We start from the raw sequence: 144,179 nt of genomic DNA on the forward strand, positions 1-144,179 counted from the left end.
TCTCTACATTTACCGGTCATTAAAATACTTCTTCTTCTTCTTCCCTTTTAGATATGTTCATTCAGACGGCATGCCGCATGCATGTGTGAGGGGTTCCCTTATATTATATTTTGTATACATGAGTGATCTCTACACTTTTCTAACCACAAACATTCTGTTTTTTACTCGTGGCTGTGGTACGTTTTGCGAAATAAGGACCGACAACGATACCAATATCCTACAATTCGTCCCTAATGCTGTAACTAACTCGTGTCGACAGTAACACGGGGAATTATTATATATAAAAAAATGTGACGTTCCGCGTGTATCTAGTTGTTATACTTGCCCCTGTATCTACCTCGTAAATAATGTTTCCTTAGACATAATCAACTCCTACGAATATTGACGTGCCCAAACAGAATCTAACCTACATTGGACACCACATATTTCTTACATGATGAATAGCGCTAGGCGCATGTTACGTTACTTCCGCCATAACGTTAACAACGCGGCTATTTCCTTGAAACATCTGCAGTATAAAACCCTAACATGTCCAAACCTTCAATGTGCCGACTAAGCGCAAAACGATGATCAGTGTAACCTAAATAATTACTAGGAGCGTGTTCATTGTAACTTCGTGCATTTCATCTTGTCTAATTACATACGCACGGCAAGTATAACCCGAACGAAAGAAAGCCTCAACATGCCTTTGATATCGTCGCAAAATCGCTCGTTTAATAGTGTTTCTTAAGTTGTTTCACCCTCCAGGACGTCGCAATAATATCATCCCTGCACTGCACTGCGTTTCACCAGGCGCTGATTAAAAAATATAAGGTAGGCATCGACACAGATACTACTAATCTTTTCAGTCATTCTTGTCTCGCTGGTGACACGCGTGGAAGTGCCTTAGTGACGATGTTGTAACCATTGGTAACAATAAGCATTTTCATAATGCAGTAGATAAGATCACATAATCAGGAACATTCGAAACCTACTTTTGCCCAAACTGTGGTAGTAATATATTTTTGTATTTATTTCTTCTGTATTTTCGTTTTTTTTCTTTTTTTTTACCGTGTACAACACCAATGTCATTTATTGTCTTCGGGTCTTGATCGTAATTGAGGATGAGGATGTGCACTTAGGTATTTGATCGGAAACAGTTTGACAACTCATCAATTGTTGGTCGAACTGTCAAAAATGCCTTGAGTAGGCATGGAGAATCCAAAGGCATGTCCAAGTAAGATGTTTCCAGCAAGGTACACATCTCACATTTATTTTCTTTCTGGGAAAAAGGAAGATGCAAGCGGGATGGGATAAATACCACGCAACTCCACGCTCGCGCGCAAGGGATAGCAGTGCCATCAAACAGTTTCAGTGGAAAAGCAATCTTTTCTATTACTGCGCCGGCAGTCAAGAATAGTAGAACGGGTGTATACTTTGCACGATGCACCAACAGGTGCCGGAGTTTCTTGCGTGACAACCTAAATGGGAACGCGCTGCCTCGAGCCGCAAGCCTGAGAAGAGTAGAAAAAATGAAGCGAAGCGAACTCGACTGAGAACGCGACCATCCTCAGAATCCCAGTACGCGTAAATGTGCACAGACAATTCAAAACGAAGCAGTGGAACAAAAAAGCTAAATGTTGACTACCACACTATAATTTATCGCTCAGTTTGTGTCGGTTAAGGAATGGGAAACGCCTGCGCTAGCCGCATTTAGATAATTTCCCTGTGACACGGGCAAACTTACATGCGCTTTGAGCGAGTGCACTTCTCCGCTAGTGTCATCCGCAGGCTGCCACTCGGGAACGCAAATCACGTGACGCTAACTGTAGAGCGCACTCGTGGGTGAGCCTGTTCGGCGAACACACTTCGCCGCGGCGAAGTATGTAGCCTCGTTAGGAATGAGTAAAAAAAAAAGTTATGTAATATTGAAAGCAGAGTCAGAAGTAATATTTAATTACATTACTTTTAAATTGTTAACGTTAGAAGGTAATAAAATGTGCCACACTGCAAAAAAAAAAAAGGAACACAAGAACAGCAAACATCTACTCTCGCTCGCGGGCTGTCTACGGCCACAACGGGTAGTGGCCGCGCAGTTGTATGGTGAAACGCGTCGTTAGGACTCGTACTGGTCAAGTGTTGCTGTCTTGTCTTGGCTCATGATTATTAATCTTGTTATAGAGCTTGCAATGCGTTGCTTCACTTGCACCTAAGTTGATTGTAAACGCTGTTTCTAACAATAACAAACCGTTTTGTGTAAGGTTTTTTTTTTTAGTTAAGAAATGTATGGTTCGCCTTCTGACTCGCCATCAACATCTCCACCAATATGAAAGAACAGTTTTCTTTCTCCTGTACCAGCACGCCACCAGAATGACACTCAGCGCTCTGAAGTGCACTTGCCCAAAGTGCGCTTTGGTTTGCCCGTGTGACAGGGGTAGTGTTCTCAGAGCGTTTCAAGCGAGTTTTAGAAAGCTTAGGAGGCACAATCTGTTTCTATTTAGAACATCTTATGTTATATATCGTTCAACCTAAAAAAAAAAAGCTGAAAATAAAGACGTGGATACTATCCCACGGAAACTGAGTCTCTAGCCAATGCAGCTTTTCGTTTGTGTGCAATAGTTTTATGGGCTACAAAGCCAAGCGTGTGTTTTCGATTGGAACAAACGACCACATTAGTAACGCCCATTCGGGTGCGCATTTGTAAGCTCCTTTGAGAAACGGCATTGCGTAATGCGATATCCCTTGCGTAGATTGCGCAATTCCAGTGCACGCAACGTTCGCTTTCAGACGATCGGAGCCTCGCAAGAAACAATAGAGAGATTCCAGCTACTGGGCAATCTCAACTTGGCAAGTTTTCGGGGGAGGTAGGGTGGGGGGGGGCTTTTTCAGGGGGCCTCCGCGTAGTAGTATCGATCCTAGCGAAGTAGGCCACGGACCAGTCGCCTTTCTCGTTGTATCAGGGAAGTTCAACGCTTGATCGGTGTCAAACCATTATGTTCTTTTTTCAACACCACTTAGAGCTCTCGCACGCCAGCGCACCCACTCAAGTATCAATTAGCTGGAGGTTGAGGCACGTGGCTGAATTATTCCTGCTTTTTTTTTTTTTTCGATCTGCAACTATCCTCGAAAGCACTCCCACAGTTCGTATCAGTTTTCAAGAAACCATTTTTGTTCGAGCGTTCAATGTCTGCATTGATGCGAAAGCACGAAATGAATCAATGACCAAAAAAAAAATATAGAACAGGCGATTGTCGTCTGGGCACGCGAAAAACGGCACCTAAATTGCCATTGACGGCGACGCCACGTTAGGAGGGAATAGAGCGAGGGAATAGAGGGAATAGAGCGGGGCGGAAGGGAACACCTGCTCCCGCGCTGCGACGTCAGGTGTGGCGTGAGGGGGGAGGGCATCGCTATGACGCCACGTCAGTGTCGCTCTGAGAAGCCTACTTTAAGACTATTTCACATGGCACGATTGGGGCGAAGAACGTTTTGCCGCGGCACGTCGCAGAGCAATTTTAGTTGACAGTTTTCACGTGCGTTGGCGGCAGCGCTATTTCCGTCGCAGCGATGCGCGAGGATATCTCCTGCTCACGACGCGTCCATGCCTGTATCGGTAAATAAAAACAACATAGAAACTAGTCAAATATTCGCATTTTCCTATTTGTATTTGTGAATAGAATAAGTACACCATCTTTTAACGTTTAAAAGTGTCGAGACTTTATGACAGCATGCAGATACGGTGAGTGAGGCGCTGCAGAACGCCGCAAGTATGAGCTCGGTGGGGTGGTTCTGTTTAGTACACTCCGGTTTTGTTGTTACTATGGAAGCCAGAACATTTTTCCGGGATGAGTATTTGCTTTCGCAGGAGAGCAAGCTACTATTGGGTGCGCATGTATAAGCAGCTGGTGCAATTAGTAGCGATGAAGAGGTTGACGACAGTGACGGTCAAACGGGTGTGTACCTTATGTTGAAGCGGCGTCCTTCTCCCGACCTAGATAGCGTGCAGCTTCTCCTTTTAAACGAACTGTGTAAGCGAAAGAAAAGAAAGATGATTATGAAGCTCCTAAGCCGCAGGCGTTGGTGGGTACGCCCTGTTAAAAGATAACTAAAACTGGCGCATGACATTACTCCACAGAGCCACCGACGCGCGGTAAAACATGAAAGCGCCTATTTTGACGGCGCCTTGTTTCGTCACACATTGCTCCTCCCACATCGCACCGATTGCTGCGACTCAGCGATGGCGCGACCAACTTGTTGGAATCCACTCGCCGAGAGCCCACGACGTCGCGGCGGTCGCTGAGCGACAGAATTCGCTGTGTCGCTGACCGAGAATCGCCCCTTGTGAAACAGGCCTTATACGTTCGTACCTTGTCTGTGCAAGCTCTTAACTGTTGATAATTGATGGGTTCTTAACTAGGAGGACCACTAAAGTGATCAGCGGCGTTTAATTGCAAAATAAAGCTTTCGCATTCACATCTCGTAAGAAGTGCTTAGATGTCTGCGGGTTTCTTTAGGTCCTATTCTTTCACAGGCTTCCACAGTGGCAAATTTCTTAAAGCTCTGTAGCCTTGCATACTGCGGACGGCTTTTCTTCGAGTAAACGGAAAGTGGGTGCCAGTCACCACTCACATGAGTGTTGCATGAAACGCTTCGTCGGCATCTTGTCCTTTGTAGTTGTTAAAGTGATGGTATGTTGCCGAGTTGCAGTAGCTCAGCAACGAAGTGAAATAGTTGGGATTCATGTTGATCCACCTCTAGATTCTACTGGCACAAAATGCACACCTTCAAGGTGCGCAGGATGTCCCCATTGTCAATTGATTCGCGGGAAACCCCCGGCTGCAATATTGAGACGGTGACGATATTTGAAAATCAACGGCCGTTGCGTGGTTTGGATCATTTGAGACTTACTTTTTATGTGCTGAAGCAAATTGTCCTGACTTATGTCTCCTGTGTTACTAAAATTCTGTTTCTTGTAGCTGGAGAACACGTGGAACAAAAGTGCAGTTTTCTGTTGAATAATTACGCCTTATGTTAGTGAAGTATCGGAAAAGAGTTTTATTTTTCGGCAGGCAAATTTGGATCCCAATTTCAATATTTGAATCCGAATTTTATCCCGAAGTTCGCAAGCGAAAAAAAGAAGTGGTTTGCTTCTTCTGTCACTTGAATTTTAATGTTACGCGCCACGCTTCTACATTGGATGGCAACCTTTCGCCGCGCTGACAAGCTTAAAAACGAAACTTGGTGTTGTGTACAGCATGACAAAGAGAATGCCATTTCTGGTGGCATTCTAAAAATAATGTACGATCTACACGTGAGCAGAAAAAATATGCTTAAACAATTGTTTTGTCAATAACCACGTGACATAAGCGTCTTTATCGGACAGCCACAACTAAACCCACGGAATGCTTCCGAAAAAACTGGCGTGTGCCTCTACTTTCATTCCTGGGCATTTCCTATTGAATGAAAGTTACCGAAGTTCGTGCAAATTCTCACTACCTTTGCGTTATCTTGATTGCTGCATCAATAACACTTTTTGTGAACGTTTATTACAACGAAGAAGTGGGGAGATTGCAGCGATTTCGCTCGCTCTGAAATATATACGTCAACGATGAACACCGCCATTTACAGTAACTTACAACCTATTTAAGAGGCGTACAGCGTCGAATGGATCCGCTACGGCACCAACGATTCGCCGCGGTATTGTCTGGCGTATGCGGCCTGACATCACCACTCTTTGTTTATTCATAGCAAGCAACAGCACCCACAATCTGCAAGCGCGAATGTAGCCTTGTAATTCAGAGGTTAGTACTTCCAGCTTCTAATCGTACATTGCTGTTGCGGCACTATCTAAAATACACCGAGGCACTTGTGGTATTAACTAAATTTTGTTTTCTTTTGGCCTGTGGTGTGGATAAACCTTACGTTTCAATGGTGGCCTGATGACGACGACGAAGAGACAGTGGCGTAACGACGACAGCGCCACAATAGGAACAGACAGGGCGACGAACACAGTAAATCATAAGCGGGTATGACGAAACGATTCCTTTTGCTGGATTCTACTCATGTCTTATCAACCAACGTCGACTCGTAGAGCTGAGAAACCGCGAAAAGCAATGACATTGGAATATAGTTAATAGGTTAAATCCCAACCCAGTTTCGATCTCCTGAGTGGTGTCGCAACAACATTATTATCGTTAACAGTGACGACCTATCCCATCTCAAAAGAAGAAGAAACCCAGTACGTGTGCGGAATTAAACGCTTAGTCAGTGCAATAATTTGTCAATGCTTTGCGGACACTTGACGTGGCATTTGGAGTCGGACAGAGTTCTACCGTCATTCCCTACAGGAACCGGCGACAATGTAGATCGGTCCCATAATGGGTGTCGCGCAGAGCGACAGGCGGCGGAAACAAACCACTGGATGGCAAAAAAAGCGCGTTGTCTTTTTTTTTTCATTTTTATTTATTCAACAACAGGATCCTTGACATCGCTAAGCTCTCATGGTGAAAGCGGACACACATAACTCGCAAGCGGCACCAGCCTGTATTACACCTGCCCCAAACCGCGCGCAACTGCACCGCACGACTGAGTGTTTCTTGCAATCAGCTATCTAAATGTGAACATAATCGCAAAAAAAAAGGAATCTAAGATGAGCTCTAATAGAACGAGTGCAGTATGGTTGTACGTTAAGAAGGAAAAAAGGAAATTCGAATCAAATACAAATAAGTGGGGCTGGTTCAAATTACAGTGGAGGAAGAGTAGAGGTACAGAGTACAGTGTCCCCCAAAATAAAGCTGCCCTAGCCACGCCTCTCTGTGACTAAGGTCTACCGAAAGATAAATGCGTCATTTGGGCTTATGAAAAAGAAGGAAGGGAAAAGTGGAGAAGGAAGGCAGGGGCTTGCAGCTACTCGCCTGCACTAATTCAAGGCGACGCGTATGTTGCAAGCTGCTGTAGCGGGTCTCAACTATAGCCATTAACAAACATTGAAGAAACACCACCTCACCGCACTGGGACCGCATCAATCATTTCTGAGTCATTAGGCAGGCGACCGGGCTGTATTTATACGGCGGCGCCAACAACGGTTCTGACAGCGCAATAAGGGTTTGTAGTAAAGGGTTAACGCGAGGTAAAGATGGACGCAAGGCTCGTGCGTTAAGCTGAGTTGCGTTCAACTCAAAGGTTACGACCACCTTGGCGAATACCTGCGGTATTTTCGCAATTACAGCGACCGCGTCCATACCAATTCTTTGAATTCTAAATGTAAGAGCAGAAGCCAAATTTACTGGTATAAACATGATGCACAGAGAGGTCCGAGTGAATTACCGCTGAATTTCAGGCGTGACATCAGCCAACGTGGGTGCGCCCGTGCCATATCTCACACTACTTATGCCGTTATCGCGGCTGATAGCGCATACAATAAGCGAGAGGTCAGCAAGATGAAGTATGTTTCTACATAAGAATAGGCTTCTGCTGATGAGGATCACGATGAACCTCTACGGTTATTCATTTTCTCTCTACTAAGTTCCTGTGACGCTACTGAACAAAGTTGTCCTCGGCATAATATGCTTATGAAGAATAAATAAAAAGTGAAATAAAAAAAATGTTACATTTGGTGGTAATAACCATATCAAGAAGGCATGCTTTCAATAAACAAACGTATAGAGATGCATTACGCGTTATATTTAACACTCATCAGTGGTGCACTTCGAAGTACTAGCTTGACCTTCGTAAGGATAATGTAACATCAATATTTGCAGCTTCCAAAAGGAAAAGAACACACGAACTGCGTGGTTAGCACAAAATATCCCCATAAAAAAGCTGATTTGTTCGAAAACTCAGTATGCGCTCGTAGAAAGGACATGTTTATCTTAAGAAATAAAAAAAAATAATTATGCTACTGTAGGTCTGTGTTTTCGTATAATTGTGCAGCAAAAACACTTTCCTTAAAAAAATTAAAATTCCCGTAGTCTCTGTATATTGCGGCGTCCAGATCACACTTACCAGACGCCCAATCACGAAGGCTTTGCCAGCACTGTGGCTTTGCCATTGCGCCGCCACCGGTATCCATCGGTGATGCCATGGCAACCATATTTTGTACATTGTCATGGGGAGGGGCACATGGCAATCTCTCGCTTTTCTTCTTTTTTATACATTTTTCATGCCCGCTTAGCATGTAATAACGCGAATTTTTTTTTATATTGATCAATGGATACCATAAAATTCGAACTTGCTGCGATATTTTAGGAAGCAGAGAGCAAATGTAACAGTAATATCTTTTTGAAGTTTTTCAGGCAATAGCACGAGCTATTGTATTGTCCTCATGTTTTACTTGTGAAGTCTCAATTGGTATCATGGCGTGCAAATTGTGTTAGCATTGTTATAGACGTGATAATGTGAGGCCATATAGTTTTGCATTTCAATCTGTTTACGATGAATCTGTATAGAATAAATCAGAAAAGACTTATATACCCGCCGTGGTTGCTCAGTGGCTATGGTGTTGGGCTGCTGAGCACGAGTTCGCGGGATCGAATCCCGGCCACGCCAGCCGCATTTCAATGGGGGCGAAATGCGAAAACACCCGTGTGATTAATTTAGGTGCATGTAAAAAGAACCCCAGGGGGTCTACCTTTCCGGAGTCCTCCACTACGGCGTGCCTCATAATCAGAAAGTGGTTTTGGCACGTAAAACCCCATAATTTAGAAGACTTATATGAGCTTGTAAACGTTGAGGGCCACCAAAAAAAGGTTATCTTTCGCGATTGCGGCAGCAGAACATTTTAGCAGTCACACTGAGTTTACGTAACCTCTATGGCCATATTGAATCACTCTTCGCGCTTTTTTTTTTGAACAAACCACCCGTATAGGATAGCAACCAAACCTCTATAAACTCATCCTTCAAAAACGAGGCGTTACGGTGACCTCGGCACATATTAGATATTGTAGTTACAACGCTATAAAGTGATATATGCAGTCAGGACATGATTTTTCGCTCTTGTTATTCTGTGCGACAAGAAGAGGGTGTGCAAGCGTAAATAGGTGATCACAGAAGCTATACCTACGAAATATGGGTAAATATTTAAATCACGCTGCGCTTTTACCCCTTTTTATAGCGCGGTTTTGCAATTTTACCAGAAATCACAACCTCGCCCAAGTTCACCTATTGTGAAACACTCGTGAGTTCTCCGAGTGAATGTTCTTCTAGGAAGATCTTCACCGGACGCAGAGTGAAACTTGCCCTTTTCGAACGTCAAAATGACCGATATGCCGAGCCCAAGAATCAAGCCCCTCCCGTAAGGTGCAGGCGGAAATGGGATCTCCCAAATGTTACACTTGGCTAGTTCGCGTTCGACGGCCGTACGGCTAAAAATAAGCCACTTGTTCATTTTTTTTTTGAAAAAAATAATAGAGATAAGCAACAAACCCATTGAACCCGCAGAATAGTGTTCTTCGTCGTTCTTGGGGCAGTATGCCACACTTGAGCCTCGAAGGAGCCTTCCTTTTTTCTGCAACGCCTCTTATAGTTGTCACAGCCAAATGCCCCCTGCGCTAGGTCCCGGGAGGATCCCCCAAAGGCGTGGCGATATACCTTTCCCGTACTTTTCGCCCTAGAATGCCCCACCAGAGGTCGTACTGCTCACATCGCTGCTGAACAAAGAACTTGTTTGCAGCTCTAATTTTCGTTTCTATATTATGCCATGCACATTAATTCTTTTCATGCAGCTAGATCTCCATAGTTCTAAAGTGTTCGCTCCTTCATTCCATCTAGTACAGTAAACGTTGTTGGCAAGTCATTCTGAGTCGAAAGTTACACGACTACTGGATGCATGCGTTTTGCATTCTCAGGATTCTTTCTTCTGGACGAGGAGAAACTGCTCCTGTTATTCCATGTGAAGGGCGTGCTCTGTCAAACAACATAAGCATTGCATTATCGCTGTTTACTCCCACTATACTGCACGCGTTGCACTTTGGTGAACTAATAGGATATGCGCTGCTCTGATTGTCACCAACTGAACAGCTGTTTTTTATGTAAACCTACATAGCGAAGACACAAAACACAATATCTGTTGTTCAACACGCGCAAAAAAAAAGTCCAGAGGCAAGTTTAAACACAAGCGTCATGAAAGAGCAGCGCTGCGAAAAGTCATCATGTTCGTGTACGAATCAAACTTTAGAGAGAGAGAGAGTCATAAGGGAAAGGCAAGGAGGCTAACCAGGCTCAGCCCGATAGGCTACCCTGCACTGGGGAAAGGGGATTGAAAGAGAAGAAGAAAGAAAGAAGTTCACAGCCTCCACTGTTGCACACACAAGCGTTCATCGCTGAGTCACTCACAGCCGGTCATACAGGTTGCTGCATTTCAAGAAACACGCCGGCATTTTTGTAGCCTTGCACATAGCAGGCGCACGAGGCCCCGGTCCCAAAATCTTCTCCTCTGTGAAAGGACGGTCGTCTAGGTGCACAAAAGCTGCGCGAAGGCCACTCGTGTCGTCTTCGTATGTGGGTCAGTCACACAGGATATGTTTGCTCATTTCTTGGACACCACATGAACTACAATTAGGACTGTTCGCAATTCCAATGAAGAATGAGTAGGCGTTTGTGAAAGAAACTCGTACTTTCAAACGGCACAGTAGCGTTTCTTCCCGTCGGTTAAAACCGGGTAAAAGTTGTAATGTCACACGCGGCTCTTTGGCATATAGGTGCCGGTTGGTGACCTCCGCTGTGTCCCATTAGCTTAGAGTAATAATATGGGCGGTACCGCTGAGGTGCCGCGCTGACTCCGTTCTCGACAATGGTATCGTGGTGCTTTCACATTCATTGTGTGCCTCACGGGCAGCTTCGTCGGCACTTTCGTTGCCAGTAATGTTTTAATGCCCAGGTAGCCACTGAAATACAATGTCGTGGCCTGTGTCCACCGCTTGATGGTAGCGTAATCGTACCTCTGCTGCTAGTTGTTCATGTGGGCTCTGGTGCAGAGCTGATAAGAGTGGTTGCAGGGCTGCCTTTCAGTCACAGAATATAGCCCAGTGATTTGGTGATTGTTACTGCATATATAGTACTGCAATTCAAATGAGCCTAATCGATTTGGCTAGGGCTGGGCTAAGATAAACTAAAATTGCGTCTAAACGTTACGGCAGTCATCCGATATTAGCATGTGGCTCCGTTTTGGGAAAGAATATTCAGAAGAAAAATCAAGTAATGTTTAATAGTCTGGCAAGTGACCAGCAGTTAGTCAGTATTTGTAATGAGCACTCGGAAGCTTTGACGCAGTACATTTTTTTCAGCCGAGCCACCAAGGGCGTCGACATAAGAAACCTAAGGCCATATGGTAATAGAACTGGGTCGCGACGCATTTCTCAGTCACTTAAAATGGCAACAACAGCAGCTGGTGTGTTAAATGATGAGCCTTGATTGACGGTCACTTATTCCAAAGACAATGCTGAAACCACTGCGAAATAAACAGAAACATGCCCGGGCTGCTGCCCGTAAAAGGTTTGCGGAGGGGACTCGTATTGTTTATAAGTTCTGGGGTAAGAAATGCATGGGCCTTTTTGCTTAGTGAAAATCCCATCGTGTGCGTGCGTGTGCAGGTATGTATGTATGTATGTATGTATGTATGTATGTATGTATGTATGTATGTATGTATGTATGTATGTATGTATGTATGTATGTATGTATGTATGTATGTATGTATGTATGTATGTATGTATGTATGTATGTATGTATGTATGTATGTATGTATGTATGTATGTAAGTATGTATGTATGTATGTATGTTTTCTTACATTCTTGATGTTGTGTGATACATCTATATGACACCCGTATAAGAAGAAGTAGCTGGCCCTATTTGTTGCCGTCAACATCTTATTTATTCATGCTAATGAACAAAAAGTACATAGAAACGGGAGGTGTTCCTACGTCAGAACTACGCACCGGTGTTTAGAAAGCATAACATTTCCGTTCGGTTCAGGTGTTGCTGATATAACTTCATAACCATGCCCGCGTTTTCGGAGATTTTGTGTTCTCTGTGCTGTAAGGGAAACATGCGGTGACAATAAATGACCACTTATAAACTATACTAAGCTTATTATGGTTTTTACGCACTATCTGCTTCGCAACTTTGAGCTACTAGAGTGTGGCTGGCTCACACAGGATCTTGCATCTAGCCGGTCATAAAAACTACAGCCTGCATGGATGGACGGAATCGCATGCCGCGCTTTCATGGCTACCACGAATCTACTCTGCCGTTCAAAAAGAAAAAAAAAAGATGAATCGTGCCACAATCGTTGCGACGGCGAGAGAGCATTGTCCGCGCGAATTCTTGAATGTCGCGATATGCGCGATTCGCCTCCAAAATGCGCCACTTCGAATGATACAAATGACAACATAAAGCCGGAAGTACGCGTATAAATCTCCGAAACCGGCGTTGCGAAATTCAACGCTGCCGCATACGGAAGTTCATTGCCCGAGCACGCGCTAGATGGCGCTCGGGCTTGGATGCGCCGCGTGTCATGCACCCAGAATGCCCTACTAATTCGATGCGTTCCACTGACTGACCACGCGCGACAGTTCTTGCGAGTAATTTACACAGATAAGACTCCCCGAAAGTGAACTAATCCATTGCTGGGCAGGCACTACAGGCGGGTTTCCAGAGACGGTACGCTAGAGGCGCCCCATTCTGAGCCCCGGAGGAGCTTTTCTTCTGCAACGCCGTTCTGCACTCTCGATGCCCAGTACACCGTTCAGGAGGGCCCGAAATGGGCAACCGGGCGTGCAGCGATAGCTTTGCCGCATTTTCCGCTCTACGGCTCCGCTTCGTAGCACGCCCTGCGCCCATCCTTCCTGAACAAGAGCGTTTTGTTCTAGGTGCTTTCGGTCCTATACTTCTCCCGAGTTATTGGCGCAACATGTTTCTCACCGGTTTCCTCGCTTTTCTTTGAGTGTTGCTTTTTAGGCCGAGTGCTTCACAAGGTGTTCTTCCTCTCCATTCTCGCCCTACCACGATGTATAGGCTGCGTTTTATTTAGGTTTGAAAATTTTGAAGAGAGATGTCCTATGCACGTATAGCGCAATTTGGCCTGTTTAAGTGCGTTACTTGAAGCGATGGGCCTTACTTGCGGCGAAAATCGGAATAATCGCCTGAGTAATTGACAACATGAAACTATTAGGTTCATAACTATTCACCTGAATGCGCATGCCCCAATTGCGAAACTAAAGCTGAGAATTAATGAAAATATTTCTGCTAAGAAATCCTAAAACTAGCTCCAACTCAGAGATACCTGTCACGAAAATATGCTAAACTGTACATTGGCTTTAGTGTTCTGATTATCTGGAACTGCTTTTTTCACACTTTCGGTAAAGTTTGAAGAGGCAGAAATACCTTTTTGTTTCAAAGCAGAGAGGTTTTATCGGCATATGTTCGTCTACATGTTACTCTGAACGGGAGGGGCTAGAGGTCATAGAAAGGGTCTGGAAGGTCTGGAGGGCAGAAAGGAAGTGAACATATTGTAAGGGGAAATTATTGAAGCTCGTCCGAGGAGTGGCAAGTAGACCAGTCTTGGCATCAGCAGCTCGAGCTCTGGTGTCGCGCCGAAGTGATGGCACTGGGCACAGCGCTACATGCATATTCCCCACTACAATTATCCCCGCGGCGAAGATAAGCCATCCTGTGGATTTAAGGGGATGAGGAGGAGGGCGGTTTATGGCTTCAGGCGGCTGACGTGCACTGTGTCGCGGCCGTGGCGACGATTGTCCGAAGGTGGCATCACCGGTTCGACCACACAGTTTACAGGCGTTGTACACTCGACGATCCAGTACAGACTCCAATATTTAGGAGCAATCTTTGCGCTAAGGCCTCAAGACTGAAGGAGATTCCGAAGCCAGACGTGAAAATCCACGGCGAAGGACTGTGTGGGATGATTGTTATCGCGGCGATCTTTCTAGACGCCTTCGGTATCCGACGTGAATGAGCGAGCCGGTTGACTGCACTCTTGAGCATGGTGAGTAACTTCGGAAAGATGAGTGAATTCGGAGGCGTCCGAGTGATACGGTAGTACGCTGTCGATGGTAGAGGGTAGTTCACATCAATAAAGGCGAAAAAATGGTTAGAAGCCTGCGGTAGCCTGAGTGGTGCTGTTATACACGCGGGTCAAAAGGGAGGACGTCCTCCCAATTGGAATGATTAGACGCAACGTACATTGTAAGCATGACACCAAGAGTGCGGTTGAATAGTCCGTCAGATCGCTAGTATGTAGTTCATAGGGCGGTCAGTCGTGTGGCACATGGCGAATAGCTCATTAGTAACTTCAAACAAGTAGGCTCGGCATCGGTCGCTGAGCAGTAGTCGTGATGCGCCGTGCCGTAAGATGAAATACCCTAAGAAGAACGCGACGACAGCGCGAGCAGCAGGCGAAGCAAGTGGAGCAGCTTCGGCGTATTTTATTTGATGGTGTACTGCGACAATTATCCAACGACTTCCGTTAGCAGTGCATGGAAGAGTCCCATGAACGTCGACGTCAACCCGGTCAGAAAAATGTGCAGGACACGGTAAAGGTTGCAGAGGGCCTGTTGTATGAGGAGATGTGTTGCGTCGCCGACAGGTTGCACATGACCGAATCTATTGGCAGGCATAAGAATGCGTGCCGCACCCGTAGCTCGTAGGTTTTCAGGACGCCAGCATGATCATGTTTTGGGTCAGCGTAAAAATACGTGCAAATGAAAGAACTTAAATTGCGAGGGATGACTAGGAGCCGTTTGCGACCGTCTGGTTGATAATTTGGGCTGTACAATATGGCGTCCCGCAGCACGACATGAGTGGCTTTACGAAAAAGGGCTCGAGGGCGTGTAGTCCTTGAAGAGCTGGTGAGAATGTCAATGAGAGACGCTATCCACGGATCTTTTCTCTGTTCAGACGGCACGTCAGTAACAGTAAGCGTTGCAAGTGGGCACTCCAAGGATGAGGGTGGCGCTTCGTCGGATCGCACGGGGGATCGGGAGAGAGTATCTGCGTCAGAATGTTGGCGCCCGGAGCGCTAGATGACGCGAATGTCAAATTCACGCAGTCCAAAAGCCGCACGTCCAAGACGCCCCGATGGGTCTTTCAGTGACGCAAGCCAGCACAGCGCGTGGTGGTCTGTCACAACGTCGAAGGGATGACCATTCAAGTAAGGGCGAAATTTGCTTGAAACCCCAGCTGTAGCCAAACACTCTTTTTCTGTGGCAGACTAGTTGGTTTTCGCCTTTGTAATGATACGACTCACATAGGCAACCACATATTCCGGGAAGCCAGGCTTGTGTTGCGCAAGCACGGCTCCAAGACCTGCACCACTGGCGTCCGTATGAACTTCGGTAGGAGCACTGGGGTCGTAGTGACGTACACCGGGGCGTGAGGTAAGCAGACGACGCGAAATGGTCAAGGCTTGGTCAGATGCCGGAGTCCCATCACGAAAATCAGTGGGCCCAGCCACGTGCTTCGTCAGGGGTGCGATGATGCAGGCGAAATTGCGCAGAAAGCGATGAAAACAAGAGTACAGACTGGCAAAATTTCGGAGCTCTTTCACTGTAGTCAGCCGCGGAAGTTGTGCGACAGTAAGAAGCTTGTCACCTTGTCGAAACGACGTGGCCACGTATGGTCAGCTGGCGGGCTCCGAAGCGGCACTTCTTCAAGTTAAGTTGACGGCCGGTGGTGGCAAGGCAAGTAAGAACTTCGCATAGACGAGAGAGGTGAAATCAGGAGACAGAACTGCCACGTCGTCTAAATAACACAAACACGTCTTGCATTTCAGGCCTCGCAAAATATTGTCCATCGATCTCTCGAAAGTCGCGGGCGCATTGCATAGGCCGAATGGCATTACCATAAATTCATACAGAACATCAGGAATAATGAAAGCTGTCTGCCAGTAGTCGGACTCATCCATCGGCACTTGCCAATAGCCTGATCGAAGTCCAAAAAGAAAAGAATTCGGCCCCATGTAGGCAAACCGCAGCGTCATTTATGCGCGGAACAGGGTAGACATCTTCTCGTGTAATCTTGTTGAGGTGAAGATAGTCCACGCAGAAACGAAATGTGCCATCTTTTTTTCTTCACTAGTCCTACGAGAGACGACCAGGGAGTGTAGGATGGGCTGATAATACCACGTTCAAGCATGTCCTCAACTCGCTCGGTGATGACACGACGCTCGGTGGTTGACACGCGGTACGGACGCTAGCGTAATAGTGCGCGATGCCCCGTATCAATATGGGGAGAAACGGTACTTGTACGACCCTAATGACGCCTGCTTTAAGTCAAAAGAGGCGAGCATTGACGGCGCCTTTGATTCGCTACAAGGAGCAGAATACGTTCAAGCTTTGATCTGTGTTCTGGCTATTGGGAAATTCCCATGCCATCAACCATACCGTCCCCGCGCTTTTACTGTGTGTGAAACAGTATCGTTGCGAGTGGATGTGTCCTCACGACACCATAAAATGATACAGGTGACCCTAGAGCAGCCGTTCTAGCACTTTCCCCAGGACAGACTTGATGCAGATTGGACGATATGCACTCTGCGAATGCATGAATGTCACAAATGCACGAATGCATGAATAGCTTCTGCATGAATGTCAATCTACCTTTCGTCTATGTCCTGTGGAAGTACCCTAGTCCCAATAGCGCGTTGAATGCCAATCGTGCCAAGCCTGGATGCACGCTGAAAATGCCCGGGACCACGTCCGTCGTCAGATCGTCTGGTCGAGACGCCGAGCGCCGCGACATCCTCCCCAGCACCACCTCTATCTCTCCCTGCGAAAACGGCCTCTCTTTTTCTATTGTGCCGTATGGCCGTACGACCTCTACGCGTATCTCAGTGTGCTCCGGCGCGTCTGTGGAGGCTTCACTCGGCAGTACTCAGTGATCGCCGCTGACTCCGCTCCTGTGGAATACGACAAAAAAAATGTGGAGGACGCCTTTAAGTGTGCAACGCGATACCGTTCAAAAACCCCTTTCTGTTTGTCATACTTCCCGGCAACTGCAGCTTATGTAACCGTAACGTTTTCTGGGAAACGCTGGCTGCGAACACTATGCACCAAGGCGAGCTTCCTGGTAGAAACGCGACGTCTTGCGTATGTCGATCTTCTGTTCTTGTTTCAAACCTTTAATATTTCAATCTGGGATGAGCTAACATAAACTACACTCGATGTCGGTGTTTTTTTTCCCCATTACATTTGTTTGTGGGCTACCGTTCTCAAAATTACGAGGAATAACATCCTAAAGAATGAAAGACAAGGTATGAGCAAATTTAGTTGTAGAGAAGAGGTTGTGCTTGCGTGGTTCGGAATGTACAAACTATCTTGTTTATTTGTATCTTCCACATTCTACTTGCTCGTTCTTGTGCTATATTTGCTTTTTTCGTACATTGAATTATCATGTAAACCGCACGCGCTTAGGAGCAAGAGCCCCTGTCATGCCATATGGCCTTTAGCTCTTGTTTCCTCTTTTTGTAACTACAAAGAAATAAAGTTCAAACTTTACAAAAATTGCCTCTGGTTTAGCTCTGGTTAACTCCAGTCGAATTCCGAAAGCAAGAACTGCATGGCTACACTTGTGGTGTTAACTTGTGGTTAAGCGTTTCCATTAGCTCTATTGTATAGACACGACGAGACAAAATGTTCAGGTAATGACTAGGCAGCGTATACGCAGCATCTCATTCCGACGATCTCGAGAACTCAAAGCGGTCTCTTCCGCAGTAGAAGAGTCACTCCGCGACGTGGCACGACTTCTAGCCGCATCTTCGTTACGACGCTTCTCGAGTCGTGCGGTGCGTTCTTCTGGCGTCTCTTGAGCGCGTTGTCTCTTCCTCGCTTCGTTCTGTCATCATTACGTCTCTTTCGCGCTCTCAATAACGACTAAATGCACTGAGGCGATGCGCATATATATTACCCCCCCCCCCCCACAACGTGGCGACACCTCCTCTCCCTCTACCCCAGTGGAGCACATCTGGTGGAGTGAGCGGCGACGGCAGCGGCGTCGAAGGCGGTGCCATCTTTTGGAGCGCGGCTGCAGCGTTGCTAGGCAATGGCGGCGCAAGGTCGTTCGTCGGCCACGGCATATGGCATACGGCATACGGTGCGACGAGCCGAAATGGCTGGCTGGCTGGCGAAAAAATTATTTTTGGCCGAACGACGTACAACGCCGACGCCAACGCCGCATTTTCTGCGACACGGACAGTAGATGGTCGGCTCCACATGCCAATGCCAACCGGCGTGTGCGTGCAGGCGCATCCAGACGATACGGTTGTCTGCAACGCCTGCGACGCGTCGCATAGACGCATTGCAGCGAGTGGAACGGCAAATGGCAGCCAACAGCGTCAAGCTGATCAAGAGAAAACCTTCTTCGCCCTCTTTTCCTTCGGAAAAGAAAGGATGGGAAAGAGCAATCTTACAATCCGGATCGCGGAACAGGAGGAGAGGCTTAAATTCCAGACCCTGATTAAGCTCCTGGGGGGGGGGGGGTGGTAAACAGGCGGCTGTAGTTTTTCGAAGATGCCGAACGTCTCTAAAAGAAGGCCGAGACGCCTGCTACAAAGTCACTATCGTACGTGAGGATGCACACCTCTGGTAACCCAGTGATGAGACGCCATCTGTAAAGACAAGTAGTTCTGCTGGCGGTGTCTTACGAGTCATCGATGTGGTGGCTGGCGTCTCTAAACTGTCTGCTTAAGACGCGCATAAACGCGGTTCCAGAGGACCACGTTACTTGCCATCACTTGTGCCTAACACACAACGAGGACAGCTATGTTGCAAATGCTGGGTAACCAGCCGCCCATTAGATCACAGCTGGACAGGTTAAACGCCGAGGTTGAACTGTTCCAGTTAAAGTGAGCAGTGACATAGCGCGCGCACATATTCACGCCTGACGAGCTGCTTACCCATACGACCCGTGAACAAGTCACTGGTCACAGGCGTGTGGCGTTCCATTTCAGAGACTTGACGTAAAGAGGCGAACATGAAGGCGGCAGAGCCGGGAACGCGCGTTTTCACGGAGGGTTCATGGCCATTCGACCATGCTTTACGCCGTCTGCATTCTTCCTAGAGCGATAATAAGCTGGTCCAGCAGCGTCTAAGGAAAACATATCCCCTGGGCGCCACGGGGTCGTAGCTGCGCGCCTCTTGGCTCTCGCCACAGGCTACTTCCGCTAGCACGGCGGCACCCAGGGCCGCGGCCACCGACGTGGCCTCCGAGATTTAGGTTTGTTTACGCTCCGATGCTGGGCTGCGGCCGCGGTGAACGCGATGCAGCAGTGAGCACTGACGCCCATTTCGTTATAGGAGCATGCATCACTTGCATTGTGGTGTATCCGAGGCAGCTGAAGCAACTTGAAATGCTTCAGGAAACGCCTGTGCAACGTCGTTGCGCAAGTGTTGTGTGCGGGCCTTTGACAACGCCACGCCTCGCTGCCGAAAGCCGCGTCGCTCCGTTTTCAACGACGCTGAAAAAGTATTCACGCGGAACGTGGACTCGTGCCACATCGAAAAGAAACATGACTGTGGCGGCATGATCATGGAGCCATCGAAAATTGCCGATTCCTTACACGAGCTCCTTTAACAGGTCCGGTGACATCTGTGCTGCCGGCAACGGCGCACATCACTGCAGCCAGATATAGGCAGCTTTCTTTGACCGAAAACAAGAAAAAAGGCCTGTCATTGGTAAAATATACAGATTTCGTGCATCTAACTTATTCTTGGAACCGACAATGGTGTCCTAACCGGTAATTTGTAGTATCATTTACAAGTGTGGGTTGCCTTATCGCCACACAAATTTTACTTGCACAGATGTGATCTGGCGGTATCTCCTTTATGCTTGCTTCCGCAATGAGTCAGAACCCACCGATCATTTATTTATTATCGTGTCGGTGGTTTCTTACTCATCGAAAACGATGTCTAGAAATCGCGCTTCGAAATCTAGGACTGTCTTTAAGCAGTACTCTTATACTCTCCCATGGAGCAACGGCATTAGGATACAACCACAGGAACATTCGCGTAGCCCTTCTTAAGTTCCTATGTGACAGAAAAAGCCTGCCTTATTACTATTTCATAGTTTCCATATTAGATTTACTTGTACTTCACTTTAAAAAATTCGAAATGTTAAAACACAAATTCGCAGTATAAACATTACTAATATTATTATTCGAAATTTCACTTGCTAATGTTTAAGTATATCCTTTGCCTTATGTATTCGAGTAATATGTTCTTGTTACTAATGCTATCAAGCCAAGGCTGGCTATCGTATTAAACACTACTTTATCCCATTTATTCATAGTTTATTTCTCATTTTAGATTATTCATTTATTTTCGTTTTTTGTGTTACTGATTTATTTATTAACTAATTTATTGCATTTCTCAATCATATTACCGCCCGAATCGTGGCCTATCCCCCGTTGTGAGTTTGTTCAATTAATTGAGTCTTCATTATCATCATCATCGCCATGTGTTGAGGCCACAGGCAATAACGACGACACGGTAACTTTTTGTTGCAGTTCAGAGTGCATATTTCGGAGAACGCTAGTACGATCACGTAAGACTCAACGCCGCAGGCGTTACGCGGATCGCGTGCTTGTCCAAAATATTTCGACGCCAAACAGAGTGACCGAGTGCACGCCACGTGGAATGAGAAGCGTTCACATATTTGCAGATGTGCGTCCATAAGCCATCAAAGTATGCTTCAAACCATGGGTGCTATAACGTAAAGCTATTCCAAACTTTTCTATTCCAATTCTGCAATCATCCCTCCGCCATTAGCCAATAACTTTTTGTAACCACCCCCACTTCGCCTGTCTGTCACGCGACATCACGACAACCTCGGTAACTCCACATCTGATATGATGTGAACACACTGATTATGCATGGCTGCAAAGAACAAAAGATAAATAGTTATTTCTTATTCGACGCCTTTTCGCCATTAGACCTCGGCTATTGGTCAAAAGTTTTCGGGCTGCACCCACTTCACCTGCCTGTCAAGCGAAGTCACAAAAATGCGAAAACTCACCGCGTCACAGTGACGTGTACGCGTTAAAGATGCATTAATATGCCGAACAAAATTGAATTTTTCTCTGAATAGCCGCAGGCTGTCCCGTTCCAAAAGGAATGAAAGATGGCTGCCGCCGATCGCTCAGGCACTGACTACTGGCACCTGCCGGAGAGCATGGGTTTACTTGCGCACAATAATGCTTTTTGGTTGGTTGTGTAGACTTTTTGAGCACTTTCGGCACGTTTACGATCTCGCTCAGTCAACTTTTCTTCGCTGATGATCCTTTTCAGCGGTATTCTTAACATTCCGTTGCATGCCGCCGCGATTTTCGACGAGCCACCCCAAGCTGAGTAAGAGAAAGCGGACCAACCGTAGACGCCGCACCACGCTCTTCATCCGCTTATCAATTTTCAGTGCACTGGCTCGGCCCCATCGAATCCCTCTCCGCTGGAGCCGTGCTCCTCGCTTCTTATCAGCCAATTAGATAAGAGAAACCGCTCAGAGTAGGCAATGTTATTCGTTTTTAAAGCAAACAAAAGTGATCTCCTAAAAACCAGGAAAGCAACCAGGAAAGCATGACTGGTCTCTTTAAACAACCCTGCGGGTCACCGCCCGATGCTTGCGTCGGCGGTTACGCAAACTGGACGTCCGGAGATTGGAATAAAAACATATTAGAATAGTTTTACGTTATACGGCTCTATTCTTCAAACGATAAGCACTGTTGCTCAGGAGGACAACGATCTGCAACGTATAACGTTGCAGATCATTGTCCTCCTGAGCAACAGTAGACTTGCATGTTGTTATTGTGCCAGCAAACCTAGTTCACGATTTAGAGTATAAAAAGACGTACATAAAGGAACAAATATCATGATGCCGACTGTGCTTTCAAAAGCTTCTCCACAATACTTACATGCACTACGGTGACATTGCATAGGCAGCGAAAAGGAAAATAATGCCGGAAGACGAAGGGCTCAGGTGCGCACCTGTAATAATAATGAATACTACAACCATGGTCCAGTGGTGTTTCGAGTTTTTATGACAAATTGCCTCTTCGCTTCACTGCAACACACTGCTGGCTTCAGCGCGGAGGCCTCAGGTGACACCTGAAATAATGATGAAGGCTAGAAGCGTGGCCGAGTTAGGTTTACAGATATTATAATAACGTCTTTACAGTTTATTGTAACACTCGCTTCACTGCAGTACACTGAATTCTGCGCCGCATTACACAAATGCCGTGCATTGAAGCCATCAGAAATTACCATTTTCTTTTTTCATAACTGAAGAATCGTAGCAAGCTCCATGTTTTAGTAGAGCTTTCCCCTTGGTCTAAGCTTTATTCCAACAAGAGACCAGGCAATTACGTGTTGGCCACGTGCTTTTTCTTCACGAATAGCGGGTATAAGAAAATCATATCCCACGAAGAATGGGGCGTCAGAGCTAAGCCGCACGCGCGGCAGCAGGAAAGTGCTTATGGTTCGAAGCATGCTTTGAAGGCTAATGGACACACATCTGCATATATGCGCACTTCGCATCCCGCCTGGTAAGCCTCAGTCACTCTGTGTGGCGTCGAAATATTTTGGACAAGCGCGCGATCCGCGTAACATATGCGGCGTACAGTCTTACGTGATCATACTAGCGTCCCGGGAAATATGTACTCTGAACTGCAACATAAATTTACCGTGTCGTCGTTATTGTTGTAACCTCAACACATGACTCCATGATCCTGCCGCTGCCATCTTCTTCATTTTCGATGTCCTGTGTGTCCACGTTCCGCGTCAATGCTTTTTCAGCGTCGTTGAAAAAGTGAGCGACGCGGCTTTCGTCAGCGAGGCATGGCGTTGTCAAAGGCCTGCACACAACCCTTTCGCAACGTTGTGGAAGCGTTGCTTGAAGGATTTCAAGTTGCTTCATGTCCTTCGGATACAGCACAATGCATGTAACACGAGCTCCTGTCGCCAACTGGGCGTCAGCGCCCACTGCTGCATCGCGTTCACCGCGGCCACAGCCCAGCATCGGAGCGTTAGCAAACTTAAATCTCGGAGGCAACGTCGGAGGCTGCAGCCCTGCAGGCGCCGCAATGCTAGCAGAAGTGGCCTGCGGGGAGAGCCAATAGGCGCGCAGCTCTGACGCCGCGGCGTCGAGGGGATAGGATTTCCTTATACGTGGCCCGGCAAATTATCATCGATAAGTTATCATTGGTCGGGCTAGTGTTCATATTTGCCGATTAACCTTTCGCAGTTACTTTTTAAATTCAGCTTTTCTTTCAGATATTATGAGTCTCCGTAAGCTAAAAATGCATACACCAGAAAGAGTGTCCAGAAAAATTGAAGGTTTTAAACAATTAAAGCAGCAAAATATATGAGTTCCCGAAACACACATTAAGTTTTCATATGCGTTAGAGACTAGACAGACTATAAAATTCCAACATAAGTGTCATATGTGCGCCCTATTAACGACGGCAAAATGTGAACACGCCGAATTGCGAGACAGCTAGACGCCCGGGCAGGACAGCAAGGCTCGAGAATGATGGCGAAGAGAAAGTGCGGAGCGTCGCTCTCCTGCTTAGCGCTTCACTCACGGGGGATTCGTGATGTCACAAGCTCGGCGAGCCTTTTATTACGCTACTTTCAGGGCTACCACTTGCGAGCGCACGGGAATAACCAGTCGGCCCCCGCATCTTTCGATCAATAACAGCACGTTACTGTTCCTTTCACGATAGAACAACCCTATAAGCCCCATCGGAGCTGTTATTGGGCCTGACAATAGCCTGGCATCTGCGTTCGTATCTGACAGATACACCAGGCTGACAGCTAAAGCGAAACTGAAGGCAGACGCGAGCCGACAAACAAAGGACGGGGGAAAGAATTGTACCATTAGTTAAAAGCTAAGACGCAGTTGACAGACACTTTCGCACTTTAGTTTTGCTTGCGTCAAGCTTGCGAAAAGTTGTGACGCGAGAGAATCTGGGGGGATTAATTCATCCTCTAGCAGCCATACTAAATCCCCGCAAATAGTGCGAGCTTCTGAAGGTCCATTAGCTGTAGAGTTTCTTGTGTTATCATTTTTTATGTGTTCCTTTCCTCAGCTGAAATTATGTAACTGCTGATCACACCAAATGCTGCTAGGCCATTTTTGCGTAAGAGTGCTCCAACGCACAGTCTACAACGAAGTGCGTCGACACCATCTCTCAGTGATTATAAAACCATAGTATTTCGCAGTATTTGGCGCACAGTTGGTTTCTATTCATTCAGGCTGTCTATGGTGAACTCATCTAGCCCTCAATCACTAATTTTTTTACCTTTATCTTCCAAATCAGGTGTTAATAAGGGCACATTGGCCTAATAATACTATAACAATCGCAACGGCAAATCAGGTCGCGAGGATCAGAAAGCATGCACCCCCTTCCCCTGGAACAATATATGGGCAACCGAAGTAATTATCTTTCAAGACGCCGTAGTGGTTTCAGATCTAATGCACACGTTCCTCGCAAAAGTGTTTCATGAGACCAAATGTTTAATAGGAATGCCATTTCTTACATTTTACAACCCTATGCTCGAATCTACACACCACGAGTTACTGTTGCTTGAAAAGTAAATATTTCTCACCGTTCATACTGCTCAAGATTATGCACCCACAAGCTCAGGTTACCACAACAGCACTGGACTACGGTGTAAGCAATTGTGTTGCGAGAACAGCTGCGTTTAGAGAAGCCACGTTGGCTAGTAAAACCAAACCAGGAAAATGTTTCTTTCCTAAAGTTATGTAACTTCATACTATTTTATCAGTACATAGATTATACTCAATATATTACGCCAGATGAACACAAGTGATGAAAGTAAGAAAGGCACAGAGTAACTTAACTCTCGTTCTAATGGAAACGAAGATGTAATAAGCAAACAGTAAATGCATTTGGATGACAAAAGCAAGCTGCAGTCGGTGACAGCCGAACCCACATATTTCGCATTACGTTTGCGATTCTTTACCAGTTGAGCTATGGTGGTGACTGTTCTCACATTTTCATTACTGGGCATATTTGCATGCGCACAAGATCTAGCCATGAGAATGTTAACCACCGCCACCCGCCGCCATGGAACAAAATTAAGAACAGTCCGTTAGCCCCACACGTCACGTAGCACTTAAATTTAGGGGCAGAGAACTGGCCAGTGAACGCTCGCGTGCAATTTGAAGGCATCAACGCGCTGCCAGAGTCGAAAGGAGCTGGTAAAATCAAAGCACGGATATTTTAGCGGTATTTCAGCAAACTAGCGACAAGGAAACTCATCACCGTAGATCTCAGTACATGACGATGCACTGTCCTGACGACAATTCTAGGAGTTTCGGTAAGATGCGTTTTTACTTGGATGGCACGATTAAAATATTTGGCGTTCCTCGGTCAGTCAGTACGTTACTCAGTAAGATAACTGCTTGACACCGCAGTACCACTAGTATCACTCAACAAATGGCTTGCCCGGCAATGCTAACACATTTCTCACAGATTCCCCTTAAATGGCTTCTGTGCCTCAGCCTTCTTTGAGATCTCGCTCAACGACATCTGACACAGGTTTCTGCACATACGCATGTGTACTGCATTTAGCGTCCTGTCACGCCGCAATGGCACATCGGAATTTTTCATGTGCTCACGGACAATACAATTTATATAATAAGTTCCTTAATGTTCGGGCTTAGATGCGTCCCTGTCGCACAAAAAACGATGCGATGCTACAGGGTTAAATGGGCTGTTATGCTAACAGTACAAAAAGTCGTCTTCGTGCGTAATTACTCCCTTCCTGCTCTCACTCTGCTAATCGGCGATGTCGCAGGGATTTTTGAAAGTAATGAACGACAACGGTGGGAAGTTGCCCACCTTGCCTTATAGTTGCCCAATGATAATAAGGCACAGTTCCTTCATCTAATATTGGACGTTCGACCTCAATATATATGCTGTTACAGCCGACCGAGATCTATTACACTTTTTCATAGTTGCAAGTTAGGGCACTCTAAACGTTGAAAAAAAAAACAAATCACTCAAGCCAGTTAGAACTCAGTGGTAATGACAAAAACAGACGTGCTGAAACTATCAGGATGACAACTTGGAAAAGACTGGCTATCCAGCAATTGTCATTAAGCTCAGCTTGCGTTATTTCCACCAAATAATGCGCCGAGGTAGCAAAGACAAGTGCAAATTTGAAGTTATTACTTCTTCATATTATACACCTCAAGAATAGAAGCAGTGGTCGCGCCAGATATAAAGTTCATTTCGTCTTTTTCTCTATATAGGAATATATTTTGACGTGTAAGCTCCCACTTTCCCAGAAACTTCGTTTAATATACATACTAATTAAGACATCAAGAAGTTTGCGAGATGTGTTGCAGGCATGGTTCATATGGTCCCGTTTGTATTTGCAAGGTTTACGTAAGCCAATCTGTACATTTTATCTATGTGCGCTAAGGGAGCATCAAGCGTCGCAGAAATCATCTGGGCCCTCACATGTTGCATTAGATCTGGCACAAGGTGCGGGTACTCACGTGTTTTCAGTAAACCGAGATAATTTTCAAAAGTAATAACCCTGTCAAACATAAATTTGTAGGGGTCTTTTTTATTGAAGAAAAGAAAGAAAGGAAGGGATGCTTGCGTCCGCCATCCTTCCTTCAACTAAGCCGTTAGAGAATTGCATTTCTAGATTGGTAGCTCCAGTGTATGCTTTAGTTTAAGCTTTTAGACTTCGCAATTAACACTCAGTATTGTTAATTGGTATCGATAATCACTTTCATGCTTATATACGTGAAGATTCATCGACGATTCACTCACTTGCAGCAACAGGTATTGCCATCAGGCTACCCCTTTTCCCTCTTTTCACCGTGCTAAAAGGTACTCATGATGAATTTGTACCAGAAAGTCTGCTGGTTTGTCTTACCCAAACTGTCTCTAGTTTGTTTTCAGACATCGATGCATTTCAGTACGTTTGATCATACCTGTTGTTTATTGTGGCATTTATTTTCCATATATTCATTTTGCGGAAAGAAGGAGTAGGCAGCGTGACTTGTAGGCTCCAAATATATTGATAACAGAGATTAGGATACCTCGACGGAGAGGTAAGTCCTACTGTCGTCTGGTATTTTCGTAAACATCCTACTGTCCTTGATGAAAAAGAAGGCTTTCCCAAGTTCCTTGAGCAAACGAACATTTCGCCCATCGAAATTTCTAATCAATCAATCAATCGATCGATCGATCAATCAATCAGTCAATCAATCAATCAATCAATCAATCAATTATCTTTATTTCCTTGGAATAGGAGGTGTACGGGACTAAAAGCTTCAGCAGCTTGACGAGGTCCCGACACCTTTACAGATGGCAAAACAGCAGGATCATGGTCAGTCATGCACAAAGAGTTCAAATAATCCAACGAATATTACATAACATCGAGCAACAAAAAAGCTTTGTAACAAAGCGCAAGAACAATACAACCCAATTGCATAGACTTGAAATGGCATGAACATGAAAAACAGTGATCGACATGTAGAGGGAAAAGAATTCGAAAGGATGTACTATTTCTGAAAATAAATGGACTGGGCGAAACGCTTAATGAGAGAATTTTGATTACACGAAGGATCAAAATCTCCATGGTTTAATAGGTTCAGAAGGGAACGTAGTTTACAGAACAAAGATTGTTCATCATAAGAAGTTCTAGGGGGTGGGTACAGTCCACATTTCATTGTGCCTGGTAGAACGAACACTATGTTTATTTTAACTTAGCAAGATTAATTATGGTATTGGTTCCATACTAAACAAAAGCTTTATAACACAGCGTCTGCCTACAGTTATATAAACAGAACACTGGTAGAATTTCATACTTTGTAAGAAGAAGTTTTGCAGAAGAAGCATAATGTACAGCAGCAATATGTCGTATGGTTCTTTTCTGCAGCAGATACAGTTTGCGCAAATTTGTTAGGCCAGTAGTACACCACACTATGCTGCAGTACTGCAACATAGAGGACACTGACACATTGTAGATCATAATCTTCACCTTTGTAGGAAGAATACATCACGTACGTGCAAGGACACCAATGGCAGACGACATCTATGAATGGAGGTTTTCGACATGTGCATTCCATGCAAGGTGCTCTAAAAAATGTATTCCAAGGGTTTTAACAGAATCCACCAACTCTAACTGCTGAGAGCCCAAAAATAAATTCAACTTCTTTGTTAGCGTTTTTCCTTTAGGCGTGTACAAAATAACTTGTGTTTTTGAAGGGTTTCTTTTTAAAGAATTCACCGTGGCCCAGGCATCTAGGTTAGACAGCGTTTTGTTAGCCATCGCTTCTATCTCTGTTTCGAAGTTCCCTCTAATAAAAACTGTTGTGTCATCAGCATATGAGACGAATGTTGCGTTGTCGGTGCAGTGTACAATATCATTTATGTAAATCAAAAATAAGATTGGCCCTGGAATGCTTCCCTGGGGCATACCAACAACGACCGGCTTCCTTGCAGATGTTTCATTGTTTGTATCTACGAATTCTGTCCTGTTTGAAAGATAGGATTCTGAAAGCGCATGTGCTGTTCCACGCACAGCATAGTTTTCTAGTTTACTAAGAAGGATGGCATGATCAATTAAGTCAAATTCCTTGGAAAAATCGACGTATATGCCTAATGCCATTTGACTGCGACTGAATGCATCTATAATTTCTTTTTGAGTCAAGAGGGCTGTTTCGGTAGAGCAATGCTTCCTAAACCCATGTTGAAAGTCTTTCAACAAATTGTGGTGATTAAAAAATGATAGCAATCTGATATGCATTAATTTCTCAATACCTTTCTAAAACACTGGAATCAACGAAATGGGTCGATAGTTGTTTAGTGCCCCCTTATCACCATGCTTGAAGACTGGAACAACGCATGAAGTCTGCATTTGTCTTGGAAGTATGCCTGTAGTTAATATTAACTTATAAATATGGGTAAGAACACGGCATATAATATCATGCACATACTTTATGGGGGGAATCTAGATGCCATCGGCGTTCAGGGACCGGCTGTTACATATATCACTGATGCAAGAAAAGACTTCTGAGGGGCAAGTTGGGGCAAGAAATAGAGTGTTACTAAACGCGTTTACAGGCAGGAACTGAATATGGTTGTTGAGACCCTCAACGTCATTTAACTGTGGTTTTAATGTGAAGATTTCGTTAAACGCGTTTGGGATAGCATTTCCGCAAAGTTTCTGCCCGTTATGACACATAACATCTGGAATAGCTGAAATTGAATTGGGCTTTAGCAAAGAATTCAAATTGTGCCAGAGAAGATCACTTTTTTGATTGGCTGGGTCACTAAAGATTCCCACGTAGTAAGCATCCTTAGCAGGGGTTGGTGCGGTACTCTACCACGTACACCACCCCGTGAATCCCAGCTGTCAACAGAGTCGCCCGACTCAGCAACGTTCCTCTGTACATCCCAAAATGCACGTAGTTCCTCTATGAGGGCGAGTTTTGGTGCTCGTCAGATACCTGCTGCCTCGAGCGACGGCTGCAGCTAGGCATTTGGTTTTGGGAAACCGGGGCACTGACGGCTGGCGCCTAACGAACCGCACCGCCTTCCGGCAAAGCCGTACAAGCGTCGCAAGAACGAAAAAAAAGAATAGGCACGGGGCTCTTTATGCGTCAATAGAGATGTCCCCGTTCTGGAAACTTTTTTTATTTTTGCATCTCCTCGCGCTTACGTCCAATTTCCTCGGCACTACCGTGTCCTTTGCACCTGGTTCTCGTCGCCGACTCCGGAACGGGCGGCGGCGCCAGTAGTCGAGAGACCATTGATGATGCGTCGGGTTGGCTGGCCTTCGTTACGCGTCTTTTCAGTGCACAGAGTCTTCCGGGGTTCCCTTCAGGCGCTCTCTTTCTCAGTTCTTTCGTTGTTTTGCTTTGAGGGCGAACCGTTCTTGATCATTTAGGCTACGCCTGTACTTGTTCAACGTAAAAGGAGCCGCCTGGAGTTTGTCCGCGCTATTCGTCGTGATTACATCCCTAGTCCCGAGGCCACGTGTTCACGGAGACGATGCCGTTGACAATGACGTGAGCCAGCTTCATCCTTAGGACGCTTACGACGGCCTCAATAAAGCCGGCCAATAGTAATTGAAGTTTTTTCTCGGTGTAAATCTTGGGAGTCATACGTACTACTCAGAAAGCTGCCACTAAAATGTATATCGTTCGGTTCCTAGCCAAAGCAGAAAGACGGGATGGTTTCTTTACCAAGTAACGCGTCGTGACAAGAGGTAGAAAGTGTTGTAAAGTAGAAATCAGAGAGACAGAAATGGCACCTCTTTTTTGTACCTACCACTTAGACTTACCGAACCAGTTAGCGGGTGGAAAGAAACCAACGCAAAACAAACTTTACCACCCACACATGTCAAGTTAAATTTGAAGTGAGGTAGTTCATTTCCTGCGAGATAGGAACTTCGAGACATCGAGCGTCTTTTACGTCTCCCTGAGTTTTTCCTTAAGCCTTTTCATCACTCAGACCTATGACGCTGTTTGAAGGCACCGAGAATGCATAGCGGGAGCATGAAAGTGTTCAATGCAAAAAATCGACATGCCGCAGCTAGGAATTATGACTCAAAAGGTCAAACACAACAAGCGCGATCTGAATGACCTGAATGAAGTTTTTCATACGCTACCATACACGCCTCCCCCCCCCCCCCCGTCCTGCAAAACGGTATTTTACGGCTGGTAAACATCACACAGCCATGCAACCGTGACAACGAAGAGGCTGTGGATCATTGCATATCAAATTCTCATGCGACGCACTTTCCTTGGTAGCCTGTACAAAAACACGTGTTCTAATATAAGAACATATGTTCACGTCTGGACAATTTGCCTACGCAGCAGGCTTGCCGCTTCCATAGCTACTAATTTTCTTCTGTGGCAACAGCGACATCGGGAGAGAGAGATCGATAGAGGCATATTTATTTCAATGAGCAATCTTTCAGCAAACTTCTCCTAAGAAAGCATAGTCGGGTATGTTCACTACGTGGAATAGCAACGACATATGAGACAAACCAATATGACTGATAGTTCCTAATTATAATGCCGATTTGTTCAGTACGAAACAAATGTACCGTGACTTACCGATAGCATTTCGAGCCTCCTGTATATAGTCCGCCTGGGCAAAATCGAGCTTAAAGTAAAAATAAACTCTTGCTTAGATACATCGCAGTGCTAAACGTTGAATACTGTAACTGGTACAGTAAGCAAGCAAAAAAAAAACTTACTGTCAGACATTGAAATCGTGGGTCCATTATTAATGGACCCACGTTGCAAATCTCATCAAAGTTATACTCAACAGAAAGGCAACTTGGGGGAGTTTGTGCAAGCTCGTATTTGACAAGCCGCAGTGCAAAACTAGAGGACGAAGAAAGTATTCTGGCAACACAAGCGCTGACTCTAAACTAAATCGCATTTGGACCTTAGCGCTTGCGTTTTGATCCTCTTTTCTCCGTACTCATTTAGTTAGCACTGCTGCTTGTGTCAAATATGAAGAGTCAGTCTCATTGGAACTGTCAGGACTAGAGTTGATAGCGCTTGCTTCCACGAACCGTTAGTACACGTCTTAACAGGATTTGCACTTGGACTCTTGCAGGACTTTACGGCGAATGTATTAAGGGGTCTTGTGCGGTAACGGTGGCGGAAGCGTGGCCTGTATGACATGTGAAACGTAAATCCAGCAACGTATCGCGAGCCACCTCATCAAGACGGTCGCATGACAAGGCTGGCGCATCGCGCGCGCGCACCATCTTTGGTAAAACAATAAACGCTACAGGAACATGCGTTAGTTACGGCGGACACTGTAAAAGCACGAAGTTCGGATGAAGTCCGAGGTTTGAATATCTACACGCAAATATCAAAGTAATTACGCCCCATATATTGAAGCCTTTGCAGGTTTTGGGGCAGATTTCGGCTTGTGCCTTATCATTCTGCGCTTACTTCCACTGGGATAAAACGACTTCCTGGTAGTGCAGCATAGTCGTCTTTGATCTACTAGATTATTTTATTTTTGTGCATCTGTAAAGGTCTTCTTTAGCTCGGCATATGTGAATTCGCTGGTAACGTGACGTGGGTAAGTGTCCCACGAATCACTGACCAACATTTATGCATTTTTTTTCAGTAACGATTGCAGCGTAAGAGCAGATAGTTCATTTTGGCGTTAGCGTGTTTGTTATTAATATTCAATGAGGTTCCATAAGTGTGCTGAGAAATGATTGAAATAAAGAGAGCCGCTTTACACATTTCTAACAGCATTCCTTTGCATGCCGCGAGCTGTCATTATCTTCTACAAAACATCCGTAATGCACTACGGAGCTGATTTTGATACCGTCTTGAATTACTGCTAGAAGGCAAAGAAAAGGACACCATGTGAGGAGACAGATGAAATTACTGTAATCGCAGATACCTAAGTCCCCAACTTGAAGTGAGACATCTTATAGACTTAGTAAAGGCAGTGAATTGGCCTTATGGGCGTACCAAGTCGCAATTAACTCTTGAGAAGGCGATCCATCATGCTATAAAATAAAGACGCTGGTACTAGATTGATAATTGAACCAGAACGGAATGGCAGTCTGGGCTCTCACAGCGTCAGCGGATATTTTCCCCATCGCTGTTATGAAAACAGTTATCAATGCTTAATCCTGATTGACGTTCACTAGGGTTATATATATATATATATATATATATATATATATATATATATATATATATATATTTGAGCACTGGCCATCATCCATCATCATACACTTGCAACCGCTATTTAATACATTCTTTTTTTCTTTTCTTGAAGTCAGCGCGTGGACCTTCTCCTCCCTCAGTCCGTGCCTTATTTGATGTATTTTATTCCAACGTGTTTGCGTGTGATACCAGCAACGGAAGGTTACGGTAATATTGCTATGTGAATTGTTGGAATACATTATTGTAGCCTGATATTTTTTCAAGTGACTTTAGTGCATTGGCGGCCTATTAACCCTCTCTGCAATTTTGCCGTGACTGTCGTCCCAGCTTTGACTTGTATTTTCTCTCTCAGAATAAAATAGCATATTGCACCTGGTACTTGCAGATCTGGGCGTCTTCAGATAAAGACAGACAAAGTGGGGTCCCAAATACTTTGTTTTCAGCCAAATTTTTGTATGAGGCAGGAAAATGTCTGCGTAGAAAGGAGTCTAACTCGGTTTTGCGAAGCGCAGCAGATTTTTTCCGAAAGAACATCTTGTTTCACTATAGCCAAAAAAGCGCATTTAATGACTCGTAGATTTGACGAATTCAAAGGCCCAGTACTCTAAAATTAACGCGTTGTACCCCTACAAATTTTTTGGGGTAAATCTACACCGCTAGTACTATTGGCCCACGTGAAGGGAAATTTATATCACTCATACAAAGCTTTTAAAGAAATCGCAATGCTTCAGCTTTTGGGCAACTGCCTTTGAATGACTCCGAAATCAGTGTTTGCTTTTTTGCTTTTTTAGCTAAGGCGATGGAGCTGAAAGAAATTCCTGACTGATGTCCTGACTACGCACTGCAGTAGTGCCATGGCGCTTACCTGCTGGGCTGGTACATCGTTTCTGTACACGGGGAGCACCTCAGATAGCAGATGTAGTTAGAGATAAATGCCAGGAATAGGCTCCCCGGCTGGTACATCGTTTCTGTACACGGGGAGCACCTCAGATAGCAGATGTAGTTAGAGATAAATGCCAGGAACAGGCTCCCCGGCTGGTACATCGTTTCTGTACACGGGGAGCACCTCAGATAGCAGATGTAGTTAGAGATAAATGCCAGGAATAGGCTCCCCGGCTGGTACATCGTTTCTGTACACGGGGAGCACCTCAGATAGCAGATGTAGTTAGAGATAAATGCCAGGAATAGGCTCCCCGGCTGGTACATCGTTTCTGTACACGGGGAGCACCTCAGATAGCAGATGTAGTTAGAGATAAATGCCAGGAATAGGCTCCCCGGCTGGTACATCGTTTCTGTACACGGGGAGCACCTCAGATAGCAGATGTAGTTAGAGATAAATGCCAGGAATAGGCTCCCCCGACTGGTCTTTCAAAAGATGCGGTACGCTCTCCCGCGAGCTCGCTACCTCAACGCACCGTAGCAGGAGTAAGAATGCAGGAGTCCAGAAAACAGAAGCTCAACTCATTTTATGGCAAAAAAGGCAAAAATAAGTCAATCTGAGTTGCTCCTGTTTACAACAAAAAAATTTCGATTTCAGAATTCAGTAAGAGTGCGATGTTTGTTTCATTATAAAACGAGAGACCTCGTTGGGATAACCACAGAAGGGTGGTAAAATAGGCTCGACTTTCTCAGTTTAAGTAAAATAATGCAGCATGTTTCTGCAAAACCGGTGATAATTATTTTTTTTGAAAAACATGCCTAAAATATTCAAATTTTCGCCATTCTTGCAATTGCGGCGTTGGTGGTATTTTATAACGAAATAATTACGGGGTGCAGTTGTATGTTTTCTTGTCAGCTTACGAGACACCTTTTGAAAATTAGTGAGAAATATGTTTCAGCTTCTGCGCCTTAGCTAAAATGTTAAAAAAAAAAGAACTGATTTTCGGGTCAGTCAGAAACAGTTGTTGCAAAAACCAACGTTTGGAAATTTTGCAAGAAACATACTGTGAGTGACATGAATTTGACTTTCCTTGGGACAACAGTACTAGTGGTGTAGAATAATAGAGAAAGTTTGACGGGGTCCAATGCCTTAAATTTAAAGTAGGCCTTCGAATTTGTAAAATATGCAAGTCATTAAAGCCGCTTTTTAAAGTTTCAATGAAATAAGATTTTTTTTTCAATAAATGCCGGAGAAGTTCCGCACAACCAAGCTTGGTGTGTTTTTTCAGACACATTTTGCCACCTCATATGAAAATTTTGCTGAAAACCTTGAACATACTGAGCTACATGCTAATGTGTATCAACATATAGCATCAGACAAGCATACGCGAGCCGCTTGTGCTAAAAATATGGCAAGAAAACAGCGTCGTCGTTGGTCCACTGTCTTCTCTCATGGGTAGGCATCGCAACAACAAAATGTTTGGCGATGAGAAACTGAGATGACCTGGCAACATATCGGTAAATGGGGCAACCAAAATACGTGCTAGAATTCGACCATATATTTCTTGCCCGTTAGAGCGGCATCGTTAACGCATCGAACTTAAGCGATCGCTGATCGTCATTTCTTGCCTTTCGCAGTGGGACAGCCGATTGTTGGCGTCCTGCTTTGCCGTCGTCCGCAAGGCATCAAATATTTTTTCACTGCGTTTCCGTCATCCTGCATTATCGTTAAGCGAGGGGAAACACCGACCCTACTTTATAATTTAGGCCAAATGACCATGCGTTTGATCCGATACTGCCCCTCTTGTCATAAGAATCCCGTCCACGTGCTTAAACGACTCAGCAGCGCGCTTATACAGACCTACTTCTGAACGGTGCAGGCTTCCCAACGTTTCATTGAAATGTATCGGTTCTCCGGGCAATTGCATATCAGTGAGTAGCATGAATGACTGTAGTCAAAACAAACCGATCAAGAAGAAACTCTTGGCAATGGTTCATGACTACACAGATAGCGCTGCAAGCAATCGGTATTCAAGAGTTTGATCACGGTAATTGCGCACATTAAACGACAAGCCACGTCCTGCATAAACGGAAGCCAGCTTTCTTCGCTGTATGCGTGCATAGACCGTGTACAGCACCGTAATCGTGGACGGCGCCATATGTGGTCACGTGAAAGTGCCCGCCATCGACCGACTGCTTGTCGTCGCTAGCCCGCTTGTTTACAATGAACACGATGGTCGCATGAACGACTCATGCTGCTGCTATTTTGGCCACCACGGTGAACAGTGAGCCTGTAGACGAGAGGAACTTTGGCCAAAGCTGCAGATGCCTTGGACGCATACCGATCGCTTCGTTCTGACTGCACTACAATACTTTCAGTGTGCGAACTTACCAGGGCTCAAGGCGACGGAGGCAGCAGCGCGACCATTGCTTCTAGCTTTTGTATTCCACTCGTTAAAGCGTGATATTTGTGAGGCCGTTAGGGCCGTTACCCTGTTGTTGTCGTCAACTGCTCGTGCAACATCTTCGTTCGGCAATCGAACGCGTGTGCTCGCGCGAAAATTGTCAGTTTGCAACGTACTCCGAGCAAGGTGGTTGGTTCGAACCGCATCGTTCTTGTCTCCAACGCTGGTTGGATAACTTAGGCATATTTTACTGATCACTTTCGGTGCAGATTAAAAATGTGTTCGCCTAAGCGTGGACCAAAAAAAAATGGCTGTGGCTTAGCTAAGGTTAATCCCAGGATGCGAAGCATACTAGCCTTTATTTTAGTTGTTGAACCACAGTTTAGCCTGGTGAACTGCTGTTGCTTGGCTATATTTGGTTCGGCTAGACGAAGAAACAACTCATGCGTTACTCTGCTTCGCCTTCAAGAGTGGAACGCGACAGCGTTCCCGTCGACCCGCCAAGGGGTGTAAGACAATGGGCTACGGCGCAGCGACTACGCGCCCCGCATTGGACGCGGTGAGCGTCGAGCTATGCAGCGTTCGCCGCGGCAACGAAATGTGCGCCTGAGCAAGCGACGCACGCCTGAGCCTTAGAAACAGCTCGTTTCTAAGGCAATACCACATTCACTAGAGGCGCTTTTGTACCGCTTTGAAGCATCGTACTCGTGGCTCAGTGGTAGCATCTCCGTCTCACACTCCGGAGACCCTGGTTCGATTCCCACCCAGCCCATCTTGCAAGAGCTGAGCCAAAGCCACCTAGAAAATCAGTCTCTCTAGCACGCCGCAACCTTTGCTTCTCATTCCAACGAGCAGCTCTGTCTCCAGGAGGCATCTCACCTCGTGAGTGTCTAGCAGAGGCAAGCGCAGCTGCTTATATACCGCCGCGACGCCGCGAGCGACGGCGCGAGTTGGAGCCCCGTTTCTCCTCTGTCGTGACGTCACGGTGTCAGGTGGTATTGAAGGCGACACCGCCGCGCCTGAGGAGCTGGGTTGAGCTCTCGTAATATGCTTCGCATAAAAACGTTTCAAGTGGCGGAGCGATCGCCAGCCTGCTGGTTGATTTCCGCCGCTGACGAAATTTTGCGGTGGTCGTTTATAACTCCGGTTTGCCTTCGTAGCCATGGAAAGTCAAGTTGCATGGGTATGATAACCCCCACCCCCCCTCCCCTTACGTGTAGAGAACATATAGCGCTTCCTTGCATCCTCATCGAGTTTCAACATTCCGCGATGTTATGTGCCAGCTGTGGCGGTTACACGGTAATGCTCCGTTGATGCTGCAGGCGGCGCTAGCCTGGCAGGCATTGCCAGTAAATGACCATTCAGCGCTGGCGTTTGAGCTTGTTGCGCGTGCATGCATTGCGGGCAGGTGGGCACGAGGAACGGTCATAAACACGGGCACCCTTTGTGAAGCTGAAGCGGACGAAGCTCTACCGCAGTCTCGTTCCAAATTTTCCAGTCTCTGTCGCAGTCTTTGCAGTTTTTGCGTCTTCACTCTTCATCTTCACGTCTTCAATCTGCTCTTCTACATTTTAAATAAACAGTGCGAAGTAACCCCCAACCTCTTGGTGGAACGTTCCTGCCCAGATCGGCGGCGGCTGATACCTGCTTGCTGCCGGTTCACAAAGCGTTCGATGGTGACGAGTCCGTGAGCAGTGCCCAGTGCGCCGACTGCTCGGCGCACTGGGCACTGCTGGGTAAAAGGCCTATAGCTGGTGAAATCACACCCTGGTAGATGAGTGAGATCAAAGATATGTGTGTAATTTCTAACGACGAATATCACTCTAATGCAGTGCTAATGAAGTATGAGTATGATTATAACAAAAAGAGCACGCCGGGCTAGACAACATTTTCTAGCGCTCACTGCATTATGTGAACGCGACACATACCACACTCGATACTACGTGTAGTATTCTGTTTCTCCCAACTATTTCTCCCTCAGCGCTCAGGTGTGGTTTCAGGGCTATGCAATATCACTGTTGACAACCTTCCCGATGAGCTTCACTTTATTAGTGCAGTACGTAGACACTTACTTGCGAACGGAAGGTTTCTAATTTCATATTGGAAGCAAGCGGCCAAAAGACGCTTGTAAGTCGGCCTTCTTCAAAGCATGTTGTTCACCTGCTGCTGAAAAGTATTTTACATCTGTGCTTCAGCAACCTTCACGTATTGCGTGGTAGTATACACCAATCTAAACTTCTTCCTAATTTTTCAACAGGTCACTTGCATTTATTTATTTATTTATTTATTTAAGAATGCTACAGACTCGTATGAGTCCAAGCAGGGGTGAGGATACAGAAAATATACACACGTGTGAATGCCGGGAAAACAGAGGCACAAAAAACGAAATCACAACATGCAACCAACATTGCACGGCAAGCGCATATATCGGTTAGGTATAGGAATGCCATTGAGGTATATGTTTTGACTTCCTCAACCCGGAATTTTATTACTCAGTATTACGTTGGCGACAAAGACAGTGATTGCATGCCTCATGTTAGAATACGGTCAATAGTCTAAAGTCCGGCAAATTCCAACAAAATATTACCATATTAGAGCAGAATGTACAAAAAAAAGCGACACGAATGGGACGGGCATTTTATTTAGCGTGGAGTCAAGGGACGTAAACGAGTCAAATTGATTTTTATTTCGTTCTACTGGCGATGATCCCCCCCCCCCAGCCCAAGACAACGAACATTTCAATATATATAGCTGCTTGTTGTGTACCAACAATGAGCGACACCGTTAAATAGGATCTCTGCTATTATAAATAGAGCGCACCAGCGGATCGAGGACTGAAAGAAGGAATGAACGCACACAAGCACTGTCTTTCAACACAGAAGATCCATTTATAAGGGATTAGCCCAAATAGCCCGATCCTACACCGTGAACCCTGGGCCGAATATTCTAGAACAATGTCTGACAGAAACAAATCACCTGGCAGCAAATGTGCTTCCACCCAATCCACACAAGAATTGAGAAATATGTGAGAGAAGTCCTCTGTATGGCCACTGCTAAAGTTATTGCACGAGGAGAGCGAAAGTACTATAGGATGGGTGGTGATGATAAGAGAAGTGGCGAGTGCTTGTGTATATGAGATAGTTGCCCTGCTAGGGCCCCTCGTCTAGCTTGGTGTGCTGCAGAAACTTCAGCAGCGCCTTAGTTGGCCGCATTGAAGTTGCAGTGTCATGAGCCAAGGATAGCGTCCTCCGACAGTGGTTGCTTGCCAACGCTGGCTAGGGAACTTTCCTACGTCCTTCGCTCCAGCATATATGCTGGGCAATTGCACAGTATGTGTTCCAGCGTTTCTGGCGTCTGGCAGTGTTCACAATCAGAGCTGTCCGACTGGCCGATGAGGTGCGCGTAGCGACGGGTGAAAGCAACTTCCAGCCGAATCCTGTGTAACAATGACGTTTTGCTCCGCGTAACCTTCGGGGGCAAACAGAATTTACCGTGTGCGTCGATCATATATAGGCTTCTGTGAATGTTGTCACCGTGGGCTCTGTATGCCTTTGTAAGGTCCTGCATAAGTGCCTTGACCATAGAGTTGATGTCAGGTGGTCAGTAGGCAATCCGTACTTCATCAGAGGAAGCGAAGGCCGATCTTGCCTCACTGTCACCGAATTCATTGCGAATCACACCACAATGACTAGGCACGCATTGAAAAGTGATCACGTGGCCACCTAACTCGGCACTGTGATGAAGTCAAGCGGTTTTCAGCACAAGCAGCTAATATGGTCCTTTCGTTAAAAAGCATTTTAGCGCCTGTAGCGCTTATTTGGCATCGTAGAACACCGTCCATTTATAAGGTGTCTGCGTTCTCATAAAACAGACAGCCTTCCGTATTCCCGTAAGTTCCGTGGCTGCTGATGTCGATTTGGGGTCTAATTGAAATCGCCGAGTAATTCCAAGTTGTGGGGTGACAAATGCTGCCATTGTGGCAGATGGTGTGACCGAACCGTCGGTATATACTTGTATAGTCCCAACATATAATGTAAAGATATGGGACAGGGTGAGCTGTTTCAAGGCAATGGGAAAAAATTGGTATTTTTGTCATATTTCCGGATTTCTGAAACCTCACTAGTGGTCCCTTCCCTCTTCCCCTGTGCCGAATAGCAGATTAGAGCGCCCTACCTCAGGTCCACCTCTCTGTCCTTCCTGTCAATAAATTTATATCCCATATTGCTCGAAGATGACTGATTCCCTTTGATTTAGCTACTCCAATATGCCGCATTGAAATTTGAATGTTTTTCTAATGCGCAAAGTCTCTCTGTTACTGAAAATAAAGAAAGAAGTAGCTCATTCACAGGTTTTAATTACATTCATTACGAAAGTAAATCCCAGCCGGATATGTCTCGCACTTACATTTGTCGAAGTTGCGCTGGCGGCTAACTAGAACTTGGTGCAAGAATTAAAAAGAAAGTTTGAGGGAAAAAATAAAAAAAACGAAGAAACAAGATATGTCTTAACAATTTTTCATAAAGGTGTAAGTGTTAGTCACTTCCTCAATTTTTGTTAATAGGAACAATGTCAGGAAATCATTTATAATATATTCGTGTTCCCATCGCTGTGTCACGAGGAGGAAAGAAACAGAATATACATTGATGGCTGGGTGATGAACAGCAAGAACACTACTACCCTTCTTGCACAAGGCAGTGTTGATATTATTTACCTTTCATTGGTTGTTTATGCCTCGCGGCAAATCCTCCCAAATAAAAAAAAATATGATGGTATAGAACAGCCTACAAATAGAGCGGACACTACAAACAAAAAGACGTGCTACTACACTCACGTGTTCACAAAAAAGCACAATGCGAAAAGCATTTTGCTAAAGCTTTAGAGAGGAGGCTTTCATCCTGTCGGAAGTCGCTTCAGGCTAACCGTGCGTGTTCAGGTAACTTGGGGACTCCCAAACTTATCTGAATTGCTAATGCAGGCACCCCGAGTTCATCCCCGTAGGAACGTCGTTCTGTGACTGATGTCGCGCCAAACTTTGGCGCCGCTATGTCGCTCCCGCATTCGCAGACACGCCTGGCGTAGAAGAGTCTGAAGGGCGGGAACAAGCAGCACGGGCATTCTCGGTGATCGCATTGCAGCTTGGAGCAATGCCAGTCATGACGGCTAGCCCGTGCTCTTTCGTTACCTCGATGGGCTGTGCGCGGTTTTTGTCGGCATTTTACTGGCAGTTAACTATTTCGTTTGGCGATCCCAGCTTGCGTCGCCTGAGAATACCAGCTTAGTCCGTCGTAGCGGCGCACCCTAGTGTGTCATCCTTTATGCCTTCGCAAGAAAGTAAAGGAAGAGACCCGCAGAAGAAGATGCTCTGTTCTCACTTCTTCAGGAGAACGTAGACAAAACCCCGTAAAATGTCGCAGGTTTGATGGCGGCGTCTCGAAACTTCTGAAGCTGGGAAGGGGAAGTGCTGAGGTTTCCAGATGATGGTAGGCTCACTTCGTTTGCTGCCAAATCTCGTTTTCGCGTTGGAACCAAGAGATGAGCGTAAACGTAGAGAAGAGTAGACGCTTGAGTAGCCACATTAGCTTAGGGAACGTTCCTAAGTTTATGCGGTCACCTTAGTGCACCTAGCGCGCTGAGTGTACAGGAATCTATTTCTTTTCGAGAAAAGCGACTACTGCGTGTCCGAGATTTCTGTGTTTCAAATCACAGCACGAAAGTAAAGCGTAAGCCATCTAAGCATTAAAAAAAGAAAAAAGAAAACATACTCCGTGAGGAGGGTCAGCGTCTTTCTCTGCGGAGCACTGGACGGCATCGATGTCGCCAACAGTCGTCAGGGTGCTGACTCAACTAGAGCCCTTCCGGTAGATGTGACGGCTGCAGGATTTGTCGATAGAATGGCGAGCACGTTCAGCTTACTCAGTCTATGGGAAAATTACCTCGCACGGACAGAGCGAGATGCGCATGCTTTGTGTCACGTTTCTTTTTGGTTCCGTTATCGCACAACGTTAGCTGGGAGCACCGTTAAACCCCTCTCAATCGCCCAAGAGGGCCCTCCCTGGTGCGCCTCAACAATCGTGATTTGATGCCTTCATTTTTTGTTTACTTCATAATTTCTCAGAGTTGCGAATTGGTCTGTCTATTCTGCGAGCGCGTGATGTCGAAAGAAATATTGCTCACGAGGTGTTTCTCGATGTGCCGTATTGCAGTCGCGTTTGTTTCTATGACGCACGTTCGAAGCCGCTTCGAAATAAAAAGGTATATATAGATAACTTTAAAAGCAATATTCATTGGCAATTTAGCGGTTTGTGCCAGAGAAACGAGCTAACGGTACGTGGTGTCTATATCAGATCCTGGATCTATGATTTAAACCTCATTCACCACATTGCAAAGTATTTTTCAGGAGCTAACTCGACACACCTACTGCCTCTTCGAGGAGCGAAGCGCAGCTGACAGTGGTCTCGAACAGAGCACCATCAGTCATCAATTGCTCTCTCTATCTCTCTATATATATATATATATAGTTTGACACTTTGAAAGCTCAGCCACTAATGTGAAATGTGCGCGCCGTCTATCCAATACAGACTAAACGCCGAGCATTACCATGCAAGGATTCACCCTGAATCTCGAACTTTTTGGCAGCTCCCACTCTTTCCACCATCCGACCCAAAATGTCCCCAAAAAGGACTTGTGTGGACTATCAAGAAATCCTGGATCGCTAGTTTAGAAATTGTACTGTTCTGTCCTATATATTGTTATCGGGTGTGAGTTATCATGCTTAACGTCTACAATATTCATGTATTTCACATCACATTCTTCTAATATGGATCAGGGACATTGGTACCGGTGAACTTTTAAAAGTGACTATTTTATTATACCAACGCGTTACTCATTAAGCAACGCCACTGACTATAATTCATATCGACAAGCTTTACAGGCATAGAAAATTATATTTCTATCCATATCCACAGTTCGATATCTCGTTCCGCGGAGCTGTCTCCGCCGACCTTAATAAAGTTCTTAGCAAAATAAAAAAAAAACACACATAAGGCTTAATTATGGCTCGATGAGCTTCTATAAGTAACTTTACTGTTATTTCATTTTGCTTCAACTTGGTGCACCTAAGAAGAGAGCTTCTAACAAGCCCCAGCTTTGCATATATGACATTGTCACTGCTGCTTCATGCGCCTTGCGCACGACGTCTGCCGTTATAAAGCGAAAATAATCTGACTTAAACGAGCAACACTTGGTCCAGCCAATCGGAGTAACTCACGTTGTCGAGAAACCTCTGGAATAAGCTTGTGCCACTGCGCGCTCACGCAGAAAAAAAAACAGTGGCGCCAAAGGTTCCCGAAAAAACAGCCGTCCCACGTACGCGCTAAGCAATGGGGAGGATGAAGCGACGATGAGATTACGGACTTGGAAAGCCTGTGCTTTATCTTTCGCGGCGCTTTTTCATCAGTCTTAGTTGCAAATTTTTACGACAAGCAAATACTCAAGCTGAAGAGTCTTGTTTCACTCAAACATCTGCCGGGGGAAAGAGGTCGGTTGCTTGTGATCGGCGATGGCACTCAAACAATTTTACAAAGCAACATATTTTTGTTACAACCGCTCGTAGGGGCTTATCACGATGTCCGACTGCTTACTCAAAAATTATTTTTTGTTGTTTTATATTAAGTCTATGAGTTACCTACAGTGATTACAAGAACAGCGGCAAACTAAACTTTTGATAACAGTAGCACGTAATATTCATACTGCAATGACAGTTTGATCCTCTAGAGCTATTTACTGCGAATTGCAATTCTGTAATAACCAAGGCCATTTTCACGAAAATCTGGGTAAGAAAAAAATTATGGCTGACGCCATGTCACGATGACTGCCGACGGTAATGTGATTGACATTAATGTAGCGACGCACCATATTGCTCTAGTCACATTTATCTCATATCAGTAGTAGCAACTTTGAGAGCTACGTTGCTTCGGCTACATGTAACGTATAGTGTGTGCGGTATTGGCCTACTTTGCTTTTAACACTTGCTTGCAATGTAGCCCAAGAATGAAGGTATACCGATGACTGCATGGCGATGGATAGAGGAAGAAGGAATAAAGTCGAGGAAACGACAAACGCGGTTGGAGGACGAAGGCATGACCACAATGAGATTAGAATTCTGAAATTCCTCAAAACTAAAGAAAGAAAGCATCTCCCCTTTATATATGCGGCTTCGATCAGAGTCACTTTTTACCGTTGTACAAGTAGCTTTGGAAATTCGGGAGGTATACGCATTCTCTTTGAAATCAGCAAACAACCACAACTCTATCAGGGGAACTCTCAGTGCATGACGGTTGCACGTAATTACTTTACAAATACATTCACGGCTGCCTTCGCAGTGCCAGGATCTGGTTAAACTCTCTACCAACCTGCGTCCTGAGACGGCGATACTCATGCTGAATGACAGTGACGCGTCGTTTGCGTCACAAGGGTGACGCAAACGTTCTTGGAGTAGTCGTCTTGTCAAGTCATTTTGTCAAGTCGTCTTGTCAATTCGTTTCAGGCTGCTCGGGGAAGTGAATACATACACCGGGCATGACAGTGGCTGTAATACGTTGATATTGTTTGTACTTTTTTTTTAGATTTGCGCGCGCGATGGTGTTTTCACCACCTGAGCGACTGCATTCGATGTTTCGTTCTTGTTTAACTTCAGCTTAGTACAATAAAGTTTCATGCTGCGGCTAACTTTGTTGTCTTTGTCATGAAAATGCCAATAACTATAAAGAAGGAGTACGCGGAATAGAATGTGTACCGTGTGCATTGTAAGCACGTACTTGCGCCTTAAACATCAGCGCGCTTGAGCGTGCTCGTTCCCGTTCTGTGCTTATTTACCGCGACAACAGCAAGCGCGCTGTCATAACTGTTGCCACCACTCACGGACGCGCACATCTTGCTTTACAGTGTTGTCTGCAGTGCTTCCCGAAATGCGCGCAAAGATATCGCCACTCTGAGGTGGAGCGACAAAAAAAAATATCAAGCAAGAACTTCAAAATGGAAATGTTGCACAACACGTACTGGTGTTTAATTAAAACGTTCGAAGCACCAACAGCACATGACCGCAAAAGTAACAATTTGGTCTGCGTACGGCGCACTATCCTTTTTTCTCTCTTCTCTTCGCGTTCAGTGTGAAGCCTATGATGAATATTGCTTCTTGCTAAATTTCAGACGTATTCATACATCCAGCAGGACCATAATTATCGGTTTCACCATTGTTAGCATAATTATGGGCGTCATTTTTTTTTCAACGTGGCTCTCTCATCATCTGTTATAACACCTTCAAGATATATTCGACAGCGTGCCAAAAAATATCGTACTTGTTTCAAATCCTCGTGGACTCGCGAAGGGCATTACCGTTTGCGACGTCATTTTTTTTTTAATTCATCCATGCGTCGCACATGAATCATGGCCTTCCTGCCTCGAATCTTGAAACTAAGTATTGCTGCCTTTAAATTCACGTGAACATTGCGAAGCAGAGAAATTTTGGGATCTTCAGAGGGGAAGAATGTGTAGAATATTCTTAATAATTACGACGGCAGAAGCAGCTGTAATCAGGCACTAAAAGTCAGAGGTGCTTTAACTGCCTAAATTACGAAGCAATCCGACATCTCTAAACGTAGAAGGCAGTTTGTTGCTTTGACAACCCAACAGTTTGTTGGAAGAAATGAATTTGCGAAGCCAACAAGCGGTTTGAAGGCAGAAGGGCGAAGTTTAGGCGAATACACCTACTAGCCATCATTTCCTAGTTTAGTTATGCGCCATGCTTGCAGCTGCCATTCTCCCTCGTAATTTTTTTACCTTTAGTACTTCGTCATTTGGTTGGAACACCTAGTTATTGCCGCTACCAGACTCTTTCTGTGAAAGGCTGCGAGAAACAAAGAGGGGGGGGGAACGAGGTTAACAGAAAATATTGGCCTAGGCTTACGCAATCCGGTTCTGCGAAGCTTCAAAACTTCCCCGCTGGGGCGTCTGCGCAAGCAGGCGTTTGGTGTGTTGCGACACCACGTACCCGAGCACACGAGGGTTGGACCCTCCCGCGTGTAGCCGTGCGCGGCTTAGCCGTGTCCGGGGAAAGGGGGATCCTGGGGGTTGAGCCGATGCCGGGTGTTTGGACCTTTAAGGCCCCCCGGCGGAGGCAACACACCTCTTTGGCCTCTGCTTCACGTAGACGGCACCCCCGGACTGACCCACCCGGGGGAAATCGGCAGTCGCCCTTTCCTGTCTCTCTCACCTCAAACCTTCGTCTTTATCTCTCACTTTTTTATCTTTCCTGTCTTCTTCTCTCTTCCATTTACTTCCTTTCTCCACGGCGGCAAGGGTTAACCTTGTGTGGATATCCTACCTTGGGTACACCATATTTGGTTATAGTGACGGCGTACGGCTGGCGTCGTGCAGGCTTGGACACAAGCCCTGCCGCGTCCCCTCGTTGGGCTCCGTGGTGGGCGGTCGGCGCTGTTGCTGAACACACACACTTTCCTATGGCAGCTCAAATCTCTGTTGTCCATGATCGGCGTCTCAAAAGATGCCGCACCGAAGTACCATTTCAATTCTCCTTTCGAAGCAACGCTCCATCTTTCCCCAAATACTATGTAGTGCACAGTGAAAGTAACACGCCTATTAGAAAGCTTTCTCCATTCCTGGTCGCCAAATGCCTGAAAGATAAAATCGGACAGACATACAAAGCCTCCAAAATGTCTAGCGGGGACCTCCTCCTAGAATTGAATAGTAAAGATCAAGCAGATAAGCTGTCAGAACTTACCAGTATTGGCGAGGCGACAGTGACTGTTTCAGCCCACAGAACACTCAACACAAGCAGGGGAGTAATATCTGAAGAAGATTTTATTGGATTAAGCGACGAGGAACTGCTGGAAGGTTTCCAGGAACAAAATGTTACCAAAGTACAGAGAATAGTAATCCGCAGAAACGATCAAGAAATCCCCACCAAACATGTTATACTCACCTTCGGAACAAGCGTAATGCCTACTTCACTCGATGCAGGTTATGTCAAAGTCAATGTGAGACCGTATATCCCGAATCCTAGACGATGTTTCAAGTGCCAAAGATTTGGACATGCTTCACATGCATGCCGAGGACAAACAACTTGTGCTAAATGCAGCTCCAATGACCACCAATCAGAGAATTGCACGTCTTCGCCACATTGTGTTAACTGCAAGGGAGATCACCCAGCTTATTCGCGGTCCTGCCCTTGCTGGAAAAAAGAAAAAGAAGTCATTGCACTAACTGTTAAAGAAAAAATCTCGTTCTTCGAAGCCAGGAAAAGACTGTCGTACCTTCCCCGAAGAAGTTATGCCGAAGTGACGCAGGCGGGGGCAGCGTCACAGAGGCCTCCGGAGTCCTCCGAGCCCACGCGCAGTGGTGCCGCAGTGACTCCTCCAGCCCCCGTGGTGGAAGCAGTCAGTACTGCTCCACCCTCTTCGACGGCCCTGCAGACACCAGTCCCGCAGGGCCCTAAGATCAAGCGAACCCCAAGGCCCGAGACGCGTGTCTCGGCGCCTAACTCTCGATCCTCCAGCGCCTCAGAGAGAGCGATGGAGGTCGACGCAAAAATCCCGGTGTCATTGACACCGAAGGACAAGCGCTCTCTTGAGCGCGGTAAGAGGGACAAGATCCCAATAACCACCCAAAATAAGAAAGCGATAACCTGAAGGTTATCGCTCATTTGTAGCCTTTTTATCCATGTCACCTATAACCCTACCTTTTAGTTTTTCGTAGTGCCATTTTTTACCTTTCAATTTCAAGATGGCTTTTATTATTCATTGGAATTGTAGAGGCCTTTTAAACAACTTAGGTGACATCAAAGACTTGTTAAGTAACTTCTCTCCTGTGGCCTTGTGCTTACAAGAAACAAACTTAGGCGAAAAGCACAAAAACATTTTAAAAGGATTCACTGTTGTACGGCGCGATCGCACTCAGGCGAACCGGCTTTCGGGTGGCGTAGCTATAGTTCTACGGAACGGCATTGCAGCTAGAGAAGTTACCATTAATACTCACTTGGAAGCCATTGCTGTCACGGTTTTAGCACATCAAACCATTACCATTTGTTCAATGTACATTCCACCACATTCCCATTTTACTGTAGGAGACCTGGAGTTAGTTTTAAACCAGCTACCCAAACCTTTTTTAATAGCAGGTGATTTTAACGCTCATAACATATTATGGGGTAGCAAAACAACTGACACCAGGGGACAAACACTTGAAGATTTTATCCTGACTAACGAAGTATGCCTTTTAAACACTGGTGCGCCAACCTACTGCTCCCCAAGCACAGGAGCCATGAGCTGTCTTGATCTGGCGCTGTGCACTCCATCTCTGTTGATCGATTTTAAATGGAGTGTTATCAACAATCCTTATGGCAGTGATCATATGCCCGGCATTATTAAAAACACATCTCCTTTCCCTACAGTACCATTAAGACCACACCGTTGGAAACTCCATCTAGCAGACTGGCCTCTCTTCAGCGAGAAGGCCAGTCTTGATCACATATCAGATCATCAAACAATAGACGAAATGAATGAAAAGATTGTTGCCTCCATACTTGCTGCAGCAGAACAGACGATCCCGCAATCCTCCGGCTTCTTAAGGAAAAAACTAAAACCCTGGTGGACGAATGAATGCACTCAAACCAAAAAAGCACAAAACAAAGCATGGGGTATCTTTCGGCGATATCCAACACATGACAACCTCCTGTATTTGAAAAAAGCTAAGGCGAAAGCCAGGTACACGCGTAGGCAAGCCGAAAGACAGTCTTGGCAAACATATGTATCCTCCATCAATAGCTCAATAACATCCAAAGGAATGTGGGATCAGCTTCGAAAGTTTAGAAGCGAGTACGCTCCCTATACGATCCCCATACTCTCACCTCCAGGTACACAAACGAATCTAAAAGAACAAGCAGATATATTAGGACAGCATTTCCATAAGATATCAAGCTCACTAAACTACTCCACTGAATTTCAAAAGTATAAACAATCAGCAGAAAAACAAAAGCTTCCGACAGCAGGAAGTTCCGAGAAACCATATAATGCCCCCCTAACACTTTCCGAAATTAACAGAGTACTCACTACTGGCAAAAAAAACCGCGCCAGGTCCGGACAGAATACATTACACAATGCTCGCACACCTTTCCTCAAAAGCAGTTAAGACATTGCTCCGCTTCTTTAACATAATCTGGGAAACAGGAAAAATGCCGAATGCGTGGAAAAAAGCCATTATAATCCCTTTCTTGAAAGCTGGAAAGGATCCTACAACAGCTACCAGCTACCGACCTATAGCACTCACAAGCTGTCTCGCCAAGTCATATGAATCCATTATAAACATCAGATTGGCATACGTCCTCGAAACTGAGAACCTGCTCGATAATCATCAGTGTGGGTACAAGAAAGGCTGCTCCACAACAGATCATCTAGTTCGGTTAGAACACGAGATACGTGCGGCCTTTCTACAAAAGCAATATTGTCTCACAGTTTTCTTTGATCTTGAAAAAGCGTACGACACAACATGGAGGTTCGGTATTTTAAGGGATTTAGCGGATTTAGGGATCCGCGGCAGAATGCTTAAATGTCTAGCTGATTTCATGTTCGATCGAACATTCCAGGTGCGTTTAGGAACGGTGCTGTCCAGCGTATTTATTCAGGAAAACGGAGTACCTCAGGGATGCATATTGAGCACAACACTGTTTGTGGTAAAAATGAACTCGCTCAATAATGTAATTCCATCTTCTATAATACATTCACTATATGTGGATGATCTTCAAATTGCATGTCGTGCATCGAACATGGCAACCTGCGAACGACAAATTCAAATTACACTAAACAAATTAACGCAGTGGGCATCTGAAAACGGCTTTCGCTTCTCAAGTGAAAAAACGATTAGTGTTGTCTTCACACAAAAAAGAGGCCTACAACCAGATCCCATCCTTAAACTACAGGATGCCACACTACCCGTGAAACAAGAACACAAGTTTCTGGGTGTTCTGTTTGATAAAAAGTTGAACTTTCTCGCACACATCAATAGTATTAAAATCAAAGCGAACAATGCACTTAACATTCTAAAAATCCTCTCCCGGAAACGGTGGGGCTCTGACCGTAAATGCCTGCTACACATCTACCGCACTTTGGTGCGTAGCATATTAGACTATGGTAGCATTACATATGGTTCAGCCAGACTATCTTACGTCCGACGACTTGATCCAGTCCACAACTTAGGACTACGACTAGCATGCGGTGCTTACAGAACATCACCTATACAGAGCTTACATGTTGAATGTAATGAACCTCCTTTACAGCATCGCAGAGCGCTACTAACTTTTTCCTACATACTCAGAATCCGATCCTCACCACAACACATATGCTACAACATCGTCACAAAGTGCAGCTCACGCTTACATTACACAAATAAACCAAACATGATTTGGCCGCTTATCTTGCGATACGAGGAATACTGTAGGGATTATGACATCCCTCGGGAAGTCCTCCAGGTTGCCAGAAAGCCAGAACGTTTACCCCCGTGGTGTGATTTCACAGCGTTATGTGATTGGACACTAACACATCTAAAGAAAAGAGACACACCACATCAACACATTATACAAGATTTCCGCTCTCTTCAAGACAAGTATATAAACTACATAGAATTTTATACTGATGGCTCTAAAACGGAAAAACACGTGGGTGTAGGGGCTGTAACAGAAAATTGGGAAACATGTATTCGATTACCTCAGCATGCCTCTGTCTACACAGCCGAAGTGTATGCGATATGGACGGTAGTTCAAAAGATCATTGCTGACAAACTTGAAAACACTGTCATATACACAGATTCATTAAGCGTACTGAAGGCTCTACACATGAAATTCCAAAGTGAACCCTTGTTAGGCGATATTTTGAATGCATTAACGTCAAACAAATATGGCAGATCAATTAAGTTATGCTGGGTACCAAGCCATGTTGGAATATTGGGTAACGAAGCGGCGGATAGATGCGCATCAATGGCAGCGTACAAAAACATTCAAAATACAGCACTTCCATATAAAGACAGTGTCAATGCAATTCGGAAGGCCTTGATGTCAAAATGGCAACGCGATTGGGACACTTGTTTAAGCAACAAGCTTCATCTAATTAAACCTGTCATTGGAGAGTGGAAATCATGCAGTCACCGGCAACGATTCTACGAGGTGATCTTGTGTCGACTTCGAATTGGACACACACATCTGACGCACAATTTCCTTCTCCGAAAAGAAAACCCGCCAACTTGCGAAAAATGTAATGAAGCTCTTACAGTCATGCACATCTTAATAACATGTCCACACATCGATACACTGAGACGGAGGTTTTTACACAGCCTGTATAAATTGCACATCCCATTACACCCTACCCTATTACTAGCAGATGACCCCCTAGTGCCATTTCCTAACCTCTTCGAGTTTTTAGAAAAAACTGGTTATTTACACCAACTATAATGTAATGCAGGTTTACCTGCCATAACGGTTCTCTTTATTTTGTCTTGTGACTGGCGCAGCATGGCCTTAGTTGCCTTTGTGCCACTAAACCCAAACTAACTAACTAACTAACTAACTAGCTTCAAAACTTGAAAGCAGTTAATTGATTTAATTTAAATTATTTATCAATGGTCGTAAATTTCCGGCCACTTTCGTCGCCACCGTTTTAGAAACATATGAATGAGCGTGAATAAATGACATTAGGAAATGAGCATACAATAGCACACGCATATACAGGCACACAATGACGAGTACTTTGCTTCAGTGTGCTTGATGGATGCGCACCGTAGTGACACGACACTTTCTACGATGTGAACACAAGTCTTCGTGACACGAAAAACAGTAAATCGATGAAAAACAACGGAATACAAAAACAAAATAATCAGTCTCAAATGTAGGGGGACTTGCACAACCAACACAGCCTTCGCGCTGGCTTCGAGCGACTTCGTTCCCTCTGCTGGACATTGCGACTCAGTGTTTCCAATCCGTGGCCTTGAAATTCAATGCGCTGAATTGGAATTGAGTTTCAGCTCGAATTTAACCTTTCGCCTGGCAACTTCAGTCAATGACGCCATTCTACACGTGACCTGATTCAGTTTCTCCCCTCACCGCCCTGGCGCAGGTTCTCGGAGCGCGATGCTCCAATCTTCCGCGCAAAGTTCGCGACTTTCCCGGCTAGTCAGGTCAGTAATGTTGATTATTCTTTTGGATATAGAAATGGAAACTGCTTCTTTACTGCGGTAATGTGCACTTACGATCAACAGAAACGTGGTAGATCTTGAAATTATCTTTCGCATTTTTACGTGTTACACATATGCGTTTCAAATACGTCCGATGTTTCCCTACGACGCGTCGTCGCGCTCGGACCGTAGGAACAGGTTCGGAACCAGGCTGAAGTGCGTTATTAGCCGGTTTAATGTAATGTTCGTAAGATGGTCTACGATAGATTGGATTTTTTACACGCACTAATGCATCGCGTGTCCGAACCATCCTATCCGCCACGAATGACGACTGCTCCGACTGTTAACACAATCTTGCAAATTTGTTCGCAATTTCTTTATGTAGTTGGTGGCGACTGTAGTATGGTGGGAAGGACGGACTTTACGGGCGCGTTAATTAGGAAACACTTGTCCGAACAAGTCAACGTGCCTGTGGATGCGTACAGAAAAGATTTCGACTGCTAAGGAAACTGTCATAAACTCAGTAGCGCCGCTTTCGCTGTGGTACAGGCAATAATAGTAGTGAAATGTCCAGTTGCTTCTGCGTTCATTTGTTCTTTCCATTTTTGTTGTTCGCAGGTAGCGTTGATCTGAACGCTGTATTACAGATCCACCAAAAGTGACAGCTGTCTAAAAAACCTAAAACAACTAAACGTGGTGCCACAGGACTATGTTTGGGTGGTGTATTGTAGCTACAGGCAGATTTCGCCCACGGTACCATCCGCTCAGGGCAAGAATAAAAAAAAGAACACTCAAGGCACGACTTTGTGCATTCAGAAGCCATCTAGTGATGCTTGAATATGCAAAGCCAGTTCGTAATACCGTCCGTCGCTAATGAAGACGTAAGATAATAGAGGCGCTGTTGCTTTAGGACGATATTGGCGAATAAAGCTGCTTAAGATTATCTGGCGCCAGAAGTGTGCTTTGTAGCTTACGCTCGTAATCGCCTATGTTTATCGCTCAAATTTTTGGGGAGGGCCCTTTAAAATCGGTTGGAAACGAGACCAGAAACGCAGGAATGCTTTGGACCGCTAGTACCAGAAGGATAGGATGACGCACTGTCCGCCGCAGAATTGCGTTTTGGCGCTTCTCCCTCATAAACTTTTTTGTTTGTCAGTGACAACTTCTAATCTCATTTCTTACAACCACTAACAGGAAGAAAATACCCACGATAAAAATAAACAGGTTGCTGCTCGCAAACACGTGTTGCACTCGAAAGAACACGCATTGTCTTATTTTCCTTTACGGCGTCTTCAAAGTAATCAGTAATGTATTTCCGAGAGGCTATGCTATATATGCAAACGTTGCTTGCACAGGTAGTTTAGGAACTCTGGTGGTCATAATTTTCGCGGTCAAGAGGAGTCAGCAAGTAGATAATTAACACGCAAACTAATTCCATTTTCTGTATTTCGCGATTAACGTATGCGTTTATGGGAATGCAGGTATAAAATGCGACGTTATCGCTGATCAACCTGCTCGGCTATTCGTCTGAGCCTGTTTTGAAGTAACTTCACGATTGGGCGTTTCTTTAGGCACGTCGTTTCGTGGGTGCCACGTGATACTGGTATGAAGGGACATGCATAGAACGAACATCGTGAGCTCGAACGCTAACCATACGCCGGGTCCTCGATTTCAGCACACCACTTTCGCGTGCCTTACAAGTCATCTTAAAGAGGCACTCAAGAACAAATTAAGCTAATAAGGCGTACACCTCAGAATCTGAGCTAGGCTGCGTCGCTGCGCCCATCGTCCCTAATTAAAACTAAAAGGTAGCGACGTACTTTTATCTTGCCGCCGCCGCTGCGGCGAGGAGCATGCGAGGAGGCAGCAGAGAAGGTTTGCGTTTATTTGAATGAGCGCCGTCATGTGCTATTTTTCGCGCCTTTTCTCTATGTTTTATGCTTTTGCGCGTCTAGGCGCACTGACCACCATAGCACCTGGCCGTCGAGTTTCCTCGGCAAGGCTTTAGCAAGGGATTTCCGATGTTTTGGCTAAGTTTCGTGGCTAACCACGTCATTGAAGAAATCAACTTTTGTTTTGCTTTACGTTAGGGATTGATTTTTACAATACTGCACGTGCAAACGTGTACGAACGCAGCTTCTTTCTTTGTTGACGGGGTACGAAGCTCAGGCATGGGTAAGATTATGCACTGGTGCTATTCTCGGTGCTCGTTCAGATCTGTTTTTTTGGTCGCGCAATCGTCAACAAGTGTATGAAGCTATGGGGGTGCGTAGGCTGTGTTCTCTCATATATCCTGCTAGACACGTAACACGTGTTATTGTTGTTTTACTGAGAGTGCATAGCTTTGTCAGTCCATGCTTTTTTCATGCGCGGCAAATATATTTTGCGATGACAAGCTGTTCACTACCAGTGCAAATGAGTTTGACCATTGTGAGTAGGCTTTCTCCACTTTGCCGTCTCGGCAGGATAAAGTGGTCCACGAGTTTTTTAGCTCATATTGGCTTGGAACGGCACAAAGGGGGAAAGTGCTCATTGATGGAAACCATTTCTATGTGTAACTTCCCTCCTTGCATACGCTTTCTTCCCAAATGGAGTACAGGTTCCACTGCGATGTCTGGGCTTGAGAGCCGAGGGCATCAGCTTGCCATAATAAAAGCGTGCGACCAGTTTCACTGCATAAAGGGATGTCAGCGTCATGACGAAACGACGAGAATAGCTGAAATGCTCCGCGTTGATCGCGCAAGTTTCTACATGACACACGCTTTATTCAGGCGAATATGTCACGCGCGTTGCTTTCGGTCTTTATCGTACTAGGATGATTAAATTATGAAGCTGCAGAAGCTGGACACACGGCAGTCAGTCGGGTACACGGAAGTACGCACGTACGCGCTTCGAGCAGCGCAAACGCCTCCGACTTCTGGAATCGGCAGCTACATTGCGCTGAATATACGCAAGCGCATCGCCTTTGGCTTGTACCGGTTAAGCCTTCATCGCAGCTCTTTCACACCGGGCAAGTGTGTTTAGAAAGCCAAATAAAGAATCTAATCAAGGCAATAGACACAACTCGCGAAGCGGATTGATCTGTGGAAGCCGGGACAGTCTTTTTGCCTACGAGTTCAATGCATGGCCGTGGACAACGTAACCGTCAAACTAAGCTCCTGCATGTTTGTAAACATCGTGTACATTACGTATACATTACTGGCGATACAAAGAATTCTGGTTTTTGTGCTACTACTCGACACTAAAAGGAATTTGTCCGCCAAACTAGCCTCAACAGCCGTCTTCTAACTGGAAGCAGGCAGCCAACCCGAAACCACAATACAAGCGCGCAATTACGCGTCAAAAAAGCACAAAAAGAAATAGCGTTCCATCGTCGGTCCTAGCACACGAAACAATAATCCAACCTTAAGTACGGTAAAAATTATTGCGCCAACACCTATCAATATTTTTTTAATGTCTAACCTCGCGTAACCTATGGGCGGCTTCCGAGAGAACGACCAAACTGCGAGGGCGACCAACGAGAGAAAGTGCGAGCTGCGAAAAGGCCAGGAGAAGGACTTTAGCTGCGCCTAAAGCCCCTCAATTTTTCAAAAGTAGCGCCATTCTTAGATCTTTCCGACACCCCGCTCTCCCTGGCGCGTCCTCCTCCACGCCTCCTGTCGCCCCAGCCTCCTCCGCTCCCCCATTGGCCAATCTGTGTCACGTGGAAGCAGGCGCCGCGCTTTTCTATATTTTTTCTTTCCAGGGCGGAGCAGGCGCCGCGCTTTTGTGTATTTTTTTCTTTCCAGCGCGCGCCGACCTCCATTGTTGGGCCTGCGCGACGAAAGTACGGCAGGCGGACTGACGGAGTGCGTTAGCGCAATAGAATGTGTAGGGCCGAAAACTTAATGCTGCTGCGCCTTCGGTTTGCCGCAACAGACACAGCGAGGGCAAAAAGCCTTTTGCTTTGCCATCCGGTGGGCACGCAAAAATAAGTGTGGATTCGCAGGATCGGGCGCGCTGACTTCGAGGAAGTGGCAAAGAACGCACGGCTTAGTGAAGTAAGGGCCACGGCTACTCACAACCTCTTATTTCGAGCCTAGCCCACGCCTTACGCTTCGAAAAAGTGTGTGCTCATGCTCTGCGTGGTTTTAAGCGCGTTGTTTGACTTTTTTTTTTTCGAATGTGCTCTCTTTGTTTCATGTAGTTTCGTCTTGCGGTGAAATGCACGCATCTGCAGCTGGCCTGTGACATAAAAGCGACTTTATTCAGGGTGTGTTTTGAGCTCCACCAGAAGTTAACACATTCTCGATGCTTTTGCAAGGCTCAATATGACTTACGATGCAGTCTTTTAGCTTCGAATGTACGCCCGCATGTATTGATTTGGTTTGAGGTGATTAACGTTTTTAACGTTCCGAAGCGACTAAAGCTAGGATGCAGGTCGTAGTGGATGGCTCCGGATAACTTTATCTAGCTCGCCTGGGGATGTTTAACGTGCACTTTGATCGTAGAGTCGTACGTGGGCCGGTAAATTCCTTGTTGGCGTTTCATAACACTCGCGCGGGCGCGCTAGCGCTGCTTTAGAAGTTGGCGCCTCGGCGCGATTGTATTTCTTCAATAAATTTTATTTACTAGTTGTAACACCTTGTCATTATTTCGTATTATTGACGGCGCCTCTAGGGCACCAAAGCGGCAACGGGAACACCAAAGCTAGAACCAGGGCTGGATGGGGCCCGCCGAAGCCTGTGCATGCCAAGGGGGTATAAGATTGCGAACAGTCAATTTTGTATGCGAACACTCCGACGCCTGCATTATTGTAATGTCACGTGCTCTTCGAGGCCTCCGTTAGCCATTACATGTGCCCTCCTGGAGCAGTACTTCTAAAAAAAAAAACAATATATCGTCACGATTACCAAAGCACATCGCAATGGAAAAAACGGCCCTGTTGCCAGGCATTGCTGACCGCACACAGCCATTCCGCCTGTGTGCGGTCAGCAATCTCTCACGCGCCGGCCGAAGAAAAGTATCCTGCAGGTACGTAAATGAACCTACGAAACTACGTACACATACTTTCACGCTGTCAACACCTGAAACTTTGGTAATTACGCGCGTGTTTGAGTACACCGCGTGCATGCGTCGTGTTTCAGCAACACGAACTCTCAACGTCGCGCGCTTTACGCCTTAAATACGCCTTGAATAATGGTCCTTTTCTCTATTTCTTCCCCAATTCCAACACGAAATTCTAAAGGCCAGTTACCGACTGACGAAGAAAGATCTCGATTGAAAAAACTGCTCCGCAGGGCTCGAACGAACTTTTCCGCGGATTTCTTCCCGTAGCGTGTTAGCCGTCGTCTGCTACAGCAGGCCCACCACCGGCGGCGCCACCGTCGAGGCCGCGCCGAGCGGAGGAGGAGGGAAGTGAATGGCGCTACTTTGGGAGATTAAGGGGCTTTAGCTGCGCCCCCTGAGAAGCGCCCCCCAGCGTTAAAAAGTGTATTTTTGCTGTCACGTGTGTTCTCTCAGCGGCCCCTTCTCTCGGTGTTCGCGGCACTCATGCTCTCTCTCTCTCTCTCTCTCTGTCTTGTAACGTAGTAGGTGAGTGGCATTTTTTTAAATATTTGCAAATTATCTTCCTTTTGCCGATGGATTCGGGAGATTATTAGTGAAGTGGCTCGCAAAGACTTCCAAGGAATAAATCTAGTGCTTTACGACAAACTGTTCGCTATTGCCAATTGTGTAAACTACTACAGTTGTCGTTTTGTCACGTGGTCGCCTCACAGGTTCATGTCATCCCATGTTATTCGCGCTTTAATTTGCTGCCGAAAACATGATACTTCATTTACGTAATTTTCTCACTGTCCATTTAACGACGACACCGTTTCCTCATGAGCTGGTCCATCAGCTGCAGCGCGCTTGCCGAAAGTAGCCAACATTGAGTGAGCTCGCCCGTATGTACTCAGCTTACTAAACTTTATCGCTATGTCCGTAATGGCGACTCAATTTACCACAAGGTATCTATGAAGTCAAAGCACGCGGACCGAAAAATGCGTGATTCATTTGAGTAAGAGCACCGCGCAGTACACGTTTTATCTATGAACCACTCTGAAATAAGCAGATTCACGAGCTGGTGCCTTGTTTGTGAAGCGGTTCGGGCATTCAGCGACACATAAAAACTCTGTACCAAGCTTATGGGATGACGAGGCCGCGCTCGCCGAAGTGCGAACCCAAACACCGGTAGCCCAGGCTCCAATGGTTCCTACGACGGTGGTTGCTACAACGGGAAGCGACCGGCGACGTTGGAATCTCTCCGCTAGGGTAGAGATTGGCGCTGTTGTCGCGGGAGCAAACGTGAGGTTGTCTCGTCTACTAGTAAGTTACGCTTCTATAATACCGATAGAAGCACTCTTAGCGTGGGAGCACGCTTGCCATTCAGAAATAATTTAGACAGTCTGCATATTGTCTGTAGACCATATATAAACTGCCCACAGACATTGTATACACTGCTTTATCTTTCTATAATTGTGTTTCTTTTCGTACACACAAGATCAGCTTACTGTTCGTAGAGAAAAATTGGTAGCATGTTTGTTTTCGTTTTGTCGCAATATATTGACTACCTATGAAGAAAAGTCGATAAAATGTGTATTTTCACGTGTATTGTTGGCTCTAGCATGTTCATAGGTATTTTCTGTAGACATTTTATATATTATAATTCATAAGAAGTGTAAGATAATAAGTTCATAAACCGTCTGCTAGCCTGCGATGATTAGTTTGTAAAACGCTTATAGACGTCATAAACAACTATCTTCAAACTTTATGTGGATGCAAGTAAATTAACAATGTTGACAAACTGCTCAGCGCAGGCAGCAGTATTTTGCATATATTGTGACCCTTTGCTATACACTAATGCTTAGGTAAAGTGCCTGGGTGCACGTGATGAGAATGACAGAATACATGTAGAACGCCCTGGTGACAATCTTCTATGGTTCTTCCTCTGTCCAAGCTTCGCACGGAGGAGAAACTTCCCTCGAGCAGTGCCTCCTGCACGACATTGCGGGCACAACGGCATCTTCCCGACCAGTTTAAGAACGGCCACTAGCAAGCCTCCGACACAGCGTTCTGGCGGCTGAGAAGGTGAGTCGGCAATTGCTACTCGGATTTAACTTTGAAAAACAAAGTGCTGTATACTTGGGTGGCCTTTCAGAATCGCAATACAGTTGCTAGCCAAGCTATTTCTTTCAAGCCACTGCGCTAAAAATTTCAGCTGCCCGTAATAAAATCACAAATTTTAGAGCGTTACCCTTATATAACTTGTCCATTGCAACCTTCACAATACACAACACACAACGTATGGCACGGACAATCTGTCTCTTGTGGCGCGTTGCAAACGGTAGCGAAGTGTGGGGAGATTGCCTCGCCAGTCTGTATATTGCGAGAGAGAGCGTATGGGTGAAGCGCCCGCGTGATTGACAGCAGCCCCCGCTGAAAGAACTCTCAGATGACGCGTGCTACTCTGGCGCCACCTTGTAGCCATCGTCGACGCACTACGTATTTCATCTCGCGCTTGCGCAATACCCTCTTCCTCCGCATTCCTCCTCATGGTTCCGCTGCATCCTCTGTGCTCCGCATTCGCTCGTTCCTTCTTCGCTGTGCTCGTTCGCTCCGTTACTACGACGCTGACGCTCGCGAGCTCAGCCATTTCCTTTGGCTGTCACAACTGTTCCCTAAAAATTGGGGCTCAGTTACTCAGATATCTATACAAAACTGGACCTAGTGATCTCATTGCTGCTTTTTGCCTCCGCCCAGTTCTGTGCGACTTGTCTTGTAAAGCGCTTGACAAGAAAAACTTGTCACGTGAGGCTATTATGCAACACTTCTTATCACTCTAAGACAAGTACAACGTAACGTCCTCTTTTACGGGCGCCTCAAAGACGGCTAAGGCAGTCTCATGAGCTGCACATTGTCACTGCTATAATATTACAAAAACCCTGAATAGAAACTGCAGCATTTTCACTGTCGAAGCATATGGTTTGCGACTGACAGCGGATCATATACGACAACATAGCATACAAAAAGCTATTATCTACATAGAAGCTCTACGTGTCGTAACTGAATTACCCGGGGAAACCTGGGGTATAACCCTGTTTTTAATCCGCTGCTCAAATTCATTTATGATGTCCACAATGAAGAACTTTTCCTCGTGATATGCTGGGTACCGGGGAATTGCGACATAACAGGAAACGAGGCTGCAGATCAGAATGCTAGAGAACCTTGTCAACGTGATGACATTGAAGTTACTGGGGTCCCCAGTCTATATATTAAACCTTCCGTCCGTAACAGGTTACGCCAGCACTGACAGCATCGTGGGATAAAGAAACTGAAAACAAGTTACATGCAATGAAACCCAAATTCAGGAAAATTTTTCTAGCAAATGTCGCAAGACTAACAGAAACTACAATGTGCAGGCTACGTATAGGACACACGTACGCAACACACCTTTACCTATTACCAGGCACACAACCACCTATATGTGGAAAATGTGGTGAACAACTCGGTCCGGCAATCTTAATTGAATGTCCAAGACTTCACCATGCAAGATTACAGCCCTTTCAAGACATACACGCATAATATACCATCCCACCTTGCATTATTTTTATCCTATGACCCTATGTTTAGTGACAGCAGAGTTTTTAAATACCGTGCCAATGTCAATTTTTGAAGAATGTGTACTACAACGCAAACCACCATGCTCCATCACAAACGTGAGAAGCCCGAGGAGTTCAATGCGTAGAGGTCACGCACCTTTTCGCAAGGTAAAAGTATTTTGCTGATGGCTTCGGGCCAAAATTTATCGCTTAGAATTACTGAAAACTACAAATAATCTATGTAACAAATACATAGCATATCATCATCATCCTCATCATCATCATCATCATATCATCATCATATCATCATCATATCATCATCAGCCCATTTTATGTCCACTGCAGGACGAAGGCCTCTCCCTGCGATCTCCAATGACCCCTGTCCTGCGCCAACCGATTCCATCTAGCACCCGCAAATTTCCTAATTTCATCCGACCACCTAGCCATTGCCGTCTTCTACTGCGCTTTCCTTCTCTTGGTACCCATTCTGTCACCCTAATAGTCCAATGGTTATCTAATCTTCGCATTACATGACCCGAACAGCGCCATTTTTTTTCTTTTCATGTCTATTATAATATGGTCTATACCCATTTGCTCTCTAATCCAAAGCGCTCTCTTTCTGTCTCTTAAGGGTATACCTAGCATTGTTCTTTCCATCACTCTTTGCGCGGTCCTTAACTTGTTCTCAAGCTTCTTTGTCAGTCTCCAAGTCTCTTCCCCGTATGTCAGCACCGGTAGAATGCACTGATTGCATACTTTCATTTTCAATGATAACGGTAAGCTCCCAGTCAGGAACTCACGATGTCTGCTGTATGCAATGCAACCCATTTTCATACTTCTGTGAATTTCCTTCTCATGGTCAGGGTTCCCTGTGATTAATTGACCTAGATAAACATGCTCATTCACAGACTCCAGAGGCTGATTTGCGATCTTGAACTCTTGTTCCGTTTCCCGGTTATTTATCACTATCTTTGTCTTCTGCGCACTAATCTTCAACCCCACTCTTACACTCTCCCTGTTAAGGTCCTCAATCATTTGTTGTAACTCGTCCGCAGTGTTGCTGAATAGAACAATGTCATCGGCAAACCGAAAGTTGCTGAGGTATTCGCAGTCGATCCTTACTCCTAAACCTTCCCAGTTTAATAGCTTGAATATTTCTTCCAAGCACGCAGTGAATAGCATTGGAAAGATTGTGTCTCCTTTGCTGACCACTTTCTTTAAAGGTATCTTCCTACTTTTCTTGTGTAGAATTAAGGTGGCTGTGCAATCTCTGTAGATATTTTCGGGGGTATTTACCTAAGTTGTCTGTACTCCTTGATTGCACAATGCATTTATGAGTGCTTTTATCTCTACTGAATCAAATGCTCTTTCGTAATCTATGAAAGCCATATAGAGAGGCTTAGTTTATTCTGTGGATTTCTCGATAACCTGTTTAATGACATAGATGTGATCTATTGTTGAGTATCCCTTCCTGAAGCCAGCGTGTTCCCTTGGTTGACTAAAGGACACTGTTGCCCTTATTCTGGTGGCGATTATTTCGGTAAATATTTTATAGAATGCTGGGAGTAAGCTTATGGGCTGATAATGTTTTAGTTCTTTAACCTCTCCCTTTTTGTGCATTAGTATAATGTTTGCATTCTTCCAGTTTTCTGGGACCCTTGCAGTCGATAGTCTCTTCATATAGAAAGCCGCCAGTTTTCCTAGCAGTATGTCTCCTCCATTTTTGATTAAACGGACTCTTATTCCATCCTCTCCTGTCGCTTTTCCCCGTTTCATGCCTTGCCATATGCTATGTGTTGCAACACATAGCATATAACATATAAGAATCATCGCTCATTGTCACCGAAATCTCTAACCCACGAACAGATGAAATATCTGATATAACATTGCCAGCATTGTTTTGCTAGGCCTTTTACATCTTTTTAACTAGAAAATATCTGCCCCTTTATATAGCACACATCAACATGCTTACCACTCATGTCTGATTCTTCTGTTTATACTATAAATTGTTGAATATATCTATAGATCTGGCGCTCTTTGGCCAAAGATGTTCTTGCGCCAATAAAATCCACCAATCATCGTGCTCACCACAGGAACGGGCGCCTAAGAGCTCCGCTCTAGTTTGGTTTCTTTGTTTACAACGCTTCTAATCGAGCAATCGACGTCAAAATTTTGTCAAGAATTGCACTGAACGGTACTGCGCTTCCAAACAAACATAAACTTGGTGCCAGAGTTACCTGCGTTTATTGGGTAGCATAAGTGATAACAGCGGTATGGACCTTTCGAAGACTTGCTTTAATTGATTTTTTTCCAAGGGCAGAACTTACTCGAAACGCATTTACCTTGGCGTGCATATTTGCCTAAGCCTTCCACCCATTTCTGCCAAATGTTCTGGGAAACGTTATTTTTTGTTCTGCCTGGAAAGCAGGCTTAATTTTAAAACTCCTGTAAAACAATGGTAACGTGCGGGAGTTTATGCATACGTGTTTTATTGCGAAAGACTCAATAAACACAATATCTTACAGCTTTGCTCACACATTAGATATGGCCTCGCCGTTACTATAACCAAGCACAAAGAAGCTGCATCATTCAGTTACCACAGGACACCAGGCCTACCTTATCTCGCACATAAAGAATCTGAAAAGAGGGTTCCCACAATAATTTGTAAGGTTCATAACTTATTCAGTAACGTTAAAATTTCTAGACACATAGCACATAATGTGCCTCCCATTTGTGTAAAGTATAGAGGTTGTGTAATATAACGTTCTGTCCGGAAAGTGGGAAACGTAGTTAAAAACGGGACTGTGAGAAATGTGAAGACTTTCTTGAGAATTAGTTTAAGAAAGTTCAATTTAATCGACATGCAGGTTCGCCTTAGTAATCCACCCATTGTTGGGAAATTTGATGTTGATGGAATTCGTAGTCATGCCATGATTGTGTGCAGAACTTTGTGCCGCCCTAAACGTCCATCATTCATATTCTAGAGCGCTTGATGGCATAATTTATTGCGAAGAAAGCGATCACACAAAACACTCATGCCCGCACGTGACCCATCACGTCATTTGAAGAGGTAGCTTAGCGCCAATAAAACCACGGACACAAGGAAGACAGACAAGGACAAGCGCTTGTCCTTGTCTGTCTTCCTTGTGTCCGTGGTTTTATTTGCGCTAAGCTACCTCTTCAAATATGGACGACCAACTAGCCCAACAGTCAACTCTTCTAGATGTCATTGTTCTATTCGCCAAATGTAAACTAACTTTGTGTTGCGTAGAGTTTACTCGGGGCACCTGCGTACATAGTCTAATATGTTCGAATAAAGCTTTCGAGCACATGTTTAAGAATTCTTTTTTTACAAAAGTTGTATTTATTGTGCAATAATTTCTCTTCCCACACAAGGTAACCTCAGTTTTCCATCCCTCAATTTCTTTAGCATTCTTAGTTACGTCAGGGTGGTGGCCCATTGTTTGAACCACTCGTAAAATACGCTCGTAACACACCGGAGTCCTTGCCTATGTAATTTATTGCAATAGCCACATAAACTCATGGATTCAATTTCAATTTTACCTGCACATCACTCATTACTTGGCCCTTAGTTTCATCTAACAGCAGCAAGGTGCCTCGTTCAGTTCTCCGACGACACCAGGTGAACGTCCTATAACATGTAGAAATAACGAAAGAACTAGGCTCTAAGAAATATTTGTAATGCTCATAATCAGGCTCGTTACGTTAGAATTTTGGTACGCATAACACTTAAGAGGAAGCTTTAGCTCACGGGATCCTATGTAACTACAAGGGAAAGGAGAAATCGTTTTACTACGCAACCATTGCATCAAATCTAATGATGCGTTCTAAAGATAATGCTTTATCAATTTATGAACTGTTGGGAGTGGACATTTATACTTGACAGGGACCTTGTTTTACTAATTTTCTGGAGAATAGCAAATTTTGTGAAAGCGAAACTACTACATTAGCAACTGTAGCTGAGCAGTGAAAAACAGGTATGACAAATATTTTAATTGCATGTGAAAGTACGTCTAAAGCGGACAAAATTGATGAAGTAAAAATGGCTGTTGAATGCATCACCTATACCTGAGAATGACTTTGGCAAAACTTTTGCAATGCAGGGTATCAAATTCACCTAAATGATAAATTAATACATCAAATTTATTCACTTTGTATGTGTCATCGGATGCAGTTTGCAGAACTACGATGTGTGTTCCTGGTGCAAAATTAAGGATTTGTAAACCTCGTGCTTCTGTTGTTTTTCTTTCAAACTTACCGATTTTCTGGATTTTTTACAAGAATTTAAGGTCTGATTTAAAATACAGATTTACGGGGTCACTATAATTTGACCTGTCTCTTAAATGCTACCAGTTTCATTCAAATCGACAAAATCGTTGTCTTAAAAAAGCATTTCCGCATTTTACAAGTTTTTGAATATAGGTTTGTCTCGAGCTGAAGTTTCCACGTAAAACACCTCCATTTTTACCAAACGCAAAGCTTGGGTAACGCATAGTTGGCTCCTAATATTGAGAAGCGTTGCTTATTACGGTAGCGTGACACTTGGGAATGCTTGCTTAAAATTGTTTTTAGTTTAGCAAGATCTGTATTTAATGCATACGCATTTAACCTCGCACACCAGCTTTCCATAGACGTCTGCCCATGTTTACTTCGTTTGGTCTTGACAGCATATGTATTTAAGTCTTTGCAGGGGGCTAACTTTTACGCCGCACGTAAAACACGCTCATAAAGCTTCAAAGCATAGGAATGCGTAATATTTTACAAATGCCGCCATTAGGCCACATATTTGAAATTTTGCGTAGGCATTAGCCAAAACGTGCCACTTCTTTTTGCCAAATATAAACGAGGGTGCTTGTCCAATTCATCGAAGACACCGGAGTAACTAACTATAAAAATTAGTACGACAAATGATAATAGTGAGAAGAGAAATTATTCGCGAAGCTTCTATTTGAGCCAGGATCACTAAACTTTCAGAGAAAATTACGCTTAACAATTTCATTATGTTCATCAATCTTAAAGCGGTCTTTTGAGCAGTTGATTCAGAACTTTGGGAAATACAGAGAATAAAGATAGTAGGAAACACTGCAACGCTTGAGTCTATACCTTTTTGGAAAAGCTGTTTTAGGCGACAGAGTAGAAACATTTATCGTTCGCTGGGCACGACGTGTTTCGAACTTCAACGAGATAAGAACAACATGCCTCGCATAGTTCACCAAGGGGACCAGCGAATGGCAACTGCCGTTGGAATGCGTAACAATCGGGAGAAAACGATTAATCAGTAATTACTTTCAAAGCACATAATAAGCCAGACACTTCTAGGTATCGGTGCACCTCACCCACAGAGTGGTCACTTTCTTCTTTAAATATTTTCACAGTCGGTAATGTGGGAAGAAGAGGATGCTTATGGTGACCTTGGAGACGACGAAGAAGAATTTAGCTTTATCGCTACTCTACGCTTGTTGGCTCAGCCAATAAAAGCCATCTGTAAATAGATGCACGCTTCTTCCTTCCCGTAACATCATTGGTGGAGGTGCGGGGTAATCACTTGCGCAAGACGCAGCTCCGCAGCAGACGTAAGAACAGAGCTCAAGCACGGCCCCGTCGTCGCCACCGACGGTCATCCTGGCCCAGCCTCGCGACCCTGGCATGTTTTCTGGGATTGACAACGTTGACGTCGATGGCTGGTTGCAGAATTACGAAGGGGTCAGCGCACACAACAGGTAGAATAACACGCTTATTCTTGCCAATATAATATTCTACCTCAAGAAAACAGCACGGGTCTGGTTTGAAACACACGAAGAAGAGATTACGAGATAGGGCCAGGGCAAACAGAAGCTTAGAGATTCGGCAATCCCGTCGGCCGCCAACGTCCTGCGAAGAAGGACCTTGGGACCCGGGTACAGACGTCCAATGAACCTTACATGGCGTATATCCAGGACGTCCTCGCTCTTTACCGCAAAGTGGATAACCATATGGCAGAGGCAGACAAGGTCGGCCACGTTTTAAAAGGCATCGCGGACGGCGCGTTTAACCTGCTTGTTTACAAGAACATAACAACTGTCAATGAGATCATTAACGAATGTCGTCGCTTTGAAGACGCGAAGAGTCACCGCATAGTTCAACAGTTTACGCGTCTACCAAATACAGCAGCTTCATCGACGTGCGAAGACATTTTTCCACCGCGTGAGTCCACCTCTTGCGAGAACGTCGTACGTATCATTCGGCGAGAAATCGAACCAGTGTCTCCTGCCACGCCAGTGACGCAGTGCTCTGACAATTGCCGGCCGTTTGTGTCTCTCATTCAGTCGGTCATTCGCCAAGAACTTGCCGATGTGGGTCTTCCGTCCATCTGATCCGCCAGCCGTCCTGACTTTGCTTCGTCTGTTGCCTTTGCCCCTGTTCACCGCAGCCAATACGGTCCATATCCGAGCTATCGCAACCCGGCCGAATAGCGCACACATGACAATAGACCCATCTGCTTTTACTGTGAACGCGTGGGCTACATCTCTCGCCACTCTGGAAGTTCCTGGCCAGCCCACTCTCGAACAAGCTTTACCGCCTACGGCCGCTCCTCACTGAATCCTCGCCCACCATCACTCTCCACCGAGATTGAAGACGCACTTGAGAAAGCTCGAGCCACAGCGACCAGCCGCTCGCCATCACCACATAGTCGCCGCTCCCGTTCGCCCCAGCTGCGACGCTCTCCATTCCCAGCTTACCGTCGCCGCTCGCCGACGGGAAACTAACTGGGACAGCTCCTGGAGGTGACGCTGCTCTAGAACCCCGACCTGAAATTCCTCTGCTGACCCTGCCTACTAATCGGAACCTTCCGGACGTGGACGTAGATGGTTTGCCCGTTACAGCACTCATCGACACTGGAGCCCAAGTTTCCATAAGTGCGGAGCTTCGAACGCGCTTGAAGAAAGTACTTACTCCTGCTCCGACACGACTGCTCCAGGTCGCCTACAGTGGAACTCCGGCTGCGCTTGGAATGTGTACTGCTTGTGTCAGTGTCGCCGGTCGCCACACGTCCGTTTTGTTTAGTGTGCTCGAACGTTGCCCTCACAACGTGATCCTCGGACTCGACTTTTTGGCCGCCCATTCTGCTCTGATTGATCGTTCCGCCGGAGTTGTACAAATTGACCTACCCCTACCTGTTCCCGTTCACCTTCCTGCTCAAGCCCCAACTCAGCTTTGTTCCGCGGATTTTATACGCCCGCCATCTCTTGCAGCAACCTGCATCCCTGTTTTAGCCTGCCCACCAGTACCTAACTGAGACTATGTCCTTACTCTCGCGACTTCCGTCCTGCTTTCTCCCAATGTCTCCTTCCCACACACCATCGTTTCTGTTGCGGACAGACAGGCCTCCCCATCCTAAATTTCGGACAGTGCCCACGAGTACTTCCTCGAGGCATGTCTCTTGCCACGTTGTCTCCAATGCACGAGTGCCACATTCTTCGACCAATGCTCCTTGGTCTTCGACCAATGCTCATTCTGCGCCTTCTGCATCAGCGCCGACCGACGAATTTACAAAGATGATTGCACCGGACCTCCCAACCCAACAAGCCGCAGAGCTCCGGGGCCTCCTCGAGTCCTACTCCGACATTTTCAACCTGAACGATTGCCCTTTGTGTCAAACTAAGGTCGTGAAGCATCGTATAAATACCGGCGATGCAGCACCTGTTCGCGGACGCCCTTGTTGGGTGTCGCCCTCTGAGCGACAAGTTATCCAGAGCGAGGTTTACAAGATGCTTGCCAGAGGGATTATTGAACACTCTTCCAGCCCGTGGGCGTCCCCTGTTGTTCTCGTCAAAAAGAAGGGTAACAGCTGGCGATTCTGCGTTGACTATCGTCATATAAACACGATCACCAAGAAAGATAATAATAATATTAATAATGCCTTTATTTTCGATCCCAAGGATGGGGGAGGGGGAGAGAAAAAGCTAGACATCCAGCTTGACGGGCTCTCGCCTCCCCGACACAATGCACGATGTTTAAAAAAAAGAAAGGCAAGCAGTACAAGCATATGAGTACAGACAAAAAGAAATATCACAATGCACAAACAAATGACAATTTTTACAAAAGTGTACAATTAAAGAAAAACAAAGCGATGTTCATAATATCATGTCGTACATTTCAAGCAGAAAGTGGCGCCCTTTGGCGTATGACTGAAACAAAATGACGCGAATCTTTCGGCCGGGTGCGTTGGAGATTTAAATTGTAATGTTGGCACAGTTTAAGAGATGTGGAAGAGTGTTTCTGAGCATATGTTGTCCGTAACCTGTTCTGAATGAATGTATGTACCATATATCGGTGTTTCTGGTTGCGTACGTGAAATTCTTTTCTGCAGTGATGCCAGTTGTGCAATGAACGAGACGTTATTCTTGACCCCGGTAATGGATTTAGAACGTTGTATAGAAGATGTATATCCACTTCCCCGCATTGACGATGCTCTGGATTGTCTCCACGGTGCCACTTATTTTTTATCTATAGACCTTCGCTCTGGATATTGGCAAATTGCCGTTGATGAAATGGACCGTTAAAAGACCGCATTCGTCACACCAGACGGCCTATATCAGTTCCGGATAATGCCTTTTGGCTCGTGCAATGCACCGGCGACCTTTGAACAGATGATGGACATGCCCTTGCGTGGTCTGAAACGGTCCATCTGTTTGTGCTACTTGGGTGTCGTCACCCAAACTCTCTTCAAATTTTGCGACTCACCTAGAAGGACTTTTATCTGTTCTTTCTGTTTTTCGCACCGCTGGCTTGCAGGTCAACTCGTCCAAGTGCCACTTTGTTCACCACCAAATAATCATGCTCGGACACCTCGTCGATTCGTCAGGCGTTCGCCCCAAACCCGCTAAAGTTCATGTTGTGCAGAATTCCCCCGTACCAACTTGTGCCAAAGATCTTCGCAGCTTTATTGGCCTTTGCTCTTCCGCAGGTTTGTGGAAAATTTCGCCCATGTTGTCCGTCCCCTGATTGACCTCCTGAAGAAAGACGTTCCTTTCCGTTGGGGCTCTGAACAAGCGTCTGCTTTCTCGCAGCTGATCACGCTGCTAATCACACCTCCTGTTCTCGCCCATTTTGGCGCCTCCACTCCGACGAAAATCTGCACTGACGCCAGTGGCTACGGTAGCGGCGCAGTTTTAGCTCAACGCCAATTTAGTCATGACCGGGTCATCGCCTACGCCAGCCGCCTGCTCTCTCCCGACGAGCGCAATTACTCGATTTCTGAGCGCGAGTGTCTCGCCCTTATGTGGGCAGTGGGCAACTTCCGACCCTACATATATGGTCGTCCATTTACAGTTACAACCGACCACCACGCCCTTTGTTGGCTTTCCTCCCTCAAGGATCCTACCGGACGCGTCGGTCGCTGGGCCCTACGGCTGCAGGAATACACATACACTGAGGTCTTCAAGTCTGGTCGTCTACATCAGGACGCCGACTGCCTGTCTCGTCATCCCGTTGATGTACCGGACGGTTTAGTGGATGTCGCACAAATCTGCGTTCTTTCTCTCTCTGCCTTGCAAAACATCCGCGCTGAACAACGACGCGATGAGTCGTTGCGCCCTTTTATCGAATGCCTGCTCTCTGATCCGTCTGACCCATCCCTTCACATGTTCGTACTACAAAATGGCATCCTGTATCGCCGCAACATGCACTCCGACGGGCCCAAGCTCCTCACCGTCATTCCGTCTCATCTGCGACAGATTGTACTGCAGCAACTGCACGACGTTCCCACCGCTGGACACCTTGGCGTCACGCGGACCTATGACCAAGTTCGGCGACGGTTTTTCTGGCCCGTCTCAACCGCTCCGTACGGCGCTATGTTGCCGCGTGTGAGTCGTGTCAAAACCGGAAAAACCAGTTGTGCCTCCTGACGGCCTGCTGCAGCCGTTGGATATACCGGCCGACCCTTTCTTTCGCGTTGGCGTTGATCTTCTCGGACCATTCCTTATATCAAATGACGGAAATAGGTGGATTGCCGTCGCTATGGACTATACAACTCGCTATGCCATTACTAGAGCCCTACCGACCAGCCGCGCTACAGACGTCATTGATTTCTTGCTTCACGGCGTTATCTTGCATCACGGTGCACCTCGTGGACTTCTCACCGATCGCAGCAGATACTTTCTTGCCAAAGTCATCGACGACCCGCTTCGATCATGTGCTACTAAACACAAACTTACTACCGCTTACCATCCTCAAACTAACGGTCTTACCGAACGCCTGAAGCGCACATTAACTGACACGCTAGCAATGTACGTTTCCTCCGATCATCGCGACTGGGACATTGCTCTACCATTTGTCACGTTCGCCTACAATTCCTCGCGCCACGACACAGCTGGCTATTCACCCTTCTATCTACTCTTCGGCCGTGAGCCGACTTTGCCTTTCGAGACTCTCCTTTCGACCACACTCGACTCGCCGACAGAGTACCCTCGGGATATCATAGCCACAGCGATCCAAGCACGCCAGATTGCCCAAATTCGTCTTTCTGCTTCACAGACACGCCAGAAGTGCCGTTACGACCAGCGTCATCACGACGTGCACTACGAACCAGGTGCTCTTGTGCTATTTTGGTATCCAACTCGGCGTGTTGGTCTTTCGGAGAAATTCCTCTCGCGATACTATGGCCCTTACCGCGTCCTTCGCCAGGTGACCCCTGTAACATATGAAGTGTCTCCGCTGGATACCAAGCTGCCTTCACCTCTCTCTGACATCATCCACGTCAGCCGTCTCAAACGTTACCTTTCTCAGACCGATGAGCGGCACCAATAAGGTGAATTTATCGAGGGGGGTGATGTCACAGTCGGCAATGTGGGAAGAAGAGGACGCTGATGGTGGCCTTGGAGACGACGAAGAGTAGTTTAGTTTTATCGCTGCTCTACGCTTGTCGGCTCTGCCATTAGAAGCCATTTGTAAACAGACGCGCACTTCTTCCTTCCCGTAACAATATGAAAGTCCTGTCCTTTATGACCCTCCCGCGAAATAGGAAACACTTTTGAGACGATTCATATAACGCTTGCTACGATACAAAAACGAGCGGTAACAATATTTATTTTAGCCCATAATAACACAGACAATTAAAGATTCCTGTACACCTTCTTCTGTGATTTAGGTTTCTTTAAAAACTGTGGAAACCAGCAAATAGCGTTTTCTAGTCCTTCCAGTCTCACTTAAAAGTTTTGCTCTAATAGTGTCTCACGCCGTTATCGTCACTCTACTCAGATAAGCCAGCATACAAACTTCTAGTGATTCTTTTCGGTGCAGAAACTCGCTTACGCAGCTATGCTGTCTTTTATGTGTCAGTCACTGAGATCCGCACACACCCTGCGAAATACGTTGTTGAGGGCTGGCCGCGTCCCAAGAGATGGTAGCTCTCTTCTATAGTCGCATGATCAGCTTCACTGTAATTTCTTGCGCGCCGCCGATGAAGACGACGCTTATAGTCAACGTGACGGACAGAAGGTCAATGGCAGTCCAAATCTGCGAACGTAACTGCTGTCATCGTAAAAAAAATATTCTTGCGGAAACCATCGAAGATGACTGCCATGGTATGCGGATAGATAAGTCAAAGGGGCGCAATGGTATTACTTGAAAACGTTACAGCAGCCATTGACGATGGCGTCAGATATTAGTGCCGCCAAAACAAGGGCTGCGCATCTTAGTTCTCTCTGCTCGCTCACCCAACGGAGGCCTTATTCTCCTGCGACCATTAGATTTCCATCTTGCAGATTCCACGCACCGTGGCAGCTGGTCTAAGGGAACCAGGGATAGCAATATGGCACAGCGGAGTTGGGCAACTGACGCACCGAACACAGCATCTGAACGCTCAGACGCGACAAAGCTCTCGCGCGACAGTGCGTGCGTCTCAAGGTCACCTGTTGACGTTCGTTGGGGAACGTGCCCACGACAGAAGAAAAAAATAAGCTGGCGCCGCCTGCCACAACGAAATCCGGCAAACTCTCGAGTCGAGAACTGCGCTTCTATCGAACTGTCAAAACACTCATTCTTCTTCTCCTAATCTTCTGGAAGTATTTCTGAAGTTTTTTCGTTACTATAGTAACGAATAACGAAGAAAACTTCACTGGTACATTGCGTTCGAATAGCGACAGCTAAGTCAGCACTTTTTTGTGCAGTATTCGGGCCATTGAAGAGGCAGTGTCGCCAAATTCCTATTGAAGCGTGCGGTGCGTGTGTTTGCATGTTGCTCGCTAGCTAAACAAACGACGCAATGGCCGCAACGGTAAATCCAAAGGCTGACGTGTGTGCGTAATCCGCAAAGCTCTTAATAGCCTTCTGCGCATGCGCTTAGGCAAACCGCAGTGCTAATACTCTGTAATGACGGCTTTGCGAAGTGAATCAGAGTCCCCAGCACACAGGTTCTTGAAAACACGCAGAAATAAAGACGAGCTCGGTCGCGCAAAGGACGTTCTGCATCCGCACTCCGGGTGCATGCACTGCTGAAGGATGTATTTGCTGTGGGGTGGCTGCGCAAAAAGAAAGACGTGTCATCCCTTTCTAAAGAGAACAGCAAGACGTAGCTTCCAAAGCCGAAACTGCTGCGCGCATATATCCGCAAGAGGGGCTTTAGAACGACGCGTTAAACGAATACTTCCAGAAGATTACAAGAAGAATGAGTGTTTTGACAGTTCGAGGGAAGCGCAGTTCTCGACTCGAGAATTTGCCCCATTTCGTTGTGGCAGGCGGCGCTAGTTTATTTTTTTCTTCGGTCGTGGGCACGTTCCCCGACGAACGTCAACAGCTGACCTTGAGACGCACGCACTGTCGCGCGAGAGCTTTGTCGCGTCTGAGCGTTCGGATGCTGTGTTCGGTGCGTCAGTTGCCCAGCTCCGTTGTGCCATATGGCTATCCCTGGTTCCCTTAGACCAGCTGCCACGGTGCCTGGAATCTGCAAGATGGAAATCTAATGGTCGCAGGAGAATATGGCCTCCGTTGAGTGAGCGAGCAGAGAGAACTAAGATGCGCAGCCCTTGTTTTGGCGGCACTAATATCTGACGCCATCGTCACTGACTGCTGTAACGTTTTCAAGTATTACCATTGCGTCCCTTTGACTTATCTATCCGCTTACCATGGCAGTCATCTTCGATGGTTTCCGCAAGAATATTTTTTTACGATGGCAGCAGTTACGTTCGCAGATTTGGACTGCCATTGACCTTCTGTCAGTCACGTTGACTATAAGCGCTGTCTTCGTCGGCGGCGCGCACGAATTTACCTTGAAGCTGATCATGCGACTATAGAAGTGGTCAAAAGCGTTATATGCCAGCTTTGAGATGAAGCTTTAACTCGGGTCGAACTCCGACGCGGCCTACTCAAATACATGTAAAACGCAAAAACGCTGTTTTGAGATAACCTTTGGACCAGTTTTAATGAATTTTTTAAATCTGAGAGATAATGGTAAATTCTAGTGACTGCTGGAAACGGAATTTCGATTTAGGGCATGGATGTTGTAAAAAAAATCTCAATAATTCAAAAGTTCGAAAACATAGAAGCACAATGTTCCTAAAATAATAGCTCTGCATCAAGAACAGATATCGCAGTCCTCTAAACGGCACTCATGAAACCCTTCAAAGCGGACAAATTTGATATGCCAGTTTGGCGGCAGTGCACGTGGGTTCTACAACACTCACCAGTCATTTTTGTGTACAGGTGCACTCTTGCTCGGCGTGATCCATCGGCTTTTTCGTGGCTGAAGCTGCCAAGGAAGGCAGTTACCTGACGAGGACAGGCGCCGTTTTCTTCGGCTATCTCTGCACTGCTATCCCTACTACTGGACGCTGCCTATATATACTGACTGCCCTGCGTATTTCCTCCAGTTTGGCAGCAGTGCGTGTGGGTTCTACAACACTCACCAGTCATTTTTGTGTACAGGTAAGATCGCATTACCTTTTCAAGTCCTGCCATTGTTGCTGCATGCACTGCTGTCAAACAGGAGTAACATTGTTTCCCTTAAATATTTTGTCATGGAAAGCTGGAGGGATCTGGGTAAAGCATTCGAGGATTTCAAACGTAAAATCCGTGCTGAACTTCGCTCCTTCAAACAAAGTGTGGAACATTGCAGTGAAAGCTGTGACAGTGTCAATGCGTTCACCTTGGAAATGAAGACTTTACGTGAAGAACTTGTCGCAACGCGGAACAGCAACAAAAGACTCGCTCCTGAAAATAAGCAACTACAGACAAAAATTGAAGAATTGGAGCAGTACTCACGGGCGAACAACCTTGAAATTAAAGGTGTGCCTGATGAGGGAGAGCCTTTTGACACTGTCCAAAAGATTTGTGTAGCCGTGGGTGAGCCGTTGGCACGTGATAAGGTTGACATTTGCCACAGAGTTGGAACAAATAAGACTGGCGTAAAGAACATTATGGTACGTTTTGTGCGGTGGGAAAAGCGAAATGCTGTGCTGGCCAAGGCGAAGAAGGCACGCCTGTCTACGACATTACTTGACTTTAGGACAACTGGCCCTATTTATGTCAACGAGTACCTAACAAGGCAGGGCAAGCAGTTACTGGGAGTCGCAAAAGCAAAAAAAAAAAAACGAAAAGTAGGATAGAAATTTGTTTGGACGCGTGGCGGAAAAATCTTCGCAAGGAAATCAGAATCATCAGACATGTTAAAGATTGCCTGCCGAGAAGATCTGGATAAAATGCAACATTAAGGTTGGCATTGATATAACATTTGTTTTTTGGGTATAACCTAACAGTCGTGGCTGCCATGGCAGAATGTAGATACTATGGCATTGAAAACTTCATCACTGACGTGTCGTCTACTTACTTCAGTGCATTCCATTTAAACGCTCGTAGCATTACAAATAAAATGAACAGCTTACGCATGTTTTTCGATAGCCTATCGATAAAATTTGATGCCATATTGTTCACAGAAACCTGGCTTTCTGCAAACGATAACCCACCGAATATACCAGGATATAATTATCACGGAATTACGCGGTCCACTAAACATGGAGGAGGTATATCTCTGTACATCGAAAATTGTATTGCTTGTGATGTTGTTGATGAACTTACTTGTATTACAGCCAGTGGAGAGTTTCTAGTAGTAAGACTTACGAATTTTGTTATTGCAGCAGTTTATAGGCCGCCATTAGGACTTAAGCCCGAATTCTTTGAGTTCATGGAAACTTTGCTGCCTAATCTACACTCAATGCGCACATCCTTTTTAGTAATAGGCGATGTGAACATCAATATGCTCAGTGGTGACGCATCCAGTGAATATTTTCAAAACATCCTTCGTAGTTTTGCCTCCAACAATCTGATCACGTTACCTACGCGTATTATTGGAACTAGCGCCACACTTCTTGATGTCAGTATCGCCAGCCTTCCTTGCGGCCAGTACTTTACAGGTGTTTTTCCCTTGATATCAGTGATCATCTCCCGATTTTCACGTTTATACCAGTAGCTCCCAAAAAGCACAAAAGTAACAACCCAAGTTATCGCGACATTAACTCCGCTTCGCTCAAGAATTTTTATTCTGATACTGAACTGATAGCATGGGACAATGTTTTCGCCGAAAGTGATCCCGATCAGGCCTACCGTATCTTTATCAAGAAAATCATAGCCTGCTATGAAAAACATTTCCTTTGATACATAACACAAAACGAAGCAAAAGAACACGCAAGCCTTGGATTACAAACAGCTTGCATAAAAGAATAAAAGCCAAAAACTAAATGTACCATAGATTCGTTCAATCACGTGATGCTGCCTTGCTCGCAGAATTCAAATCATATCGTAATAAATTACACGCTGATTTAAAAAAGGTTAAGATCTCCTCCTATCAGTACCTGTTTGGTAATATATACAACAGTCCAAGAAAATTATGGTAGAAAATCCATAATTTGTCTAAAAACTCAAAGGTTCAGTGCTCAATTAATATTGCAGCTTTCGCTCAGGCAAGACGGATGAAGACTCCCTAACAGAAATGAACGAATTTTTTTTCCAACGTTGGCGACTACGTGTCTCCGAATAGCCATAGTGATTGTACTGAAACGTCACAGTTTGCACGTACGATACTGGCTAATTCAATTATTCTTTCACCGGTTACTGCACAACATGTCACAAATTTCATTTCCAGAATTAAAAACAACGTCGCCGCTGGCTTGGGTGGCCTGAGCGCTATCCCTATTAAGCATGTGGCATCTATTATAGCCTTACCGCTGACATTCAAAATTAATCAAATGTCAGAGACTGGTATATTTCCCTCTGACCTTAAACTGGCACGTATAACCCCTGTTCACAAATGTGGAGCCGTCAGTGATATAGCAAACTACCGGCCAATATCTGTTCTGCCTATCTTGTCCGAAGTTTTTGAGAATTTCATTCATACACGGCTCAAAAACATTCTCACTAAATACTGCGTTGTGAATGATTCACAATACGGCTTCCAAAAAGGGAAATCTACCGAAATGGCGTTATTACTAATCAAAAACGAAATTATTAGCAACATAGAAAACAGACTTTTTACTGTGGGATTGTTCATTGATTTAAGAAAAGCATTTGATTGTGTAAATCATAATATTCTGCTGTCAAAATTGCATGACTACGGCATACGTGGCGTCGCCCATGATCTCGTAAAGAACTACCTTTACAATAGAAAACAGTGCGTGAAAGTCGATGGCTTGTCATATCCGACTACTGTGGTAAAACATGGAGTGCATCAGGGGTCGATTCTAGGGCCCTTATTGTTTATACTTTTTATCAATGACTTAAGTGATGTGCCTAATTCTCCCAAACTGGTCATGAATGCTGATGATACGAATATTTTCTTTTCCGCACCAACTTTAGCCCACCTAAACACAATAATAAACAATTACCTATTTAACCTTGAACAGTGGTTGAACTCTCACAGATTAACCTTAAACATTAAAAAAACTAGATATATTATTTTTAAACCTCCCAACAAACAAAGCGATTTCGAACTCACCCTAAACTTTCAAAGAATGGCCCTGCAACGCGTTGCATCTGAAAAGTTCTTGGGGGTTTGGTTCGAAGAAACAATGTCTTGGAACATGCACGTTACTAAGCTCACGATTGAATTAGGCAAAGCAGTTGGTTGCCTCTACAGACTGAGGGAATGAATTCCAATTAGACTAAAGAATGCAATATATTTTGCTAATTTTTACTCGCGTCTTTCATATTGCACTTTAGTTTGGGGCACTACAACAACCACCAACTTAACAAGCTGGAGCGGCTCCAAAAGAGGGTATTAAGAATCTTTGAGAACATTAATGAACACGCCAGCCTATTACCCACTGGTTCCCTATTCATTGAAAATAATATGCTTAAAGCGTCTAAGTTATATGACTATAAACTATCTTTCTATATGTATAAAAATAAACTCCCACACAATACAGAACATTCCCCGTATGACTACCGCATACGTAACAGGCTAATACCATTGCCGCGTACACGTACAAATTACGGTAGATCTAGGCTGGATTACTGCATACCAACACTATAAAATCTCTTAAAAATCACATTAATTTCAATGCCCCACTCAGCAGTTTAAATCCGAGGTGCGTGATTACCTGATGAAGCAATGAACTTTTTCTCTTTTCCCCTGGCTGGTACATTTCCTGCGCTGTATATGCATTCTGTGATAGTGTCCAGCTTGTACGCTGCATCTGTATGAAACAAGTTCATTTCTTCTTCATAATGTCTGTATTTATTTACAATTGTTCAAATTTGTGAAATCCACTGCCTGCTGCTCTCTGTAGGCCCCCAGGTCCCGTCAAGCTGTCTGCGACAGCTTTTTGCCTGGGGGCAACCAACTAGTGCGTTGGAAATAAAGTGTATTCTGGACATCAAAAAATATATATATATTACGTGAATTTATTACGTAGGCTACAAGGGTTCTGCAAAAGCTGTGCGTCCGTATTACAAATTTTTTTCAGATTAATTTGTAACATATAAAATTTCTCCGCCTTAGATGTACTAGTAGATACGATTGACAGAATTGTGATATCACTTTTCATTGCTGAGTTAAGAAGTTGTTAACTTGATAGTTTCGTCTTCTTAAGGTTTTTCATTTTTGCGATTTTTTAAGAAAAAATGGACCGCCTAAATAAAATATCCGAAACCCACATTCACTAGATTTTAAGTTTTTCTTTTAAATGCATCAATCCTCGTCAAATTTGGTGCACTCGTTGCCGAGAAAAAGCGAATTCTCCTTTTACACGTATTTATTAGAGCACCCAAACTAAACCTTCCTCTTAACGGCTATCTGAAGTAAACTAGGTGACGCAAGAAGTTTATATTTTGAAAAAGTGTGGCAAAGAATAGGGACAATATGCACGTACATTTGAAAGCCTGTACCAAATTTTTTATCAATCGTTTTTCTTTTGTTCGAACGCATCTTACTAAATTCTCCAAAATTTTCTCCACTTGCCTGAGAGGACTAATGTGATGGCTTTTATTATCCACTGGAATTGCAGAGATCTCTTACGCAAGTTAGGCGACATCAAACACCTCTTAATTACCTTTTTCCTGTATCCTTATGATTACCGAAAGAAACCTAAGCGAAAAACACAACATTTTAAAAGATTTCACTGTTGTATGGCGCCACCGTACTGATGCGAACCGGCTTTCGGTTGATGTAGCCATTGTTCTGCAGGGCGGTATCGCAGCTAGAGAAGTTCCCATTAACAATCACATAGAATCCGTTGCTGTCACCCATTTAGCTCACAAAACCATCACCATCTGTTCAAGATACATTCCACCGCATTCGCGTTTTACTGTAAGAGATGTAGAGTTAATTCCGAAGCAACTACCTGAAACTTGTCTAAAAGTGGGTGATAATAATACGCATAACACACTATGGGGAAGTAAAACAACCGACACCAGAGGTCAAACACTTGAAGATTTTGTGCTAACAAATAACATATTACTTTTAAACACTAGTACTGCAACCTATCTGTCTAGATCTGGCGCTGTGCTGTGCATCTCTCTTTGGCGATATTTAATAGAGTGTTATCGGCAGTCCGTATGGCAGGGACTATATTTCATTTCATTTATTTTCACCTTAAAGGCCCGGAGGCATTACATACATACATGTCTGCTATCATTAAAAACATATCGTTTCCCTACAATACTATTAAGATCACTTCGCTGGAAACTCCGTCTAGCAGACTGGCCTCTCTATACTGAAAAAGCCAGTGTTGACAACATATCAGATGAGTTAACGATAGACGAAATGAATGAAAAGATTACTGCCGCTATACTTGCTGCAACAGAACTGACCATGCCACAATCCTTCGGCTTCTTACGGAAAAAATAAAACCCTGGTGGACGAATGAATGTATAGAAACTAAAAAACTGCAAAACAAAGCGTGCAGTATCTTTCGGCGTTACCCAACATTAGATGCGCTCCTCTCGTTCAAAAAAGCAAAAGCGAAAGCCAGGTGCACACGCAGACAAGCCGATAGACAGCCTTCGAGAAATTATGTTTCATTCATAAATAGCTCAATAACACCCAAAAGAATGTGGGATCAGCTTCGAAAGTTTAGAGGCGACTATGCTCTGTAGTTGAAATCAAGAAAAAGAAATGGGGGGGGGGGCATGGGCAGGACATGTAATGAGGAGGGAAGATAACCGATGGTCATTAAGGCTCACGGACTGGATTCCAAGGGAAGGGAAGCGTAGCAGGGGGCGGCAGAAAGTTAGGTGGGTGGTTGAGATTAAGAAGTTTGCAGGGACAACATGGCCACAATTAGTACATGACCGGGGTAGTCGGAGAAGTATGGGAGAGGCCTTTGCCCTGCAGTGGGCGTAACCAGGATGGTGATGATGATGATGATGATGATGATGCTCTTTAGACCATCCCCATACTCTCGCCCCCAGGCACACAAACGAACTTAGAAAAATAAGCAGACATATTATGGCAGCAATTCGACAACATATCAAGCTCAGTAAACTATTCTGCTAAATTTTTAAAATATAAGCAATCAGCAGGAAAACTAAAGCTTCCAACCACAGGAAGTTCAGAGAGATCGTATAATACCCCCTTAACAGTCCCGAAAATCAACAGAGTACTGAGTACTGGCAGAAAAACAGCACCCGGTCCGGACTGTGTACATTACACAATGCTAGCTCACCTATCCCCTAAAGCAGTTGGGACCTTGCTTCATTGCTTCAGCATACTCCGGGAAACGGGAAATGCCGAATCAGTGAAAGAAAGCCATTATAATTCTTTTCTTGAAAGCTGGAAAACATCAGCAACCAGCTACAGACCCACAGCACTCGTAAGTTGTCATGCAAAGTTTTATGAAGCCATTATAAGCATGAGACTGACATGCGTCCTTGAAACGGAAAATTTGCTTAATAACCTTCAATGTAGACACAAGAAAGGTTACTCGACAACTGATCTAGTCCGGGTAGAACGTGAGATACGTGCGGCCTTTCTCTCGCAGTTTTCTTCGATCTCGAAAAGGCGTACCACACAACATGGATGTTTGGCATTTTAAGGGACTTAGCGGATTTAGGAATCATCGATTCATGAAACACACTTATTGCACTTCGCATAAAATAGGAAAGGGAACCTCTGATGGGCACTATTTTAAATATGGTGACATCAAACAAATACGGAAGATAAATTAGGTTTTGTTGGGTACCAATCCATGTTGGTATACCGGGTAACGAAGCCGCGGATAGATGTGCATCAATGGCAGCAAACAATTACATAACAAACACAGCACTTCCATATAAGGGTAGTATCACTGCAGTAAGGAAAGCCTTGATGTCAAAATGGCAACAAGAATGGGACCATTGTATAACCAACAAGCTACATCTTACTAAATCCGTAATTGGCGAATGGAAGTCGTGCACTCACTAGCAACGGTTCTATGAGGTGATCCTGTGTCTACTTCAGATTGTACACACACATCTGACATACAATTGTCTCCTTCGAAACGAAAACCCACCAACTTGCGAAAAATGCGATGAACCTCTTACACTGATACACATCCTTATGACATGTCCACACATCGAAACACGGAAACAGAAGCTTTTACCCGACCTGTGTAATTTATATACCTATACACCCTGCCCTATTGCTTGCAGATGACCCGCTAGTGCCATTTACTAACTTGTTTGACTTTTTAGAGACAACTAGTTATTTACACCAGATCTAATGTAATGCAGAGATACCTGCTTTAACGTTGTGTTTTCTATTGTCTTGTGACTTGCGCAGCATCGCCTGAGTAGCCTTTGTGCCATTAAACCCCAACTCACCAACCAACAATAGCAGATATTTCATATTTTATAGGATTAGGGGCCTCTGAAAGGGTGGCACTTAATGAGTGATTTAAATGCCAGAGGTATGGGCATGGATTCTGGATATTCCAGACAAGGCGCGGAATGCTCACTTCCGTGAAATACAGCTCGAATGATCATCCATCAGACACTGGAAACTCATCTTCACATTGTGTGTACTGTGTGATGGAAGCAATCCAGCTTACTTCTAGACAAGCCCTAAATGGGAAAAAATCAATGCCTTAGAGGAGAGAGAAAATATAACATTTCATGAAACAAGGAAACGTCGTTCATGCGTAGATCACACCAGCTTTTCTGAGCTGGTGCGACGGGGGCTGTGTCACAAATGCCTCGGGAGCATTCCGCGGTCGCTCAAGGTGGTTCCATAATCGGCCCGCCCATCGTCCTGATGGCAGTCGCTAGTGCTGCTCCATTAACATCGAACACGGGCTTGCAGACCTCGGTTACGGAGGTCTCTAAACTAAACCCTACTACAAGGCATGCGACGCGATTCACAGCGCGTAGCGCAGCGCCTCGGATAAGGCTATGGAGGTCGATTGAAGAACCCCGGCGTCACTGACGCCAAAAGATCAGCGCTCCCCGGATCGTGATAAAAAGGATAAACGTCCTGTAACTACGCCAAAAAAAATATAAAAATGAACCGGTAACCTAAGCGGTCACCGTGCTTATATTTCTATATATCTATCTATCCTTAGTACGCCCTCTTTAACACAGAAAACAGAACTCTTCCTCAATTTGGCTGCGTAAATAATTCAGTGCGATGCCAGGGACCTATTTCGACTAAAGGAACATCAGCCAAAGCTGTTCTGTGTTCACGAAACACTGTTAGAGTGAACACACAATCACTTTTAATGGATTACATAGTTTTTCGTAAAGATTTAAACTCAGGTAATTCTTGGGGTGGCAGTGGCGTAACAGCTCTTTCTCAAATTGGAGGGCAAGACCTCTCGCTTTCTTTCTTGCTCAAGGTTCCACATATATATATATATATATATATATATATATATATATATATATATATATATATATATATATATATACGTATGTATCGCGAATTACTATTGCAAAATGTCGCAGTTACGCCCGAGAGGCGAAGCATCGATTGCTATAGCAAATTGCAAATTAGTACGCAGCCATAATAAGTAAGGACAGTAGTTTTATCGACTGTACAAACACGTAAACACTCGCTTAGTAGCTACATTACCAATCATGGTGTCACCCCGCATAAACCAACGTTCACACATCCCACTCTATGACCGCGGCCATTCGCCAAGCACTATTTGTCAAAACGCCAGCGTGAGCAAGTGCGGCAGCAGCAGCGAGCTAAGTGACCTTCGTGCTGTCTATCTCTTCAACGCAAACTGAGCGGTGAGGACACAGCGTAGGCAAAGCTAGGAGCCGTCGATCCACCTATACTAATATGCAGGCAAGAGAACAAAGATCTAGTGAAGTGTCTCGATGATGATATAAAGCAGTTTGGAGAAGGTACCGATATTTTTCTGCTGGCTGACATGAATGGCCACATCGAGGGTCTGGATGGATACACAGATTGTAATGGGAAGTTGATGCTAGACTTCAGTGAGCGACACAACCTTGTTATAGTAAATAGAGAAACTAAATGTGAGGGACAAATCACGTGGGAGTCCCGTAACAGACAAATGACCATTGACTACTGCTTAATGTCTCAGGGGTTGTATAGCAAGCTCGCAATAATGGAAATAGACGAAGAGGGGAAGTACAGCCTCGTAAGTGATCATCAGCGTATTATTCTACAGTTGGGAGCCCTGCTCAAACGAGAGATGCAGGGAAGTCAAAAAGAGTACGCAAAAAGAGTACACAAATAGCGCAAATAGCGGCCGGCATAGAGGAAGCAATAGGGAAGCAAAAATGGGAATATTATCGACAAAATAAACAACAAGTGCAGGTCCTCGTACAGGCTAAAATAAAGCAGTCCTCTGATCGTTGGCTGGCTAAAGTTCGCGATGCAACTAAAGGGGGTTCAAGACAATTCTTGAACCATATAAGCTGGCAGGGTAAAGCGAATCACGGAAACCAGGAACATATTGACGATGCCGAAGGAAATTTTTTAGAGGGAGCTGACGCTGTGAACTACATTGTTTCCCTTATAGTAGAGTCATTATAGGAAAGACGATAAGGTAATCGCCCCAAATGAGGGAGCAACACAGGATAGCATAATAGAAAACAGCTTAGAACTGACCAATCTTAACTGGAAAAAGGCGGAAGCAAATGTTCCAAAATGCAAGTCCGCGGTGATAGACGAAATTCCAATCAAGTTACTTAATGAACTTGGCCCAAGAAGCAAGGAAACGCTGATAAAAGCATTGGAGGCAGTCATAACAAATAAGCAAATTCCGCACAGCTGGAAAGAGACTAAAATGAATTTGATTTATAAAGGGAAAGGTGATAAGAACATAATATCTTTCCGACCAATCACGATAACATCAGTTATATATAGGTTGGCGATGCAGGCGGTGAAATTAAATATGCAGTCATGGCTAGAAAGTAATAGAATACTCGGAGAACTTCAGAACGGGTTCAGAAGTGGTAGGCGCTTAGATGATAGCCTGTTCGTGCTTGCCCAGTGCATAGAAATAGTTAAAACGGAAAATAAACCTCTGTATTAAGTCTTCCTGGACATAAGCAGTGCATACGACAATGTGAACAGGGAACTCCTGTGGAACATGTTAAAAGCTGAAGGTATCGGTCATGACGTAATTAATTTTCTAGAGGAGATATATCGAGAAAATGATGTTGAAATAACATGGGAAGGAATTAGGAGTATGGCAACTGTCGAGGTACACAAATGATTAAGGCAAGGTTGTCCTCTATCACCGCTGCTGTTCATGCGTTATATGATAAGCATGGAAAGAAGGTTACAACGAAGCAATCTAGGGTATAATCTGTCGTACAGATTAGGCGAAAAGGTTCTTGAGCAACGACTATAGGGTTTAATGTATGCGGATGATATTGTACTGTTAGCAGATAACCAGGAAGATTTGCAAACTCTGGTTAATTACTGTGGAGACGAAGGAGACAGTTTAGGTTTCAGTTTTAGTGCAGCTAAGTCCGGTGGTATGTTTTTCAACGATACAACTGATCAGGAGCTTACAATACAAGGCCATGAAATACCCCGAGTGGCCGAATACAAATATCTCGGGGTACGGATAAACAAAGGGCAGATGTACACGAAAAAGCACGAACAGTCTCTCATAGCAAAAGGGCGAAGGGATGTCGAGATAATAAAACATAGGGCACTGTGGGGGTACAACTGGTATGAGGTACTGAGAGGTATTTGGGAGTAATGGTGCCGGGGCTTACATTAGGGAAATCGGTCCTGTGTTTAAGGGCAGAGGTTCAGTCGAGACTAGAAGTAAATCAGAGAGCTGTGGGAAGGTTAGCACTAGGTGCCCACGGGAAAAGCACAAACGAAGCAGTACAGGGAGATATGGGCTGGGCATCGTTCGAAGCACGGGAAGCTCAGAGCAAAATCCTATACGAAAAACGTCTGAGGAAATTGGACGATAACAGGTGGGCAGATATGGTATTTAAATACCTATACAATAAGAGCGTTGACTCCCATGGCGGAAAAGAACTAAGAAGCTAACCAGTAAGTATGCCGGACACGAGGACGAAGAAAGACAGAGCATTAAACGACAGGTTAAAAACGCGGAAGGTAAAAATTGGATAAATTCAATGGAAAAGAGGCATAGTGGGGAACTATATCGATACTGGAAACAGCAGATCAGGAAGGAAGTGTTTTATGATAACTCAAGAGGCAGTGTCCTACTCTTTGAAGCTAGATCAGGATGTCTTAGAACGCGGAGCTATAAAAAGAAATTTAACGAAGAAGAAGACGCATGTACTGTGTGTGGTAAATAGGTAGAAACAATGGAACACCTCATACTAGAATGTGATGGTATCAAGCCCGATGTCGATGCGGCCACAGTCACGCTTTCTGAGGCCCTAGAGTTTGGAGATTATAATAGTCATGTAAATAAATATGCGGTGGAAATTAGCAAAAGGCGATAGGAGGATTGGTGGCTAAAAAGAGAAGGGACATAAGGTTAAAAGGGTAGGAAGACGTATTTAAAGAAAATCGAGAATTTCAATAACACACAACACAGATAAAAATATGAAGGCAAAATAAAAATCTGAGCATGGTGGCAACTGCCATCACCCTGTTTCAAAAGGGACGCTCCTACCTTCCATCCATCCACCCATCTGCCCAGCGGTCGATTTAGGCACCACTGGCCTCCTTGAAGCCCTTGGATTCAGCGAACGCAGGGGAATATGTAAACATGTCCGCAGTAAAGATTAGCAAGAGGCGATTGGAGGATTGGTGGAAGAAAAGTAGCGAAACGACAGAAAACGAAGATGTACAAAAGCAAGGTTCACAATAGGTGGTCAGAAAATTTGGTTGTGGGAGTTCATGTTGGTTTTTATCTCTATTTCTTTTTGGAGATTAGGCAGTGTAATAGCAAGAGCTTGGTGGCGCAACCCACCGCCCCGTTTCAAAGGGGACGCTCATAACATCCGTCCATCCATTCATCCAGCCAGCCAAGCCAGCCAAGCCAAGCCAGCCAAGCCAGCCAAGCCAGGCAAGCCAGGCAAGCCAAGCCAGCCAAGCCAGCCAGGCCAGCCAGGCCAGCCAAGCCAGCCAAGCCAGCCAAGCCAGCCAAGCCAAGCCAAGCCAGCCAAGCCAAGGCAAGGCAAGTCCAGCACAGCCAAGCCCAGCCCAGCCAAGCCAAGCCCAGCCCAGCCAAGCCCAGCCAAGCCAAGCCAAGCCCAGCCCAGCCCAGCCAAGCCAAGCCCAGCCAAGCCAGCCAGCCTTATGTTTTCCATTGGCAACGTTGGTGCACGACCAAAAAGCATGTAGAATGGCGAATATTCGGCGGTGTCCTGATGAGTTGTACGGAAACGTCAGATAGGGTATCGCAAGATGCCAGTCACGGTGGTCTAATGAACCATGCCTATAGCACGTCCGTGAAGGCGCGATTTAAGCGCTCTGTGATGCCGTTCAAGGGTGACAGGAAGCTCATCTTGTGCGGCGTTGAGCGGCAGCACGAGATTTCATCAATGACTCTGGGCAAAAAGGTCCGGCCGCAGTCCATGAGCAAATGGCGTGGGGCCACACGGTGCAATTTGACGTCGTGCAGGAGAAAGTGAACGGAGCTAGTAGCAGAGGTCTTGGCAGAATTAACTTGGCAGAACCTGCCAAGTTAGTTTAGTGCGAAAAAACAATATAAAAGCAGTGATTTGTTCTACATGCCCAAGCTACCTGCTCATATAAGATGCCCACGCAAGAGCCACATATATGCTTTTACACCAAGCCATTTCACGGCTGGGTATCGGTAAAAATCGAAATAGATATTTTATTTTCATTTTCTTTTAAAGTGAACTGTTACTACCGTTGCCATTCTGGAGAGGTTATTCGTAGATATAGCGACCTTGTTATATGTTTAGCGGCTTATTTTAGAATATAGCAAATGGTGGCGTTTAAGCTATAGGCTACTGTTTCTTTTTCCCATGACAAGTAATTTGCGCAGATTCATTTAATAATAATGTGAGCAAACTGCCAATGCATATGCATGGGCAGTGTGAGATATGAATGCCGCGAATATCAGCTTTTTAGATAAATCAGTGAACAAGAGTGCACTGATGATTTTATTTGCTATAGACTTTTTTAGTGACAACAATTCTGAGCAAATTTATTTATCAGACCTGTAAGTTAGTCTTCGTATGCGTGCATTTCCAGTGGGAGGGATGTATGCGTGGAGTTTGAGCTTTTCATTGCCGTGGGCGGAGATGAGTGCACTCTGGAACTAGTGGGCTTATGTTTTATTCCGCGATAAGTAATTCGCACATATTCGCTGATCAGACAAGTAACTTAGTGTCAGTATACATCCGTTTGCTGGGGCAGTGATGTATAAGTCAAATCTGATGCTTTCAGACAATTGAGTGAAAACGAATTGAAGTTCTAATGTACTATAGACCATGTTATTTTAGCGATAACTCATGTGCGGAAATTCATTTATAAGTACTGTCAGTCAGTGTCAGCGTACGTGAAATTCCCGTGGGAACGGTGTATGCGTGCAATTTGAGCTTTTCATTGGAGTGACTGAACATGAGTGCACTGGGATAGTAGTTAGCTTATGCTTTTATTTCGCGATAAGTAATTTGCACATATTCGCTTATCAGACATGTAACTTTGCGTAAGTATACTTCCATTTGCAGGGGTAGTGAGGTACGACTCGAATCTGAGCTTTTCAGAAAAGTGAGTGAACATGCACTGAAGTTGTAAGGTACTCTAGGCTTATGTTTTTTAGCGATAAGCTAATTGAGCGAATTCGTTTATCAGTCCTGTAAGTAAATGTTGCTATGCGTGAATTTCTTGTGGGAGCAATGTATGCGTATAATTTAAGCTTTTCATCGCAGTGAGCGAAGATGAGTACATTCAGAAATTAGTGGGCTTATGTTTTTTTTTCGGCGATAAGAAATTTGCACATATTCGCTTATCAGACAGATAACCTAGTGTCATTATATGTCCACTTGCAGGGCCAGTGATGTACGAGCCGAACTTGAGCTTTTCAGAGGAATGAGTGAACACGCATTGAGGTTCTAATGAAATATAGGCTACTCTTTTCTTTAGAGATAGATAATTTGAGCAAATTCGATTCCCAGTCCTGTAAGATACTGGCAGTATCCGTGCATTTCCAGTAGGAGCGATGTATGCGTGGAATTTCAGCTTTTCAATGGAATGAGTGGACAGGCGAGCACTGAGGGACCATTATGCTTATGTTTTGCGCGATAATTTGAACAAATTCGCTTATCAGAAATGTAATTTAGTGACAGTGTTATTCAATTTTACAGGGGAAACGATATAGGAGTCTAATCTGAGGTTTTTCAGTTATGCGAGTGAACAGGCGCTGAGGTTCTAATGTAGCGTAGGCTAACGTTTTCTAGCGATAACCACTTTGAGCAAATTCGATTGTTGGTATTGCTAGTGCAAGTATAAGTGGACTTCCAGTGGGAGCGATGTATGCGTGGTATTTGAGCTTTTCATTGCAGTGAGTGAAGACGAGTGCATCCATGAACTAGTGGGCTTATGATTTTTTTACGCGATAAGTAATTTGCACATATTCGCTTATCAGACAGGTAACTTAGTGTCAGTATAGTTCCATTTGCAGGGGAAGTTATGTAGGAGTCGAATCTCAGCTTTTAAGAGTGAGTGAACACGCATTGGAGGTGCTAATGGGCTAATGGTCATGGTTTTAGCGATAACTGAAGTGCGCAAATTCGTTTATCAGCCGTGTAAATCAGTGCAGCATACGTGTATTTGCATTGGGAGCGATGTAAGCTTGGAATTTGAGCTTTTCATTGGAGTTAGTGAACATGAGTGCACTGAGGTACCATTATGCTTACGTTTTTTTCCACGATAATTCGCACATATTCGCTTATCATAAATGTTATTTAGTGACAGTGTACGTCCATTTTACACGGAAAATGATATGGGAGTCTAATCTGAGTTTTTCATTTATGCGAGTGAAGAGGCGCTGATGTTCTATTGTAGTGTAGGCTAACATTTCTTTAGCGATAATCATTTTGAGGAAATTCGAATGTTGGTCTTGTTAGTGCAAGTATAAGTGGACTTCCAGTGGGAGCGCTGTATGCGTGGAAATTGAGCTTTTCATTGCAGTGGGTAAAGACCAGTGCACCCAGGAACTAGTGGGCTTATGTTTTTTTTACGTGATAAGTAATTTGCACATATTCGCTTATCAGACAGGTAACTTAGTGTCAGTATAGTTCCCTTTGCAGGAAGAGTTATGTACGAGTCGAATCTGAGCTTTTAAGAGGAGTGAGTGAACACGCATTGAGGTCCTAATTTACTAATAGCCATGTTTTTAGCGGTAAGTGAAGTGCGCAAATTCGCTTATCAGTCGTGTAAGTCAGTGTAGCATAAGTGCATTTGCACTTGGAGCGATGTAGGCGTGGAATTTGCGCTTTTCATTGGAGTGAGTGAACATGAGTGAACTGTAGGACGTGTGTGCGTATGTTTTCCTCCGCGATAAGTAAGTTGCGCATTATCGCTTACCGTACATGTAACTTGCTGAAAATATACGTCCGCGTGCAGGGGCAGTGGTGTATGAGTCGAATCTGAGCTTTTCAGAGGAGTGAGTGGACACGCATTGAGGTTCTAATTTACTATAGGCTTATGTGTTTTTAGCGATAACAAATTTGCGCAGATTCGTTTATCAGTCCGGTAAGCAAGTTTCAGCATACGAGCATTTCTAGCGAGAGCGATGTATGCGTGGAATTTGAGATTTTCATTGGAGCAAGTGAACGTGAGTGTATAAGGGCACTAGTGTTTTCTGCGATAGGCAATTTGCGCATAATCGCACATGAGACATGTAACTTAGTGTTCCTATACGCCCATTTGCAGGGGAAGGGATGGATGTGTCCAATCTGTGCTTTCCCGAGGTGTGAGTGAACACACTCTGAGGTTCTTATGTAGTATAGGCTTACATTTCTTTAGCGACAGGAAATTTGAGCAGATTCCTTTATCACTCCAGTAAGTTAGTGTCAGCATACGTGCAATGCCAGTGGGAGCAGTGTATGCGTGCAATTTGAGCTTTAGATTGGAGCGATTGAACATGAGTGCATTAGGGTTCCAGTAGGCTAATGCTTTTTCCCGGAGAAGTTATTCACAGTCATTTGCTTACGAGACGTGCAATTTTGTGTCAGTATAAGCCCATTTGCAGGGGTAAAGATGTGTGATTCACACATAATGGCAACCTGCTGTTCATGATCTGAGAATGCCTGCCATACGCACTCCAGCCCATTCTTATACTTTTGATTATTTCAGTCTCATGATCCGGATCCGCGGTCACTCACTACCTGCCCTAAGTAGATGTATTCCCTTACCACTTCCAGTGCCTCGCTACCTATCGTAAACTGCTGTTCTCTTCCGAGACTGTTAAATAATAATTTAGTTTTCTGCAGAATAATTTTTAGGCCCACCCTTCTGCTTTGTCTCTGCAGGTCAGTGCGCATGCATTGCGATTGGTCCCCTGAGTTACTAAGCAATGTAATATCATCAGCGAATTGCAAGTTACTAAGGTATTCTCCATTAACTCTTATCCCCAGTTCTTCCCAATCCAGGTCTCTAAATACTTCCTGTAAACACGCTGTGAATAGCATGGGAGATATGGTATCTCCCTGCCTGACTCCTTTCTTTATTGGGATTTTGTTGCTTTTTTATGGAGGACTGCGGTGGCTGTGGAGCGGCTATAGATATCTTTGAGTATTTTTACATACGGCTCGTCTACACCCTGATTCCGTAATGCCTCCAAGACTGCTGAGGTATCGACTGAATCAAACGCTTTCTCGCAATAAATGAAAGCTATATATAAGGTTTTGTTCTATTCGGGATAAGTAATTTGCACATATTCGCTAATCCGACATATAACCTAGTGACAGTATACGTCCATTTGCTGGGGTAGTGATGTGTGAGTCGCATTTGAGCTTTATATAGGAGTGAGTGAACAGCCTCTGTGGTTCTAATGTACACTGACGTTCCAATGAGCTTGGCTGATGTTTTTTTTTGTCGTGATAAGTTTTTTGCACAAATTCTTTTATTAATCATATAAGTTTGTTTCTGTATACGTGCATATGCTCCGGGAGTTACTGATCCAAGAAATTAGAGCCTTTCAGACAAGTAAGTACGACTGCGAGTATCTTTCCACGGGCTATAATTTTTTTTGCGCGATAATTAATTTGAGCAAATTCGTGTATTATTCATGTGAGGTACTGTCTGTATACGTGCATTTGCAGGGGGAGTGATGGATGTGCCGAGAAGCTTGTGACGTAATTGCGCGAGCACGACTGGGAGGAAGGTCTATGGAGCTAAAGGATGATGCTTTTGAGCTATAAGTAATTTGCGTAAATTCGTTTATAAGTAATGTAAGTAAGTGTCTGTATATGTGCATTTCCCGCGGGAGTGATGGATGCGTCGAACTTGAGCTTTTTAGCGGATTGAGTGAGCACGACGTGGCTGAGGTTCGTGTGGGGTATATATTTTTTTCTTTTCACGATAACTAATTTTCATCAATGCGTTTATTAATCATCTATATTAGCGTCAGGATATGTGCATTTGTGACTCCGACGGCAAAATGCGTTTATAGAGTCTGTATAATCGCTATCGGTGTAAAAAAAAGACATGACCATATCTGAAAACAAGGTGGAGTTTGATAGTGTCCTGGTGGTGTCCCGTACTGTCGTATCATCATTTGTTTTCGCCTTGCTTCTCACATATGCCATCCATACTTTGTTTTCGTTCTTTCTTCGTAGCCGCGAACGGCTTGCACGAGGTGGACCTAGTCGTGTCGTGTATCCATCTGTCAGCCAGCGATGACGCCAGCGTTTCGCGCTTCGTCAGCAGGTCAAGCGTGGGAGGCAGCACCCGGGGGCAGCTATAGGAGCCAGAGCAGCGAGGTGAGCTGATCGAAGACCGGACTTTTCCTCTTAATCTTTCAAATGCCTTTCGTTCTGCAAGGATAACTACCTGTATAATTATTTAACGAGCTCTCTACTCCGGCAGCCCTGCCTTACGAAGTTGACTATGGTGTGCAAGGTCTCCTGTAAAGTCGATCGTACATTATCGTTTTCTTTAGTCTCTTAAATGGGTTTTGTGCTTTCTTCACGCTTTCCCTAACTCTTTTTCTCGGCTAGACTGTTCTAATTCGCACTCAGCAATGAGTCCCTAGCATGCGAATAAACTGCTTATGTGCTTCTATTGCTTCATTCGTGCTTTTAATAAACCTCACTTCGAAACGTGCAATATAGTCACAGAAATTTGTTAATATAGGAATGTATTTGGATGTGAAGGCCGAATGATGAGAAAGGAAGTTCCTGATTAGAGAACTGTTCTGAAAGTATTCCACATTCGATTCGTTTCGCTTCTGACGCTATTCGATTCGTATTGGATTCACTTTTGAAAATATCTACTCAACACCCTAGTGAAAGTCGAATACAAGCAGAATAGTGAATGAGAAAGATGAAGGTGGGAGTTATGATCGCCCCCGAAAGATCGGAAGCACCCACCGTGCTCATTCAAAGGTTGTGCAAGGACTTTATGTGACCTAGTGCGCCGATAGTTTTCAGTTGCACTCGTTTTCAGAGGCAGATATATTAACGGCGGGAAGCAATGTAGACGTAAGGTAGTAGTCGTAGAGGTTCTTGAAATACGGACAACGGAATTCCGTGTAGGAAAAGTACGGAAGAGCTCACGTCTCTTGCTATGGTACACCAAGCGACTCATCCATATGACGGCTATTGGATTAGGGAAGACGGAAGATTGTGATGCAGACCCTGACGTTTCTTTATTTAGAAACCTGGCTAATTTCAAACTATGAAAACTGTTAGTGCCTATCTAAATAGTGATGGCTTCTAGTGTCACTGAACTACGCAGTTTGCATTTAGTACTAGTTGTAATACTGCACGCAATCTACATAGACGGTTCGCCTTGCATGTTCTGCGGGACAAGCATACAATTACACCTTAAAAAAGTTTTCTAGCAGACAAACTTTACTTGTTAACAAAGAGTTTTATTGATATTGTGGGAAAACATTACATTTACACCAAGTCTGCTGCATCGAAAGATTAAATGCTATGGCTGATAAGCCCAAAGTTCATAAGGCTACTTACAAACAGGCAGTACGTATGTGAACAAAAAGTACACTGCTTCCATTGGTGTATAAGAGAGTGTTTTTTTTTATTATGCGCTATCTTGTTTTCACCTCATGTAAGAGCGATCTTGTAAAACCATATTAGTGGCACCTTACTAATGTGGTCAAGTTAGAACTCGGGCAGAGAGGCAGTTTGTAAATGAGGGTCAGCGTTATATCTCTCCTCAAGCATATGAAGTTAGTCGAGTTTACCAATTCCGGTCGTTTGGGCTATGTTATGTAAAACATCACAATGGTACCTTACACTATCAATCAAACGTTCCTCTGATATGTGTGTTGCGTGAGCATTGTTATTGCGTTCTCTTCTTGCAAATATTCTGAAGGCAGTTAACCTGGAATAAATTCTTAGTTGTGATTTTTCTTCTTCCAAAAGCAAAAACCGATTGACATTGGTCCGTACCAGGAAGTCCTCTTTTCTTTCTGTCGTATTTTTGGCTGTATATACTAATGAAACAGGAGGTCCCGGCGTTCAATAGCTTTAGGCTCTTGTTTTTTGCGAACTGCTGGTTGCCCCAGCAGGAAAAAGCAATTTTTTTCTGCAACTGAACACGAATAGATAAACCATGCAGCTGGGTTTTATGCAACAAGGGCAGATCGATTCGCTAACTGTCCATTGTTGGACATTCGGTGCTATGAATGGCATTTATTGAGACAACAAAGTATAATGGGGCATGCGGTATTTAAATTGCATTAATCTAGCCGCAGCCATATATGGGTATGTGATGGATTGCATTGGTCAACCTTCTTTGCCTATTCGCAAACAAAGTCGCCAGCACATTACCGCATTCTCGCGATACCGGATATAGTGCAGACCGCAATCTACCTCCTATGATTATGGAGAAGGTCTCATAGGTGGGCGGGTGGGTGGACTGGGCCGATGACCATGCGACCCCTTGGGGTCCACTGTCGGACATAGTCGACGAAGAAGAAGCTGCCGTGGACGTCTATGCTAGAGATGGGCTGGTCTAGCAATGCCATATCCGCATTAAGAAGTGGAAAGTTATTGCGTGAACTTTCTAAACGTCACGGTGGTTGATAAGTGTGGTATGAGCAGCAGACATTATCAGTAGGCAATATTACGCCCAGACTGCAAAACGAACTCCTAATGCTGATTTATTGATTGGTTGAAACTTTTATTAGAAGGGATGGCCCCTGGCCTAAGATAGGGGTAAAGGATCAGGTGAAAGGAAGGATGCCTGCTCCCTTCGCAAAGGACAGCAAAGCGTTAATTCTTCTGGTGGTATCTGCTTGCGGTGCGACCCACTCTTCGTACGATGCCACCTTTAAAGGTCGGGTGTGCTTGTCCCTGAGGGTGGCTGGGGCAGGGCAGGACCAGATCAGATGTTGGAGATCGACGTTGATCTCAGGGCAGTTGGGCTGTTCCACTTGTGTTCCTCTCCACTTGCTCAGAACATCACGTGTAATAGATGCCTTAGCTCTTGCTTTGTGGATGAGAACCTGGGCTATTCTGGGAAGTCGAGTGGGAATGGGAAGAAGGATGCTAGGAATGGACTCCCGTAGTAGAGCCTTCCTCTCGTGTTTCAACTGGGCAATCTGGTGATCTGGTACAACGACGGATGACGTGGAGCTATAGGTGTGGTCCAGCAGGGACGGGCTCACTTCACGGCTGCGATGGCGGTCTTCTCTAATTTTCTCGCCTGCAGCTTCATGGGCCGCTCTGTTCCCCGCTCCCCTCATGTAGTGTCCCGGTGTCCACTGTACGAAAATGCGTGCATGTCTATTGTCCCGCAGGTGGCGGCAGGCTTGCTTTATGCGTTGCGCTATGATAGTCATGTAGGATCGGGAGTTCAGTTGCTTGAGGGCCTCTTGACTGTAGGTGTATATGTGAACCGTGTCTTCTGTGCGCGCCTCACAGAGTTGAATGGCTTTTTCGATGGTCAGTAGTTCAAGATCGGTGGCTGTCAAGTAAGCATAGCCGCTGTGGCTCAGGGTGTGTGCTTGCCCGTTTTCTATGTAAAAAGCGGTAGCGGCAAACATTTTGCCTGAATGTTCCTCGTATTGTAAGGCAGCATCAGTATATATTTTTGTTCCTTCATGCATTTGCTGCGCGTCTTGTACACTTTGTTGTCTGCGTGCCCTGCCTTCACCTTTGGTGCTCGTAGGCAGTGGTCTGGGTTCCGTAACCCTTATTTCATCCCAGGGTGGAAGGAGGTGATCCAGCTCTGGCAGGTGCAGGTTGGTGCCATGCAGTGCAGATAGCAGTCGCTGACCATTCCACGTGTTTCTCAGCCTCGTTTCATGGTTATCCTTGTTGGTTTTAACCAATACTTCCAGCGTCGGGAGGCCGGAATATCTGTGCAGGTCTTCTTTTTTGCGTGTATTGGTAGGCCGGTGATTGCCCTCACAGCCATGTTGTGTAGCTTGTCAAGTTGCTTGTAATTTGCAGCCGTCAGGTCGTAATGTGGGGCTCCGCGCCTTATCTTGGCGATGCGAACAGCTACCGTAAGCCGTCGTGCAACCTCTGTTCCTGCCCCTCCGCCGTGGTGGGTTAGCCTCCTTATAATGTGCACCATTGGTTTTCATTGCTGCTTCAAATGTTGCAGCCATGTGCTTGCCGTGTCATCCTTGTTGATTGGGGTGCCCAATATTCTGAGGTATTCCTCTTCCGGTTGGCGAATTTCCTGGCCGTCGAAGTAAATAGTTACGTCGGACCTTCCATGTTTGTCATTTATCATGATGTAGTGCGTCTTCTCCGGCGAGGGCCTCATGCTTGTTGGCTTCAGCTCCTGATCAATTTTGTCCAGTGCATTTTGTAGCGTTGTTACTTGTTCAGCTGAGCTGAGCCTATAGGTCGTCCACAGGGTTATATAATCAGCGAACATTGTAAACCAAAGGTTTTAAACTGCGTTTAACTTCTGCGCGATCTTGGCCATGAAGACACTAAAGAGTGTAGGGGAGATGACCGAGCCCAGTGGGCCTCCGACAGAGTTGGTGAAGTGCCTGGCTAAATGACCTGGAGATAGTTGAAACTCATATGTCCTTTCTCTTAAGAATGCTTTCATGAAGTTTACAATTCTGGTGCCTGCTCGAGGGCTTTCGACTGCTTTGATAATAGCAGGGTGGCCAATGGTATCAAAAGCTTTCTTCAAATCAACTGCTACTAGAATATCTGGTCGTCCTCTGCAAAATTTCGTCTCGCGGTTGATGGTGGTATGCAGAAGATAGAGGCTATCCTGTGTGCCCAACTGAGGCCGGAATCCGGTCTGGAAGGGATGAAAGTACCCACACTCCTCGAGGTGGTGGGAGAAGCGTGTGGTAACTTACATATGGTTGGAGTAAGTGAGGCTGGTCGCATATTGTCGAGTTGTGTCGGTTGCTTGCCAGGTTTCGGTATAGGTATGACAACGGAATGCTTCCAGTGCTTAGGTAGGGAGCAGTCTTGCCAATGCTTGTTGATCAACTTTAGGAGCTTGTGCTTAGTAGCTGTGTCTGCATTGCCAAGCATAATCCAGGAGATCCCGTCTTTTCCTGGGGCACTGTTCCGCTTCACTTGTGAAAAGGCTAGCTCCAACTAAAACAGACTGAATGGAGCACTGATGCCGTCGTAGTTCTCAGACGGCAGAAGGGCGTAGATATCGGATGGTGGAAAAGGCTGCGGGAAAAAAACGTGTATGCTGCCTCATGCTCTAATTCGTCGACGGTCTGACCGGTGCGGACCAGGATGTTCTCTATGTTATTCCTAGTCTTCCTTTGACCATTCATAGCTCGGAAGGTGCGCCGCAAGCGCCCTGCACCGGAATGGTGTGTCAGAGGGATACAGAAGTATAGCCATCGCTCCCGGGTGAGCTGCTTAGCGTATCGTCTCGCCTCTGCTGTTCTTTTGCGCAAAGTCAGCAATTTCTTATAATCCTTCCTTGATAATAGGTATTCTTGCTCTGTCTGCTTCCTGCTCTCCCAGAGGTTGAGGAGGTGGGTATCTGGTGTGTGGACATCTGTTGTCACCAGTGTGGTAGTTGTGGCTTTTTCTTTGGCCCTGCGCAGGAGTTCCTCAACAGGAAGCTCCTCTAAATGTTCATCGAGTGCCTCTCTGAACTTTTGCCAAGTGTCTCTAAGGCGCTGGTTCTCCGCATATATCAGTCCCCTTGCACGCGCAGAAGCCGTTTAACGCGATAAATGAACGATTAAGCAACGAATAATTTTCGCCCTAAAATTGAAAAAATGGTAAGCCTATAGCGCAAGAAAATATCATTTTTCCAACGAAAAATAAAGTGTCTCTAAGGCGCTGGTTCTCCGCATATATCAGTCCCCGGGCACGCTCAGAAGCCGTTTAACGCGATAAATGAACGATTAGGCAAATAATAATTTTTCCCCTAAAATTGAAAAAATGGCAAACCTATAAATATCATTTTTCCGACGAAAAATAAAGGGTTTCTAAGGCGCTGGATCTCCGCATATATTAGTCCCCGGGCACGCGCAGAAGCCGTTTAAGAATACTTTTCGCCCTAAAATTGAAAAAATGGTAAGCCTATACCCAGGTAGCACACAAACTCTTGAGAACGTCGTATTAAGGGATTCAATGTCTGAAACGGATTTTTGACCAAAATTGACGTATCAAAGACGTTCCAAACAAGATTGCTTAAAACGAGGGGTGAATACGTTTTGATAACGTTGGAAGCCAAGCAGCTTACAAACGAGGGGTGAATACGTTTTCAAAACGACTTCACATGACTATCTCTATCTCTTTAGTTATCAAGCGTACCGGGTACATTTTCGACAGCGCCCTATTTGGCGGGAGAATTCCTCACTTGTCAAAAAGCACTCGTCGTGTCAATTGCTCCTCTATTAGACCTACATTAGAATGAATGCCGCAAGAAAACGAAATTCTTTAGTGGTGTTAACCTAACGTCAGAAGAGACGAAGGATTGCCAATAAAGTTGGTATCCCAAAAGGAAGTGTTTTGGCCAGCAGGAAGTGGAGTGTGAGTACAGAAACATCAAGGCCACCCTTACGGCAATGGTAGTCGGCCGAGCCTTCAGCAGGAAGAAAGATCTGTATGACTACCCGGTTCCTTGCAGTGTGTTTGGCATATCAAAGGTGTCATCACTAAATGTGACAATGAGCTCCTGGAAAATGAGCAGCGTCGCATGCAAATGCTTCAAAATTCTCGCTGGACAAGGCAGCTTTGCCGTGTTTCCTCTTATTCACAATGCAGGGATGTGAATACCTTACCGCTCAACTAAATTTTTTTTTTACTGCTGAGGCACGAGGGCTGCACAGTTTTCGTGCGTACAAAGCTAACATTTTGTGCCCAATCGTTTGAACAGTGAAAACTACGGTTTGGTTATAAACAGTAGCTTCATTTTATTTCCTCCTTGTGTAATATGAAGAAGAGAACGCAGTGGAGGCTTCCACTATTCTGGCATGTACAAGTTCACAATGCTTTGTATAAGTACGTATGCAGTTAACCATTATGTATATATATATATATATATATATATATATATATATATATATATATATATTTATATTGCGTGTATGTGTGTGTGCACATCGTTACCTACATATGAAATTTTAGTTGATATGCATATGCAATACAGTAAGCGTACATTATTCATCAAATAACGTGCTTTCCCCTGGGACCCATGAACAACTTGGAGCTTGGCTCCAGAGCGCTAAATCATGAAAGTCAAATAAATGTATTGAGTTAATAAGCGACTTCACTTTTGGTGCCAACGGAGGGACACATCGGTACAGTCGTTTATAGTAACGGTGCTTCGTAGGAAGTGTGGCAACGAATTCTATACTGTGAGCACAATGTACATAAAAAAATTTGCAAATACCATCGTCGATGATTGTTAATGCAAGAGATTAGACTGAGCAAGCGAGCGAACAAAAGAACGCGAGAGAAAGCGAGCGAGAGAGAGAGCGAAATATAGTTATCGTGATAGCGAACGAACGAACGCGCGAGCGTTTTCCTTGAAAATCAACAGTCCGGCGACCGACCACCGATGACTGAACTACGAAAACATCCGACGGAGAAGAGACAGAAAGCTATTCGCTTTAATATTTCTGAAACTCATCGTTATAGGCTCGCCATGTTTGCGCGCAGAGCGTGGTGTGATCGCACTTGTGTAGAAGCTGTAATTGTTTTTGAACATGCTGTAACCGCAATGACGCGGCACTGAAAGCGGAAAGCGTCCGAAATGAGAGAGGAAACTGAAAGGCCTTGCGGAACGCACAGTGGCAACTTCCAGCTTGCCACTCTTGCTGCACGTGGAGTGGCGACAGAACAACGGAAGAGCGCGCGGCGTCTGACTCTGCGCAACATGATTCGCGGGTCGAGAAGTACAAAAGTGCAATGTGCACGACACGCAAGACGCGCACACTAAGGCGCCACGCCACGGCGCGTCAGCCTCTTTAGCGGCTTCTACAATATTCATCAACCCATCAACGCGATCCAACCTTGCGCAAGGTGGCGATACCGTCGTCAAATCATGTGACCAAGGTGACCACGTGATTCGTGATGCCGGGCAGCCGGGCGAGCCGGGCATAGTCGCGTCTGGTCGCGTCACCACACTCGCATTGCGCTGTAGTGTGTTTGCGGCTGTTCTGAATGTGCTGCCGCTGCCCTTTGCTATGTAAGTGTTGCAGTGTTTTGCTGTCAAGAAAACGATATTCTGTGATTAGTTTGGGTTGTGCGATATGTTTGTGTGGTTTTAGTTTGGAAATCAGTAGTGTTTTCAGTTGTTATGTGACCAAGGCGGCCACGTTATTCGTGAAGCCGGGCATAGTTCCGTTATCGCACTCGCATGGCACTATGGTCTGTTTGCGACGGTGCTGCCGCTGCTCTTTGTCATGTAAGTGTTGCAGGGTTTTGCCGTCAAGAAAACGACATTCTGTGATTAGTTTGGGTTGTGCGATCTGTTTGTGTAGTTTTAATTTGGAAATTAGTAGGGTTTTCAATTGGAGGGCGCGGAGTGGAGGGTACTAATCAGCTCTTCAAGTTCATTGTCATGTTATGTGAGGCGCCTTTTCACTGACGCTGTAATTAAGGCGTTAAAGGCAGTATAAGGACGAAAGTTAGAGGGACGAAATCGTGCCGGTGTGTCCCTAGCGTCGGGGTCGGCCACTATGCGTGATCCTAACAAGAAAGCATTTTGCAGAATGCGACGAAACGCGGCAAAATTTCTGTCTGTGCGCACTTTGCACATCTCCGCAATAGAGCCGTCATCGTGGTATTTTAGTCTCCCGTTTAGCAAGAGTGTTGCAGACAAGAGAACTGGTTCAAACAGGCTTCTTTTTAATGATTCAGTGCTAGTGCGACATACCGAAAGGTGAGGTCAAGTGCTCGCCCTATTTTCTTCCCTCGCGCTACAGCGCACTGACAGAATTTTGCGTGCACCATACCGTGCTTTTATCGTTTGCGCTTCAGGTTCTCGATTGTGTTTTCGCCCCCTTTACCCACGTGATGGGTATTTCATGGTCTTACCGGGTATCACGTGTGTCCATATATTGTGTCCAATATATGAAACGGCCAAATTCGATTTTATTTGACGCCTCAAATGGTAGTAATGTATTGAGACCCTTGTAGCATTGTGCTTGTTATCAATTTTACTATTTGGCGAATGGATACAGCATTCACGCTGCATAACTCGCTTGTGGATACTGCATACGTGAGTCGAGTATGCCCTTGGTATAAAATAACTTGTATGCTTTAGGTAGTACGATTGTTTGCAGTTTGGGACATGTGTCGGAATGTACGCTGTGCGCCTTTCGCCCTTTACTTAGTCGGCGGCCTGCCGAGTTCATGCGGGTGCCATGTGTGCGCATGGAGTTCGCGAAGCGCTCTCGCAGTTTTTTGTTTTTTTATATACATGTGTTCTGTTCGCGCGCTTCACACAACAGGGCATGTCGCAGTTCTTTGTCCTTGTGCAACACATTTTCCTAGCGTACGTCTCTGCATTATTTGATACCGGTTTCACACGGGGCTCTTTTAGGCGCTATCCAGTCCGTTACAAATCGAATTTCTCGGTCGTGATTGGCTCCTTTGCGCAAGGTACGAGAGTGAGCCAGTCGCATCGATAATTTCGATCCGGATCGGGCTTGATCGCGATCGAGAGTGGTCGCGTGACACCGGTTTTACACATGGCTCCCACATAGGGAACACTTTCAGTTCAATGCTACTGAGTGAAGAGCAAGTGCATATATATGCCAGTGGTGGTATGTGGGCAAGTCTTTCTGGTGAAGCCTATACTTGTGCATTCAAAACAATTCAATTACCAGCGTAGTGCATCAATGTGTCTACTTCGACAAAATGGAGCACCAGTGCAGATATCTGAGCATACCTCTCCGGGGCAGCAAGTGTGTCTACATTGAAACCACTACCAGCATGTGCGGCAGTTCTATTTCCAGCAGCGGGGCTGCACAATAATCAGTAGGGTGCTCTGAAGCTGTTTATCTATCAAGCTCTGCCTGGACTGTGTGCCAAATATTTTTGGACGTGAAAGTGGGGGTGAATTGGTAAACATCAGTGGAACTGTGCCTGGACTTTGTGGCAAATGTTTTTGGATGTTAAAGTGTGAGTGAACTGGCAAAGAATTTGCTCTGGGCTACATGTGTTAAATGTTTTTCTCATTCAGAGTGCTTTTCTTTTACTTTAGGAGACTGAAGATGTGCACAAAGTGTGACATGTCAGTGTGCTAATTAATGTATTTGCTGGTTTGCAAATTATTCGTTGCAACTTTGTTTTTGCCAGAGAGGTACGACTATGCTTCTTGTACAGGACTTTTAGATAAAACACTATTTAATATGACCATTGCTTCCTTTGTTACACAAATGCAGCTTCCAGCGCTCTCCAGTTTATTTCCATGTTTATGTAAATTACTAATATGAGGCTTGCACATTATTTTCTCACGTTCTGGAGTGGTAAGATGCAGCATTACTGCCTCATCGTTCGTTGTACTACAGTAGTGTTCCCTTGTTACACTGAAACCCCAGTTTACGTATTCTGTACTAATTTCACTTTATTGCTTTTTTGTTGTATGGTTATTTTTTCTCGCCGCCCCATTACCTTCTTTGATATACCCAAAGGCAATATTTCCAATTTTGCATTGTTGCCATTTTTTTATTTCTGTCACAGGATTTTTTTTATGATGGTATGCGGAGGTATTTCTTTTTGTGCTCTTTTCAAGCTTCTAGCTGACTGGTAACATTGCTTCGAGGCAGTTACCATCCGATTCATACTCTTACATTTTTCAGTCTACTTCTTCCATTCGCCCCGATGTCACTTCTGCATAACTCTAGTCCATCTAATAGCACGTGCTCTTTACTATGATAAATCAGACACTTTAGTACACTCCAGGTTTTTCTGTTCATTTTTGTATTTGTACTTGGAATTTTGTTTATGTGCTAGTGAATGTTCACTTTCGAGTTCATTACGAATCCTTTCTGCGACTTTTATCATTGTTGATGTACTTTTACTTCTATTTGCGTTTCTCACACAGTTTGTTCGAACCTTGCATAAGCATTACATTTTAATACAGTGTTTTTGCTTTGTCACAATGTTCTCATTTCATGCACTCTTGGCATGAAGGGCTTGGTCTGGACGCCTGCCAAGACATGACCATTTGTTTTTTGCAGGATGTCATTCCCTTTGTGGTTGTAAGCATCGTAGCTTAATAAAGGCGGTATTAAGGATTAATTATTCATAACAGGCTCATTTTCGTGCGACTTGGTAAAGAATGCGCCGGCCATGCGGAGAACAGTGCTTGGAACTGCGCCATGGCTCTCACAGACAACACCGACGCTTCTACTCATCTGGGGCGCGATTTGAGATCGTTGTTCGAAACGCCCGATCAGTTTCACCTCACGCGATTGGCCTAGGCCGTGCCAATGGGTGCGGCTGACGACGTCTGCGCGGCATAGGCCAGTCGCCTGAGGCGAAACTAAACGCGTGTTTTGAACAACGATCTCTGATCACCCGCGAAAATTAGCTTCAGATGATCGTAAACATTTCAAGACCTCTTCTAGACCAGCTTTTTGATAACGTCCTAAAAACGTTTAGAAATTGGTTACGAATAGTTTTCGCAAAGGGATTACTGGTGTCTTTCCCAATCCTATTTCTAGACCGGCTTTTCGAATACGTCTTGCAGACCTGTTCTAGATCGTCTCAAGAAAGTAATTAAGCTTGACATTAGCAGAGATATGCGACGTTTTCCCGCCGAAGTTCTCTCATTCGTGTCTTCTTTAACCCGTTTTTATCGTCATGGATAAACGCTACGAAAACGTTACGTATCTCTTTTGTGCTACCTGGGTAGCCTGAAGATATCATTTTTCAGACGAAAAATAGTGTTTCTAAGGCGCTGGTTCTCCGCATATATCAGTCCCCGGGCACGCGCAGAAGCCGTTTAACGCGATAAATGAACGATTAGGCAAAGAATAATTTTCCCCCTAAAATTGAAAAAATGGTAAGCCTATAGCCCATGAAAATATCATTTTTCCAACGAGAAATAAAGTGTGCCTAAGGCGCTGGTTCTCCGCTTGTATCAGCCCCTGGGCATGCGCAGAAGCCGTTTAACACGATAAATGAACGATTAGGCAAAGAATAATTTTCCCCCTAAAATTGAAAAAATGGTAAGCCTATAGCCCACGAAAATATAATTTTTCTGACGAAAAATAAAGTTTGCTTGAGGCGCTGGTTCTCCGCTTGTATCAGTCCCCGGGCATGCGCAGAAGCCGTTTAACAGGATAAATGAACGATTAGGCAAAGAATAATTTTCCCCCTAAATTTGAAAAAATGCTAAGCTTATAGCCCATTAAAATATCATTTTTCCGACGTAAAATAAAGTGTGCCTAAGGCGCTGGTTCTCCACTTGAATCAGTCCCCGGGCATGCGCAGAAGCCGTTTAACACGATAAATGAACGATTAGGCAAAGAATAATTTTCCCCTAAAATTGAAGAAATGGTAAGCCTATATAGCCCATGAAAATATCATTATTCCGACGAAAAATAGAGTTTGCCTAAGGCGCTGGTTCTCCGCTTGTATCAGTCCCCGGGCATGCGCAGAAGCCGTTTAACACGATAAATGAACGATTAGGCAAAGAATAATTTTTCCCCTAAAATTGAAAAGATGGTAAGCCTATAGCCCATGAAAATATCATTTTTCCAACGAGAAATAAAGTGTGCCTAAGGCGCTGGTTCTCCGCTTCTATCAGTCCCCGGGCATGCGCAGGAGCCGTTTAGCACGATAAATGAACGATTAGACAAAGAATAATTTTCCCCCTAAAATTGAAAAAATGGTAAGCCTATAGCCCATGAAAATATAATTTTTCTCACGAAAAATAAAGTTTGCCTAAGGCGCTGGTTCTCAGCTTGTATCAGTCCCCGGGCATGCGCAGAAGCCGTTTAACACGATAAATGAACGATTAGGCAAAGAATAATTTTCCCCCTAAAATTGAAAAAATGCTAAGCCTATAGCCCATGAAAATATCATTTTTCCGACGAAAAATAAAGTGTGCCTAAGGCGCTGGTTCTCCGGTTATATCAGTCCCCGGGCATGCGCAGAAGTCGTTTAACACGATAAATGAACGATTAGACAAAGAATAATTTTCCGCCTAAAATTGAATAAATGGTAAGCCTATAGCCCATGAAAATATTTTTCTGACGAAAAATAAAGTTTGCCTAAAGCGCTGGTTCTCCGCTTGTATCAGTCCCCGGGAATGCGCAGAAGCCCTTTAACACGATAAATGAACGATTCGGCAAAGAATAATTTTCCCCTAAAATTGAAAAAATGGTAAGCCTATAGCCCATGAAAATATCATTTTTCCGAGGAAAAATAATGTGTGCCTAAGGCGCTGGTTCTCCGCTTGTATCAGTCCCCGGGCAGGCGCGGAAGCCGTTTAACACGATAAATGAACGATTAGGCAAAGAATAATTTTCCCCCTAAAATTGAAGAAATGGTAAGCCTACAGCCCATGAAAATATCATTTTTCCAACGAGAAATAAAGTGTGCCTAAGGCGCTGGTTCTCCGCTTGTATCAGTCCCCGGGCATGAGCAGAAGCTGTTTAACACGATAAATGAACGATTAGGCAAAGAATAATTTTCCCCCTAAAATTGAAAAAATGGTAAGCCTATAGCCCAGAAAATATAATTTTTCTGACGAAAAATAAAGTTTGCCCAAGGCGCTGGTTCTCCGCTTATATCAGTCCCCGGGCATGCGCAGAAGCCGTTTAACACGATAAATGAACGATTAGGCAAATAATAATTTTCCCCCTAAATTTGAAAAAATGCTAAGCTTATAGCCCATGAAAATATAATTTTTCCGACGAAAAATAAAGTTTGCCTAAGGCGCTGGTTCTCCGCTTGTATCAGTCCCCGGGCATGCGCAGAAGCCCTTTAACACGATAAATGAACGATTCGGCAAAGAATAATTTTCCCCTAAAATTGAAGCCCATGAAAATATCATTTTTCCGAGGAAAAATAATGTGTGCCTAAGGCGCTGGTTCTCCGCTTGTATCAGTCCCCGGGCAGGCGCGGAAGCCGTTTAACACGATAAATGAACGATTAGGCAAAGAATAATTTTCCCCCTAAAATTGAAGAAATGGTAAGCCTACAGCCCATGAAAATATCATTTTTCCAACGAGAAATAAAGTGTGCCTAAGGCGCTGGTTCTCCGCTTGTATCAGTCCCCGGGCATGAGCAGAAGCTGTTTAACACGATAAATGAACGATTAGGCAAAGAATAATTTTCCCCCTAAAATTGAAAAAATGGTAAGCCTATAGCCCAGAAAATATAATTTTTCTGACGAAAAATAAAGTTTGCCCAAGGCGCTGGTTCTCCGCTTATATCAGTCCCCGGGCATGCGCAGAAGCCGTTTAACACGATAAATGAACGATTAGGCAAAGAATAATTTTCCCCCTAAATTTGAAAAAATGCTAAGCTTTTAGCCCATGAAAATATCATTTTTCCGACGAAAAATAAAGTGTGCCTAAGGCGCTGGTTCTCCACTTGTGTCAGTTCTCGGGCATGCGCAGAAGCCGTTTAACACGATAAATGAACGATTAGGCAAAGAATAATTTTCCCCCTAAAATTGAAAAAATGCTAAGCCTATAGCCCATCAAAATATCATTTTTCCGACGAAAAATAAAGTTTGCCTATGGCGCTGGTTCTCCGCTTGTATCAGTCCCCGGGCTCGCGCAGAAGCCGTTTAACACGATAAATGAACTATTAGGCGAAGAATAATTTTCCCCCTAAAATTGAAAAAATGCTAAGCCTATAGCCCATGAAAATATCATTTTTCCGACGAAAAATAAAGTTTGCCTATGGCGCTGGTTCTCCGCTTGTATCAGTCCCCGGGCATGCGCAGAAGCCGTTTAACACGATAAATGAACGATTAGGCAAAAAATAATTTTTCCCCTAAATTTGAAAAAATGCTAAGCCTACAGCCCATGAAAATATCATTTTTCCGACGAAAAATAAAGTGTGCCTAAGGCACTGGTTCTCCGCTTATATCAGTCCCCGGGCATGCGCAGAAGCCGTTTAACACGATAAAAAAACGATTAGGCAAATAATAATTTTCCCCCTAAATTTGAAAAAATGCTAAGCCTATAGCCCATCAAAATATCATTTTTTCTAGGAAAAATAAAGTTTGCCTATGGCGCTGGTTCTCCACTTGTATCAGTCCCCGGGCACGCGCAGAAGACGTTTAACACGATAAATGAACGATTAGGCAAAGAATAATTTTCCCCCTAAAATTGAAAAAATGGTAAGCCTATAGCCCATGAAAATATCATTTTTCTGACGAAAAATAAAGTTTGCCTAAGGCGCTGGTTCTCCGCTTGCATCAGTCCCCGGGCATGCGCAGAAGCCGTTTAACACGATAAATGAACGATTAGGCAAAGAATAATTTTCCCCCTAAAATTGAAAAAATGGTAAGCCTACTGGAGGCATGTGCTATACAGTATGACTATCACAGCGGCATCCTCTCAAGAGAGGAAGCGCTACGAATGTATGGGACTAATAACGTGTAGGACAACATCTCTGAGGAAACCTAGGACTGTGTTTGTATTAAAAAGCGGTTCCGGAGCGAGAAACATTACAGGATGAAGAGGAATGTGTTGACGGTATGCTAAGGAAAAATGTCCCCTACTCTCAGATTCGGCTTTCCTACACTCCAGGAGGAGGTGGAGCACGGTCAGTCTCTCCCCGCATCTGCCACAGGTTGGAGGGTCATTTCCGGGCCCAGAAAATATAATTTTTCTTACGAAAAATAAAGTTTGCCCAAGGCGCTGGTTCTCCGCTTATATCAGTTCCCGGGCATGCACAGAAGCCGTTTAACACGATAAATGAACGATTAGGCAAATAATAATTTTCCCCCTAAATTTGAAAAAATGCTAAGCTTATAGCCCATGAAAATATAATTTTTCCGACGAAAAATAAAGTTTGCCTAAGGCGCTGGTTCTCCGCTTGTATCAGTCCCCGGGCATGCGCAGAAGCCGTTTAACACGATAAATGAACGATTAGGCAAAGAATAATTTTCCCCCTAAAATTGAAAAAATGGTAAGCCTATAGCCCATGAAAATATCATTTTTCCGACGAAAAATAAAGTGTGCCTAAGGCGCAGGTTCTCCGCTTATATCAGTCCCCGGGCATGCGCAGAAGCCGTTTAACACGATAAAAAAACGATTAGGCAAATAATAATTTTCCCCCTAAATTTGAAAAAATGCTAAGCCTATAGCCCACGAAAATATCATTTTTCCGACAAAAAATAAAGTTTGCCGAAGGCACTCGTTCTCCGCTTGTATCCGTCCCCGGGCATGCGCAGAAGCCGTTTAACACGATAAATGAACGATTAGGCAAAGAATAGTTTTCCCCCTAAAACTGAAAAAATGGTAAGCCTATAGCCCAAGAAAACAATATTTTTCTGACGAAAAATAAAGTGGGCCGAGGCGCTGGTTCTCCGCTTGTGTCAGTCCTCGGGCATGCGCAGAAGCCGCTTAGCACGATAAATGAACGATTAGGCAAAGAATAATTTTCCCCCTAAATTTGAAAAAATGCTAAGCCTATAGCCCATGAAAATATCATTTTTCCGACGAAAAATAAAGTGTGCCTAAGGCGCTGGTTCTCCACTTGTGTCAGTCCTCGGGCATGCGCAGAAGCCGCTTAGCACGATAAATGAACGATTAGGCAAAGAATAATTTTCCCCCTAAATTTGAAAAAATGCTAAGCCTATAGCCCATGAAAATATCATTTTTCCGACGAAAAATAAAGTGTGCCTAAGGCGCTGGTTCTCCACTTGTGTCAGTCCTCGGGCATGCGCAGAAGCCGCTTAGCACGATAAATGAACGATTAGGCAAAGAATAATTTTCCCCCTAAAATTGAAAAAATGGTAAGCCTATAGCCCATGAAAATATAATTTTTCTGACGAAAAATAAAGTTTGCCTAAGGCGCTGGTTCTCCGCTTATATCAGTCCCCGGGCATGCGCAGAAGCCGTTTAACACGATAAAAAAACGATTAGGCAAATAATAATTTTCCCCCTAAATTTGAAAAAATGCTAAGCCTATAGCCCACGAAAATATCATTTTTCCGACAAAAAATAAAGTTTGCCGAAGGCACTCGTTCTCCGCTTGTATCCGTCCCCGGGCATGCGCAGAAGCCGTTTAACACGATAAATGAACGATTAGGCAAAGAATAGTTTTCCCCCTAAAACTGAAAAAATGGTAAGCCTATAGCCCATGAAAATATAATTTTTCTGACGAAAAATAAAGTTTGCCTAAGGCGCTGGTTCTCCGGTTATATCAGTCCCCGGACATGCGCAGAAGCCGTTTAACACGATAAATGAACGATTAGGCAAAGAATAATTTTCCCCCTAACATTGAAAAAATGGTAAGCCTATAGCCCATGAAAACATTATTTTTCCGACGAAAAATAAAGTGTGCCTAGGCGCTGGTTCTCCGCTTGTATAAGATCCCGGGCATACGCAGGAGCCGTTTAACACGATAAATGAACGATTAGGCAAAGAATAATTTTCCCCCTAAAATTGAAAAAATGGTAAGCCTATAGCCCATGAAAATATCATTTTTCTGACGAAAAATAAAGTTTGCCTAAGGCGCTGGTTCTCCGCTTGCATCAGTCCCCGGGCATGCGCAGAAGCCGTTTAACACGATAAATGAACGATTAGGCAAAGAATAATTTTCCCCCTAAAATTGAAAGAATGGTAAGCCTACTGGAGGCATGTGCTATACAGTATGACTATCACAGCGGCATCCTCTCAAGAGAGGAAGCGCTACGAATGTATGGGACTAATAACGTGTAGGACAACATCTCTGAGGAAACCTAGGACTGTGTTTGTATTAAAAAGCGGTTCCGGAGCGAGAAACATTACAGGATGAAGAGGAATGTGTTGACGGTATGCTAAGGAAAAATGTCCCCTACTCTCAGATTCGGCTTTCCTACACTCCAGGAGGAGGTGGAGCACGGTCAGTCTCTCCCCGCATCTGCCACAGGTTGGAGGGTCATTTCCGGGCCCAGAAAATATAATTTTTCTTACGAAAAATAAAGTTTGCCCAAGGCGCTGGTTCTCCGCTTATATCAGTTCCCGGGCATGCACAGAAGCCGTTTAACACGATAAATGAACGATTAGGCAAATAATAATTTTCCCCCTAAATTTGAAGAAATGCTAAGCTTATAGCCCATGAAAATATAATTTTTCCGACGAAAAATAAAGTTTGCCTAAGGCGCTGGTTCTCCGCTTGTATCAGTCCCCGGGCATGCGCAGAAGCCGTTTAACACGATAAATGAACGATTAGGCAAAGAATAATTTTCCCCCTAAAATTGAAAAAATGGTAAGCCTATAGCCCATGAAAATATCATTTTTCCGACGAAAAATAAAGTGTGCCTAAGGCGCTGGTTCTCCACTTGTGTCAGTCCTCGGGCATGCGCAGAAGCCGCTTAGCACGATAAATGAACGATTAGGCAAAGAATAATTTTCCCCCTAAAATTGAAAAAATGGTAAGCCTATAGCCCATGAAAATATAATTTTTCTGACGAAAAATAAAGTTTGCCTAAGGCGCTGGTTCTCCGTTTGTATCAGTCCCCGGGCATGCGCAGAAGCCGTTTAACACGATAAATGAACGATTAGGCAAAAAATAAGTTTTCCCCTAAATTTGAAAAAATGCTTAGCCTATAGCCCATGAAAATATCATTTTTCCGACGAAAAATAAAGTATGCCTAAGGCGCTGGTTCTCCGCTTATATCAGTCCCCGGGCATGCGCAGAAGCCGTTTAACACGATAAAAAAACGATTAGGCAAATAATAATTTTCCCCCTAAATTTGAAAAAATGCTAAGCCTATAGCCCACGAAAATATCATTTTTCCGACAAAAAATAAAGTTTGCCGAAGGCACTCGTTCTCCGCTTGTATCCGTCCCCGGGCATGCGCAGAAGCCGTTTAACACGATAAATGAACGATTAGGCAAAGAATAGTTTTCCCCCTAAAACTGAAAAAATGGTAAGCCTATAGCCCATGAAAATATAATTTTTCTGACGAAAAATAAAGTTTGCCTAAGGCGCTGGTTCTCCGGTTATATCAGTCCCCGGACATGCGCAGAAGCCGTTTAACACGATAAATGAACGATTAGGCAAAGAATAATTTTCCCCCTAACATTGAAAAAATGGTAAGCCTATAGCCCATGAAAACATTATTTTTCCGACGAAAAATAAAGTGTGCCTAGGCGCTGGTTCTCCGCTTGTATAAGATCCCGGGCATACGCAGGAGCCGTTTAACACGATAAACGAACGATTAGGCAAAGAATAATTTTCCCCCTAAATTTGAAAAAATGCTAAGCCTATAGCCCATGAAAATATCATTTTACCGACGAAAAATAAAGTGTGCCTAAGGCGCTGGTTCTCCACTTGTATCAGTCCCCGAGCATGCGCAGAAGCCGTTTAACACGATAAATGAACGATTAGGCAAAGAATAATTTTCCCCCTAAAATTGAAAAAATGCTAAGCCTATCGCCCATGAAAATATCATTTTTCCGACAAAAAATAAAGTTTGCCTAAGGCACTGGTTCTCCGCTTGTATCAGTCCACGGGCATGCGCAGAAGCCGTTTAACACGATAAATGAACGATTAGGCAAAGAATAATTTTCCCCCGAAAATTTAAAAAATGCTAAGCCTATAGCCCACGAAAATATCATTTTTCCGACAAAAAATAAAGTTTGCCGAAGGCACTCGTTCTCCGCTTGTATCCGTCCCCGGGCATGCGCAGAAGCCGTTTAACACGATAAATGAACGATTAGGCAAAGAATAGTTTTCCCCCTAAAACTGAAAAAATGGTAAGCCTATAGCCCATGAAAATATCATTTTTCCGACAAAAAATAAAGTTTGCCTAAGGCACTGGTTCTCCGGTTATATCAGTCCCCGGGCATGCGGAGAAGTCGTCTAACACGATAAATGAACGATTAGGCAAAAATAATTTTTCCCCTAAATTTGAAAAAATGCTAAGCCTATAGCCCATGAAAATATCATTTTTCCGACGAAAAATAAAGTGTGCCTAAGGCGCTGGTTCTCCGCTTGTATCAGTCCCGGGGCATGCGCAGAAGCCGTTTAACACGATAAATGAACGATTAGGCAAAGTATAATTTTCCCCCTAAAATTGAAAAAATGCTAAGCCTATAGCCCATGAAAATATAATTTTTCTGACGAAAAATAAAGTTTGCCTAAGGTGCTGGTTCTCCGCTTGTATCAGTCCCCGGGCATGCGGAGAAGTCGTTTAACACGATAAATGAACGATTAGGCAAAAAATAATTTTTCCCCTAAATTTGAAAAAATGCTAAGCCTATAGCCCATGAAAATATCATTTTTCCGACGAAAAATAAAGTTTGCCTTAGGCGCTGGTTCTCCGCTTGTATCAGTCCCCGGGCATGCGCAGAAGCCGTTTAACACGATAAATGAACGATTAGGCAAAGAATAATTTTCCCCCTAAAATTGAAAAAATGCTAAGCCTATAGCCCATCAAAATATCATGTTTCCGACGAAAAATAAAGTTTGCCTATGGCGCTGGTTCTCCGCTTGTATCAGTCCCCGGGCTCGCGCAGAAGCCGTTTAACACGATAAATGAACGATTAGGCAAAGAATAATTTTCCCCCTAAAATTGAAAAAATGGTAAGCCTATAGCCCATGAAAATATCATTTTTCCGACGAAAAATAAAGTGTGCCTAAGGCGCTGGTTCTCCGCTTGTATCAGTCACCGGGCATGCGCAGAAGCCGTTTAACACGATAAATGAACGATTAGGCAAAGTATAATTTTCCCCCTAAAATTGAAAAAATGCTAAGCCTATAGCCCATGAAAATATCATTTTTCTGACGAAAAATAAAGTTTGCCTATGGCGCTGGTTCTGCGGTTATATCAGTCCCCGGGCATGCGCAGAAGTCGTTTAACACGATAAATGAACGATTAGGCAAAAAATAATTTTTCCCCTAAATTTGAAAAAATGCTAAGCCTATATAGCCCATGAAAATATCATTTTTCCGACGAAAAATAAAGTTTGCCTAAGGCGCTGGTTCTCCGCTTGTATCAGTTCCCGGGCATGCGCAGAAGCCGTTTAACACGATAAATGAACGATTAGGCAAAGAATAATTTTCCCCCTAAAATTGAAAAAATGCTAAGCCTATAGCCCATGAAAATATCATTTTTCCGACGAAAAATAAAGTTTGCCTAAGGCGCTGGTTCTCCGCTTGTATCAGTCCCCGGGCATGCGCAGAAGCCGTTTAACACGATAAATGAACGATTAGGCGAAGAATAATTTTCCCCCTAAAATTGAAAAAATGCTAAGCCTATAGCCCATGAAAATATCATTTTTCCGACGAAAAATAAAGTGTGCCTAAGGCGCTGGTTCTCCGGTTATATCAGTCCCCGGGCATGCGCAGAAGTCGTTTAACACGATAAACGAACGATTAGGCAAAAAATAATTTTTCCCCTAAATTTGAAAAAATGCTAAGCCTATAGCTCATGAAAATATCATTTTTCCGACGAAAAATAAAGTGTGCCTAAGGCGCTGGTTCTCCGCTTATATCAGTCCCCGGGCATGCGCAGAAGCCGTTTAACACGATAAAAAAACGATTAGGCAAATAATAATTTTCCCCCTAAAATTGAAAAAATGGTAAGCCTATAGCCCATGAAAATATCATTTTTCTGACGAAAAATAAAGTTTGCCTATGGCGCTGGTTCTGCGGTTATATCAGTCCCCGGGCATGCGCAGAAGTCGTTTAACACGATAAATGAACCATTAGGCAAAAAATAATTTTTCCCCTAAATTTGAAAAAAGCTAAGCCTATAGCCCATGAAAATATCATTTTTCCGACGAAAAATAAAGTGTGCCTAAGGCACTGGTTCTCCGGTTATATCAGTCCCCGGGCATGCGCAGAAGTCGTTTAACACGATAAATGAACGATTAGGCAAAGAATAATTTTCCCCTAAATTTGAAAAAAGGCTAAGCCTATAGCCCATGAAAATATCATTTTTCCGACGAAAAATAAAGTGTGCCTAAGGCGCTGGTTCTCCGCCTATATCAGTCCCCGGGCATGCGCAGAAGCCGTTTAACACGATAAATGAACGATTAGGCAAAGAATAATTTTCCCCCTAAAATTGAAAAAATGGTAAGCCTATAGCCCATTAAAATATCATTTTTCCGACAAAAAATAAAGTGTGCCTAGGCGCTGGTTCTCCGCTTATATCAGTCCCCGGGCATGCGCAGAAGCCGTTTAACACGATAAATGAACGATTAGGCAAAGAATAATTTTCTCCTAAATTTGAAAAAATGCAAAGCCTATAGCCCATGAAAATATCATTTTTCCGACGAATAATAAAGTGTGCCTAAGGCGCTGGTTCTCCACTTGTATCAGACCCCGGGCATGCGCAGAAGCCGTTTAACACGATAAATGAACGATTAGGCAAAGAATAATTTTCCCCCTAAAATTGAAAAAATGCTAAGCCTATAGCCCATGAAAATATCATTTTTCCGACGAAAAATAAAGTTTGCCTAAGGCGCTGGTTCTCCGCTTGTATCAGTCCCCGGGCATGCGCAGAAGCCGTTTAACACGATAAATGAACGATTAGGCAAAGAATAATTTTCCCCCTAAAATTGAAAAAATGCTAAGCCTATAGCCCATCAAAATATCATGTTTCCGACGAAAAATAAAGTTTGCCTATGGCGCTGGTTCTCCGCTTGTATCAGTCCCCGGGCTCGCGCAGAAGCCGTTTAACACGATAAATGAATGATTAGGCAAAGAATAATTTTCCCCCTAAAATTGAAAAAATGTTAAGCCTATAGCCCATGAAAATATCATTTTTCCGACAAAAAATAAAGTTTGCCTAAGGCACTGGTTCTCCGGTTATATCAGTCCCCGGGCATGCGGAGAAGTCGTCTAACACGATAAATGAACGATTAGGCAAAAAATAATTTTTCCGCTAAATTTGAAAAAATGCTAAGCCTATAGCCCATGAAAATATCATTTTTCCGACGAAAAATAAAGTGTGCCTAAGGCGCTGGTTCTCCGCTTGTATCAGTCCCCGGGCATGCGCAGAAGCCGTTTAACACGATAAATGAACGATTAGGCAAAGAATAATTTTCCCCCTAAAATTTAAAAAAATGGTAAGCCTATAGCCCATGAAAACATTAATTTTCCGACGAAAAATAAAGTGTGCCTAGGCGCTGGTTCTCCGCTTATATCAGTCCCCGGGCATGCGCAGAAGCCGTTTAACACGATAAATGAACGATTAGGCAAAGAATAATTTTCTCCTAAATTTGAAAAAATGCAAAGCCTATAGCCCATGAAAATATCATTTTTCCGACGAATAAGAAAGTGTGCCTAAGGCGCTGGTTCTCCACTTGTATCAGTCCCCGGGCATGCGCAGAAGCCGTTTAACACGATAAATGAACGATTAGGCAAAGAATAATTTTCCCCCTAAAATTGAAAAAATGCTAAGCCTATAGCCCATCAAAATATCATGTTTCCGACGAAAAATAAAGTTTGCCTATGGCGCTGGTTCTCCGCTTGTATAAGTCCCCGGGCTCGCGCAGAAGCCGTTTAACACGATAAATGAACGATTAGGCAAAGAATAATTTTCCCCCTAAATTTGAAAAAATGGTAAGCCTATAGCCGATGAAAATATCATTTTTCCGACGAAAAATAAAGTGTGCCTAAGGCGCTGGTTCTCCGCCTATATCAGTCCGCGGGCATGCGCAGAAGCCGTTTAACACGATAAATGAACGATTAGGCAACGAATAATTTTCGCCCTAAAATTGAAAAAATGGTAAGCCTATAGCCCATTAAAATATCATTTTTCCGACAAAAAATAAAGTTTGCCTAAGGCACTGGTTCTCCACTTGTATCAGTCCCCGGGCATGCGCAGAAGCCGTTTAGCACGATAAATGAACGATTAGGCAAAGAACAATTTTCCCCCTAAAATTTAAAAAAATGGTAAGCCTATAGCCCATGAAAACATTAATTTTCCGACGAAAAATAAAGTGTGCCTAGGCCCTGGTTCTCCGCTTATATCAGTCCCCGGGCATGCGCAGAAGCCGTTTAACACGATAAATGAACGATTAGGCAAAGAATAATTTTCCCCCTAAAATTGAAAAAATGCTAAGCCTATAGCCCATCAAAATATCATGTTTCCGACGAAAAATAAAGTTTGCCTATGGCGCTGGTTCTCCGCTTGTATCAGTCCCCGGGCTCGCGCAGAAGCCGTTTAACACGATAAATGAACGATTAGGCAAAGAATAATTTTCCCCCTAAAATTGAAAAAATGGTAAGCCTATAGCCCATGAAAATATCATTTTTCCGACGAATAAGAAAGTGTGCCTAAGGCGCTGGTTCTCCACTTGTATCAGTCCCCGGGCATGCGCAGAAGCCGTTTAACACGATAAATGAACGATTAGGCAACGAATAATTTTCCCCCTAAAATTGAAAAAATGCTAAGCCTATAGCCCATAAAATATCATGTTTCCGACGAAAAATAAAGTTTGCCTATGGCGCTGGTTCTCCGCTTGTATCAGTCCCCGGGCTCGCGCAGAAGCCGTTTAACACGATAAATGAACGATTAGGCAAAGAATAATTTTCCCCCTAAAATTGAAAAAATGGTAAGCCTATAGCCCATGAAAATATTTTTCCGACAAAAAATAAAGTTTGCCTAAGGCACTGGTTCTCCACTTGTATCAGTCCCCGGGCATGCGCAGAAGCCGCTTAGCACGATAAATGAACGATTAGGCAAAGAATAATTTTCCCCTAAAATTGAATAAATGGTAAGCCTATAGCCCATGAAAATATAATTTTTCTGACGAAAAATAAAGTTTGCCTAAGGCGCTGGTTCTCCGCTTGTATCAGTTCCCGGGCATGCGCAGAAGCCGTTTAACACGATAAATGAACGATTAGGCAAAGAATAATTTTCCCCTAAATTTGAAAAAATGCTAAGCCTATAGCCCATGAAAATATCATTTTTCCGACGAAAAATAAAGTGTGCCTAAGGCGCTGGTTCTCCGCTTATATCAGTCCCCGGGCATGCGCAGAAGCCGTTTAACACGATAAAAAAACGATTAGGCAAATAATAATTTTCCCCCTAAAATTGAAAAAATGGTAAGCCTATAGCCCATGAAAATATCATTTTTCTGACGAAAAATAAAGTTTGCCTATGGCGCTGGTTCTGCGGTTATATCAGTCCCCGGGCATGCGCAGAAGTCGTTTAACACGATAAATGAACGATTAGGCAAAAAATAATTTTTCCCCTAAATTTGAAAAAAGCTAAGCCTATAGCCCATGAAAATATCATTTTTCCGACGAAAAATAAAGTGTGCCTAAGGCACTGGTTCTCCGGTTATATCAGTCCCCGGGCATGCGCAGAAGTCGTTTAACACGATAAATGAACGATTAGGCAAAGAATAATTTTCCCCTAAATTTGAAAAAATGCTAAGCCTATAGCCCATGAAAATATCATTTTTCCGACGAAAAATAAAGTGTGCCTAAGGCGCTGGTTCTCCGCCTATATCAGTCCCCGGGCATGCGCAGAAGCCGTTTAACACGATAAATGAACGATTAGGCAAAGAATAATTTTCCCCCTAAAATTTAAAAAAATGGTAAGCCTATAGCCCATGAAAACATTAATTTTCCGACGAAAAATAAAGTGTGCCTAGGCGCTGGTTCTCCGCTTATATCAGTCCCCGGGCATGCGCAGAAGCCGTTTAACACGATAAATGAACGATTAGGCAAAGAATAATTTTCTCCTAAATTTGAAAAAATGCAAAGCCCATGAAAATATCATTTTTCCGACGAATAATAAAGTGTGCCTAAGGCGCTGGTTCTCCACTTGTATCAGTCCCCGGGCATGCGCAGAAGCCGTTTAACACGATAAATGAACGATTAGGCAAAGAATAATTTTCCCCCTAAAATTGAAAAAATGCTAAGCCTATAGCCCATCAAAATATCATGTTTCCGACGAAAAATAAAGTTTGCCTATGGCGCTGGTTCTCCGCTTGTATCAGTCCCCGGGCTCGCGCAGAAGCCGTTTAACACGATAAATGAACGATTAGGCAAAGAATAATTTTCCCCCTAAAATTGAAAAAATGGTAAGCCTATAGCCCATGAAAATATTTTTCCGACAAAAAATAAAGTTTGCCTAAGGCACTGGTTCTCCACTTGTATCAGTCCCCGGGCATGCGCAGAAGCCGCTTAGCACGATAAATGAACGATTAGGCAAAGAATAATTTTCCCCTAAAATTGAAAAAATGGTAAGCCTATAGCCCATGAAAATATAATTTTTCTGACGAAAAATAAAGTTTGCCTAAGGCGCTGGTTCTCCGCTTGTATCAGTCCCCGGGCATGCGCAGAAGCCGTTTAACACGATAAATGAACGATTAGGCAAAGAATAATTTTCCCCCTAAAATTGAAAAAATGCTAAGCCTATAGCCCATGAAAATATCATTTTTCCGACGAATAATAAAGTGTGCCTAAGGCGCTGGTTCTCCGGTTATATCAGTCCCCGGGCATGCGCAGAAGTCGTTTAACACGATAAATGAACGATTAGGCAAAAAATAATTTTTCCCCTAAATTTGAAAAAATGCTAAGCCTATAGCCCATGAAAATATCATTTTTCCGACGAAAAATAAAGTGTGCCTAAGGCGCTGGTTCTCCACTTGTATCAGTCCCCGGGCATGCGCAGAAGCCGTTTAACACGATAAATGAACGATTAGGCAAAGAATAATTTTCCCCCTAAAATTGAAAAAATGCTAAGCCTATAGCCCATGAAAATATCATTTTTCCGGCGAAAAATAAAGTGTGCCTAAGGCGCTGGTTCTCCGGTTATATCAGTCCCCGGGCATGCGGAGAAGTCGTTTAACACGATAAATGAACGATTAAGCAAAAAAATAATTTTTCCCCTAAATTTGAAAAAATGCTAAGCCTATAGCCCATGAAAATATCATTTTTTCGACGAAAAATAAAGTGTGCCTAAGGCGCTGGTTCTCCGCTTGCATCAGTCCCCGGGCATGCGCAGAAGCCGTTTAACACGATAAATGAACGATTAGGCAAAGAATAATTTTCCCCCTAAAATTGAAAAAATGCTAAGCCTATAGCCCATGAAAATATCATTTTTCCGACGAAAAATAAAGTGTGCCTAAGGCGCTGGTTCTCCGGTTATATCAGTCCCCTGGCATGCGCAGAAGTCGTTTAACACGATAAATGAACGATTAGGCAAAAAATAATTTTTCCCCTAAATTTGAAAAAATGCTAAGCCTATAGCTCATGAAAATATCATTTTTCCGACGAAAAATAAAGTGTGCCTAAGGCGCTGGTTCTCCGCTTATATCAGTCCCCAGGCATGCGCAGAAGCCGTTTAACACGATAAAAAAGACGATTAGGCAAATAATAATTTTCCCCCTAAAATTGAAAAAATGCTAAGCCTATAGCCCATCAAAATATCATGTTTCCGACGAAAAATAAAGTTTGCCTATGGCGCTGGTTCTCCGCTTGTATCAGTCCCCGGGCTCGCGCAGAAGCCGTTTAACACGATAAATGAACGATTAGGCAAAGAATAATTTTCCCCCTAAAATTGAAAAAATGGTAAGCCTATAGCCCATGAAAATATTTTTCCGACAAAAAATAAAGTTTGTCTAAGGCACTGGTTCTCCACTTGTATCAGTCCCCGGGCATGCGCAGAAGCCGCTTAGCACGATAAATGAACGATTAGGCAAAGAATAATTTTCCCCTAAAATTGAAAAAATGGTAAGCCTATAGCCCATGAAAATATAATTTTTCTGACGAAAAATAAAGTTTGCCTAAGGCGCTGGTTCTCCGCTTGTATCAGTCCCAGGGCATGCGCAGAAGCCGTTTAACACGATAAATGAACGATTAGGCAAAGAATAATTTTCCCCCTAAAATTGAAAAAATGCTAAGCCTATAGCCCATGAAAATATCATTTTTCCGACGAAAAATAAAGTGTGCCTAAGGCGCTGGTTCTCCACTTGTATCAGTCCCCGGGCATGCGCAGAAGCCGTTTAACACGATAAATGAACGATTAGGCAAAGAATAATTTTCCCCCTAAAATTGAAAAAATGCTAAGCCTATAGCCCATGAAAATATCATTTTTCCGGCGAAAAATAAAGTGTGCCTAAGGCGCTGGTTCTCCGGTTATATCAGTCCCCGGGCATGCGGAGAAGTCGTTTAACACGATAAATGAACGATTAAGCAAAAAAATAATTTTTCCCCTAAATTTGAAAAAATGCTAAGCCTATAGCCCATGAAAATATCATTTTTTCGACGAAAAATAAAGTGTGCCTAAGGCGCTGGTTCTCCGCTTGCATCAGTCCCCGGGCATGCGCAGAAGCCGTTTAACACGATAAATGAACGATTAGGCAAAGAATAATTTTCCCCCTAAAATTGAAAAAATGGTAAGCCTATAGCCCATGAAAATATAATTTTTCTGACGAAAAATAAAGTTTGCCTAAGGCGCTGGTTCTCCGCTTGTATCAGTCCCCGGGCATGCGCAGAAGCCGTTTAACACGATAAATGAACGATTAGGCAAAGAATAATTTTCCCCCTAAAATTGAAAAAATGCTAAGCCTATAGCCCATGAAAATATCATTTTTCCGACGAAAAATAAAGTGTGCCTAAGGCACTGGTTCTCCGGTTATATCAGTCCCCGGGCATGCGCAGAAGTCGTTTAACACGATAAATGAACGATTAGGCAAAGAATAATTTTCCCCTAAATTTGAAAAAATGCTAAGCCTATAGCCCATGAAAATATCATTTTTCCGACGAAAAATAAAGTGTGCCTAAGGCGCTGGTTCTCCGCCTATATCAGTCCCCGGGCATGCGCAGAAGCCGTTTAACACGATAAATGAACGATTAGGCAAAGAATAATTTTCCCCCTAAAATTTAAAAAAATGGTAAGCCTATAGCCCATGAAAACATTAATTTTCCGACGAAAAATAAAGTGTGCCTAGGCGCTGGTTCTCCGCTTATATCAGTCCCCGGGCATGCGCAGAAGCCGTTTAACACGATAAATGAACGATTAGGCAAAGAATAATTTTCTCCTAAATTTGAAAAAATGCAAAGCCTATAGCCCATGAAAATATCATTTTTCCGACGAATAATAAAGTGTGCCTAAGGCGCTGGTTCTCCACTTGTATCAGTCCCCGGGCATGCGCAGAAGCCGTTTAACACGATAAATGAACGATTAGGCAAAGAATAATTTTCCCCCTAAAATTGAAAAAATGCTAAGCCTATAGCCCATCAAAATATCATGTTTCCGACGAAAAATAAAGTTTGCCTATGGCGCTGGTTCTCCGCTTGTATCAGTCCCCGGGCTCGCGCAGAAGCCGTTTAACACGATAAATGAACGATTAGGCAAAGAATAATTTTCCCCCTAAAATTGAAAAAATGGTAAGCCTATAGCCCATGAAAATATTTTTCCGACAAAAAATAAAGTTTGCCTAAGGCACTGGTTCTCCACTTGTATCAGTCCCCGGGCATGCGCAGAAGCCGCTTAGCACGATAAATGAACGATTAGGCAAAGAATAATTTTCCCCTAAAATTGAAAAAATGGTAAGCCTATAGCCCATGAAAATATAATTTTTCTGACGAAAAATAAAGTTTGCCTAAGGCGCTGGTTCTCCGCTTGTATCAGTCCCCGGGCATGCGCAGAAGCCGTTTAACACGATAAATGAACGATTAGGCAAAGAATAATTTTCCCCCTAAAATTGAAAAAATGCTAAGCCTATAGCCCATGAAAATATCATTTTTCCGACGAAAAATAAAGTGTGCCTAAGGCGCTGGTTCTCCGGTTATATCAGTCCCCGGGCATGCGCAGAAGTCGTTTAACACGATAAATGAACGATTAGGCAAAAAATAATTTTTCCCCTAAATTTGAAAAAATGCTAAGCCTATAGCCCATGAAAATATCATTTTTCCGACGAAAAATAAAGTGTGCCTAAGGCGCTGGTTCTCCACTTGTATCAGTCCCCGGGCATGCGCAGAAGCCGTTTAACACGATAAATGAACGATTAGGCAAAGAATAATTTTCCCCCTAAAATTGAAAAAATGCTAAGCCTATAGCCCATGAAAATATCATTTTTCCGGCGAAAAATAAAGTGTGCCTAAGGCGCTGGTTCTCCGGTTATATCAGTCCCCGGGCATGCGGAGAAGTCGTTTAACACGATAAATGAACGATTAAGCAAAAAAATAATTTTTCCCCTAAATTTGAAAAAATGCTAAGCCTATAGCCCATGAAAATATCATTTTTTCGACGAAAAATAAAGTGTGCCTAAGGCGCTGGTTCTCCGCTTGCATCAGTCCCCGGGCATGCGCAGAAGCCGTTTAACACGATAAATGAACGATTAGGCAAAGAATAATTTTCCCCCTAAAATTGAAAAAATGCTAAGCCTATAGCCCATGAAAATATCATTTTTCCGACGAAAAATAAAGTGTGCCTAAGGCGCTGGTTCTCCGGTTATATCAGTCCCCTGGCATGCGCAGAAGTCGTTTAACACGATAAATGAACGATTAGGCAAAAAATAATTTTTCCCCTAAATTTGAAAAAATGCTAAGCCTATAGCTCATGAAAATATCATTTTTCCGACGAAAAATAAAGTGTGCCTAAGGCGCTGGTTCTCCGCTTATATCAGTCCCCAGGCATGCGCAGAAGCCGTTTAACACGATAAAAAAACGATTAGGCAAATAATAATTTTCCCCCTAAAATTGAAAAAATGCTAAGCCTATAGCCCATCAAAATATCATGTTTCCGACGAAAAATAAAGTTTGCCTATGGCGCTGGTTCTCCGCTTGTATCAGTCCCCGGGCTCGCGCAGAAGCCGTTTAACACGATAAATGAACGATTAGGCAAAGAATAATTTTCCCCCTAAAATTGAAAAAATGGTAAGCCTATAGCCCATGAAAATATTTTTCCGACAAAAAATAAAGTTTGCCTAAGGCACTGGTTCTCCACTTGTATCAGTCCCCGGGCATGCGCAGAAGCCGCTTAGCACGATAAATGAACGATTAGGCAAAGAATAATTTTCCCCTAAAATTGAAAAAATGGTAAGCCTATAGCCCATGAAAATATAATTTTTCTGACGAAAAATAAAGTTTGCCTAAGGCGCTGGTTCTCCGCTTGTATCAGTCCCCGGGCATGCGCAGAAGCCGTTTAACACGATAAATGAACGATTAGGCAAAGAATAATTTTCCCCCTAAAATTGAAAAAATGCTAAGCCTATAGCCCATGAAAATATCATTTTTCCGACGAAAAATAAAGTGTGCCTAAGGCGCTGGTTCTCCGGTTATATCAGTCCCCGGGCATGCGCAGAAGTCGTTTAACACGATAAATGAACGATTAGGCAAAAAATAATTTTTCCCCTAAATTTGAAAAAATGCTAAGCCTATAGCCCATGAAAATATCATTTTTCCGACGAAAAATAAAGTGTGCCTAAGGCGCTGGTTCTCCACTTGTATCAGTCCCCGGGCATGCGCAGAAGCCGTTTAACACGATAAATGAACGATTAGGCAAAGAATAATTTTCCCCCTAAAATTGAAAAAATGCTAAGCCTATAGCCCATGAAAATATCATTTTTCCGGCGAAAAATAAAGTGTGCCTAAGGCGCTGGTTCTCCGGTTATATCAGTCCCCGGGCATGCGGAGAAGTCGTTTAACACGATAAATGAACGATTAAGCAAAAAAATAATTTTTCCCCTAAATTTGAAAAAATGCTAAGCCTATAGCCCATGAAAATATCATTTTTTCGACGAAAAATAAAGTGTGCCTAAGGCGCTGGTTCTCCGCTTGCATCAGTCCCCGGGCATGCGCAGAAGCCGTTTAACACGATAAATGAACGATTAGGCAAAGAATAATTTTCCCCCTAAAATTGAAAAAATGGTAAGCCTATAGCCCATGAAAATATAATTTTTCTGACGAAAAATAAAGTTTGCCTAAGGCGCTGGTTCTCCGCTTGTATCAGTCCCCGGGCATGCGCAGAAGCCGTTTAACACGATAAATGAACGATTAGGCAAAGAATAATTTTCCCCCTAAAATTGAAAAAATGCTAAGCCTATATATAGCCCATGAAAATATCATTTTTCCGACGAAAAATAAAGTGTGCCTAAGGCGCTGGTTCTCCGGTTATATCAGTCCCCGGGCATGCGCAGAAGTCGTTTAACACGATAAATGAACGATTAGGCAAAAAATAATTTTTCCCCTAAATTTCAAAAAATGCTAAGCCTATAGCCCATGAAAATATCATTTTTCCGACGAAAAATAAAGTGTGCCTAAGGCGCTGGTTCTCCGCTTGTATCAGTCCCCGGGCATGCGCAGAAGCCGTTTAACACGATAAATGAACGATTAGGCAAAGAATAATTTTCCCCCTAAAATTGAAAAAATGCTAAGCCTATAAGCCCATAATTTTTCCCCTAAATTTGAAAAAATGCTAAGCCTATAGCTCATGAAAATATCATTTTTCCGACGAAAAATAAAGTGTGCCTAAGGCGCTGGTTCTCCGCTTATATCAGTCCCCCGGCATGCGCAGAAGCCGTTTAACACGATAAAAAAACGATTAGGCAAATAATAATTTTCCCCCTAAAATTGAAAAAATGGTAAGCCTATAGCCCATGAAAACATCATTTTTCAGACAAAAAATAAAGTTTGCCTAAGGCACTGGTTCTCCACTTGTATCAGTCCCCGGGCATGCGCAGAAGCCGCTTAGCACGATAAATGAACGATTAGGCAAAGAATAATTTTCCCCCTAAAATTGAAAAAATGGTAAGCCTATAGCCCATGAAAATATCATTTTTCTGACGAAAAATAAAGTTTGCCTAAGGCGCTGGTTCTCCGCTTGTATCAGTCCCCGGGCATGCGCAGAAGCCGTTTAACACGATGAATGAACGATTAGGCAAGGAATAATTTCCCCCTAAAATTGAAAAAATGCTAAGCCTATAGCCCATGAAAATATCATTTTTCCGACCAAAAATAAAGTGTGCCTAAGGCGCTGGTTCTCCGGTTATATCAGTCCCCGGGCATGCGGAGAAGTCGTTTAACACGATAAATGAACGATTAGGACAAAAATAATTTTTCCCCTAAATTTGAAAAAATGCTAAGCCTATAGCCCATGAAAATATCATTTTTCCGACGAAAAATAAAGTGTGCCTAAGGCGCTGGTTCTCCGCTTGTATCAGTCCCCGGGCATGCGCAGAAGCCGTTTAACACGATAAATGAACGATTAGGCAAAGAATAATTTTCCCCCTAAAATTGAAAAAATGCTAAGCCTATAGCCCATGAAAATATCATTTTTCCGACGAAAAATAAAGTGTGCCTAAGGCGCTGGTTCTCCGGTTATATCAGTCCCCGGGCATGCGCAGAAGTCGTTTAACACGATAAATGAACGATTAGGCAAAAAATAATTTTTCCCCTAAATTTGAAAAAATGCTAAGCCTATAGCTCATGAAAATATCATTTTTCCGACGAAAAATAAAGTGTGCCTAAGGCGCTGGTTCTCCGCTTATATCAGTGCCCGGGCATGCGCAGAAGCCGTTTAACACGATAAAAAAACGATTAGGCAAATAATAATTTTCCCCCTAAAATTGAAAAAATGGTAAGCCTATAGCCCATGAAAATATCATTTTTCCGACAAAAAATAAAGTTTGCCTAAGGCACTGGTTCTCCACTTGTATCAGTCCCCGGGCATGCGCAGAAGCCGCTTAGCACGATAAATGAACGATTAGGCAAAGAATAATTTTCCCCCTAAAATTGAAAAAATGGTAAGCCTATAGCCCATGAAAATATAATTTTTCTGACAAAAATAAAGTTTGCCTAAGGTGCTGGTTCTCCGCTTGTATCAGTCCCCGGGCATGCGCAGAAGCCGTTTAACACGATAAATGAACGATTAGGCAAGGAATAATTTTCCCCCTAAAATTGAAAAAATGCTAAGCCTATAGCCCATGAAAATATCATTTTTCCGGCGAAAAATAAAGTATGCCTAAGGCGCTGGTTTTCCGGTTATATCAGTCCCCGGGCATGCGGAGAAGTCGTTTAACACGATAAATGAACGATTAGGCAAAAAATAATTTTTCCCCTAAATTTGAAAAAATGCTAAGTCTATAGCCCATGAAAATATCATTTTTTCGACGAAAAATAAAGTGTGCCTAAGGCGCTGGTTCTCCGCTTGCATCAGTCCCCGGGAATGCGCAGAAGCCGTTTAACACGATAAATGAACGATTAGGCAAAGAATAATTTTCCCCCTAAAATTGAAAAAATGCTAAGCCTATAGCTCATGAAAATATCATTTTTCCGACGAAAAATAAAGTGTGCCTAAGGCGCTGGTTCTCCGCTTATATCAGTCCCCGGGCATGCGCAGAAGCCGTTTAACACGATAAAAAAACGATTAGGCAAATAATAATTTTCCCCCTAAAATTGAAAAAATGGTAAGCCTATAGCCCATGAAAATATCATTTTTCTGACGAAAAATAAAGTTTGCCTAAGGCGCTGGTTCTCCGCTTGTATCAGTCCCCGGGCATGCGCAGAAGCCGTTTAACACGATGAATGAACGATTAGGCAAGGAATAATTTCCCCCTAAAATTGAAAAAATGCTAAGCCTATAGCCCATGAAAATATCATTTTTCCGACCAAAAATAAAGTGTGCCTAAGGCGCTGGTTCTCCGGTTATATCAGTCCCCGGGCATGCGGAGAAGTCGTTTAACACGATAAATGAACGATTAGGACAAAAATAATTTTTCCCCTAAATTTGAAAAAATGCTAAGCCTATAGCCCATGAAAATATCATTTTTCCGACGAAAAATAAAGTGTGCCTAAGGCGCTGGTTCTCCGCTTGTATCAGTCCCCGGGCATGCGCAGAAGCCGTTTAACACGATAAATGAACGATTAGGCAAAGAATAATTTTCCCCCTAAAATTGAAAAAATGCTAAGCCTATAGCCCATGAAAATATCATTTTTCCGACGAAAAATAAAGTGTGCCTAAGGCGCTGGTTCTCCGGTTATATCAGTCCCCGGGCATGCGCAGAAGTCGTTTAACACGATAAATGAACGATTAGGCAAAAAATAATTTTTCCCCTAAATTTGAAAAAATGCTAAGCCTATAGCTCATGAAAATATCATTTTTCCGACGAAAAATAAAGTGTGCCTAAGGCGCTGGTTCTCCGCTTATATCAGTGCCCGGGCATGCGCAGAAGCCGTTTAACACGATAAAAAAACGATTAGGCAAATAATAATTTTCCCCCTAAAATTGAAAAAATGGTAAGCCTATAGCCCATGAAAATATCATTTTTCCGACAAAAAATAAAGTTTGCCTAAGGCACTGGTTCTCCACTTGTATCAGTCCCCGGGCATGCGCAGAAGCCGCTTAGCACGATAAATGAACGATTAGGCAAAGAATAATTTTCCCCCTAAAATTGAAAAAATGGTAAGCCTATAGCCCATGAAAATATAATTTTTCTGACAAAAATAAAGTTTGCCTAAGGTGCTGGTTCTCCGCTTGTATCAGTCCCCGGGCATGCGCAGAAGCCGTTTAACACGATAAATGAACGATTAGGCAAGGAATAATTTTCCCCCTAAAATTGAAAAAATGCTAAGCCTATAGCCCATGAAAATATCATTTTTCCGGCGAAAAATAAAGTATGCCTAAGGCGCTGGTTTTCCGGTTATATCAGTCCCCGGGCATGCGGAGAAGTCGTTTAACACGATAAATGAACGATTAGGCAAAAAATAATTTTTCCCCTAAATTTGAAAAAATGCTAAGCCTATAGCCCATGAAAATATCATTTTTTCGACGAAAAATAAAGTGTGCCTAAGGCGCTGGTTCTCCGCTTGCATCAGTCCCCGGGAATGCGCAGAAGCCGTTTAACACGATAAATGAACGATTAGGCAAAGAATAATTTTCCCCCTAAAATTGAAAAAATGCTAAGCCTATAGCTCATGAAAATATCATTTTTCCGACGAAAAATAAAGTGTGCCTAAGGCGCTGGTTCTCCGCTTATATCAGTCCCCGGGCATGCGCAGAAGCCGTTTAACACGATAAAAAAACGATTAGGCAAATAATAATTTTCCCCCTAAAATTGAAAAAATGGTAAGCCTATAGCCCATGAAAATATCATTTTTCTGACGAAAAATAAAGTTTGCCTAAGGCGCTGGTTCTGCGGTTATATCAGTCCCCGGGCATGCGCAGAAGTCGTTTAACACGATAAATGAACGATTAGGCAAAAAATAATTTTTCCCCTAAATTTGAAAAAATGCGAAGCCTATAGCCCATGAAAATATCATTTTTCCGACGAAAAATAAAGTGTGCCTAAGGCACTGGTTCTCCACTTATATCAGTCCCCGGGCATGCGCAGAAGCCGTTTAACACGATAAAAAAACGATTAGGCAAATAATAATTTTCCCCCTAAAATTGAAAAAATGGTAAGCCTATAGCCCATGAAAATATCATTTTTCCGACGAAAAATAAAGTGTGCCTAAGGCGCTGGTTCTCCGGTTATATCAGTCCCCGGGCATGCGCAGAAGTCGTTTAACACGATAAATGAACGATTAGGCAAAAAATAATTTTTCCCCTAAATTTGAAAAAATGCTAAGCCTATAGCCCATGAAAATATCATTTTTCCGACGAAAAATAAAGTGTGCCTAAGGCGCTGGTTCTCCGCTTATATCAGTCCCCGGGCATGCGCAGAAGCCGTTTAACACGATAAATGAACGATTAGGCAAAGAATAATTTTCCCCCTAAAATTGAAAAAATGGTAAGCCTATAGCCCATTAAAATATCATTTTTCCGACAAAAAATAAAGTTTGCCTAAGGCACTGGTTCTCCACTTGTATCAGTCCCCGGGCATGCGCAGAAGCCGTTTAGCACGATAAATGAACGATTAGGCAAAGAATAATTTTCCCCCTAAAATTTAAAAAGAATGGTAAGCCTATAGCCCATGAAAACATTAATTTTCCGACGAAAAATAAAGTGTGCCTAGGCGCTGGTTCTCCGTTTGTATAAGAGCCCGGGCATACGCAGAAGCCGTTTAACACGATAAATGAACGATTAGGCAAAGAATAATTTTCCCCCTAAATTTGAAAAAATGCTAAGCCTATAGCCCATGAAAATATCATTTTTCCGACGAAAAATAAAGTGTGCCTAAGGCGCTGGTTCTCCGCTTATATCAGTCCCCGGGCATGCGCAGAAGCCGTTTAACACGATAAATGAACGATTAGGCAAAGAATAATTTTCCCCCTAAAATTGAAAAAATGGTAAGCCTATAGCCCATTAAAATATCATTTTTCCGACAAAAAATAAAGTTTGCCTAAGGCACTGGTTCTCCACTTGTATCAGTCCCCGGGCATGCGCAGAAGCCGTTTAGCACGATAAATGAACGATTAGGCAAAGAATAATTTTCCCCCTAAAATTTAAAAAGAATGGTAAGCCTATAGCCCATGAAAACATTAATTTTCCGACGAAAAATAAAGTGTGCCTAGGCGCTGGTTCTCCGTTTGTATAAGAGCCCGGGCATACGCAGAAGCCGTTTAACACGATAAATGAACGATTAGGCAAAGAATAATTTTCCTCCTAAATTTGAAAAAATGCTAAGCCTATGGCCCATGAAAATATCCTTTTTCCGACGAAAAATAAAGTGTGCCTAAGGCGCTGGTTCTCCGCTTATATCAGTCCCCGGGCATGCGCAGAAGCCGTTTAACACGATAAATGAACGATTAGGGAAAAAATAATTTTTCCCCTGAATTTGAAAAAATGCTAAGCCTATGGCCCATGAAAATATCCTTTTTCTGACGAAAAATAAAGTTTGCCTAAGGCGCTGGTTCTCCGCTTATATCAGTCCCCGGGCATGCGCAGAAGCCGTTTAACACGATAAATGAACGATTAGGCAAAGAATAATTTTCCCCCTAAAATTGCAAAAATGCTAAGCCTATAGCCCATCAAAATATCATGTTTCCGACGAAAAATAAAGTTTGCCTATGGCGCTGGTTCTCCGCTTGTATCAGTCCCCGGGCTCGCGCAGAAGCCGTTTAACACGATAAATGAACGATTAGGCAAAGAATAATTTTCCCCCTAAAATTGAAAAAATGGTAAGCCTATAGCCCATGAAAATATCATTTTTCCGACAAAAAATAAAGTTTGCCTAAGGCACTGGTTCTCCACTTGTATCAGTCCCCGGGCATGCGCAGAAGCCGCTTAGAGCGATAAATGAACGATTAGGCAAAGAATAATTTTCCCCTAAAATTGAAAAAATGGTAAGCCTATAGCCCATGAAAATATAATTTTTCTGACGAAAAATAAAGTTTGCCTAAGGCGCTGGTTCTCCGCTTGTATCAGTCCCCGGGCATGCGCAGAAGCCGTTTAACACGATAAATGAACGATTAGGCAAAGAATAATTTTCCCCCTAAAATTGAAAAAATGCTAAGCCTATAGCCCATGAAAATATCATTTTTCCGACGAAAAATAAAGTGTGCCTAAGGCGCAGGTTCTCCAGTTATATCAGTCCCCGGGCATGCGGAGAAGTCGTTTAACATGATAAATGAACGATTAGGCAAAAAATAATTTTTCCCCTAAATTTGAAAAAATGCTAAGCCTATGGCCCATGAAAATATCCTTTTTCCGACGAAAAATAAAGTGTGCCTAAGGCGCTGGTTCTCCGGTTATATCAGTCCCCGGGCATGCGCAGAAGCCGTTTAACACGATAAATGAACGATTAGGCAAAGAATAATTTTCCCCCTAAAATTTAAAAAGAATGGTAAGCCTATAGCCCATGAAAACATTATTTTTCCGACGAAAAATAAAGTTTGCCTAAGGCGCTGGTTCTCCGCTTGTATCAGTACCCGGGCATGCGCAGAAGCCGTATAACACGATAAATGAACGATTAGGCAAAGAATAATTTTCCCCCTAAAATTGAAAAAATGCTAAGCCTATAGCCCATGAAAAGATCATTTTTCCGACAAAAAATAAAGTTTGCCTAAGGCACTGGTTCTCCGGTTGTATCAGTCCCTGGGCATGCGCAGAAGCCGTTTAACACGATAAATGAACGATTAGGCAAATAATAGTTTTCCCCCTAAAATTGAAAAATTGGCAAGCCTATATAGCCCATGAAAATATCATTTTTCCGACGAAAAATAAAGTGTGCCTAAGGCGCTGGTTCTCCGCTTGTATCAGTCCCCGGGCATGCGCAGAAGCCGTTTAACACGATAAACGAACGATTAGGCAAAGAATAACTTTCCCCCTAAATTTGAAAAAATGCTAAGCCCATAGCCCTTGAAAATATCATTTTTTCGACGAAAAATAAAGTGTGCCTAAGGCGCTGGTTCTCCGCTTGTATCTTTCCCCGGGCATGCGGAGAAGCCGTTTAACGAGATAAATGAACGATTAGGCAAAGAATAATTTTGCCCCTCAACTTGAAAAAAATGCTAAACCCATGAAAATGCCCATGAAAATATCATTTTCCGACGAAAAATAAAGTGTGCCTAATGCGCTGGTTCTCCGCTTGTATCAATCCCCGGGCTTGCGCAGAAGCCGTTTAACACGATAAATGAACGATTAGGCAAAGAATAATTTTCCTCCTAAAACTGAAAAAATGCTAAGCCTTATAGCCCATGAAAATATCATTTTTCCGACGAAAAATAAAGTTTGCCTATGACGCTGGTTCTCGGCTTGTATCAGTCCCCGGGCACTCTCAGAAGCGGTTTAACACGATAAATGAACGATTAGGCAAAGAATAATTTTCCCCCTAAAATTGAAAAATGGTAAGCCTATAGCCCATGAAAATATCATTTTTCCGACGAAAAATAAAGTGTGCGTAAGGCGCTGGTTCTCCGCTTGTATCAGTCTCCAGGCTTGCGCAAAACCCGTTTAACGCGATAAATGAACGATTAGGCAAAGAATAATTTTCCCCCAAAAGTTGAAAAAATGGTAAGCCTATATATAGCGCATGAAAACATCATTTTTCCGACGAAAAATAAAGTGTGCCTAAGGCGCTGGTTCTCCGCCTATATCAGTCCCCGGGCACGCGCAGAAGCCGTTTAACACGGTAAATGAACGATTAGGCAAAGAATAATTTTCCCCCTAAAATTGAAAAAATGGTAAGCCTATAGCCCATGAAAACATCATTTTTCCGACGAAAAATAAAGTTTGCCTATGACGCTGGTTCTCGGCTTGTATCAGTCCCCGGGCACTCTCAGAAGCGGTTTAACACGATAAATGAACGATTAGGCAAAGAATAATTTTCCCCCTAAAATTGAAAAATGGTAAGCCTATAGCCCATGAAAATATCATTTTTCCGACGAAAAATAAAGTGTGCGTAAGGCGCTGGTTCTCCGCTTGTATCAGTCCCCAGGCTTGCGCAAAACCCGTTTAACGCGATAAATGAACGATTAGGCAAAGAATAATTTTCCCCCAAAAATTGAAAAAATGGTAAGCCTATATATAGCGCATGAAAACATAATTTTTCCGACGAAAAATAAAGTGTGCCTAAGGCGCTGGTTCTCCGCTTATATCAGTCCCCGGTCACGCGCAGAAGCCGTTTAACACGATAAATGAACGATTATGCAAACAATAATTTCCCCCCTGAAATGGAAAAAATGGTAAGCCTATAGCCCATGAAAATATCATTTTTCCGACGAAAAATAAAGTGCTGTTATCGCAAGGTACTGGTCGTCTTCTCCACTATGTTGCTGTGCCGTTCCGGTGGCAGAGTAGTTTGGATACTTAGCTTAGGATGGCATGGGAATTCCAGCGGCGGTGGTTTGATTCCCGGCGCCTGCATTGCTTTAAAAAAGTATTGTGATGCGGTCACCGCGGCTTGAACGATCGTTTCAGTCCCATTACTGTGGGGCAGCTGTAACTTCGGCTGGGAAGGGGTTAAGTGTGAGGTAGGTATGCTGAGGATTAGGGGTCAGGTCCGTGTTCCAGGCTCAGATGAGACCCGGCCTCCACTCGGCCACCGGAATGTGGTGGACAGAATAGTGGGTCGTGGTACACATAATTTTTTCTCGCTGTCCACCGGGTATCCGAGAGGATGGATGCTATTGCGTACTCCTGGACCGAAGTGCCGCTGCATCGACGTCGAAGAATGGATGCTGCAAGGTAACGTGTCACACATCACTGAAACCCTATGCGCGTGAAACCCAACCCGACCTCATCCCTGATCGACCCCGCATGAAAATACATTGCACGTGAAAACCGACCCGACCTCATCGCTGATGGACGCCCCCCCTCCCCCCAATGCGCATGAAAACCGATCCGATCTCATCAGTGAATACGTCGAAAAGTATGTGTGAAAAACCGACCTGACTTCATCGCCGATAGACGACCTCACCCTCCCGCCCCCTCTAAGTGAAAACTGACGCGACCTCGCTGCTGACGGACACCCCCTTACACGTGAAAACTTCGCCGAACTGCGCGGGCCCTGGAGGGCTTTCTGTAGAGGGGATTGGAGCTCTATACAGCTGCGCGGCAAGAGCTCTTACAGGCGCGGCTTTTTTTTTGAGGGGCGGGGGAGGGGCCGCGGGTAGATGTGCGTGCGCGGCCTCTAGAGGGCTTTCTATAGCAGGGGGGTGGGGATTAGAGCTCTGTAGAGTTCGCGTGGCCTCTCAGAAGTGGGCATGATTGGTGTTGAGTAGGGCAGGCGTAGTCAAGCTCTGTTGTGACGGCGCGTCTCAGGTGGGTCGGATTTTTCTGGTGGAGGGGAGTGGGGGTCGTGGGACGACCACCTATGGCTCTGAAACATGGACGGGGTCGGCTTTCCCTAGCAGGGGTCGAGCTCTACGGAGGGATTTTGTAGGCGGGAGTCGTGTCTCTTTCGCAGGAGCGCTCCTGTTGGCGCATCTTTTGCGGGGGCTTTATCTAGAAGGTTCGCTTTCTGTAAGGACGAACCTCCGTTCTTTAGGTGGCTGTCTCTCTTGCTCCTGCGGTCCGCTACGCACTTGCTCCAAAACGAATGGGTATCCACCCGCTTAGGATACCCGGGGGATAGCGTGAGGAAATGTGCACCATGACACAAAATTCCCCCTTATCCACCATATTCCGGTGGCCGATTGGAGGCCGGGTCTCATCTGAGCCCGGAACACGACCTGACGCACTAGCCGACTCCCACCCCCTTTCCCCTAATCCTCAGCGTACCTACCTCCTCGCGCCTGTCTAGTCAACCCCCCTCCAACCCGAAGTTCCAGCTGCCCTGCTGTAAAGTTAACGACCGTTCGAGCCGCGGTGCCCGCATCGCAATATTTTTTTAAAAGCGATGCAGGCACTGGGATTCAAACCACCACCGCTGGAATTCCCTTCGGATGCCAAGCTAAGCATCCATACCACTCGGCCACCGGAACAGCACAGCAGCGTTGTGAATAAAGGCGACCAGTACCCTGAGGCAAGCAGCAGCTGGCGATAACAGCCGAGTAGGCCGGCTGTTCCGATAACAGACGAGAAGCTCAGCTTCTATCGTGACCTAGAGGGATTCAGTGCGATAGGCTGGAAAAGGAAGCAATGAAAAACGCGCTCAGAACATTGCGCAGTACACATTTGCGCAGTACCAAACTGCGAAAGAGCACTAACCTGTATGCATGTTTCTTCATTCCTGTACGGCCATTGCATAGCCAATGGAAAATGAAAATAGCACGTGTACCCTTGCCGGCTACAGAATGATGACGCGCGTCTGAACAGGAGTCGGAGTATTGAGTCATCCAACTATATTGAATGAACTCTACCTGTGGCGTCTTCGAGTGCCATTTTCACAAGGCACCTTGGAGTCAGGTGCCACTAAGGTTCAGTCATGAGGCCGCCCGTCGGTGAAGTTTCGTAATACTTACTTTGGACATTTTGCTGTTCCGAGCATCCAACGACACTGGCAACAGTATTGGGTAGTATTTAATCCTGCAATGCCCAAACACAGTCGTACATCACAGAAAATTCACAGAATTTTTCCACCTTTATTTCGCGCCATGGAGGGTGCATTTGTACTAAACACACTATGGATGCGTGAATATAATTAACACTCAAGGTAGTAATTGAAATCTTCAGCTATTCGATAACTACAATGGGCTCCAGCCTATTAATTGTCGCTACTTGTTTTGCACTTGCGATAATTCCAACTTTGCTGTCTCAAATAGCGCAGTATACAGAAAGCGCGTTAGGCATTACAGGGTTAAAAAGCTCCTTAACCACCTTGGGGGCTCGGTGAAAACGCTATGCGGATAGCAAACACTCTTGCAAATATCACAATTTCGCACTGCTGCGCGGCGGGTGGAACTCGCAAACGTCCTTTTCAATAGAAACATTTTCACTGTTTTCGGGCTGCCTTATTTCGTCAAATAAAAGATCCCCATACGCGGTCAATAGCGGAACATCAACAAGGGCGCTAGAATGAGCGCGGTATTTCCTCCTGCTACTGTGTATATTTATCGAAGCAGTTTAATAAACAGGCTGAAGTAAGCGAAATACTTTATCTTAAACTTCAGAAAAATTACATACTTCCGGCAAACGCTCGTGCAGGAATGCAATGGGCGCAGTCCACACCGATTACGAGTGTTGTAGCCCTCGGGTCTCAATAATTTCTATTGCAATGGACACTCAACTAGCTTTCAACGAAGCGAAACTCGGACAGTCCGCTCCAGCCTGGTTGCCTCGGAAGACTTCGCTACACCAGCGTGACCAGCCGATAGTAACCACACGTAAATTGCGCGTTTTACAATAGCTCAATACTGGCCCGCCATCTTTCGCCTACGAACGCAGTTAGTGATAAGAGTTGCGAAGAATGCCACACGTTTATTTGTTTGCGCCGTCAGTAACATGCAAAGGATGCCGATTGGTGCTTCGGCGGCGGCAGCGTGGAAACTTGCTATAGATTTCTCCCTTCCTTTCTCCCCTCCAGGCCTTCATAACGCCGATGCGCAGCTGATGCTACTGCGCGCAGCGGGCAACTTGGAACACTTAAACGTGCCCAGTTAAACCCGGCCTGCCCTTATGCGCTAATGCTCCATACTTGATGAATGAATTTCCACGGTGAAACCAGCGCCAGAACACACAATAGCCAGGGGCTAATTAGAGCAGGTTAGCCTTAGGTTAGGCTACGTCATGTTAGGTGAAGAACGAACGTACAGCGAACGACAAGGACAGCAGAAGTGCGTTCCTAAGCAGAAGGCGGCGGGGCAGTAGCGTCATGCTTAGAGGAACTTTCCTGAAACTTCGTCTAGTTTTCCGTTCCACCAGCTATGCATCCCAACTACGGCGTTCAACGAACATTCTCCTGCATGTCTTTCCTATGCCTTTACCAATTGGACTGCTAGGTAAGCCCCGGTCCTATAGGTGCTGTATTTCGATGATCTGTCCTCCCCCTGCCCCACCTCCAGCTCTCCTTAGACTAACCAGGACCTGCCCCTGCCAATACTAAATTAGTTCGACTCACGGCACTCGACATGACAATCGTCGTGCATGTCACCGGCGTTACACGTCGTCATTGTCGTCTTCTGGCCTTATATCCAGCGCTGTTTGCAGTTTTGTGTGTGTGTGTGTGTGTGTGTGTGTGTGTGTGTGCGTGCGTGCGTGTGCGTGTGCGTGCGTGCGTGCGTGTGTGTGTGTGTGTGTGTGTGTGTGTGTGTGTGTGTGTGTGTGTGTGTGTGCGTGTGTGTGCGTGCGTGTGTGTGCGTGCGCGCGTGCGTGTGTGTGTGTGTGTACGTGCGTGCGTGCGTGCGTGCGTAACCACACGTTCTCCATAAATGCGGGCAGTGGTGCCAATAACCAGGTCATCGTGACCACAAACGTGGGCGCTCTGAGACAAATTCCAGATCTGACGTTTGAGCAGAACCACTCGGGCCTGGGTCAGCGGCTGTGCGGCGGATGACGCACTAACTTGTTCCTGGCTGGTCGAGGGACTGTCGTTCGAAGTCCGTGGTGGAGCATTTCTCGCCATCATCGCCACTTGCGGTGAGCACGCTTCTCTGCAACTGTCCAAAAAAAGAACAATTTGACAGAGCTGGCATGTCTTTCCGAGACAAATAAATGCTTGTCACATGTTTTAATCAGTTTTCGGGAATTTGCATAACGTTGGACATGCAGTCAAGGGTAAATAACGCGGGAAGACGAAATTTACCGACTCCGGTTCCTAGCACCGACCACTGCCCCATCTACAGCACACTTCATATAAACTAGGCAACTGGACGCCTTGTCCAAACCTTCGAACGCCACAAATTCTAGCGGGAAAGCACGTGCACGTTCGGCAACAAATTGGCATCACAACGCACCTGCTTTCCTTTTGTCCTTTATGTCCTTTTTGTCTTATCCTGCATGTCCTTTTTGTTCACATACGTACTGACTGTGCATAGGTAGCCTTACGACTTGAACTTTGGGCCTTATCAATCATAGTAAGCATTCAATCTGTCGATGCACCAGACTTGGTGTAATGCTTTCCCTCAATATTATTAAAACTCTTGGTTAACATGCAAGGTTTGTCTGCTAGAAATTTTTAAATATATGATTGCATACCTGCAGCATACCATTGTATACCGTGCAGTATTACAACTAGTACTAAATACACACAGTTCAGTGACACCAGCAGCCATCACTATCTAGATAGGCACTAACAGTTTTTATAGTTTGAAATCAGCCAGGTGACTACATAAAAAAACGTCACGGTCTGCATCACCATCTTTTCTCTTCCTTAATCCAGTAGCCATCATATCGACGAATCCTTTGGTATATCATGGATTTTCCTGCATTGACTTTTGTTGTCCGTAATTGAAGAACCTCTACAACTATTACCGTATGTCTTCTCGATACATCCAGCATTCCACCAGCAAATGCATATATACCGACACTTACATGAATACTAAACGAAGTAACGCAAAAACTTATCGCGCAGAAAACACAAGCCGATAGCCTGACAAAACCTCAGCGCTGTCGCATTAGCTAACTGCACTGAAAGCTCAAATTTGACGCATCCATCACATCCCACGTAAAGGCACATATGCAGATACAACCTTATATGAATATTGTACGAATTAGTATTTTATTGTTACATACGGAAAACCAGCTCATAGCCCTTAAGAACCCCTGAATGCGTTCGTGTTCACTCACTTCTCACAAAAGCTAAAATTCGAAGCACTCCTCTCTCACCATGCAAACGCAGGTATGCTGAAACTAAGTTGCAGAACTGATGAACGAATTTGCGCAAATTAGTTATGTCGTGGAAAAAAACATAAGCCCACTTTTCCCTCAGTGCACTCATGTTCACGCACTCCAATGAAACGCTCAAATTACACCCATACACCGCACCCACAGGGAATGCACCTATGGTGACATTAACTTACAGGACTGATAAACGCCTGTGCACGTTAGTATAGGTATAGGTGGATTTCCGAGACTCCTCAGAGTAAATTAAAGAGCAGTCTGAGTACACTTAAGCAGTTCTTTTTAAGTCTTGAATGCGAAAGCATTAATGTCCAGTTGAACGTCCTTCGAGTTATAAACTCCTCGCACACAAGCGAACGTCTTCAAAAGCTTGACCAATGCCCCCTAGACAGCAAAGGAACAGTGCACTTCGATCCCTAAGGTTATCCTACATTTCGCGACTGATATTACATCCAATGGGAACCCTCCCGAGAAAGGCGCAGTGATTTGGACGTCGTCGCTTAGTTCACGGCTGGCTTGGCAATGGAAATTTCGGTCCAATTAGCATGACGCCATAAGCAGAGCGTAGTGGGCTTGGCGTCGTAGGTTCGAAGCTCACTACCGCCAACGTTATTCTTTTCGTTTATTCTACATATTATAGATCACTTCTGTATACCGATTACAGAGGCGAAGTTATAACAACGAAGAGAGCTTGCGCGGACATAGCAATGCGGGTATAACAAAGGCTTCCGAGAGCGACGGAGACGTGGAGTCGCGGCGACGCCCTGTCCCCTCACGGAACACCAGACGCACCGGCGCGGCAGCAGGTGTTCCGTATCTCCCGTGCTGCTCCATCGAGTGGGGCACGTGACGTGGCATTGCAACCAATGGGAAATTAGGAGCCGCTTAGCTGCTACGGACGCCAGATTTCTCGTTCAATGGGCCATTTGATGCTTTAGCATCAAGAATAAAGTGAGAAAGATCGCTTTGCTCTAGAACTTCTCATGTTGTAGCCATCATTTCCCGTTTGAGTTGCCAGTAACTTCCTGGTCTGAAAGATCTTTTGAGTGCAGGTGGACATAAAAAAAGGATCTAACTTTTATTTACTTTTGGGGCCATAGGTGCTGCGTGAATAATTTGTGGAGTACTATTTCTGCGACGTTTTGTTGGGCGCTCACGATCGGTAGTATGATTAGGCAAATAATTATCAATATATTTATTGATAACCCTCAGACCTAGATGTTAGCTTCCTTTCTGACTTCGGCATCAACAAGCGCGGAGAGTAATTTCTGCGCAATCGGTAATACAAATACTAAAGCTGTCCATACGAAAATGCCTAAAAGCCTATTTGTCAGTTGGCTCCATTGCATGCTTACTCCATAGATATAAGCAAGCGAAAACGGAACAAACCACCACCTCCACCGCAGAAAAAGGAATAATATGTGCAGCGCCTACATAAAGAGGCATGTAAATCCCAGGATAATTCTCAAAGTTAAGGCTGTGCAACCATAAGGGTCAGAAAAGGACGGTTTACAAAGAGCAGGAATCCAATGTGTTTAGCGACGCCTAAATGGCACTACCACAAGGGAGTCCTGCCGGCTAAGCTGAATCCCAGTTTAGACCGCTACTGCTTCCTCTTCGACCACACAAAAGCATCAAGATTCGTCGAATCTCTGAGAGTCTTTTCGTCTCCATCGTTACCTTTCTTCAGCAGTGCGTGCCGTCAGTGCGCCAAAACCTTTGCAAGTGCACAAGAGCAGGACTTTCATGTCATTCGAGAAGCTTTGTTATCGCTGACATTTATTTGTTACTTTTCTGTATTCGGTTATTTCTGTTACACTGTCCTGTTGTGCCCAAGAAATTTCACTCACTGCAGCTGATACCTGGAATTTCTTGAAAGTAGCCTTTCTTGCCAGCGTTTCGGATCAACATTGCCGACAAAGCCGGGCACACGCATATTAATCTGGTTTTCACATTTGCAAAACAGGTCGTATCAGAGCTCAATCCTCTTTTCCTTACCTTCTGTAACCATCTCCAGCTTTTCTTGGAGGAGTGTTAAGATATATTGCTATAATCTGGAAAAACAGTATCGTAGACCTCTATAAGTATGATTACTCTGAGCACTCCTTTATAATGTGCGAAAAGCTACTCACAAAACGAAATTACTGGGTAAAAATATTTTTAACTTATGACCACCGCAGCTCCGACATCAGTGACCCATTCTTTTTTTAGAATACGTAGACCACGTACCGTTTCATCGGCTGTATGCAGAGTATTGCTTACAAGACTGAGCTTTCGTCACTTAGTACAAACCTCACACGGTCCTCATCTTCAATAACAGCGGAGAGAAAACTGCAAGAGTCGCCTCTCTTTACTGTTGTTATAGGAAACCTTTATTGTTCTATTTCTCCATAAAAAACATTGTCTTTAAACAGTATTACCCTCAAAAAAGAGAGAGAGAGAGAGAAAGATCATCGTTGGGAACGCGAACGTTCATGGCAAATATTTGTCATACACTTCATCAAAATTGCACTTAATAAATATGTATTTTACGCATTTTGAGCACTTGATGTAGCTCGTATTTATTTTTATGCGGAAGACTTCCTTTTCAATGAAGCTCTCACACCAAGGCCCCTGCGGTTCTTTTCAGATAGGCTGCATGGTTTTTAGCAGAAAGGAATCTTTTAATCATAATTTTGGTAATTACAGTAAATTGGTAATTAAGTGTTTAATTGTTTACGGAGGGTGATATAAAGTTAGTAAGTTGAACCCGACCAGCAGTGAATTTAATTCTGCTTAGCACAAGAGCTAAGGCAAGCTCACTTCATACGCAAGGTGTCAGCGTGCAGAGACAAACATGAACACATCACACTCGCTGAGCGCCGACACTTGCTGTCAAAACGCTGGCGTGAGCAAGCGAGGCAGCAGTAGCGAGCGAAGTTCGTGCTGTCTATCGCTTGAACGCAAACTGAGCGGCTGGAGCACAGCACCCATAAAGGTACGAGCCGTCGAAGCGCCGAGACTGTGGCCTTAAAGAAGACCGCTTTCAAGATATGGCGTGGAATACGCAGTACAACGCCCTCCCTTCCCTGCCATCCCCCCCCTTCCCGGAACCTAGCACGCGACAAAAGCCGGCGCGCTTCCTTCACGCTTTCCTCCCTTGCTCGCATGAGATTCAGCCGCGATCGTCAGTTCCCCTCGCGCGCTTTCCCTCGCACATACTGCACGGGGCGCACGGCGACGCTGTTATCACCATGTAACTTTATACGGAATATCATGGCAACAGCAAAAATGCGACTGAAGTGTCCATATAATTGTTTACGCAATAAAAAGGCACTTCGTATTTGTTGAGCTGGCATAGAAACCTCAGCTCGTGAAATGTACTGTGTTTTATATCCGCATAATAAGCAAAATCTCATACGAGATCAAATAGGAGAAAATCCCTACGAAACTAATTTGAGAGGCTTGTCGGTCAGACGAATCCTACTCGATGTGACGGTAATAAGAACTTCTTTATGACCTACTTAAGCATCCCTGTACACTTCACTTTAAAAATAATGACCTGCGTGTTATCACGCATGCATATTCATGATGCGGTCTGTAAAACATTTTTCATTAGTACAATGTCCGGCTGCAGCAGGAGTGTGTGCTGATGGTGCGTCTCCCAAGATAGTTGAACACGTTAATCTGAGTTAATCGTTGGGTTTACTTCCCCAAACTGCACACGCGGGTGTAGGAACTTCGCAGTGGAGGACAACATATTGATCATGAAACACCTGTTTTCTTGTGCCGTTATTGGTCTTCTTTTTTAACATGCACGGAAATTACAGTACTAGAGCGCTTTCGCATTTCGCCTCCACTGAAATGCGGCCACAACTGCCGGTAATCGAACCCAGGACCTCGTGTACAGCAGCGCAGCGACGTAGCCACAGAGCCACATTTAAAATGGACACATTGTAGATGCACTAGGTCAATGCTGTGATTCGTTAGCGCTTAGCTCATTAGTGCTGCAAAATATATTTTATTAAAAATGTACGGACGATGAAGCGTAGGAAGTATAGGCTTTACATATATACAGAGGTTGCAACCATGCCTTACTTCAGTGTCCTTTGTGCTTTGACAATGCACCTTTGTACCGCTGATGCTTTTTTTTCCCCTGAGATCTGCTCCTAGAAGGCAAACGACAGACCCCCGACACCTGTTCCACGGTTTCTCCGTGAAACACTGCAAATGACTGTAGTGCGCTGCGTAAATATTGATTGCAATATCAAGAATTGACGTTGCTTTGGAAAGCTGAAGGGGTGCATAGCGCACACGTGTTTGATCTAGGCTAACATCAATTTTCCGACGAGCCTTTGTAGTCACGTGTTTACCTATGAGATAGGAAACATTCCCTCAAAGCACCTGGTTGCCCAGCATAATGCGCAATTAGTTTGATAAAAGCGCTTTTCGCAGTCAGGCCGGAAGAAATTAGAGGACGCAGGCGCCTCCCTTACCTCAAGCGGTCCAGCTGTCGCAGCATGCATGATGCGTGTTAGAGCCCCACCATCGCAAAGATTCGCGCTATAGGTGCGGCTCAAAGCGGATACCTTAAAGTAGGAGGTCTAATGAACGAATTTTCTTAAGTACCCTTATCGATGAACTCGTTGTATGCTGCTCCGTATCCGAAGCAGATAAATATAACACTGGCAGCTATAGCACGTGTCGGCGTCTCATTTGGTGAAGCACTGAGTAGTTTTGAAGAGTGAGACCATCCTGATGATAATAAGATTGTTGAAATTACTAGAAATGATTTTTTAATCAGCCACGCCATCGTGTCCCTTGATTGAACGCCCAAGTATAAAAATTTATATAAAACGAACACCCACTTAAACACCTATCTATAGTGAATGTTTCGTAAAGTGGGTCATTAAACGCTCTAAACATGTCTATTTTATTTTTGGGCATCAGGAGCAACACAACAAAAAGAAAAAAAAAATAAACTGATTCGCGCGTCCATGTGCTCTCGCACACGCGTGCTAAGCAATTTGACAGATGCATACATTTATTTAACTTTTTCTGCGTGTATTTTAAATGTACCGTGCTCTATTCTTTGCCAGTCCACCGTCGTGGATATGTGCCTTAGTGTAGAAATCATCGTCATCGCCAACACGCAGCGATGATCTGAACAAGACAGTCGGCGTTGGCACGATATAGGTATGCGTTCCATTGTGGCTTAGTCGTTATGAAAGTAAACGTAGAAAGGTGAAAAATATTTGCTTTGTTCAAGGAATTGCGTTCTTGCTTACGTGTACATGTCGCAGTGACTTACTGAAATGCCATTTGTTTTATTTTTAAGTCCTCTCACAATAAGGCTAGCAGCTTAGACACCTATAAGGGTAGTAAAGATGGCAGTGCTCGCCTGATCTGCTGGCGCTGCTGCGAGAGCACCAACTCAACCAGCAGCCATGGTCAGCAAAGACCAAGAACGTTCGCATTAAAAGCGTCGCTTTAGAACAAAAGTCATTTTGGTGCCGCCTGCTTCTCACTTAACTGCGAGAGCATTTCAAATCAATGCAGGTTTGCCCTCGCCCTTACTCAGGCGTTTACTGTTTGCTGTGGTGTGCGCCATCATCATGGCTCATCTCAATGCTCAGCCCCAGCACACGGGAACGAAAAACAATAAGCGAGAAAGTAATG

Source organism: Dermacentor variabilis, chromosome 10, assembly GCF_050947875.1.
Source record: "Dermacentor variabilis isolate Ectoservices chromosome 10, ASM5094787v1, whole genome shotgun sequence".
In the NCBI taxonomy this organism is placed as follows: Eukaryota; Metazoa; Arthropoda; class Arachnida; order Ixodida; family Ixodidae; genus Dermacentor; species Dermacentor variabilis.